The following is a 140,372-nucleotide window of genomic DNA, read 5'->3' on the forward strand; positions in this document are numbered from 1 at the left end:
TCTATGACCATTTATAGTAATATCTTATTATGGGTAATTGTTTATAATTATCTTGTATGAATTCTATCATGAATGAGTTTCTTGGCTGAAATTGATCTTGTTGGAAGGTCTGGAGTAAGGATTCTGTAATAACTTGTATATGAGTATTAAATAGATGTAGTGATACTATTTGAGGTTGTTGTAAGAGGAAGTAAAAATATTAAAATTAGGCATTTTAGATTTAGAGCATAAGCGAACAAGGTAGATAATTTAAATAAATAAATTGTTAATTATTGAAGGCCTCCCTTTGTTGGTAGGATAGAGGAACCTTAAAAACCTGAGTTGGCACATCCCTGATCATAGAGCAGCCCTGGCCTGGTCCAGTCAGTTGTGACTAGTCATATGTGTTGGCGTCGAAGGTGAGTTTGATGCGTTCAGACATCTGGGTCCTCTCCGGTGACCAATTGGGGTAAAGAAAGATCTCTAATAGGATGAAATTAAAATAAAATAAGTTAATTGGAGATGCATAAAGTTATCATGGTAAAAACTGCATATATATTTTATTTATCGTTACATTGAGCTCAGACTTTAATACGTAGTGGCTAAGATATGATGAAATGTTTTGGCTGATCTATGAATCTTTAATTGGTGAAAATATGTTGAGTTATACTCGTTATGGTCAAAAATGAGTTTATAATATGAAGTATGATAGCTGGCGATATGTTTAATTTATTGACACCAAAATAGGTTATTGTCAAATTATGATTAGAGAATGAACATGATTGAGTTATGTGGAGAAGAGATTATGAATTGTTGATTTGATGAAATGTTGGAGTGGATAAGAGAGTATGAAATGTTGATGTGATGAAATGTTGGAGTGGATATAAGAAATTATTGCTTATGAAATGATGTTTCCTACGGGAAGTAGTATGTTCGGTTATACCATGAGAGCTTGGTATGAACAAAGTAACACCTGAGGTTAATGAAAGCAGGCAGCAAGTGGTCTGACCATAAGGCTTTGACATAAATATGTGGTTCATAAGTTTTATAGAAGCAGGCAGAGAGCGGTCTGACCATAAGGCTTCAGAGAGTAAGACATAGTATACAGGTGAGGCTTAAGGAAGCAGGCAGAGAGCGGTCTGACCATAAGGCTTCGTGAGTAAGCATAGTATAAATTGTAAGGTTTATGAAATTGAGGAAGATGATTTTGATAATGATGAATTAATGACATCGGGGTAATGATATTTGAGTAATTGTAGAAATAAATGATTAAACTATTCTTATTACAAGTTTAATGATTGATTTGATATGGTTGGCTTACCCTTATTTGTTTATGCTATGATCATATAACTCATGTTATATGTGATTAGATAATGTTGCAGATGTGGTTGAAAAAGCTTAGAGATGAGAGAGATGCGGGGAAAACCTTTCATGGATTTTTGTAAAAAGAATAAATTTGTATTGGGAAGATTATGTGGTGTAAAATTTAAAAGTTGAAATGTCAACGGTGAAGACTATATTGTTTAAAGTTTGTAAGTTTGGTATTGTACTTTGGAGTAATTGAAATAAAGTTTGATTGTTTATATGAGATATCGAATTAATTTAGTCTCTACTATCAGTAATACCCTTTAAAATATTTGGGTGTTACATTATGGTATCAGAGCAATGGTTTTCGAAAGTATTTTGGGACTATGGGGAGTGAAATTATTATTCTTAGTAAAACTATTAATTGTTATGATGAAAACGACTATTGGAGGAAATTGATATCATATGCTAAATTGTATTGTTATCTTTTTGAAGAAATCATTTAAACTCGACAAAGATGCAGCAACAACAAGTTGATCAAGTACCTCAAAATCATTCTAGCTTGAATGACTTCTTAAGGCATGATCCAACTAAATTTAATGGGGAGGCTACTCCGGATGAGGCTGACTCTTGGCTAAGGCAGAACGAGAAGATTTTTCGGGTAATAACTTGCTCAGAAGAACAAAAATTAACTTATGCATCATTTCTTTTGGTGGGGGAGGCTGAATATTGGTGGGAAAGTATGCAACAGTTGATGACGGTTCGTGGTGAGGCTGTGAATTGGGAGAACTTTAAGATAAGGTTCTTGGAAAAATATTTTCCAAATAGTGCAAAATTTGCAAGGGAGGCGGAGTTCCTGACCTTACAACAAAGGAGGTTATCAGTACAAGAGTACGTAGTAAAATTTAATTATCTCTCGAGGTTTTATACTCAGAATATCACAGAAGAATGGAGATGTCGAAAATTCGAGGGAGGACTAAGGCATGAACTGAAGAAGGTACTTATGCCATTGGAAATACAAGAGTTTCCAGCATTGGTAGAGAAAGCCAGAATGATAGAATTATTGGAGTTTGATCCAAGTAGAGTTTCCAGACTTGCCAAGGGAGAATCTTCAATGAAATTCAACAAAAAACCTTATGAAAAACCACAATTATCATATCGAGGAACAGTGAAGTGTTTTGAGTGTGGAGGGGCACATTTCAGACGTGACTGCCCTAAACTTATTGGGGAAAAAGTTGAAGGGAAGAGATGTTTCATCTGCAATGATCCGGGACACTTTGCTAATGTTTGTCCAAAGAAAAAGAAGGTGGGAGAACCACAACAACAAGATTCTGCTGAAGTAAAGCCCCGGGCAACAGGGAGAGTATTCGCAATGTCTGCAGAAGAGGCTACTAAGCCAGGTACATTAATCTTACACACCTGTATGTTGTTAGGAGAATGCGTATATGTTTTGTTTGACTCTGGAGCCACACACTCCTTTATATCCCTAGCATGTTTAGAAAGACTCGGATTACCGATGCTTGATCTAGGGTGTGAATTAGTAGTTTCTACACCAGCATCGGGACCAGTTACGACCAGTTCAGTCTGTGTCGGATGCCCGATCCAAATTGCAGGACGCAAGTTCAAAGTGAACTTGATCTGCTTACCCCTTCAAAATCTAGACATTATTTTGGGAATGGATTGGTTGACTGCCAATCACGTTCTTATTGACTGTGGGAAACAAAAGATAGAGTTTCTAAATTTGAACGATTTAGAACTAAGCTCAACTCGAGTCGTTGCGAAGGATATCAAAGATGGAGCTACCTGCTTTGTGGTGTTAGCTCAGGAGAAAAGAGAGAATATTGAAGAACAAATCATCGGAATACCTGTGGTAGAAGAATATGTTGATGTTTTTCCAGAATAAGTACCAGGTTTACCACCTAGTCGAGAGATCGATTTCACAATAGATCTAATGCCTGGAGCTGGCCCAGTTTCTATGGCTCCATACAGAATGGCTCCTGCCGAACTAGTAGAGTTGAAAAAGCAAATCGAAGATCTGCTGGAGAAGAAGTTTATCCGTCCAAGTGTGTCTCCATGGGGAGCTCCTGTATTGCTGGTGAAGAAGAAGGATGGAAGTTCAAGGTTGTGCGTGGATTATCGACAGCTGAACAAGGTTACAATAAAGAACAAATATCCTTTGCCAAGAATCGATGATCTATTAGATCAGTTGAGAGGAGCAGAGGTGTTTTCAAAAATTGATCTCAGATCTGGGTACCATCAGATTCTGGTCAAGACGGAAGATGTGCAAAAGACGGCTTTCAGATCTCGCTACGGACACTTTGAGTACGTGGTAATGCCGTTTGGCGTGACGAATGCTCCAGCGATTTTTATGGACTACATGAACAGAATATTTCGGTCATGTTTAGATAAGTTCGTGGTAGTATTTATAGACGATATTCTTATCTATTCAGAGAATAAGGAAAAGCATGCAGAACACTTGAGGGTGGCGTTGGAAATTTTAAGAAAACATCAACTGTATGGGAAACTGTCAAAGTGTGAGTTCTGGATAGAGAAAGTACAATTTTTGGGTCATGTGATTTCTGCTCAAGGAATCTCAGTGGATCCAGCAAAGGTGGAAGCTGTGCTAAAGTGGGAGCGGCCGAAAACTGTAACTGAAGTACGAAGTTTTGTAGGATTAGCCGGTTATTACCGACGTTTTGTTGAAGGGTTTTCCAAGATTGTAGGTCCTCTAACTCAGTTAACTCGTAAAGATCAACCATTTCTGTGGACTGACAAGTGCGAAGCCAGTTTTGAGGATATGAAGCAACGACTAACGTCAGCACCAGTATTAATCATTCCAGACTCTAGCAAATCTTTTGAGGTGTACTGCGATGCGTCATATCAAGGATTGGGGTGCGTCCTAATGCAAGGAAGGAGACCTGTAGCTTATGCATCTAGGCAGCTAAAGGCGCATGAGAAGAACTACCCAACGCATGACATAGAACTTGCAGCAGTAGTATTTGCATTAAAGACATGGAGACACTACCTCTATGGGGCAAGTTTCCAAGTTTTTAGTGACCATAAGAGTCTAAAGTATTTGTTCGATCAAAAGGAGCTGAACATGCGACAAAGAAGATGGATGGAATATATGAAGGACTATGATTTCGAGCTTTTATATCACCCAGGAAAAGCCAATGTGGTGGCAGATGCATTGAGTAGGAGACAAGCTCAGATAACAACAATGATGGTGAAGGAATTAGAACTGTTAGAAAAGTTACGTGATATGAACTTGGGGTTGCAGTTAACCCCAGATCATATATGGTGTGGTCATTTAGTAATCACTAGTGACTTCTTAGAACAAGTGAAGGTTGAGCAGTCGATGGATCAAGAGTTGCAGCAAAAGATCAGGTTGTTGGACACCGATCAAGTTAAGGACTTCGTTCTAAGTAAAGATGGCATCCTTAGATTTAAGAACAGAGTGTGTATACCTGCAAAGAGTGAATTAAAACATTTAATTTTAGACGAAGGCCATAAAAGTCGTCTTAGCATACATCCAGGTATGACTAAGATGTATAAAGACCTGAAAGAGTCATTTTGGTGGAATGGAATGAAGAGGGATGTGGCCGAGTTTGTAGCAGCCTGCTTGGTGTGTCAGAAGGCAAAAGTGGAGCATCAAAAACCGGGAGGGATGTTACGACAGTTAGACATTCCTCAATGGAAGTGGGACAGTATCTCGATGGACTTTGTAACACATTTACCAAAATCATCAAAAGGTCACGATTCTATCTGGGTTATCGTTGATAGACTAACCAAGAGCGCTCACTTTTTGCCCATTAATCAACGTATGTCTCTAGAAAAGCTGACGGAGTTATACATCAGGGAAGTAGTGAGGTTGCATGGAATACCTACAAGCATTGTGTCAGACAGAGATCCAAGGTTTACTTCAAGGTTTTGGCAGACGCTACAGAAGGCTCTGGGAACGCAGTTGAGGATGAGTTCGGCTTATCACCCTCAGACTGATGGTCAAACAGAAAGGACTATTCAGTCTTTGGAGGATTTGCTAAGAACTTGTGTATTAGATCATCTTGGAAGTTGGAATGAGATACTACCATTAGTAGAATTTACTTACAACAACAGTTATCATTCCAGTATTGGTATGCCACCATATGAAGCTTTATATGGAAGAAGATGTAGAACCCCGTTGTGTTGGTTTCAAGATGGGGAAGCACTAACAGTGGGACCCGAGCTATTACAGCGAACCACAGAAAAAATAAAATTAATCCAAGATCGGATGAAAGCAACTCAAAGTAGACAAAAGTCATATGCCGACAAAAGAAGAAGACCGTTAGAATTTGAAGAAGGAGATCATGTATTCTTACGAGTAACACCAACTACAGGAGTCGGGAGAGCTATCAAGATGAGGAAACTGACACCAAAATTTCTCGGACCGTATCAGATTCTCAAAAAGATTGGGCCAGTGGCTTATGAGGTAGCATTACCACCTGGATTGGAAAATTTGCATAACGTTTTTCATGTATCCCAACTAAGGAAGTATATTCCAGATCCAAAGCATGTGTTAGAAGTTGATGAAATTCAGGTCAAGGAAAATTTAACAATGGAAGTTGGACCAGTGCGTATACTAGATGTTCAAATGAAAAAGCTAAGAGGGAAAGATATTCGCACAGTAAAAGTACTTTGGAATGAAGACACACAGGAAATGACTTGGGAATTGGAAGAATTTATGATAAAGGAATATCCATATCTCTTTTGTAAGTAATCTTTTGTTAGATAGTCTTTGTTTAAATAAATAATTTTCGAGGGCGAAAATAATTGTTGTTGGGGAGATTGTAAGATCCTTGAAAAATATTTGTAAGTTAAATACTAGATAAAAAAAAAAAAAGAAAGTGAATAGTAAATTGTGAATAGTAAAAGGTGAATAGTAAAAAAAAAAAAAAAAAAAAATATTTTGGAAAGGATAAGTGTTCCACGTAGCTTTGAGATCAGAATTTATCAAATTGCAAATAAAAAATTATTTTTGTAATAGTAAAATGAATAAAAAAATGAATAGTTAAAATGAATAGTAAAAATGAATAGTAAATTTTTTTTTTGCTATAAATAGCCAAGGGGGGAGGCTGAAAATTTACACCAAAGAACTTAGAAAATTTTTGAGAGAAGAGAGTTGGAAGAATTTCAAAGGGGATATTCTGGAAGTTTTCAGAGGACGAGTGGATTAAGTCTGTAATAGAGGTAAGGGGAGCTAACTTTGAGTATTTCCTTTTGTATTATCTTGAGTCTTGGATATGCTATATTTTGCTTTTTCTGATCTTATATCTTGAATATGGAGTATTTTGTTTCTGTATGATCTTAAATTTTAAATGAGAGTATACTTTGTGTTGATATCCAAGTGTGATAGTTGTAAAATGTAATGTTGATTATGTTATGCCACTTGTATGTTATTAGTTGTTTATTTTTTTTGTATTTTGGAAGGATTAGAAATTGTCTAACCGGCTCTGCCAGATTCAATTTCTTGTTTCCCCAAACATTCTATTGTTTTCCTTATTTAATTTTATTGTATTTTGGAAGGATTAGAAATTGTCTAACCGGCTCTGCCAGATTCAATTTCTTGTTTCCCCAAACTTTCTATTGCTTCAGTTATTTATTTTATTGCACTTTTGGAAGGATTAGAAGTTGTCTAACCGGCTCTGCCAGATTCAACTTCTTGTTTCCCCAAACTATTTATTGCTTTACTTATTTATTTTATTGCATTTTTGGAAGGATTAGAAGTTGTCTAACCGGCTCTGCCAGATTCAACTTCTTATTTCCCCAGACATGTATTGTTCTTGTTATTTAATTATATTGTATTTTGGGATGGATTAGAAGTTGTCTAACCGGCTCTGCCAGATTCAACTTCTTGTTTCCCATGAATTTTTATATTAAGATTATTCTTATGATTGTCAAATATTGTATTCTTCTATGACCATTTATAGTAATATCTTATTATGGGTAATTGTTTATAATTATCTTGTATGAATTCTATCATGAATGAGTTTCTTGGCTGAAATTGATCTTGTTGGAAGGTCTGGAGTAAGGATTCTGTAATAACTTGTATATGAGTATTAAATAGATGTAGTGATACTATTTGAGGTTGTTGTAAGAGGAAGTAAAAATATTAAAATTAGGCATTTTAGATTTAGAGCATAAGCGAACAAGGTAGATAATTTAAATAAATAAATTGTTAATTATTGAAGGCCTCCCTTTGTTGGTAGGATAGAGGAACCTTAAAAACCTGAGTTGGCACATCCCTGATCATAGAGCAGCCCTGGCCTGGTCCAGTCAGTTGTGACTAGTCATATGTGTTGGCGTCGAAGGTGAGTTTGATGCGTTCAGACATCTGGGTCCTCTCCGGTGACCAATTGGGGTAAAGAAAGATCTCTAATAGGATGAAATTAAAATAAAATAAGTTAATTGGAGATGCATAAAGTTATCATGGTAAAAACTGCATATATATTTTATTTATCGTTACATTGAGCTCAGACTTTAATACGTAGTGGCTAAGATATGATGAAATGTTTTGGCTGATCTATGAATCTTTAATTGGTGAAAATATGTTGAGTTATACTCGTTATGGTCAAAAATGAGTTTATAATATGAAGTATGATAGCTGGCGATATGTTTAATTTATTGACACCAAAATAGGTTATTGTCAAATTATGATTAGAGAATGAACATGATTGAGTTATGTGGAGAAGAGATTATGAATTGTTGATTTGATGAAATGTTGGAGTGGATAAGAGAGTATGAAATGTTGATGTGATGAAATGTTGGAGTGGATATAAGAAATTATTGCTTATGAAATGATGTTTCCTACGGGAAGTAGTATGTTCGGTTATACCATGAGAGCTTGGTATGAACAAAGTAACACCTGAGGTTAATGAAAGCAGGCAGCAAGTGGTCTGACCATAAGGCTTTGACATAAATATGTGGTTCATAAGTTTTATAGAAGCAGGCAGAGAGCGGTCTGACCATAAGGCTTCAGAGAGTAAGACATAGTATACAGGTGAGGCTTAAGGAAGCAGGCAGAGAGCGGTCTGACCATAAGGCTTCGTGAGTAAGCATAGTATAAATTGTAAGGTTTATGAAATTGAGGAAGATGATTTTGATAATGATGAATTAATGACATCGGGGTAATGATATTTGAGTAATTGTAGAAATAAATGATTAAACTATTCTTATTACAAGTTTAATGATTGATTTGATATGGTTGGCTTACCCTTATTTGTTTATGCTATGATCATATAACTCATGTTATATGTGATTAGATAATGTTGCAGATGTGGTTGAAAAAGCTTAGAGATGAGAGAGATGCGGGGAAAACCTTTCATGGATTTTTGTAAAAAGAATAAATTTGTATTGGGAAGATTATGTGGTGTAAAATTTAAAAGTTGAAATGTCAACGGTGAAGACTATATTGTTTAAAGTTTGTAAGTTTGGTATTGTACTTTGGAGTAATTGAAATAAAGTTTGATTGTTTATATGAGATATCGAATTAATTTAGTCTCTACTATCAGTAATACCCTTTAAAATATTTGGGTGTTACACGGTTGCCCGCCGAACCGCGACATATAGTTTAAAAATAATTTCAAAAATGCCATCTTATACCGCGGTTAAGTAGTGAACCGCGGTAGATTCCCCAGTCAGAGTTAAAAAATAAAACTTTGGAACCGTATCGTCTTGTTCGCGCAGACGCTCGCTAGACTTCGAGTTTTCTTCTCCCGCCGACCACCCATCTCAGTTCCCTCGTTTCTTCACCGTTTAAACTCAAAATTGTTCGGTCATTTCCCATTTTTGACGATAAGAAACAGTTTTAGCCGATCAAAATCGTTTGAAACGCCTGTCATTCCTCTCCGCTGCCATTCCCCTTTGTTTGCTCCAAGCTTTTTCGCCGCCCCTGTTCCAGGTATTTATGCCCTTTTGCATTCTTAACATGATTTCTTAACATGATTTCTTCTTAGATTTAAACATTGCATTTGATTAGATTGAATTTTCTTAGACTTTGTACTTTATTTGATGTTGAAATACATTTGAACTTGTGTTTGTTATGTTCAAATTGAATTTGTGTACATGTTTTTATATGCAGGTCTGTTTTTGTGGTAGTGGATATCACAAAAACAGACCTGCAATTTTAAAAAACTGCAGGGGAATATGCCGCGGTTGTAACCACAACCGCGGCATATAGTGGACAAAAATTTTTTTTTTTAAAAAAGGATTTAGGCAGCGGTTCCTTGGACAACCGCGGCATATTCCGCAACCTATATACCGCGGTCATAACCGCGGCCTAAAGTCTCTGACTTACTACCGCGGCTGAATATGCCGCGGTTCGTAAACCGCGACGTATAGTGAAAAATAACCGCGGTAAAAGCCCCTCGCTGCACTAGTGGTAGTTGAATATAATAGATTTCTCATTATACTGGAAGGCTATATAATTATATTAATTGGACCTATGATTCAAAGAAGACAAGATTTTATATTAGTAGTTATGTATTTGCGTTTAGGGCTAGTCACGGAAATCAGTCATGCAAACAATTGTTGCAAGATAAAAAATAGAATCATTGTTTGTTACTCTTGAAATTATTGAAAGTGAAACTAAGTAGTTGAAAAATTTCTTAGAAAACATTCTAATGAAACCAATTATATATATATATATATATATATATATATATATATATATATATATATATATATATATATATATATATCAATGCATTGTGATTACTCATCGTCAATAGCTATATCTAAAAACAAAACTTACAATGGAAAGAGCATACATATATAATAGCGACATAATTTGATAAAGTGGTTGGTAAAGAGTGAAACAATTTCTATGGATTATGTTAAGTCGTAACAAAATCTAGTAGATTATTTTATGAAATTATTATTTTAGAACCATCAAGAGAAATGAACTTAAGTCACTTAAAAACAAACAAGAGAAAATAACTCAACCTTTATAATTAGATATCTCATGGATATGATTCATATGTGTAAAAAATAGTTACTTGTTAGTTCTACTAGTACTAAAGTTGATTTAGAATCAAGTATGTTCACTCAATGATTTAAGTGGTAAATATTGTATCATTGAGAGATTAAACTTTGTAGTTAAAATTGTCTCTGGTATAAAATTTTTTTGCTTCTAGCAAAGCTTTTAATCATTATTTAGGATTTAGGGTTTATTGTCTCTGGTATGTGTCAAGCGAGACTGCTCACTGATCTTGACACAAACTCTAAAGTACTCATCAATATTAGGTACACACATGACCCAGTAAGCTCAACATATCCATAACAAGAATAATTAGGAGTATATTTTGATATATTAACCATTAATACACATTAAATGTTTTCGGTTCATATAACTTGCTAATATATCAATCCTATTATACTTTAAATTTCTCAATTATATAACTTGCTACACTAGCTTTGATGCATTATATTTTTTATAAAACATGCAATTTTGTATTTTTCTTTCTTTCTTTTTCTTGCATTTTGTAATACATGAGAGATTGTTGGTAATAATTTAGTATTGTAAAAGACATATAATCCCACAATTCCTAGATCATACATTATCAAAGGGCTTGCATACTAAGATACTCCTTACACTCTCTCAAAGTGGATGACTAAGAAATGGTCTCGTGTGCAGGATTTAGGTTTCATTTGGGCTTTTTGTGCATGTTTTAAATTAGTTTTTGTTTATTTACCCCAAGTGTGTGATAAATATGTCTAGGTTCTTTTATTATTTGGTTAATTTTCTTTTTGCCTCTTTCTCTGCAATCCATAACGTTAATATAATTTTATCGATTAAAATATTTAATGATAATACAAATTATAATTTATCAACAAACTTCACTATATTAATTAGCAATGAAAATATTGTTCAATAATTTAAATTCTAAAATCCATCAATAAATATTAGTTTATTGAAAAGTTTATTTCAATTTATTTCATCAATAATTAATACAAATCCAAAATTTATTTTTAACCAAGAATATAATTAATAAAGTCAAATATATCACATTCGTACTAACAATTGTTCAACCTCACTCAAATGATAAATAAAAAAGTGTTTTATTCATTACAATAAAATTCATAATCTTAATATATCCACGTAATTTAATACAATTGGAAACGAAACATATGTATAAAACATATATATAGCATAATTATTATCTCAACCATTAATGCCCTTTTAAAGAAAACATATAACCATTAATGTCAATATAAGCCCATCAACAAAATTCACAAAACACATTATAATTTATTAAATAAAATACTGAAATATAAAAATTAATTAATTTATTAATAAAAGGAATTATGTTGCAACTAATTTAGAATTTTTAACTATCTCATATTTCATCTCACGAGTTTACCATTATCTATCTCTACAAAATCTCTTCCACTCACAAGTCAGATAAGTGTCAGCTACATATACTTTATTTTATATTTGCATATAGTATTAATTGTTTTTAATATATTTATTAATTATTTTTTGAAAAACAGCACAAATAAAACATTTATTTAATTTATATTAAAATGATTTCTTATACTCTATACACCATCAATTAAAATATATTATTTATAAGATAAAAATAATAATAATAGTAATAATAGAAATATATGAAAGAAATAATAAAATCACTTTACTAATAACTTTATAAATATAACCCAATTTTCTTCATTTATAAACTAAAATAGAAGGGAAATGATATTTCGACAACAACATTTAACAACATTTTGACACGGACCACGTGTCAAAATGTGAGTGGTGTACGTGGAAAATAATTTTAAAAGCTGAGAATGATGTGGTAATGGAATTGGGGGTAGAGTTTTTTTACTTTTAGGTTCATTTTCTCTTTTCAGATTTCTAATCTAAGAAAGCTTCGAGAGAGAACCAAGAGTGCGAAACCTAGAGAGAGAGTCTCCTCTTTCCTCCACCCATTGTCGCCATAGTGGCGTCGTGTCAAAGGTGAAACCTAGAGAGTCTCCTCTTCCCTCCACCTAGCCACCCATTGTCGTCGGAGTGTCGTTGTTCGTAGGCGAAACCTACAGAGTCTCCTCTTCCCTCCACCCACCCACCCATTGTCGTCAGAGTGCCGCCGTAGTGCCGCCGTTCGTACGCGAAACCTAGAGCTTCCTCCTACCCACCCATTGTCGCCGGAGTTCTGCTGGAGTGCCGTCAGAGTGCCCCCGGAGTGCCGTCGGAGTGTCGTCGAAGTGTTGTCGTTCCTAGAGAGAGTGTCGCTTCCTCCCACCCACCCATTTTCGTTGTTCGTCGGAGTGCCTCCTGAGGAAGTATTGTCTGTTCCGGTGACCGGCATCGTTAGAAGATTTGATTGCAACGACCACCGAAAAAGAGGCGTTTTCACGAGTGTTCCTCCCACCCACACATCTTGCTCCGTGCCACCCACTGAGAGGCGTTGTGTTCATTAAAGGTTGGTTTATTTGTATTGAGAGAAATGAATCTATAATAGATGTATGATGTTGATTATGTAGGATATGCTTCTTATTACTATAAATATGATAAGAACAATGGTGTGCATAAGTATTGTGTTGGATGGCGCTAGAAGCTTATGAATATGTAGTTAGGTCTTCCATATTATACCTTTTTAATCTCCAATGCCTTTGCTGGTTTGTTAATACAATTTATTGAACAGATAAAATATGCACTGATTGGTACTATGACATGAGAACATAAACACCCTTGCTTTGACAATACTCAAAATTTGTCTCCCAAGTGCCAACTTTCAAGGAATACAAGACCTCCGAAAATAATGTTACATTACTCATCTTGCTTGACTTCGAATATAGATATTTGATAGGCTAATACATGAAAGAAATCTAGATGGATGACAGTGGCTTTTTAGAAGGTCGTTTGACAGAATTACTGATACTTTATGTCTGTTTGTCCGTTTCTTGTTTAACCTTTATAATTTGACATATAATTTAAGTGTATTGCATTTTGGAGTATTTTTGTGTTTTTTGAGTTGTTGTTTGGTTAATTTTACATTGTTTTTGTATTTTGGTTGGATTGGCAGTGATAGGATTGCACAAAAGAAGAAGGTTATAACAATGTAAGTAGATTTAATGTTTTGAAAATTATTGATTTGTTTGTTTGAAAAGAGTTTTTTAATGGTTTTTTTTGTTTGAAAATGAATTGTAGTTGCGGTTGCGGGCATGGAGCAACACAAAACCGATAGTCGACATTAATAGTATACTACGACAAATTGATAAGACACGTATCAGGGAGACTCCATTCAAGTGGTGTCTTTATATGAACAGCCCAATTGACTGCACTCCTCTGATCAAGGAAATGGTTAGACGTTGGGTTGACTGCAATGAATGTTTTGTTTTGAATCAAAGAATGGTACCATTTAGGCATTGTGTAGAATGTTCGGGAATAGTGATTTTTGCAATGTTATTTATGGTTTGTTTAGAACTTTTTCAATATGTATTAATGCTAACTGTACATATTTGTTCTTAAAAATGTTGAAAGAAAAATAGTTGTTACATTTATTGTTAATAAAATTTGAAGATCACAATGATCAATGTTTAAAATGTTTGTACTTCAGTCCGCACTAAATTTGGATGTCAAGATTTATGAAATATTGTATGTACATGGTTGTATGTACAAAGAATGATGAAAATAAATTCGCTTAAGTGGCATTGATGAAAATAATTGTTTCCACATCAATTTTAAGTTGAAAAAATGGTGACAAAGAAATTAGGCACTCCAAAATGAGTTTCATGTTCATAGTTGACCTTGTTGTGCAAAAAATTCACCTCAAGTACCCACTTATTTTTCTTTTGGTACCAGCTCTGTTTCTACACCATGAATTTTACTAAATATGGTTCCTTTGCCACAAATTTCTTTATAAATTGTATAAAAATTGGTTCCACATTTGTTACAAGTGCAAAAAATGATGACAAAAAAATTAGACACTCCAAAATGAGTTTTATGTTCATAGTTGACCTTGTTGTGCAAAAACTTCACCTAAAGTACCTACTTATTTTGCCTTTGGTACCAGTTCTATTCCTGGACCATGACTTTTATAAATATTGTTCCTTTGCCACCAATTTTCTTAATAAATTGTATAATAATTATTTCCACATCACTTTTAAGTTAAAAAAATGATGATAAAGAAATTAGGTACTCCAAAATGAGTTTCATGTTCATAGTTGACCTTGTTGTGCAAAAACTTCACCTCAAATACCTACTTATTTTGCCTTTGATACCAGTTCTGTTTCTGCACCATGACTTTTAGAAATATGGTTCCTTTGCCACCAATTTCTTCATAAATTGTATAAAAAAAATTTCCACATTAGTTACAAGTGCAAAAAATTAGGTACTCCAAAATGAGTTTCACGTTCATAGTTTACCTTCCTATGCAAAAACTTCACCTAATGTACCCACTTATTTTGCCTTTGGTACCAGTCTTGTTACTAGACCATGAAAATTATGTTCAACGTAAATGATGGTCAATTTAAATATTTATTGCCATCAATGATGGTCAATTTAAAACCCATTAATGGTAATCGTCCACCAATTCAGTGGATTACTTAGTTGTGTAATAGATGTTCTTTTCTTTGCATTGTCAATCACCCCAATCCTCAAGCGACACTTCGGCGGACAACGAAAATGGGTGGGTGGGAGGAAGAGGCACTCTCTCTAGGAACAGCGGCAATCCGACGGCACTCTGGCAGCAATGGGTGGGTGGGAGGAAGCTCTAGGTTTCGCGTACGAACGACGGCACTACGACGGCACTCCGGCGGCAATGGGTGGATGGGTGGAGGGAAGAAGAGATTCTGTAGGTTTCGCTTACGAACGACGCGACACTCCGACGGCAATGGATTGTTGGGTGGAGGGAAGAGGAGACTCTCTCTCTAGGTTTCGCATTCTGGGTTCTATCTCAGATTCCTCAAATTCGAAATCTAAAAAGAGAAAATGAATTAAAAGTAAAAAAGTCTGTCCCTAATTTTATTGTCACGTCATTCTCAACTTTTAAAATTATTTTTCACATGCACCACTGACATTTTGACAAGTATCAAAATGTGGTCATCAAAATATCATTTCCCAAAACAGAAACACACAGCCTATCTTAAACTACTGTTCATGAAAGAATCCAAATAAAACGAGACACATTGCAATGAAATCTTGTGTTTGGGTGATAAAATCGAAAACACAGTCGGAACTTGTTCTTGAAACAAAAACACTTTTTCAGATCTAGTTAGCATCAAACTCGCACTCGAAGCAAGAAGAAAAGAGATGGAAGGCGTAGCGCACAGAACAATGGAAGTGAATGGCATAAAAATGCATATAGCAGAGAAAGGAGAGGGTCCTGTGGTGTTGTTCCTCCATGGCTTTCCTGAACTCTGGTACTCATGGCGTCACCAGATCCTGGCTCTCAGCTCTAAAGGATATCACGCTGTTGCACCAGATCTACGTGGCTTCGGTGACACTGAGGCACCAGCTTCAATCAGCAGCTACACCTGCTTGCACATAGTGGGTGACATCGTTGCCCTTATAGACCTTCTGGGTGTTGACCAAGTCTTCCTTGTGGCTCATGACTGGGGAGCCCTCATAGGCTGGTACCTCTGCATGTTTCGCCCCCACAGAGTCAAGGCTTATGTTTGCCTCAGTGTGCCTCTCTGGCCTAGAGACCCAAAAGTCAAGCCCGTTGATGGCATGCGAGCCTTATACGGAGATGACTACTATGTCTGCAGATTCCAGGTTACTAAATTCTCTCTCATTTTCCTTGTTTAAACAAGAAAATGATTAAATCAGATTTTTTTTTTTGTTTCTGTGTGAAACTAAAGGAAAGAGGTTGTGCGGATTAATGGCAGATGCATCGCAGTAACTAATTGCATTTAAAACTTGTGACAGAAACCAGACGAAATGGAGGCTCAGATGGCTCAAGTTGGAACTGAGTTTGTGCTGAAAAACATCCTCACAACTCGCAAACCCGGTCCTCCAATTTTTCCGAAGGGAAAGTATGGAAGTGGGTTCAATCCAGATATGACTAACTCGTTACCCTCTTGGCTCTCAGAAGAAGATCTTGCCTATTATGTTTCCAAATATGAGAAAACGGGCTTCACAGGACCCTTGAACTATTACAGAAATGGGAACTCGTAGGATAATTGTTTGCCACAGTATATTCTAAATCAATGTTTACTTTCATGGTTAGGATCCAATAGAAAGAGAATTAATTAATTAACTGTATCTGTTTACAGAAATTGGGAGCTGACAGCACCGTGGAGTGGAGTGAAAGTGGAAGTGCCGGTGAAATTCATCACAGGTGAGTTGGACATGGTATACACCTCACTGAACATGAAGGAGTATATCCACGGTGGAGGTTTCAAACAAGCTGTGCCAAATTTGGAAGACGTGATTGTGCAGAAAGATGTAGCTCACTTCAACAATCAAGAAGCAGCAGAGGAAATCAGTAATTACATTTACGAGTTTATCAAGAAGTTTTGATCTCTTCCAAAAATGGCTTCAAAGTAGAATAAATTGTTGAAGCTGCTGTGTTTTTATTTTATGACTATATGCACTGAAGAGCGAAGGTTATTTTTAAGTATGCAGGAGATAATGCATACATAAGAAAAATTCTTTTTAATTAATAAATGTGATTTTAGTGTTTGAATATAATAATGGCAAAACTCTATTATGCTCTTTTCAATTCTCAGACTCACCAACTTAAGCTTACAATGATAGGTTCCCATCACCAAATGCAATGTAAAATCGACTTTTTAATTCTGTTCCCATCACCTGAATAAGCAATTTGTTATGCTATGCCGGCATGATTTTTAGGATCCTCCGTGGAACTGTGGATTGAATTTTTTTGTATTGCAAAATATACATAGGTCCACTTTATATCTCAACGATTTATATACTAAGACACTTCCTAAATTATCAAAGGCAGGGGTAAAGGAGCCACAATATATTTTTTTAAATTATTTAAATCCAAACATATGTAAAATAAAATTCTTAAGAAATGATCTTTCATTGCATAAATTAACACCATACTTTGTAATATAAAATTCTTCAAAAAAAATTATTGGGATTGAAACAAGCATGAAAAAAACTTGGTAATGTTTTACATTCTGATTATTTATCTACTAACCATTTTATTCTAAATTTGAAAATGGTTAATGTGTGCATAAAGGTTTGGGTTTCATTTGGGCCTTTTGTACATGTTTCAAATCAATTTTTACTTATTTGCCCCTTAAATGTGTGATAAGTATGTCTAGATTCTTTTACTATTTGGTTTATTTTTCTTTTTTTCCTTCTCTGCCATCGACAATGTTAATCTCATTTGTTTTTTCAAAACTAAATTGGGTTGTGCAATGTAACACCCTAATTAGGATGATACTAAAATTTATGATGTTTGACAGTTATACCGAAAAAAATAGCACTTAGAAATTTGATATCACTATTTAAACATGAAGAGAAATTCATTTATCAAGTAATAAGAGAAATACATATTTCATTAATGTAAAACTATCGTCTTAACAAAAATCTTTACAACCAGGAAAAATATGAAAAGTAAACTAAAGAACAAACGTACAAAATTCTCATCTCATGTACATCCTTCTTGACACATGTACTATCATATCTTCATGGGATAAATCACGATCATAATAATCAAACACAAACATAACAAACAAAATGGTGAGCTAAAATAAAAACACATAACCATCAATTTAAAGATACAACATATACTTATCACATAGTAACACATACACATTAGTAAAAATTGTCTGAACACAAGATTTCATTCCAGACTCATACAGAGTCCTTGGTTCACGCAAAATCTCCACCAGCTCACACAAAGTTACCAAATACCTTATTCATGTGAAACTACCAATTGTTACTCTCACACGAGTTTACCGTCTTTTGCTCACTCATAATTATCCATTATTTGTCACATAAAACTCTTAGTCACTCGTTCACAAAGTTTAGCAGATATTTCAACCCATACAAGGTTACCAACTCATACTCACATAAAGATTTACAGAGTTTAGTCATGCTCACATAAAGACTTACAAAATTCATCCCTACTCACACAAAAACTTACAAAGTCTACTTTTGCTTAGACAAAAACTTACATAGTCCATTCTTGCTCACATAGAGACGATAGAGTCCACAAAGTAGCATTGCCCACATAACTAAAGCTCATACTCATAAAGAGATTTATAAAGTCTATTCATGCTCACACAAAGACTTACAGAGTCCACAAACTAGCACTGCCCACACAACTAAAATTCATACTCACAAAGAGATTTATAGAGTCTATTCATACTCACACAAAGACTTATAGAGTCCATCCTTGCAAAAATTGAGACTAACGAAGTTCACTCTTACTCACATAGACTTGCAAGATCCACAAGACACCACTACCCACATAGGACTATTCACATAGAGCTCACATTTATTAATACACACGATACATTAATCATATAGTCATAACATCACATATACATAAAACTAGTTTTCTAATCATCCAAAAACTCATCAATAAAAAATAAATTCCAATAATCACTACTTTTAAAAGTAAAATACATGGAAAATTTAATAAATCTAACTTAAAAACATTTTTTTCTTGTTAGAATCTTTCATAGATCACTTTCACTTTTAAAAACACGTTTTTCATCATCATAATAACACAACTTCAAAAGAAAACATAATTTGATTAACCTCCTTTACGACCATCATTAACACAACTCATCATTTCTAAATACACATAACGGAAGAAAACAAACAAAAAAGAAAGCAAGAAAGTTGCATAGATAGCTTTCTTTACTAGTATAATCAAATGTTTGCTAAACATTTTAACCTTCACATGCCTATTGTATTAAACGGGGGATTTGAATGTCTATTACTATCCCAACTCACATTTTTGTAATAAACTCTATACTTAAAATCTAATTTTATCTTCTACAAAATTCACTACAAGAAAATTATTAGATAACAGCTAATTTAAAGACTAAAAATAATTAGTTATTATATTAGTTATGTTATAAATTAAAAATTATTAGATGAATATGTAGGGAATGGTGCAATCTTTGTAGTGGGAATCGATTGGTGTCAACAACAATGGAAATTCCACAAGCTCTAACGCGCTTTCCATTTTTCACAACAAGAAGGAATGAATGTGATTGCAAAATCAATAAATAGTGATAAGATCCGAGTTGCGTTGTGAGTTCAATTCGCCAACTGGAGTTGCAGTGAGAGAGAGATGAGAGAGAAAGCGTGACGGAGTGGGGCTTCTCTCCTCACTTTCTTTTCCCACACGAGTTGGAACTCTCAGCTTCTTTTCCTTTTCTGCTAAAAACAAAGAGAATTAAAAAAGAACGCGATTTAGGGTTTGAAAGGGTTTTTCGAATCGAGAATTTTTCTGGATTAGAGCTACTCTGTGTTTGATTTGCAGGTGATGAAATTGATTTGGGTTTTCTATGATTAGGTCTAGGTCTGGTAGTGTTTCATGGAGGTTGACGTGCTGCAATGATTCTCGCGATTTAGGTTGCGTTAATGGAGGCTTGTACGGTGGATATCTGTGCAAAGAAGATGGCGGTGACGACCTGAGGGTTTGGAAGCGTAGATGATGCACAAAGATGGTGACGGCGCGAGAACAATGTCTGAAATTAATTCTTAGTTTGGATGAACCCTAAAATCAAACTTTCTTTTTCCCAATCCCTAATTTGAACTTGAACACTGAAATTGATTTCCAATTTGGATGAACTCTAAAATCAAACTTTCTTTTTTTCAATCCCTAATCCCTAATCCGAACAAAGTATGCAGTTCAATGTTTAATTCATCTTTACAAATTTCTTTTATTTAAAAAAAAATCAAAAGACATATCAGAATCACATACATCAAATAAGTTACTCCTCATCATTTAAAAATGAAAATTAGCATGTCACGTCAACCATACACTAATGTTGTTTGGCCCAATTTAACTATAGGAGTCTAACGGTTACAATTCTCACAAAATAAGAACCCAAGACACTGAACAAGAAGAAAACCTATTTGAGATTATGAATGAAAATAAGGACATAAGGAGACATTAAACCAAATAATAAATATTGTAATAAATCACATTAAAAAATTAATAATTTTAAACAAGATGTTAATTAATTTTAAGACAGTTACAAACAATCGATAACATATTATTGGCTCAAAAAGTCAATGCATTTCTATAAATATAACCACCACACAGGGACAAAACAAAATTCATAATATTTTATTTTTCCTTATTTCCAATTTTGGTAGGAGGACGTTTAACCATTATCCACACAAAATTTCTTCCACACATAAATCATATATAAATATTTCTTTTAAATAAAAGAAACCAACATTACATATACGTACATATGAAAATAATATTCAAAATTAATTTTTGCAATCAACTTATTAATTGTGTTATAAAAAAACACTAATAATTAAACTTTTTTTTAATTTTTTTATACAGTATACACCACCATTTAAAATACATTATTATTAATATTAATAATAAATTAAAAAATAAATTATAACAACACATTACTAATTACTTGATAAATATAACTCAAATCCTTCTCGATTAGACGTACGAACACAAAAACGACCATAACCTAGTACTTTCCAAAAAAGCCAAATTAAAGGACATACACACAGTGCTAATTATGTTTGGATGCTAAGATGGAAACCGCAGACATGACTTACCACTTAAAACAACTCAAACTTGAAGGTACTAAAACGAAAAACACCTTTTCAGATTGAGTTAGCATCAAACTCACTCTCGCAGCAAGAAGATCAGAGAAATGGAGGGCATTGCACACAGAACAGTGGAAGTGAATGGCATAAAAATGCATGTAGCAGAGAAAGGAGAGGGTCCTGTGGTGTTATTCCTCCATGGCTTCCCCGAGCTCTGGTACTCCTGGCGCCACCAGATTCTCTCTCTCAGCTCCCGAGGCTACCGCGCTGTTGCACCGGATTTACGTGGCTACGGTGATACAGAGGCACCAGATTCAATCAGCAGCTACACCGGCTTTCAGATAGTGGGTGATCTGATTGCGCTTATAGACCTTCTGGGTGTCGACCAAGTCTTCCTTGTGGCTCATGACTGGGGAGCCGTCATAGGTTGGTACCTCTGCATGTTTCGCCCCGACAGAGTCAAGGCCTATGTCTGCCTCAGTGTTCCTTTACTCCACAGAGACCCCAACGTCAGAACCGTCGATGCCATGCGTGCTATGTACGGAGACGACTACTACATCTGCAGATTTCAGGTATGTTCTTGTTTTCGCCCAACTACTGTTTATAATTTACATTTAAGTCTTCTTTTTTATGTGAACTGAAAAAGGAGAATGAGAATTTAGTGGGGTAATGTTAGATCTGATGGTAATTATTGTATTGAAAACTTTTGACAGAAACCAGGCGAAATGGAGACTCAGATGGCTGAAGTTGGGACTGAGTATGTGTTGAAAAACATTCTGACAACTCGAAAACCTGGTCCTCCGATCCTTCCCAAGGGAGAGTATGGAACCGGGTTCAATCCAGATATGCCGAATTCCTTACCCTCTTGGCTCACGGACGATGATCTTGCCTATTACGTATCCAAATTTGAGAAAACTGGCTTCACAGGACCCTTGAACTATTACAGAAATTTGAACTTGTAATTAATCTATGGTTTCCTTTCGCTGAAAATTTATGAGAAAGACATGTATTTAATTAACTGTGTTGTTGCTTACAGAAATTGGGAGCTGACAGCACCATGGAGTGGAGGAAAAATCCAAGTGCCGGTAAAGTTCATCACAGGAGAGTTGGACATGGTGTACACCTCTCTGAACATGAAGGAGTATATCCACGGTGGAGGTTTCAAACAAGATGTGCCAAATTTAGAAGAAGTGATTGTGCAGAAAGATGTAGCTCACTTCAACAATCAAGAATCAGCAGAAGAAATCGGTAATTACATATACGAGTTTATCAAGAAATTCTAATATGATCACAAAACGGCATCAAAATTGTTGAAGTTGTTGTGTTTTTGTTTTATGACAAGTTAGTACTGAGGAACTCAGGTTATTTTTAATTATGCAGGACATATTGCATAAATAAGAAAATGTATTTTGAATTAAAGAATGAGATTCAGCGTAAAAAAATTCATCGCAAATTTTTCCTGATTATATATATGTTTCTCTTAAGAAAAGCTACTTCTTTCCTTACATTTGAAAGCAAGGGATTGTGCTTGGCCTTTCGAAGATTCTGCAGTTCATCTAATGTATCTTCGCATATCCCTTTGTTGTGGTCTGTGGTCCGTAGTTCTTGAAGAGGGTATCTGTGAATTACTCGTACGGAATAATACATAGCTACTGATTGTAATGAGAATTCTTGATCATAAACAAGGTCAAGTCCCATTGATTATAAAGTGAAAAAACTTGAGAACTATTTTTCAAACAAGATGGAACTGATTTGCAGGCAAACCTATTACAATTTTCGGATATACGGAGTCGAGTGTCTTATTAAAACAATCTTTCTACCACTCTTAAGCTATTTTGCTGTGTTTGGATAGTCAAATCTCCAACCTAGGGTGTATATATTAAAAATACTTTATGCTTAAGTCAATTCGGTTTCAATCAGTTAAGCAATTAATATTGTAATAATTAAAAAATTTCAATAACCATACATTTGACCTGTAGTCATAAGGTTCTTTATGGACTTTTGATTAGGATTGGTCTAATCACAATCTAATTTTATTAAACCTTATTATTGGCCTGTTTAGATTAACTAGGTAATTAGTTGATTCAAATCATCACCGAACGATCTCCTCTAAGCTAAGACGATCGATTGGGACGTTTCGATCGATTTGTACCGATAAGTACATATACAGTAGGCCTCCAAGCCTTGAGCTTGAACAAAGGTCCTACAAGATATGAATGTTGCTTCCACTCAGCTTCACTAGAACGCATGGACGACTATGTAGGCTTTCGTCATCTTGTGTAAGGTTTTGGGTCTTACTCCTACCCCAACCTTGTTTCTTCACTAGATTTGGGTTTGTAGATTCGTCATACTTTTCGAACAATGGCATCCTTCAATTATCGGGTAAGGGGATCTCATTAGTTCCTGCAACAAATGGTAACATACTGATCGTGTTCATATTAATGACGAAGTGGTGGTGCTATTTGCTCGCACCGAAACTGCTTGCTTTAGTCAGTCCAACGCTAGAGTTAGGGTAAATGGCATAGGGCCTTTATCACCCTTCTCCTACAGAATGATCTCGTTCTCTGCCAGCAATGCCTTTATCACTTCCTCGTGTTTTCTCTACATCTCATCCATTTGCTTTTGCATTTTCCCCATCATTTTCATCAGGTCCATTTGGTTGTTAACGATTTCCTCTTATGATTGATTACTTACCCTCTTCCTTGTAGTCACCATGTAGGCTTCAAAAGTTTTTGTTTGGCCTCATGGTGAGCACCAAAATATTTTAGGCGCATGGGTCGAGTGTACAATAAAAACAATATTCCTACCACTCTTTAGTTGTCTTCCCACTTGTTCAGATAGTTGAAGCTCCAACTGATCGGATGTACCTGCTAAAGATACTTTGATACTTAAGTCAATTCAAATTCGATTGGTTAAGTAATTAATGTTCTATAAGTTCTAATAACTACACTTTTGATCTTTATTTATAGATTTTTCTATAGATTTTTTATTAGAATTGTCCTAACCGTGATCTAATTATGTTAAACATTATTACTAACTTGTTTAGATTAATTAAATAATTAATTGATTCTAATCATCACCGAACAATCTCCTTTAAACTAGGCTAATCGATTAATCGGTACATATACCATACAATTTAAAAATTCAAAGAAGAAATATATGGGAAAGTTGCATAGACACTTCTTTATTATGTGTTCCATTAAAAAAAACACAGTTTAAACATTGTTTATGTCAATTTCCTAATGGGAGAATAAGTATCCAAATAGTGTATGTATCCCTTAGCTACTCTTCCACACACAGCTGAATGTTTTAGGGTTAAATATGTTTTTAGTCCCTAAACTATTGGTCGTTTCTGGTTTTCGTCCCTCTTTCAAAGTAAGGTACAATTTGGTCCTCATTCTTTTCGAAACGTTCGTTTTAGTCATCGGAATTTTGGTTTTAGTCCTCATTTGTTGCTAAATGAGGACCAAATTTTTAAACAGTGTTTAGTTTTCGATGACTAAAACAAACGTTTCGAAAAGAACGAGGACCAAATTGTACCTTACTTTGAAACAGGGACGAAAACCAGAAACGGCCAATAGTTTAGGGACTAAAAACATATTTAACCCAATGTTTTACATGATGATCATATATAAAACATTTCATAAACTATGTTTTTAATCATCATTTTTTTTTTCACAAAAAATCAACTTGCAATCTTAAAAAAGTATTAATCTTTTTTCTTCATCTGTTTACAAAATTCAACTATGGTCTCGAAGTTCACAAAATATCGAATTGTTTAATGTGTTAGTTCTTCATGTTAATTCTCACATTCATCACCAATAAGTTTTACGTGATAATCAATGTAAAACATTTTCATAAATTAAGTTTTGTCTCCACAAAATCTACTTATAATCATTGAATGAATATAAATCTTATTTATTCATTTTGTACAAAACTCGCTTTTAATTTCTAAAACATTTTTTTATTGGTCTTAATATTTATTACCATCTTTTATATTTCTTTCAATTATTACTAATATGTAATAATATTTATTTGACTTGTTTATGGACTATATTTCACTTGGTAATCACTCAAACAAAATTGAGTTGTTGGATTTGGTTGTTTTGATTATTCTAACTGATTTGATATATTGTCTATTATTATGCATCGTGCTTAATTGAGTTTATGATAGACTATTATAACAATAGCCAAAAAAAATAACATCGTATTTATAATAACAGTAAAAATCACTGTACACAAAAAAAATATTATCTGAAAGAAACTTACAAGCACTACACAAAAAACTCATAATGGATAAAAACAACACTATGATATAATCATAACACCGTAACACACTCCATGCCTCAAAATTTTGGATTTAAACTACCTTATATGAATCGAAGATTACTGTGAATTGATTTGAAGAAACATATATATATATATATATAATTCAAACACCCAAAAACAAAACAAGACAGTACACATGGATCAAAACAATTGACAAAAAAAACGCATCATAAAACACTTCTTGAAACGAATTACGATGTTTACTCGTTTTATGTCGAAACAATTTCCGATTAATAGCTAGCTTGCAAAATAAACAAATAAATTGTATTGAGAAAACGGTTGTGGCAGAGGGGTGCACCATTAAAAAGGGTAGCTCACCCTATCGAAGGATCAAAAAGGTCACGAGAAATGACTAGGTTTTCAATTCATCAAATGGGTAAATACACGTTAATGCAAAATATGGGGCCAAGAACGATGTCCATAACTGAATTCTTCTTATAAGAGAAATATGAGAAAAACAGTCAGCAGAGCGTATAACAAAAAGTTTTCAGAACAGTATTAAAAAATAGAAAGCTATCTTCTTAAACTCTAAATCCTCTGCTGTTCCTCCTGCCTCTTGCCTTCTCAAACTTTCTTCCCTCAGACCGAACATAGGGTTTGGTATGGCTGTGTGGCACACCAGGAGCAGGACCAAAGTGTTTCACAGCTTCCCGAGCATTCTTTGGGCCTCTTAAAAGGACCTGCATTCAAGTACATACACATCAAGTTTCTATATATCAATTGCAATATGATTTTGCATTGGATAAATTAATTCATGCAATTAAACTCAACCAGAGACAACACTAAAGAGTATAAACAATAATCATGTGATTTCTATACTAATAATGAACACCAACTCTAAATCTAAAGACGTGAAAAAACAAATTCTGTTTAACAATGTGTGAGCAAGAACCAAATAGTATTTTAATTAACACAACTAAAGTGGTAAGATATAGATATTCACTCAAAAAGCAACAAAAGCCAACATACCGTATTCTGTCCCAAAGGAGCCCTAAGGGCAAGTTGATCAAATGTCAAGCATTCACCACCTGCCTTCTCTATTCTTGCACGTGCTCTCTCTGTAAACCTGAGTGCTGTAATTTTCAATGGTGGAACTTCATATACTCTGATATCATCAGTTACTGTCCCCACTAAAACAGCAATTTTATCTTCCTACATTCCAAGAAAATAAAACATTAGTGAAATTTAAACCACAATTAATATTAATTAACCGATATGAGAAACAACTACACCAGTACAAAAGATGCAAAAGCATGAGATACAGATACATACCTTCCCTTTTGTATACTTAATCAACCTCGACAACGAAATTGGAGGCTTGTTCACCTTACTCATGAACAAGCGCTTGAGTATCACAGCATTGAAACTGCTGCCAGTCCTCCGAACAAGGAATCGATACAGCTGCCCACGTAACATTTAATCAGAATCCCTCTAAGCATAAGTAGTAAACATAAACAACTTCTGATTTGAATGCAAAATTATTCATAGCAAAAATCCATTATTTCTTATCCTAATAATAATGCTAGAACAATCTTAACATACTTGAAATTAGATAAACAACGATAAAAAAAAGATTTAGTTCCCTCAGTACAATAGAAGTAATAATCATAAGATATCAGCATTAGCATGGTAAAATAGAAAGCATCATTGGGAACCTAAAATGCCTGGACTTGCAATGACAAATATCGAACACAAAAATTAGACTACCTCCACGTAGAGAAAAAAATTGAAACTTTGGCAGCAGTACAAACAATGAGACGCTAAACTATTTAAAATAGGCGTGTGCACAAGGGACCTTTCATTGATGAGACAATTCAACATTCGAATTGAAAATACTTCAAAGAATGAAAGAAAGGTGTGCAGAGGCTCAGACAAATGTGGAAAAGGCATATTCCCAGACCTTTCAAATGGAGAAGGGTCTCATAATGAGCTGGGATTCACATTTATCATCATCGTCGTGAAAAACGAAAACAAACATCGGATCTTATTCATAACAAACATCGTATGGTATTATCGAAGAGAGAGAAACCTTGACAAGTAGTTTGAGGTATATGTCGTTGGACTTGGGTGCTGTTCTTTTGGTCTTCTTGCTCTTACCCCCAGCCTTAAGATCGATCCCCTGCGTATCATAGGCAAATACAAATGCATAAAACGTTGTTGAATATAACCTTAACACGGATTACAGCCACGTTCAAAGGAACAAAACAGAGACGAAGAAGAAAACAGCATACCATTGCCGCTTTTTGGGTGTTGGAACAGCACACACCTGTGAATCGTAATGTCTCAGACTTAGCAGCCAGTCTACAATGAAGTTATGTATGCTAGGGTTTTTACTAATGGATATGGGCCTCGTGGTTCTGTTTTGGGCTTCGTGGCTTAAGAGGCTAACAAAGGCCCAAAACTATATATCCAACTTTTCACATTCGGACCATGTATGGAATGGTGCACTTTATTTATCGATTTTTAATTTAAAACTGTGAAGTTATACTTTTTCTCATCATATTTATCTCTCTTTTTTTTTATTTTAATAAATTTCGCCTAAACTGGAACGTGAGAAGTTGAAAATTCGAACTTAAACTGATTTCGAATCTATCTTAAAATAACTTATTTCGATTATAACAATTTTTTAAAGTAAAAGTTTCGGGTAAAGATACTTTTGAAGTAAATAATTACTTTAAATTATTGTTCCTTGGTGAACAATATAATGCTCTATTATAAGGCAAAATGATCAAACTCGTATTTTTTTATTTTTTTTTTGCCTTTTGGATAGTTGTTACAAAGAAAATGGATATGGCCGACTCGTGTGTTCAGAGGCTCACGAGTTTTAAGAAAACATAGGTTTAGTAAAAGAATAAAACCTAACAGCATCCCTGGTGAAGTTTTTGAAAGACCGTGACAAACTTATCCATTTGAAGAAAAAAAAACACCTACGAATAAGACATGTTTGTTAATTAAGATACGGTGATAATCATTACGAACATCCTTCTTGGTTGGATACCATGTCACGAAATGTTTACAAAATGGAAATAAATGCTTAATCATAATATTTTAAATGCACATTTTTTTATTATCAAGAAAACCTTGTAAAATTAAAAATAAATATTTATTGATAATCACTCTAGATGTCCCGTACTTGAGTAGTAACTAAAATTTGTCAACATACAATTATTTATGAAAAAACCACGTAAGAAAACTCATAAAATCACCATTACTGGGATTTTTTAAAAGATTGTTTAATAATTCCGTATTATAAATATTATTATGATGTAAATTATTGTTATTATTATGTAATAATAGAAAGAGAAAAGGATTAGAGCAATGTGCGGATGGCGTGTAGAGGGGATTGCGGCGAAGTCCAAAGAGAAGGTTGGAACATAGGACCTGGCGAATGGCGAACGGCGATTCCGAAATTTGACCAACAAGAGACAACCAACGAAGGAGAGACACGTGGAAGAGGGAGAGTTGACCAGCGCATGATGTTCTTACGCGCCATTTGGTCCCCTGCGTTGAAGGTTTCAACCGAATAAAGAGTAGATTTTTAGACCAAAACCCAAAATTTGCAAATATTATAGTTGAACCCAGCCACCTCACCTTGGGAGTTGAGTTGAATATCCCAAAATAATAATTAATTAATTAATGTTTAGGGGAATAAAAGGAATCCATCCATCGATCTTGTGATGAATTGACGAGAGATCGTTGATTTAAAGGAAGAAGAAGATGATATAAAAGCTGAAAAGGGTGTTTGTGTTTGTTTGTGTGTGTTTTTCGGTTGGGCGATCTTGTCCATATATCGAAAATTCCCATCCCACTGCTAAATTTTCTTTATTTATCGTCTTCCTCTCCCATCTTTGGCTCGACCATCCATCCAAAAGAGGGTTCTTGTGTTGTGTTGTGTTGTGATAGGAAGAGGGAAGAGGGAAGATGATGATGACAACAATGGAGGGGATGATGGACAAGGCCGTCTTGGATGACGTCATTCGGAGGCTTCTCGAAGGGAAAGGAGGCAAACAGGTTCAGCTCTCTGAGTCCGAGATCCGTCAACTCTGCGTCAATGCCCGACAAATCTTCCTCTCTCAGCCAATTCTTCTCGAGCTCCGTGCTCCCATCCGCATCGGCGGTTAGCCCCCCTTTTCCATTCCTCTTCAAATTTCTAACCTTTTTCCCTTCTGCATCTCTTCCGTCTGCCAAATCTTATGGAGATTTCATTTCCTTCCAAACCACCATTTTTATTTTTTGTTTTAATTACTATATGTATTAACAATCTGCAGGAGATGTCTGATTTGTTTGGTAGGTGAAGGAAAATTACGCCAATTTTGAAAAAAAATGGATCTTTGGATTTTCGGATTTTTGGATTTTGAACATGTCTGTCTGTCTGTCAAGGACGATAATTAATGATACAATGATGTTTTCCGTGTTTGTTCGATGAATTATTAAATGAAAATTTACAGGAAGAAAGAGATATTTGCTCGTAATTGTTCATTGCAGCTGTATTTTGAATTACTTTCGCTCGAATGTCATGTTTTAACATTTGATGCATTTCTTCCGAATACTTCCTTCCCTGTATCTCCGATACTTTGGGAGAAAATAATCCTTTGAAGATCCGTTTTTGCAGTCTGGTGTGGAAAACGGATTTGGTTCTTCTAAAATGATAAGAGTATATTAGTCTAGCAATAAGCATCAATTAAGAAATCAATGGTTGGAATTGTATTTAACTTCAAATTTTATCGTAGTTACATTCGTATTTATTTAATTTTGTTACAGTTCTGGACCTAAATTTTCTTAATCAATAAGGACTTTATTCTTAAGAGAGGTAAAATCCGGTAATAGGTAAGCAATTACGGAATTTTCTGAATCCCCTGTTGCTCATGTAGGTGATATACATGGTCAGTACCAGGACTTACTGAGGCTTTTTGAATATGGTGGCTTCCCTCCTGCGGCAAACTACTTGTTTCTGGGGGATTATGTGGACAGAGGGAAGCAAAGTTTGGAGACTATTTGTTTGCTTTTGGCCTACAAGATAAGATATCCAGACAAAATTTTTCTCTTGAGGGGAAACCATGAAGAAGCAAAGATTAACCGTATATATGGTTTTTATGATGAATGTAAAAGGAGGTTCAATGTACGGTTATGGAAGATATTCACCGACTGCTTTAACTGTTTGCCGGTGGCTGCTCTCATTGATGAGAAAATACTTTGTATGCATGGGGGACTCTCTCCAGAATTAGAAAATTTAGATCTGATAAGAGAGATTCAAAGGCCTACTGAAATTCCAGATAGTGGTCTCCTTTGTGATCTGCTTTGGTCTGATCCTGATGCTAGCATTGAGGGTTGGGCGGATAGTGACCGAGGCGTTTCATGTACCTTTGGACCTGATGTACTTATGGAGTTTTTGGATAAAAATGACCTTGATCTTGTTTGCAGAGGGCATCAGGTAAACCACCTCTTACTTCATATCAGCAGACTGAACTAGTTATACAATTGAAGTTGTGAGTACAAATTTCTGTTGTTCTTATAAGCCTAATTCTGGTTTATTGTTGGCTCTTACCTTCTGCTAATGAAAAGTATACCAAGAACACATTTTCAACATACTCTCTCATTGACAGAAAATTCATTGGAAAACACCTAACTTAGTGATCTTTTTTATTCTTAAGTGACTAATGCCTAAGTACACTTACCTTATTTGGCATGCATATTGTATCTAGATCAGGCTGTGTCGAGCTGTTACAGGCATTCATCCTTGCTCCTTTATTTCAATCTTTGTCTTATTTGTGTTACTTATTCCAGATTCTTCTGATCAAGGTCTAATTTTTTCGATAGGTTGTGGAGGATGGATATGAGTTTTTCGCTAAAAGAAGATTAGTCACGATATTTTCTGCTCCGAATTATGGTGGAGAATTTGACAATGCTGGTGCATTGTTAAGCGTTGATGATTCTCTTGTATGTTCCTTTGAGATATTGAAACCCGCTGATAGAGCATCAGGAAGTAGTTCTTCGAAAATGAATTTTAAGAAGGTAAAGTTTGAACTATCGCTGCTGTATTGTTGTGTTATATTGAAGGTTTGTGCAACATACTGGTATCTGATGCAACAACTTTTTTCAGCAGCCACCCAAACTGGGAAAGATCTAGTAATTGGCAAAGATTTTCGGTTCAAATAGGAATCCAATCCAGCTAACTCAACTCGTACGGAGTTGAAATTGTCAAGTAGGAGTTTGGCATGGGAGAGCCTTATTGATTACAGATTGCCAATGATAGTATATTGTAAACTGAACCACCCAGGCATTCTTCTGTGCAGAGGCAGATATTATTGCTTTATACATCAGCTGCTTGCTTGTGATTGGCAAAATTAGCATGTAATTTGTGAATGCAAAGAGATTTCTGTTACCAAATGCGTAAATTTCTATGCCATTTATCTCAATGACTTCTCAGGAATGTTGTTTTTGGTAGACTTCTGTTCGTGATGCCACTGATAAAAATACTTAAACAAATCTTAATTTTCTGTGCTACCTATGGCGCTAGCTGAATTATGTGAAACCTGTTCCTTTTTCTTGGACGATTCTGCTCTGCTGATGCTTCTGTTCTGCAACTGCGTCTCAAAGTTTCTTTATGTAGTATCTATCTCCTTAACTCCCTTTTTTTATTCATCGTACCGTGTCTGTCTCTCAAGAAGTAACGAATTTGTTGATTAAGCTTTTCTTGTAATTAGAATAGAATCATCCAAGGTCAAGTAAACCAAGAAAATAAGCTCGTCTAGCACACAAGTGGTGAAACACGATAAGAACACCTTCAGCTTCTTTGCTTACAGCTTCAGTTCTTGGGAAGTTTTGTAGTTGCAGATTGCGTTTTGTGTTGATTGAGTTCTTGGCTTGGGAACATTATAGGAGGTAAAGAATTATCTTCTGTAACAAAGAAAGAAAGTAGGATACAACATCAATGTATGTAACAGATGCAAGATTCGTCTTGATTCAGGGATGATAAGTTCTTTCTTAAAGTACTTAACGAAGAAGAAAAAATCGCTTACAAGTTATAAGTTAAAATTTTCAAATGTAGTGTTTTTTTCTTTCAGAAACGCGACCACACTCTGTAGATCGTAAGCAAATCCTATAAATGTATTCTGTAAACAAACAAATGTTAGAAAACATATTACTTTTTAGAACAATGAACAACCAAAGCCTACATGTTTTAACGTTTTTTACTTGCCTGAGATTGACCGACAGGGCATAAAGAAATGCACAGCCACTCATCAATTTAAAGGAAATCATTGTACAGTAACTTCTTATATTCCAATCCCACTTTTAGCCCCTGTATAAAAAATGTTAGGCTTGAGGCAAACATAATAATTTTTAGTTTACTATAAAATAATTCATAAATCTTTATCTTATATTTAAAAATTTTTGAATTGTAAAATTTATTAACTGAAGTTCAACCGTCAAACAATTTCAACATTATTAATTCATTAAAATCACCGATTTACAACACCATTGATATGAAAACGCCTTTAACATAATTTAGTTAAGAAACTTTTAATTTGAATGGTTTTTTAATTGAGTAAGGGAAGGGTGACGTACCTTTACATTTGATATTATTATAAGAATAAACTAATCATAAAAAAAAGTAAATTTTTATATTTTTTTAAAAAAAAAGTAAAATATAAGTAAGGATAATATTAAACGAATGTAAAAAATTTGTTCGTGCGTCAAAATATAATTTTTCTTCAAGTAATGATAAGATGACACATATTAGAAGGATAAAATGATCGTAAAAGAATAAATATTTTGTATTTTTTAAAAATAAAAATGAGTTGTCCAATATAGTAAAAAGTATGTATGACATTAATTGCTCTTGTGTTGAATATACATGTAATAGAAAAAATATGGGTTAAACCCAAAATACAAATATGAAATAATAATAAACTAACTAAAGATAAAAGATAAAGAAAAGATAAAGATAATATATCTAACGTCCTTCCTCAAATACAAATCGTATGTAGTAAGTTTGTAATAAATATAATCAATTCTCGACTCCTTAAAGATTTAGTGAAAATATCTACTGGTCACTTGAATTAACTAACTCAGCCTTGATATCTTCAGATACAATATTCTGTTGAATGAAATGACAGTCAATCTCAATGTATTTGTTCATCTCATAAAAAACAAAATTATATCTAATATAAGAGTAGCCTGATTGTCAAATATAAGCGTCATTTAAGTAACATATCCAAACTGTAATTTTCTAAGCAATTGCTTTAGTCAAACAAGCTCACAAGTGACTGAAACCATAGTACTATATTCTACTTCAGCACTAGATTTTACCAAAACATTTTGTTTCTTACTTTTTTCAATACATCAAGTTACCACCAATAAAGACACAATACACGGATGTAAACTTTCTATCAAGAAGGAGATTTTTTCTAATTGGCATTAGAATAACAAACTACTATTGTATGGTTATTAGAATCATATAACAACTATTTTTCAGAAGATCCCTTAATATATTTTAATATATCTAATAAGAGTAAAAATTAAAAAAAGAAAATAAGAAAAAATAATATCAAATGAATGTTTTATGTGTGTCAAATATCAATTCTCTTTTTCCTTTTAACCTTAAGCTTAATACGGGGCATGAGTCAGTCGTCTTATTGACCGTGTTGTCTCCAAGGCCCATTAGCTCCGTTCCTCCTATGGCTCAAGAAACATTCCCAGTTAATGGAATTTCCTTCACCCATTCCAGGAAAACATCGTCAAGCTGCCTATCCTATTTTTGTCTTACATGTTAATTAGGAGGCCTTCCGTGAGTAAGCAACTGAACTTAGTATAACAGGATACTATGTTTCTTAGTAGGCTCTATCCAAATACTTGTATACTTTAATTCTGATTCTTCTTCTCTTTCCATCATATAATTCATTTAATTAAACACTTTTTCCCCTTTGTGTACAACTGGTAGCTATTTCTCTAAAACTAGGAATTCAAACGTCTGTGCCAAAACAAAAAAGCTTCGGTTTCCGAATAGTTAGAACAAGTGTGTGATTATAATTAAGATCGTGTTGAACAACAACCTTTATATTTTGTCACCACTGAGATTAAAACATGTTTTCGGTACAAAACAATAACGAATAGAGGGACAAGCGCCGATAATGGATGAGATTTGCAACTCAATGGAAACAAAGGTTACAAATAAATAAACTGTGTTCAAAGAGAAGGGTCCGAATGAAAGCGTGTCAACGAGATGTGGACTCTGATGTGTACTTTTGTTGGAGAAGCAGGAAGAAATTAGAATGCAGAGACATCGGTTATTGTCCCCTGTTCCCTTCAGATTCAGATTCCACTAACGATTACCTCCATTCTAGCACGCAATTTTAGTTTAGTACTGTGTACAAAAATGTTCAGTTACACTGATCAATCTTTCACATTCTACACAAGTCACCCAAAAAATGGTAAATATATCTATTAAGCAGATTTTTTTTATTGAAGACCATAGATTTTTAATTTAACTTCCCTAGTCCGTTGTGTTCATTGGTTAATTCGAAAAACAGCACACTCATAACTTCCGACAAGCGAATTCCATAATTTAAGCTGGCCGGCTGTTCCATTATGAAGTGTCTTTTCCCCTGAAAGCATCCTTAAGGCCTATGAATACCGTGAATTACAAGGTTGTTATTGGTTAAGCTAAAACTTAATTTACAAGGAGAAATGAAGTACAGCAACAAACGCAAACGCAGGAATGTCTTATTGATCATAAATACACAGATACTTGATACACTGCTACTCTACCTTTACACCTTCTTACTTACAATTTACCAACCACTACCCAGCTCACCTAAGCAAACACTTAAAGAAGCTAAACAAAAAGCTAGCTCGCGTGAACTGCAGCACAACCTCATCTCAACCTGCTTCATTCCTTACTATACACCCACACGTACACACAAAACACTAAACAAAAATGAATACAGAAAAGGCCAAAAGGGCTGTGATCTGAGAAAATGCAACTCATTTCTCACACATCGTAAGGAGAAGAAGGGTCTGATCTGTTCTGCCCTCGTTTCTCGTACGCGTCTGATGCCGACCTTCTTCGAAACCGAGTCGAATCCTTTGCTCCTAAAAGCATGCACACCCATCAGATCAGTACAACAACCCATCATCCTTTCCCCACTTTCACACACACAAAATCTAAATCATCCGGTGCCACATATTATTTTCATTATCTCATGATGTGATAATATAACCCAGTTGGGTCTAGTTGTGAAATTGACCCATATGGGTTGAGTTGGATCCCAATATGTGGATATCACTGTATAATATGGTCATCCACACTGTAACTAACTAAGGTGCTATGCTACTAGTGTGGACAACCACAAAGATATCGTAATTCTCAACAACTCTCACCAATCCCCCACTGTCTACAAAACGACAAAATATTTGCTACCTGATATTAAGAAGCACCGTTTACGTAGTAATTATTTGATTAACTGATTAATTAATTAATCAATCGTATTGTTTTCACCGTGACAGTAAAAGAGGAGGAAGAAGATAACGACCTTACCCGAAAATGGAGAAACCGGAGGAGTAGAACCGGCGGGAGAAACCGGAGGCGATCCACTCTGATACCCTGGCGGTTTCACGATCATGATACTACGCGTCACTCTCGTCGTTTCCCCCGACGATGATTCGTCACCGTACGATCTCACGCTCCCACCCTCCGCTTCTGATCAATAGTAAATATGTCTAGCCGTTAGCATATTTTACTCTCTTAAAAAAAATATCTATCAGCGTTTCAGATAAAACAATCTTCAATCAAAAGCTATTAAGTTTCGGTTATTTTTGTCTCGTCCTGTATCCTGTTTATTATATAGATCGTGCGAAATTAATTTATACGATTTAGATCTTCGAGCTCGAACGGCGTGTTTAGGTTGCAGATCTGATAGCATGCAACCCGAAACACCCCGATCCATCTCCGATTCAATGGTTAGATTATAACGATGATAGTTATAAGAATAATAACGATGATAAGAGTTGATTTGACGATTGTAATTGAGGACTCGTGGTCCTTGTGATATGTGTCACAGCGTCGTACCCTTGCCGGAGCTAGGTCGGAAATTGAAGGTGTGGTGTTTACGGAGCTTGCTGAGACCGTTATCGGGCCTTGGGCCGGCGACGGTGTCGTCCCACAAGTGGTCGAGGAGGCCCATATGGATCAAGCGTATCTTAGCAGATCCAGCGTATGGAGATCCCAATGACCAGGTCTCAGAGTAAGAGATACAACCACGCCCTATGAGTGCCATATTTAACGATGGCAGGGTGTTAAAGGTCGAACAACTCTTTGGAGTGGATAGAGATCTGGACCGTCCATTTCGATTTAGGATGGAGCCCGTGACGTGGCCACATGGATCGGCGTTCACGTTGAGATAAGGATCGCTTAGCGTATGGGCCCACATTACTCGGGGATTTTAAGAGACTAAAACCTGAAGAAGAAGGAGGGTGCAAGACACGTGACATTAATTGTTGATCACGTGATAAGTAGTTTTCTTTCCCGTGTTATATCCCTGACTTTTATCAAAATCCACAAGATAAGTCCTCGATTTTCCTGTATTTGCATCAGCTGGCCCATGATGCTTCAAACAGGAACATTTAATTAGGTTAGAGATTGTATTCGAAGTTTGCAGTTTCATTTATTTAAGGTTTGGTCTGGTGTGATGGAAATTTAATTAAACTATAGTTTAAAATCCAAGGATAAGCAAGTGTACCTAATTTAGGTCGTGCACATGCTATTGAGTCCGAACTCAACATGTAATCACCGATTTACAAAACCCTTAATTTGGTAGTCCATAATGTCAAGTGTTGTAATATGAACAGAAAATTATTTTTTAATTCATTTTGATCATTAAAAAATAAATTTTTACATTTATAAAAAATATTTGTATCAGTGGGGACCAAGCGTCAACCAGACCGGACGTTCGCATAACCATGACGGGCCAGTAGCACTATCCTTCTGTTCGCCATTTGGAAGGACCGGACATCGAACAGTCCGGACGACCTCATGTCTGATTATGCAATTTTGCCGCTTGCCATCCGGACACACAACTCATACGAGGTCGGCCGATCATACCGCCAATTAACCAGATTGCTTATGGGAATCGACCAGTCGGAAGGTCAAACTTCGGGAGACCGACTGACCACATCGTTAATTAATCAGGTTTAAGGTAAGCAGTGAGTAAAAGCTATTGGACTGATTTTGGACTGTGATTAACTTTTCACTAATCTCAAGCCCATAGCGAAAACTATAAATACAGATCTAGTGTGAGTGGTAGATAGGTTGCATTTACTGCACATTTATTATTGTTCTATCGAAAAACGTCATTGCTCTCAGACTGACTTTGGCATTGGAAAATCTTTCACAGATCTCACACCCGCGCATAAGAAAATAAATCAAAAAGTAGCGAACGAGAACCGGACGTCCAAGGGACAAGAAGAGAAGGATGTGGAGGCGTTGAATAACTTAGCCCCTACAACCCAAACAATATTAAAAGAATATAATAAATGTAAAGTATATGTAAAAATTGTTGAGTATGTGCATATAAATACCTCATTTGATCGCAACTTATCTAAAGAGTTAATTACTTGAAACTAGAACTTTCTTCCAACAACTCCTTCAAGATTAATGGTCAATATTTGTTCCATTCGATATTTCAGACTAAATAAGATACCTTGTAAGCATTAGCCATCGATCAATGCAATAATTGTTGTTAATAAAAGATGAAAAAATATTAAAATAATTTGTATAGTTAAATATGAGCATAAAGAAGGAAACATTTATAATTAAATTATTCTTGTATGAGCATTATATCGAAAGTGATATAACGATAAAATAAAGGGACTTCTTCTTATCAGTTCAGTGCTCTACTTCATTTTTTTGGGACCGCGAGCTCAAAATGTTAAGGCGGCTATATAAGCTGTGATAGATTTCCTTTTCTTTCTATTATTTTATTGATCAAAACTTGTGGCTGATTTTTAATCTAGAAAAGACCGTGAAGGCTTATTATTTCATTGTCATCTTTAATTTACTTTTTTTTTAAATATAGTTTATTTCTTTTAATTTTAAGAAGTAATATTCATATATATTTTACCTATAAGTTTTTTACGTTACATCAGTCATCGTATTTTAAATATTGTTTATTTTTAAATTTGAAATTATAACACAATTTTACTTTTAGAAATAGAGAGTTAAAGGAGACATTTTTTTAAAATTAAATAACGATCATTATTGAGTATATTAGATCAAGTCAGTAGTCAAGGTTTAAGAAAACCGAGTTCATATTTGAAATCATTTTTTCATTATTTTAATTGAAGATTAAGATTTATAACTATTTTTTCATTTTATTTAGAATGAATATTCGTTTTTATAACCTCGTTTTCATTTTTATAAACAATGTTAATATTTTAGTGTACCAAATAATTTCATATTGTTTAGAAAATAAAATTAAAAATAATTTAAATACACTTTTTCTCTACAATCATCTAATGTATTTTTAAGAACAAAATCGTTACTAACTTTTAGTTTCAAAACAAGTATAATATATCATATATGATGATTGACCTCGATAATAATATTTTCACGAATTTGAGATGAAAATGTGAATATACTTATCCTAAATTACTCCAGACTAAGCACGCTTAATCATGAAGTTCTTATGGGTTAGATTACCGAAAAACAAATGCATTTTGGTGATATGAGTAGCCAAATCAATACCTTTAAGCTATCTTTCAACTGTATAGTTTCATACCTATACAGTCTCTAGATCCTCTCATTCCGGTGTATGTTCGATTTCCACTAGAAGCCTGCCAGGAGCCGCTCCTTGTCAGTGCCTTTTGCACTTCGTGCCTCTTGCACTTCGTGCCTCTTGCACCGACGATCACTCCCGTCCTCGTCCGGTGTCACATCATCAATAAGAAAAATTATAAATATAAAAATAAGTATTACTTATAAATTACTTTGTATTTATAGATTTATTTAAATATTGATTGAAACATATAAAAGATATTAAAAATAAATAAAATATATATAATCATGTACTAAGTCTTTATCACCATATTACACTAAATTTTGTTGATATTCTATTAATTTATTAGATAGATATTATTATATTATTTGATTATATTAATACAGGAAAGTACAAAGACTTTCTGGTATAATGAAATACTGGATTGGAGTCGATTGTTGAATGCATATTATTATATTGAGGTTTAGTTGTTAATGTTGATTTAATGTTTGAAAGTTGTGGAAAGTTATAATATAAATGAATTCCTAACTGGGTTTTGAAAGGAAGGTTAGAAGTATTAGTAATAATTTGAAAAAGTAGAGAAGATAGTTTCCGAGAAGATTGGGCACAGTTACAGTTTTTGTTTCACCTTACTCACCTAATCTACAATAATTATGAGAGCAAAGTCATTTTCATTGGAAGGTCCACCTTTCTTCAGCTTTCAATATGATTCACTAATATATACATTACGTCAAACGGAGGCAATTGCTTCAATCCTTTTCATTCTTTGTTTTCAGTTTTTAAAATATGTTTTTTTTCCTTATTGCTCTTCAAAATTAACATCAGACGCAGACATCTACCAGTAGAGAAAAAGCCCACTCCCGTTTTCCGTTTACTCTTTCAACTTATAATTACTAATTCTCTTTTTCTTTATTTATTCTTATCCTAAAATAATTATTGTTTTACCTACCACACATCAGAAGCCCAAACCCACCATCCCTAAAGCCCAATACTCCATTCCTAGACATTTCTTTTACTATTCGTAAAAGGTTGAAGCTTTGTATATATATATATATATATATATATATATATATATATATATATATATATATATATATATATATATATATATATATATATATATATATATTATTTTAAAATATATTTTTAAATAGCATTTTAAATGCAACATATTAATACTTAGAGATCCCTTTTAAATAAAAATTATTGAAAATGTATTTTTAACTTAATTTAATGTTGGGTGATTTGCAAGAGCATAAATCCAATACACTAAATATGTTGCATGGAGTGATATAATATAACCACTTTTTTATTTTCTTTTTTGAAGTATAGCCAAGTTGAAAAGGTCATTTCCATGCCTGTATTCACGCTGTTTGCAGGAAGGACCAGGAAAAGCAAACAATCTCCTGTGACACTAAAATAAGCCTCACCGAACATTTGGTATAAGGTTATAAAATATGAGAATGGGAATAATTTTTATTTACAATCTTAACATGTACATGAAATTGTAGTTTTTATTTTATTTTTATTTTATCTCAACAATTTAACTAATTTTATTTATTTTATATTAATGCATAACTCTCCTCTTTAAAAAAAATTATTTAGTAGACTTTATTTCTAACAAATCTCATAAATTTTTAAATCTCACTTAAGTGATTTGATTTAGTATATAGACATATTTCACTTTATTTTTACTATAACTGTGTATCACTTTTAATATCCCTTTAATCTATTAAAATATATCTAATTAATATAAAAGTTTCACACTTATCCAACTTATTTATTCTCTCCTAATAAGAAATGTGGTTATAGTAAAATGATTAACAAAAATCTTCAATTGATACATGATAGACTTATTTTATTAGTAAAATTTTTTTTAACTTCGTTTAATTAGCTTCAACTAAAAATAAAACAATAACTTTGAAATGGTGATATTTTTAAAATTATTGAGAAAATATAATTATCGGTTTTGGAATAACTTAAGCCTATATTTGAATTTTCTGAGTATAGGTTTCGATTCTTTGAGTTAACTGAAGACTATACTTAAACAATCAAAATATAAGTTTTGGTTAATTCACAACTAGTGTTTGTATTTTGTCAATAATTTTAACAATGTCACCACGTGTTTGAAATCATTTATTTGAGTATTAGAGTATAGATTTCAATTTTAAAGAAAAACGAAGCCTATACCTTGGGGTTAATTTGTGAAAATTTACATGCCCGCCAAAAGACCTTGTTACATTGTGTCACTGCAGAACTTGCTTTCTCTTCTTCTTTGTCACTGTAGAACTTGCTTTCTCTTCTCCTTTGCCACTGCAAACTCGCATTCTTGCTCCATTCTTCCTCTATTTCCACCATTCTTACTCCATTCTTGTTCCATTTCCACTATCACTGCAATTATGAGATTCCATTTTTCATGTTGATGCAGTCTTCATTCTTCCTCTATTTGCACCATTCTGGCTCCATTTCCATAGTTGACTCAATCTTGAGGTTCATTCTCTCTTCCCTTGCTTTTATTTTTCTATTTTGTTAAGGATGTTAAGTTCTTTATGATGCATACATTTTGTGTCATCATTCATGTTCACGTTTTTTATTCTTGTAACATTGTTGTAGCACGCATTTCCTTTCTTCCAAAACATGTTTTGCATTGCTACAGTCATCCCCCGGTTGTTGTGACTCCTAGCTTGTAGGCTTGCAGCTCCTATTAGCTTAAAAATTTATATATTTTTTAATATGTTGTTAATATCTTTTTTGTATGTTTGATATGTTGAACTATTTTTTTTTAAATCGGTTAATTATATGTTTAAATTTTGTTTGTTTGAGATTGTTGTCGCATTGAGTTAGCCTTAGTTTTCAGTTTAAGATTCAATACGAAAACTATGTGTAAACATGCATCACCAAATTCATAGACACAATCATAATGAAACCGTCAACCCATTTCAGATGTTAGCTCTTTTATTCCTCGAAATATACCGTTATTCTGACATCACTCAGAGTCATCCTGTTTGTTTCCATAAGCCTTATACAAGTACAACTACGCTTAAGCCCAAAGCCTTACAATCAGACCTTCTTTTACTACTTCCATAAGCCTTACAAGTTTACTCCACTTAAGCCCAACGCCTTACATTCAGGTTTATAATTCCCTTTTTTACCCAACTTACCAAGTCATAAGAGAAAAAGACAACATCTGACTTTATAGTTACAACAACAAAGGACTTAATATACTCATTGCACCAACATCTCAATTACCAAGTCCTATAACTTGATAAACCACCATGTTCATCACTTCTAAACAATAGCCCAACTTGCCCAAACATAACTTACCACTCATACCTTAATAAGGTTAAGCAAAACATCTTAATATAATTCACTCAAACAATAATACTTGGCAAGTTAACTTTGAACAAAAGCTTTAAAATAGACACTATACACTAAATCAAAATAATTTTAGTAGCTACAAATTACTAGATAACCCTTTTTAAACTATACCTGCACACAACCAAGCATAGACATGTCTCATAAAACAATTTTCACACTTAAACACATCATTAAAACTCAAAACAAATTGCATACAAAACTAGACAGTAAAGACTCATCCAGCAACCTGCTTAATCACCTACTCGACCAACTAGAAAAAAAACCTACACTCGTAACTCAAATTACTTACTTAATTCAAACATGCACAACAAAATCAGTAGCTTCAAACTCCACCAACAGAGGCTTACAGTTTAAGTCAGAACTAGCATAAATCACCAAATTAAACTTACCTAACGAAAACACAGAACTTGCAGAACTCAAAAAGTCTATACACAACTCGGCTAGAACTCAAATATAGTGGTTGGTAAGGTATTGTTGATTTAAGTTATTAATGAATTGTTCGATGAAATCAGGTTTACATTTGGGATTTCCCTCTTCAATTTCACTTTGTGCTTTTGCTGAAAATAGTGTGCTCTACTCTCATCGTTCATTCCATCCATCATCTCAAATCTGGTGACCCTACCCCTACCCTACGTTGACCCTATCGTGAGGAGGTCACTGCCATGGTGTGACCCTACCGTGACATTTTGTGACGTCTTGTTCATGTTGAGGATCTTGATCGATGGTGATTACTCGTTTTTTTGTTGTTGTCGTCAACGAGGGAGGCTGTTTGGTTATTGTCCACTACATTGTTTAGAGGCCCTGTCGTGTTGGCTGCCTGAAGGACTGTCGAGATAAGTTTTTGTGTTTGTAGAATAAATTGTAAAATTTGAACCTTGTTCTTCGTGATAGGGTGTGAAATTTGTGCATAGGCATTAGCATTTGGTTATAAAGTTTGATTTCATAGGTATTACCATTTTTTAACTACATATGCAATGTTTTTCTCTTTCCTGTTTTGGTTTTTTCTTAAATTTGTGAGATTAGTAATAACATTGCCTAAAATTTTAAATTTGATGCTTTCTATTTATGATAATTTTGGAAGACTGAAAAATTTGGTACTATAAACAATTGTGTGGTTTTGATTATTAGATAATTGTGCAACTACAAGAGATTGATAGGTTGAATTTAGTGTTATAGGTCACATTTTTAATGGATGATTTCTTTCCAATAGAAGTAGTACATCCACTGGAACATAAAAATACTTTTTTCCTATATCCTAATTAGATTATTAATACAAGTTAACTTACATATAATTATGATTATTGGATTATTGAACCCATATTTGGAGTACACAAATGTAAAAGTTTATTATTGATAATATAAACAGGTGTCTAATGTAAGGTAATTAAGATATTCTCACAAGTATTTACTATAACATTTACTAAGACTAAAATTGATTTGAACATCAAAATATCTTATGCAACTATTTTTTAGAATACTTAATTGAAAAAAAAAAACTATCTTTGAGAATACTCAATAGAAAAAAAAACACAAAATAAAATGTTTAATTAATAATTTGATCTTTATATTTAAGTATTTAATTTTTGTATATATATTTTTTATTCAATTAAGTTTCTATTGTTTTTTAAAAAAAGCTAACTTAAGTCTCTACTTTTATAAATAAACAAAGTCAATGTACTATATAAATATTAACATCTGAAAGTATTATCTATCAAAATCTCTGGATAATTTTTACTAGGGAAGCGCCAATGTAAAAATTGTACCGTGGAATACTGAAGTATATTTTATTTATGCTATATTAATAACAGGTAGATTTAGTAATAACAGAGTGCAAAAAGAAAAAGACACTTTTTTACATAGGAAACACTAACCGAATCCTTACAGTTTGTCAAACCCAACTAATTTTCCCTGTTTTTAGTCTCTAACATATAACAGGTTTAGAAACCCTAACTAAATAAATGTAATGCTAACATTTCTTTAAAATATTAACTAAGAAATAAAACAAAAGATGTAAATATATTTTTGTTGAAGAGTGATTGATTTATGAATTTAGTTATACATGACAACCAATAATGTTTACAGACATAAAGTAAAAAGAATATAATATGGTTATTAGTTTATGTAAAAAATTGAAAATTAGTTTATAGGTATTTAAACAGTGGAATGTAAGTGTGTTGGATTGTAAAGCTAGGGAAAGTTCTCTAGGTTTATGTTGTTATGTATTATAGTTTTTTGTTTGTTTCGTTTGAAAATGAAAAATGTAAGAAGCAACACGCAATCTATCATTCCTGTTTATGCCAATTTGGTCTCTGTGCATGCCTTAGCCGCTATTCCCCACCTTTTTACCACCTACCATTCTTTTTTTTTCACCGCCTTAATCTCCACGTTTTGTTTAACTTCTGACATCACATCTAAAATTAACTCTTCTTCCATTTCATCCAATTTTTCACTAACAATCATAAATATGGTTGTTACTGTTAACCTTCACACTGCATTTTCTTCTTACATTTCATCCAATTTACTTACTTTTCTTCTCTCTTCTTACTAACAATGTTTCTTTCAAAACTGGCATTGCCTGCTGCAAAAAGTACCCCACAAAACTGACACTTACATAAGCAACTACATTCAGTTCATCTTTATTCAAAAGGGTCATTGATGAGCAATACCAACTACATGAATCAGCTAAAAAACATTGCTTTAAGTAAGGTTTTGAGTTTTTAATGATTTTAATTTGTTATTCATGATTATTTTGTCCATTCGAAAAAGATTTCTGGTGGTGGAGAGTAAATGTGATAAGAAGAAAATCCATTGATGAACATGTGAGAATAAAGATTCACTGGAGCCATGTCAAATTTGAAGGTCAAATCTATGCTAGCATGACTGTTATCACTTTCCAATCTCCTCACACCAACAATGCAACCAAGAACATGCAACTGTCCCCAAGTAAATTAATGCAGTGTTTTTTCATTTTTGATTTGAAATCATGATAAAAAGTCACTCATGATATTTAATGTTGCTACATTTCTAAGGCAGAAATTGTGAATAAGATAGAATGAATGAATGAGGTTTTGGAAGAGGAAGATTTCCACAGTCCCGAGTGCCCCCCTCTATTTTTATTCCAAACCATACGCAAAGTACGTGGGGAAGTTCATATTGCTTCTTTAGCTCATTTGGGTCTTTAAAGAATGTTCACTTCAATACTCAATGTCTTAATTTCTTTTCCACACTGACACATATACTAATTACTCTCTTATTCACTCTCCTTTCTCTTCTTCAGAGTATATAAGTGCATCACTGCATGAGCTTTTTCATGCCATGTTTCTCACCACTCATCAGCCATTGCTACCACCTTCATTCCATCTTCTCATCATTGGTGGCTAAGTCTTGCTGGAGAAGCAGGGCACGTGCAACATCTCTCAAGCCATGCTTGCTCTGTGATTCTGCACGTGCTCTCCTTTTCCAGCTTGATTTTCTCACCATTTTGTTTCTCTCCAGGCATGGTCCAATTCAATTTTGGTAAGTTCATAACAGAACCATGGCATGGTTTTTCCTCTCTCTTTTCTTTTGTGCATGTAATGTAAATTTCAGTTTCAATGTAAACATTTTTTTTACACGCAAGGGACTTATTATATAACATATAATAAATGGACTTTCTTTGACAGTGTTGCCTTCAGAAACAGAGATTTTGTGTTTTTTGCATGTGATCGGTATTTTACAGGTGAATTGGAATGTTCATTCACAAAACTTGAGAATAGTTAGAAACAGAAGAACTTGAAAAAGGGTGACATATTCAGACTCCTGACACTGGTGTTGCCTCAGAATAGTGTTTTCCATCTCTTCAACTGTACATACATTGTTCTCTCTTCCTCCCCTTCAAATGTTAGCTTTCTTAAGTTTAATTAGCTCCTACGACGTGCACTGTGTATGTTCAGTAGACACAAAAAAACAAAAGTGTTTGTTTTTAATGTTGTTTTGTTACAATTTCCTTAAATTGTTATTTATCATTGATTAGTCCATGTCTTCTAGAAAAAAATCTTCTGTTTCAAGCAAGTGCTCTCTCAGCCAAAATAATAACCAATTATTTTCATTTGCACTTTATTTAGATATGAAAGGAAGTGAGCTAATAATGCACAAGACTGTTGGAGTAAATCAGTCTACCCTGTTTATTTAAACAAAAATGCTAGTTATTCCCAACTGCACAAAATGAATATAAATATATTTTATATGTAAAAAATAATATTTTGTAATTCTTTTACTGAATTTATACAAATAGACATTAAATAAAAAAAGGTATACCCATTATTGCTTTTAATTTTGTATTAGAAAGAGTGTTTAATTGAAATAAACTCTAATAAAAGAAAAATTACTGATAGTATAACAATAATTGGTAAGATAAGGCTAAAGAGGTATCTCTGCAGCATAGAGGGCAATGACTGAAAATGTAGAGTTGAGAGTTGGAATTTTAAACCAATGAATGATTAATGCAGAAGAGTGAGAGAGGTTTTGACTAAAGCAATTGAATTGACGAAATGTGACGAAGTAGATGATGCAAGAGAGTGGTACTTGTGATATTTTCTGAAGGCTGAAGTGCAGAGTAAATTCTTATGCAAAAGTTGAGGGATGGGATTGGAGTGACAGTGGAGTTGTTTGTGTAAGTAAATGATCACAAGAGATGGCGTAGGTAACTTAACATGATGAGTATGTATAATATAATCTAATAGCAACAGTGGAATGAATGTTATGACAGTCAAAAACAAAATAAATAAAGAAATGACTAAAACTCTGTTGTGTAAGCAGAAAGCATGCATGCATGCAGCACTGAAAGTGGAAAATTGCCTTAGAAGGTGGGGGTGAGTGGGTGTTGCTGGCTCGTTTTAGTTCTGCATGTTGTGTTGGAAATTGAAGCTAAGATAAGAGGGAGACAAACCATGACACTGTGTTGCTGCAATCTTATAAAACAAGCAATGATGCCATCATACACACTTTTTTTTTTTTAATTTCATGCAGAAACACAAAATGTTACTACTATACACAACGTTTAATTAACCCTAATTCATTTTTTTAATTAATAGATTTATATTATTTTTTTAAAATTACTCTTACATATTTAATCCAAATAATTCAGAGGTGCTTCATAATTTTTAGATCTTGTTTTCAATATGATTCTCGAGATTGACCAAATCATAAAAGATTGATCAGATATAGTGTAGGCAACAACTTGTGGACTGTTTTTATGATTCTTTCGTCATCACATCTAAGCAACTATTACAACTTTTTAAAGAAAATCTTTAATATTTACTGGATTCTTGTTGTCATCCTTTGGTCAATGATTAGGTTTGAATTTCTTTCCATCAATTTAATAAAAAATTACATCATTAGTTTTGAATATTAAAGAAAATATATTTTAAAAAATAATTAATGCATTAAAAGTGAAACAAATAAAAAATCATTAGAGATGGAAGATGGTATTACTCACTTAACATAATACTGTATTCCATATTTTCTTAATTAACTCACTTAAGCATAATACTGTATTCGATATTTTCTTAATTTCTTATAATGATGATGTTGAAATTTGGAGTGATGTTTAGTGTTTTTCTGGGTAAAATTTAGTTTAAAATGCTTTTATATTAATTATTCATTTGCACATATACTTTTAGATAAAGTAGTTCCTTTAACATTTTCTATTTGTAAACTATTCTTGGAAAAAATGTGAGAAAGAGACAAAAGAAAACATTTTTTTTATTGGAGGAAAGTGAAAAGATACCACAGTGAGATCCCAAGAAGTCTCAATTGAAGAAAATAAACTATTAACAAATGATATTTGATCCGTTAATTAATTTTTTCATCTTACATTTTAATTAATTTAATCTCAAAAAAGTTGAAAACATTCTTTATAAGATTTTTCTATAAAAAAACTTATATTGATATTTTATAAATTGAAACTAGTTTATTCACCAGATAGTTTATAAATTTGTTTATATGATTTAAAAAAAAGTAATTATTGCTCAAATTAATCCTAATTTATGGAGAATTTGATTTTTTTTTCTTTAAAAAATATTTTAATACTAGTTGGTACTTATTTTATTAATTAAAATTCATTTAAATTGATGAATAAATTTATTTAAATATTTATATAATATCAATTAAATTTTAGATTATTTATAAACATAGAATGAACATTTTGAAAAAAAATGGTACTCTACTAACACTTATTTTTAATGTGAAGTGTCACTTGAAGTCTTGAACACGTTATCAAAGTTTTTTTTTTCTTTTAAAGATGCTTTCTATAAAGATAAACTATTTAAAAAATATACTTCTCCATCGGTCTTTAACAATTATATCTAATTTAAATATTAATTGCATAATAACCATTTAAAAAATATTTTAATAATTTCTGATTAATGAACAGTTCAAGTTACATTAGAGACTTCGGACTAAAACCCTTTGATACATCTGATTATTAAATCTGAATGTAAACAAATATTTTACTATATTACAAAATTATGTAATTTACATGTGAATAAATTTAGACAAAATTAAAAGTTAAAATAGATTGACAAAAGGTAAAATAAAAAAATATGTACAATTAGATATAAAAACAATCGGATTTTTTAAAATTATTTGTTTCCATTCAAAGACTCCTTTCTCTTTCACAGAATAAAAAAAAATACAAAAAGAGATGAGTATACGAAATTATTTGTCTGGAATAAAATTTCAACCTCATGTCATTTCAAGAAAAGAAAAAAGACTAGAAAACTACACAAACGATGACAAATCCATAAAAATAAAGTAACACAAGAAAATGCTCTAAAGAAGTGAATAAGTTTAAAACAAACATTTTTTAACTGGTTGTCACATACTAAAAAATTCATCGAGCAATGCTATTAAAATCCAGATAATTTGAGGCAAAATAATTTACTTATCTAAACTGGTATAAATTGATTTATTGATTTCATTAATTACTCAATCCAAGGAAACAATACCCTTTGGCCAGTACTCATTGCCCACTATTTAGGAAATTATATGCAGTTAGCAATTTCAATGACTTCACCCAGAAGTCGATCAAACCAACTATAAAACTACTCATTATTATTAAATTATCCTACATGTGTATGAAGATTCCCAACAACTAATTTTCAAGGAAAACTATCCAAGAGAGTATAATATAATCGACAATATTCTCACTACCTCTTCCTATTTTTATCCAAAATCGAAAGGTTAAGGCAAACTCGTATTGTGACCTTTAACAATAAGACCTTTAACAATTCAAACCCCGCTTGCAATAGATATGAATAGAATTTGATTGACAAAACAAATGTGTTTAGGTATGATATTTTGGGAGCTAAAAAAATTGGTTAGGTTGATAAAGTGAAATTACTGTTTATGTGAAAATATAACCCAGGCAATTCAACCTAGGAGGAATGTTGAGAAAATTCACTTTTTCCAAAATCAATGATTCGCACAGCATCCACTGAAAATTTGCCCAACCAAGCAACAGAACTATCCAAAAATAATTCCCCCAATGCTGAACAATGGACAAACAATCAACAAACTATGAACCACGTGCAAACAATTTGGGAATGGACAATAGGGAGCAGAATGAGCACGAGCTGATCTAGGAAGTGGTAAATTATTTGACATTGTGGAAAGGAACATTATGCAATTTAACCACATTAAAGACTAAGACAAAACAGAATAATATGCAAACTCCATTCCCATCTAACATTAAAAGTACAAAAATTCTTAAATGATAAAAAATGTTAAATTGCAACTGATCAAAACAAAGTACGGTTATATCAAGCAATCCTTGCCAAAAAGGAAGCTAGCTATAAGAAAAGTGTAAACAAAACACTCAGAGAATAAGGTGCTATCAGACAACTAATCTTCCTCCTCACCCTCATTCTCAGCAATGTTGAAGTACCTCAATTCATAAACATTTCTATCCTTGTTCGAAGCAATCACTCTGAGCCAGTCTCGCACATTGTGTTTCTTCAAGTACTTCTTAGTCAAGTACTTCAGATACCTGGAACAATACAAGCAGACAAACACTTACACCCTAATTCACGATATCAGGATAAATGAAAAAGAAAAGTTCTAATCACAATACGACTTGGATGAATTGGCACTTATGTAAAAGTATAAGGTAAAATGAACTATGTTTCTTTCTCCCATAATCATGTCCTTACCCTTGGGAAAGTTATGCAAAAAGAATTTCTATAAAGGTTAAGAACATTTAGCTAATCAAAGAAACTCAATTTATTATACCGTCACATTTTCCCGATCCAAAATTTAATCCAAACACATTGACAAAATGTTATGCACGATTAAAAACCACGACAACTGTGGTCATATCAATGGCTTTTGTCAGCAACTAACCATAATATTAAAGAACCCTAACATTTACAGCGACCTCTATTTAAAAAATTCTGCTACTAAACTTCGCATATATAAGCAATCTATCGCCACACACGTTTTATATGCAGTAATACATCAAAAATCACCTTTTGGAGAAGTTACTGTCAGAGGTGACAATGATCTTGGTCTTCTCGCGGGTAACAGTAACAGAGTCACCGAGGGCACCAGCCTTGCCACCGACCTTGATCCTCTCTTGAAGAAACTTCTCGAGAGAAGCAATGTCCATGATCTTGTCTTCCACTGGCTTTGCACAGTCAATGGTGAATGTCGCCCCCTTCTTCTTCCCCTTCGCTCCTGCTGCACTTCCTCGACTCATTTTTCCTGTTATATTATACGCACCTCTGCATCCACACACGAAAATGGTTTATGCTATGTGACTTACATCATTTAATCGAAATCCATGGGAATCGATTTTTTGCTAATCAAATAGAAAAAAAAAAGGTAGTGAAACCTTCAAGTATCGAATAATAAAACAGACTAAATACGGTGAAAACCCTAATTTGCCTTAGTTATTGACGAAGAAGGAGAAGAAGAAGAAATTCCATAGAAGATAAAAAGTGTAGTACCGTACGAGAGACGTGAAGATGCGGCGGTGAGGTTAGGATTGGGAAGAGATGAGAACCGCAGTGGATATTTAGGGTTTGGATTTCAGTTTTTATACGATGGATCCAGCCAGACTGCGTTTTATGTTTTTTTTTTTTAATATTGGTTTATCTAGGATATTCATTTTTCCTCCTCTTGGTATGAATATTAGAACATGTTATTATTATATATGCTATACTTTTTTAACACGACATATATTATTATGCCTATAATTTTCACAGTTTTTTTATTTATAAATGAAAAAATAAAGTTAACACTTTATAAGAACGAAACTAGAATGATGGAACGAAGAAAACAATATTTCTTGTTTTCTTAAATAAAGCTCGAAACATGAAACTGAACAAATAAAGTTTAGGAATGAAACAGATATGTTAAATTAAACGAATATTAGTTATATTTTTTTAATTGTATGATTTTCCCCTCACCATATAATAAAACATTTATCAAAAATTGTGTTCTAAAATAATAGGAAATTCTCAATTCTATGTTCTATTTTTCTTTCATTACATATCGTAAATTTTCTCTCACCTAAATAAAAAGTATGACATACAAATTTTTTATTATTTACTATTTTCTTCATCCTCCATGTTGGTCTTATTCATTTTCTTAATGAATATCTATATAATGGTATAGAAACTCTGTTTCATATATATCATCTATCTTTCTTTTAAAATCATTTTACTAGTATTTCATTACATTATTATTTACATATTTTAAAAAGTTATTATTGCTTCGTAATGTCACTGTTGTCAATAGCTGTTTGATATTTTAATATTATTTTCATTGTTTTTATAATAATAACATTATTTAAGTATGATTACTATTTCCCGTGTATTATTTTACAAGCATTTCATATTTTATATGAATATTTTTGTTATTTTTTAATATTTACGATTTTGTATCATTTTGGTAGTAATATTGGGTCATTATTTGTATCTATTTTACAATAATAGCACTATTTAACTTTGAATTTCAATATAAGTATAATTTATAATTTTTTTTCTATTACTAAAATATTTAAGTTTTCATATTGGATTTTAACAATTGTAATGTTTCTTTATTGTTATTTTTTAAATACATCATTATATTTTTACGTGTTATTTTTGTGATATTACTTTATCATTATCTTTCATTATAATAAGTTTTGATATTAATTTTGTTTTCGACAACACTATTCATTGCAATTTTACAGTTTTGTTACAACGTTATGTTTTTATTAGGTTTAGAAGTATAAAGCATATAACATTTGTGAGTGACAGTTAGTTAAATTCGAACTTGGTTTATAATGAATTATCTATTTTATTTTCATCAGTATCTCTTAAATTATGGATTTTTACCCAAGAAAAAAATGCATTAAGCGAGTGAAAAAGTTGAGAACCAAAACGAGAGCTAGCTTGAATTTTTCTAACATGTTTAATATGTGGATCCAAGTCACAAAAATAAAAATTAATAAAAAATAAATGATTAAGTAAAGTCTGAAAAAAAAAATAATAATAATACAAGTCATGTTTGTTTTATTTTAAGTTTAACGAGTTTGCAATATATTCAAACTAATTCATGTCCTTTCGATATTAGGAAAAACTACACCAATTAAATTAATCAAATTTTTGAATCCAAAGAACAAATGTATCTACTTTTTGGGTTATTTTTGTCGCTGAAAACATTCTTTTAGCCAAGAAGTTAAAAAATCTTGATAAACTTGTACATATTTTGAAAAATTCGAAATACTTAGAATGCTTGGATTTCACTTATTTTTATATATCTAACACAAACATTAACATGCAATTTAGAGGTAAGATTAAGTGTATTCTCGATACACCGAATTTTGCATGAGCCTCGATGATTGAGAAGTAGATAATTTATACTCTACAATAATCCAACCACAAATGCTCTCATTACTAATTCATCACTTGAGATGACAATGCACCAGTATTTCTTCCAAAACCTAATTTGCCAGCTAAATATGATCTTATTTCATGCCCTCCTAGGCAGAGAAACTAGAGGAGACCAATGTCCATCAAACTGCCACATGGCTGCCAGAAACATAAATTCCAAGGCTAGCCAGAGTATATAGTCTGTCATAACATGCCAGCCAGGCTAAAAGCATTATGTAATGTTTCTCAAGCAAACATAAATTTTGATTTCCCACAATAGATGTCATTTGACATAAAAAAAAGTATATCACCGATTTTGTGAAGGCATTCTTTCCGATTCATGCCGTAATCGAAAGCTGCTGGATCTGATACTTGGGTCTGATACACTGGCAGTCTGGTGGTATGCTCGCCAACTTGATTCTCTACCAACATGGTTTAATGCCAATGAAGGAAAATGATCTCTTTCCCAAGCATGGAAGCGACTATGTAGATGAGTTTCTTCTGGAAAATTGTGTGCTGAAGAACCTGGGATATAAACGAAGCCACTACTTTGGTCCGGTGACGAGGCCACTGGTGGTAAGTGAACTGACCCACTATGACTACTGGATCTCCGAGTGCTAGAAGCAACAGGTGTCCGTACTGAGGAAGAATTATGATGTCGCTGAGGTTGATAGTATGCTTGAAGAGCCTGAACTCTATCACGGGCCCGAGCATTGCTACCAGGATAAGGAGGGATCATTGAAGATGCAACAGTGTTCCCAGCCCTAGCAGCAGAACTTCAGAATTACACGAAGATGCATCACATGTCTAGTTCCGTCGATTTTTAATCGATCAATTAAATTAACCCGATTTCTAGTATTTGACAGCATACAACACTACGAGCCTATAAATTTGAGGCCTAAGCAATATACTAACTTAGTAACTTCCACAAATACTAAAGCATCCAAGTACGTACACAAATTATAAACGGGTTACCTGTGACCAACAAGGAAGGGATGCATAAAAGATCCGGATCTGGGGACCTCTGAAACACCCCTGGCTGGCCTTTGACTACCAGGTGATACTGAGATCTGATCTGTGGTGCCTAGACGGCTGCTGGCAGAAGAAAAATGAGAGGAATTGTGATCCCAACTGTGATAATGAAGATCAACAGCAGGAAATGTGTAGGAGGTTGGCATGTCACCAGGTACACCATTCCAGTGGCTGAAATTAGAAGCTTCGGAAACTGTTCCACCAGAGTTGGAAGTGGAGGGATGTATTGGTCCAAAGTAGGCAATATATGGGCAAGGATGACTAGAAGATGATACAGCTGCATGTTCAGCAAACATAGCTTGATGTCCCAGCATATCAGGATCTGCATCTCAAAGTTCAAGATGAATAACGAATTATGTCAAATGCAAGGTTGATGAAAAGGAGGCTAATGTTCAGGAAATGAAAAAGGATCTTACATGCAGTTGATGAAAAATCCCCTTCCCTGGAAAAATAAAAAGCAGAATATAAGCTACCATTTTATTAGAAAAACTTCCTTTTAGGAGGAAGCAGCATTAGCACCAAATTTTCCTTCTCTAAATCACCCACAATTCCAACATTCTATTCAATCACAACCAATCTTCCATTTCAACATGTCAGTCAGATACCATGATTTTGCTCCAAATAGTAACAGAACAGAAATCAGTTTGGAACCCCACAGTAACATTCTAATTTCTAAACCAATCTTACGTTGGTAGTGCTTGTCTGTCTGCATTTTTTTAATTTATTGAAAAAATATTAAGTTTGACATCTTTTTAACAGTTAACACCAATAAATCATTGTTCCGAATGAAACTGTGTTTAGTACCCTTAAACAAAGTCTTGGTTTGAGCTTTCTGGACTGAAAAAACATTATTGGGAGAAGAGATTCCACCAAAGGTAGTTAGTCAGATCTATGATAAATATTAGTCATCATCAAATCCAGTACATACTTTGCACTAGTGGCATGGCTATCTGAAAAAAAAGGTTTAACACAAAGAAGTTTGAAAGAGAACAGTGAAAGGTTTGGAGAGTAGTCAAGAGCTAACGAAATGTGTAGAGCAAATGGTGTTACTCCCTTTACTATTGTTACAGATTTTAGGTGACAGAACAGTTAAATGCCAGGGAAATATAAAGCCAAAAACCAGCCTGATTTCATACAGACTCGTTTTTGTTCTACTTAATGAAGATATGAGAAGTGTGATGTCAACTTGAATATTAGAATTCAACTTGAAATATTCTTTTATTAAGAATTGCTATATGCAATTTTTTCATAAAGAATTATATTTCCGTATTAGAAGTAATGTGCATGCAAGGCAATACGGGACGTTCTGTCCTGGATCAATTGGAAATTAAGTCCTACTGAATACAAAGACTTTATGGAGTAACTTAGAAATACCTTTTCAAATTCTACTGATGCTACTACTACTCTCTTTGAATTCTGAACTCTTGCTTCAAGATATCCATTTATCCCCCTCTAAGTTCTCAAAATTCTTATTCTAAAATATAATCCAAATTTAAGAATTCTGATGGCTTTAATATTTTAACCACATTTGAGATTTAACTTTACTAACCTAATTTGGTTCAGAAGCTAAGCACATCTTGTTAACCTTTTATAACATGTGTGGGACCTAAAAACAAATCAAGGGTATCCATAACAGTAAATACCAATTATGTCTTAGAAACAGCCTTCACAAAAATCCATATGCATGTTTTCTCAAGGCAAGGCACTTAAAAGAACAAAGGAATATCATCAATGGGAATTAGAACACAGATTAGTCAGCATGAAAATTCATAACCGTACTCGAAAGATGAAGGAAGCCGGGTCAAGTTTCCAAATGGGCACCAGTGAACGCCAAAGGACTGCAAAAACCATTTAGAACTAACGTTTAGCTAACATAGTAAACGGAATCTATCTATCTGCATACAAATGGAAAAGAATGAGATAATTACATACATACATACATATAAAAGAGATATCAGCTAGAACAATGCACTGGAAGCAATAATGGAGGAAAATAATGCACCAATAGGGATTTCAAAGAGCATCAAAAGTATAGAAATAGGCAAAAAAAATATGAAGCAGAAGAGTGGGAGTTAAAATTCAAACCAAGTCAAAGACATTGAAATATTACATATTTGATTTTTAAGTGGAAATGCACACATCATTCAATTTTTCCTTCCCTCCTCATCTGTGCTCTCATACAATATCCTACTACAACATTATCTGGTAAATCCTTTTTGACAAAATATAGCAAATTAAATGTTTGCAGTTTTGTAGTCTTAGATATGATTAAAAACAAATAAGCTAGTTTTACTTAAGACTAGTTTGCAACTTAAGTTACTCAAGATCAGTAGAAGATCAGATGTAGATACAGGTTAGGATCATAAACGATTAATGTCCCCCTAAGATCACGTCTTTCAACTGGACAGCAGTATTTGGTAGCACTGACTAATACAACAACAACAAACATTTAAGACTGATACTGTCACAAATAGCAACCGATATTAATTTGCAGGACTAAATTTAAGGCTCACTGTAAAATGAGCCAATGCAAACACATAAATATGCCGTAATAGAGAAACAATTATAAGGCCACTTGCAGTTTCTATTACCATTTCAGAGTAGCTAACATCATACAGATCCTCATCTTGAGACCATTCGTCCATGCTAAATTCTGGATATGATCGACCACCATTAGCATAAAGCCACTGACCTTTCTCAATCTTACGACAATTGGGGCACTGCATTGCCCCCTTTACATTGAAGTGCGAGCCAATGCAGTCTGAACAATATAAAGAATATAATAAGTATAGCAATGTGACATGATGCTGTGCAGATGCAGCTATCAGGTTGTTAAGAATTGGGTTCATTAAAACATGAAACCAAGCAGTATTGCATCGAAAGAAAAAAGTGCATCCATAAAACCAAATGTTTTGAAATAACGTAATAGTATAAACCATGAAATTTTCATTCTAACTTTTCTAAACAGAACAGGCTGTTGGGGTGAGCGTGTTTTATATATAGGCTACTGGTTCAAGTCAGGGGAAAGACACTTTGATTTAACATTAAGATTTTCCCAGGTAATCAAAACCAATCTATATTAACAATGTTTTATATGATAGCTTGTAATGATACTAATGGAATACATATAATTTAATTAGGCCTAATTTACTACGCAATCAAGTTGAGGAGTATTGAATTGAATGTCTTCCAAAAGAGTTAACTTCGGGCAATTCAATAAATTGAGGAAATTGGAGGCATATTCTTATCCATATTCATTCATAAAACAACTATTCGGAGTTCGGCACTATATCTCCACCAGAGAAACACAGCATCGAATGGGAAAAATAAGAGAAGATCCACCTACAAGCTCCCTTTACCCTTTTCAGAAAAAAAAATAACAAAACACAAACGACTTTCTCCCTCCCCCACGCTCTTATTTACCACCGTCAACAGAGGAACCTATATTCAGATATTGAATTCAATCCACCACAGCTTACTCAAGCAATCAAGCTATTCTAAACAACCTCACAAAAATACCACCAACCCCTCAAACATCATAATAACATCTCCTAAATCATCATATACACAAAAACAGGTCAATCCAGTAGTACGGTTAACACAATTGCGAGTACAACATCACCAAAATTTGATCATCCGACAGAAAATAAAATAAATAAAAAAACCCTCAGATCTCGATTGTCCAAACTTCAATCCAACAATTCTAACAGCGTCAAATCGAAATAATTAAAAAAACAAAACAGCGCAATCTACATAAAACATACCGAGATGAAATTCATGTCCGCATTGAAGCTTGGCCCAGGATCTATCCCCGTTATCCGAAACAAACTCAAGGCAAATCGAACAAGCCACTGAACCAAAGGACTTCTTCGTGTCTCCATCATCGTCATCGTTTCCAAGACCCATCGCAAATCAAAAACCCTAAGATGGCATCACGTCACTGTAACACGATTGACGCCACACACAAATTGGGAGACACACGATGTTACGTGTATTCCAAAACAAGGTAATAAAACAGGTGAGATCTAAATTCTAAACTATCTTTTTGTTTTTGGTTTGGTTCAGTAGAGAAAGGAGAAGAAGGTTTGGAGTTTGAGGAACGAGATTGGGATGGCAACAAAGCAAAATCTCTTTCTCTTTTGTGTTTTTATTTTCTTTTCGTTTCTTAAACTTGGACCGTTAGATGTTCCTGTGGTTGGATTTCTAAAACTGTTGTCCAAACAAAACAACTTTATTCATTTCTTTATTACTATTTAATTATGGTTGAACCCATCCTCTCTTTCTCTATACGTTACTCACCAATTCTAATTTTTATTAATAAAGTATGACACAATATTTTCTATCTTTTAAGATTTTCATAAGAATTCAAGAATTTAATTAGGGAAAATATTTAATTGAAAATAAATCTCGAGTGATTTTCTTTATATATATATATATATATATATATATATATATATATATATATATATATATATATATATATATATATATATTAATATGCAAAAATAAAAATATTATTATTTTAGAGGATATTTAAAGGTAGTATGTTTGGGTTTTTTTTCTATATAAATTGAATTTATTAAATTTGAAAATATATTATATTAATAAATATGAAATGCAATGCATTTAAATAGATTTTCAAACTATGCTTTATAAACTGTTCTTCTAAAAACTTAGTTTATTGACAAAAATGTGTAATCTATGTAAAAAAATTTAATGTACTTTATACATTTGTGAATCTATTATATTAATTAATTGAATTAATCATACATTAATAGTTGTAGCAAAATCATTTTTTTATTTATTAGATGCATTAGGTAAATTAATAATTTATTTAATATGCATTAACTTTTTTTAAATATGTTAATTTAATAAGTATTTTATTTATTATATCATTCTATATCATCATTATCTGTATTATCTATACTACTATACAGATATTTTTTTGTTTTTTTGTATATATTTTGTTTTTTAATTTTATTTTTATAATTTTATCTTTAAATTGATTCTTTTTAAAATTTAATCGTGAGTTCTTCAAATTTAATTATTTTTAAACTAAAACAGAATTTTATAATAAAAATAATTACCTGCAAAACGAATAAAAATTATTTACAGTAAAAATTATTTATAATAATGATAATTTTATTTTTTTCTTGTATTTCAAAATTTACACTTTTAACAGTTATTTTTTAAAAGTTAAATAATTACTCACAATAAAAAAGTTAAATAATTATTCATAATAAACAAATTGTAAGAGTTATTTTAACTACTTTTTTTCGACTAAAATAATTAGCTTACTAATTTTATTCTTTAAATAACTAATTTTGAATTAAACTTTTTAATTTGACCATGTATTTAGGTTTAACTATTTTTTTAAATTAAAATAAAAAAAACCACCTATAAACTAAATAAAAGTTACTTAAGTTATTAATATTTAATTTTATTTATAATTATAATTTTATTATTTTTATTATTATTATAAAAATAAAATAAATAATTTAGAAAATATATAAGGAGGTAAATTAATAATTTATGTTAACATGTATTAATTTGTTTTAAATGTGCTAATTTAGGCTAGAAAAAATATTTTATTTATTATTATTTAAATGTTTATTTCGTACAGTAGGTAAAAAATACATTAATTTTTAACATAGAACATAAAAAAATTATATTTATACACATTTACTTTGCTAACTTTAAAATATTTAAAAAAATAATAATTAAAATTAATAATGGTTTAGATATATACAAACTTTTTGTGTATTGTAATGTAGTATTTGTTTTGGTTGAAGTTGTCTTTTTCTAATAATTGTACGGGAAAAAGTTATAAATTATTTTTCTATATTTTTTTTATGAATAAAATTATAAACAATTCACGTATATATTTTCTAGATATTAATATATCTAAAACAATTTATATTATCAGTCTATAATATACCATAAATGGTGTAATAATTATTTGAGCAGTGTAATTTTGAAATTAGCCATGCTAAATGTCATATAAGACAAAGACACAATATATGGTTTACAACATTTTTCATTTATATTTTTCATTTAGTATATAAATTAGTTAATATGTTTGAATTAGTTGAATTACAAATTTATTTAATTAATTGTTAAAAACTTTTGAAATTTAAATATAAGTATGGTTTGAAATATGCAACACAATGTTCTTGGACGAAAAATGTTGGTAGAAAGACAAATGTGAGAAGACGGACAAAAACAAAAAAAGGTGAATTGATTTCTTTAATAAAAGTTGTCTCTTTTAAAATAAAATAAAAATAGTTTCTTTTAGAAAAACAACAAAGTTAACATAAAAGCTTGCACAAATAATTTTATACTGATTCATCTGTTTAAGATTAATCTTTCTAAAAATAGTGATTAACTAATAACTAAGAAATAATTAGAAGTTACACATGAATGAATATGATAAAGGTTAGAATTTCCTTCTTTCGAACACACAAGAAATAACTATCACTTATTTGTGACATACAAAAGGATGAAGAGCTTAATCCTTATAACGGGAGATTGTGCATTCACTTAGACACATTAATGGAAACACTTCCTTCTACCAACACAAGTTCACACTTAAAACACATAGAGTTATTTAGTAAAAACACAAAAACTTCTCTTAAAGATTAGGTTAAATATTTATAAACACAAATTTTGAAAATTAGGTTAAAAACTGAGGAGTCCATTTTGCAACTATCATTAATAATCGATTATATTGGATAATTGATTATTGGTCTTTTTCAAAAATTATTTTTTTTGGGATAATAGATTATTAAATAGAGATTTTTAGAATAATAAAATTTTTTTTTGAATGTTCTACTATTTGGATTCTGTCTATTGACTCTTTGTCTACTAATTTTAAATAAAATATACATATTACAATATTTCAACAACTAAATTCTTAAATCTTCCATCAATCCAAGCATTTTTAATACAACTTATCTCATATTAACATAAGTATTTATTACAAGATATGAACCAAAATATTTCTTCCCTTTTTTATCATAATAAAATAGTAAATCATATACATATGTTATCCTACATTGGTTAATTCAGTTACAACTTAGCCCCTCTCATTCATTAAAAGTTTACTCCCATGAATGTAATATTCCTCTTTAAAATAAAGCTGAGTCTTAAGATTTTTTTTGTCTAATAATCAATTATCATTTGGGATAATCAATTATTCAAGAGACAAATTTGTACTAGAGTCAAAATGAAACATTCTAAGACCTTGATATTATATTATCACCTTTGATAATTGATATTTCCGTAAGTTTAAAAAAACAAATTTTAAGTATTCTTAATCATTTAAAACACGTCTAATATTCCTAAAACTTTTCAAAGCTCATAAAATTTATCAAGATATCATACAACTTTTTTTTATTTTTGAATTTTAACTTATAAGACAAAACAACATAATTTTGGTTTCCAAAATCTTATTTGCGTCCTTCAAAGTTATAAGAGGAATCAAAACATATTTTCCATTAGAAACATAAAAAAAATGTTTTATTTTACATTTATTTGAAGTGTGTCCATTTTTCATATAATAAAAATATTTAAGTTCCTATAATAAGTTGTTCTTTTTTAACATATACCTACGTTTCTGTTACTCTCATTCTTATGATTAGGAGCTTACTTGTTTTTATGAAAAAAAATTTCTTAAAAAATTGTTTTTCAACACTTTTAACTTTTAAACCATTTGCAATTGTTTTTTCAAAATTAACAATTTTTAATTCATGCTTATGACCCGCGGATTTAATATAAATATACGATTAAATTAATATTCTTTATTAAAATAAGAAATATTTTTTACGATTACCAGTTAGAGCATGATGTGGTTGAGTAATGGTATAGTGAACAAGTTCTAGTGACATGGATGCAAGTCATGTATTATGTAAGGTAGCATAAAAATATAGGGTTTCAGGCATTTGGAAACCATCATGCAAATGACAACAATATATGGATGTATGTTATGGAAAAGTGGGCTGAAGATGCAAATGTGGATGCATGTTATGCGTTCTATAAGATGTTATTTACATGAAAACTAAGAACATGTTACTATGCAAGAATAAAAATAGAATATAAATGCAATGCATATTTGTGCTCCAAAGGACACTTACTCACATGCTTATGTATATATGATGAATTAGAAAGTAACTCCATGATGTCATGAATAATGAAAAGATTAAAGGCTTAATACCATTGTTGGTCTTAATTTTTGTCAACTTTTTTCGAAATGGTTCTCATTTTTTTAGAATGTTCAATGTAGACCCTTATATCATAATTTATGTTCAATTTAGTCCTTTTGGCAATCAACGTTTAAATCGTTAATAGCACAGTGTCAAAGTCAGCAATCAGTAAATAATGTAACCTATTTAATCTGATGTGGTTGTCTCTCGTCATCTTCATGTTGGCCACTTCATCATCTTCCATTTTCAACCTCAGGCATAACATTTGCATTTATGATTTTAATTTTTCAATGGGGGCATTTTATTAGAGAACCCAGATAAGGGTCAAGACTTTGTTCTTTTAGAATCTGGGAACCCAGTCTCAAGGTCACGCAAGAGAGATTCTTCCCCAATCTCTTCTTTTCTCCATTTACCGTAAGTAAAACCCAGAAGCTTGAAGCTTCTTTCCCTTTCTTTCTCGCGGTGAATTGGTCTTGGGCGCCATTTTCTCTCGTGCAAAGTTCTCGCCTAGGGAGGGTTTTCTTCTGATTCAAGTTCGCGTGGAGGTAGGGGAACCAATTCTTCTCTTCTCTGCTTCAGTCTCACGCATCAACCCTATTTGTAGAGGGTTCTCTTTCGCACAGAGGAATTTTGGTTTTCTTTTTAGGGTTTTACTGATCTTGTTTGCGAAATTGGAAATGAGGATTTAGGGTTTTTCGGTTGGGAGATTTTATGTTTTTAATCATTCAGCGTTTGCGATTGAGGTTGATGGCTATGTTTTGGGGTTGTATATGGGATTGAGAGTTATGTTCTTTATCTGTGAATTGATTTTTTTTCTGGTTGCATGAGTGGTGACAAGGGAGGCACAGATGGAGGTGGCCGGGAGTCATCAGAAAATAAGTTTCAAAAAATATAAATTCACCTCACTATGCCTTAAAGTGTCCACATCAACCAATAAATGACATGTCATTGAATGATTGCTCAGTTGGACATTTAGTCGTTAACGATTTAAATGTCGTTTGTCAAATGGACTAAATTGAACATAAATTACGATATAAGGGACTACATTGAACATTCTAAAAAAATGAGAACCATTTCGAACAAAGTTGACAAAATTTGGGTCCAACAATGGTATTAAGCAAGATTAAAAGAAAGATAAAAAAATACTTATTTTTTGTCTATGGACTTTTATGTGATAACTCCATAGGTAGCTTTGAATAATCTCATATGCCTTTGGAATTAATGTTAATCTCTTAACATAATATACAATCATAAACGATCTAATAAATTTGGCATATCAAGAAAAAGAAAACTTTAGATGAGGTTTTCACAATAGTCAAGTAGATATGAGATATAACATAACAATTATTGAACCTTCACTCCCTAAAGCTCACTTAGACCTCGATATAGGATCACAATCTTAAAATGAATGCACTAACATAACATGTGTAGTGTTTGAAGGGATCAACCTAAGACTATCCAAACTCACACTTGCAAAACGGCCAAAAAATTCTCAGACATATATAACAATTGTCATCTACCCTAAGGTTCCAAAATTCAACAATATATCATATCAAGACATAAAAGGAAATATATTTGGCATAAAGACAAACAGAAATAGATATATGTGAAAGAAAATATAAGAACATAGGTGAAACAAATATTTAAAAGCAACATATATTTTACATACTCAACTAACAAAATCGAGTTCCAAACAAAATCCTTAGCAAAGTTATTATCTATTTCAATTGAAATTGTGACGAGATAGTGAACAAAAAAACATACAAAAATATAATAGAATCACCACTATAGTTTATTAAGAAAAATTATGTAAAAATCTAAAATAAAAAATGATATGTGAAAGTGAATCAAGTACATAAGTCAATTATATGAGGAGAAGGTATTACCACCTTACGTATCCATCTTAAGACGAATTCATTCATTCACGTATGCAAAACTAAAGTCATTTTTTATTTTTTTTTTCAAAAATTAAATAAAACGTGAAAATTAGTTCATCTTACAAAGGAACATAACGGTTCAAATTAAAGAAACAAGTGAACATGGTTTTTAAATGGACAAATCAAAAAAAAGGAGGAAGGGGTCAATTTCGTCTAAATTGTTCGTCAAATTTCAAGCCAGTTTGGTTAATTTTATGGGACAGATGTGGGTGTCTCTATTTGGATGCCACGCAACTACCAACCTTGTCTTTCTAACATTGTCACATGACACCAACTAACACGATGACTAATTTGATTTATGGTTACAACATTAACGACTATTTTTCTATTTTGTCAGTGTCAAAGATCAAATTAACCAATAAATTATTGGGCCAAATTGATGATTCCGTTAAAATAAAAAAAAACTAAGTTAAATCACCAACCAGAAAAATCACAAAACTTCTAATTCTAAAGGAAATCACCTTACCTAATCCAAACAACTTTAAAGTTCATACAATGACATCAATTTTGAGTCGGAGTTTTATTTTCGTGTAATAGAGATCAAGGTTGGTTATTGAAGTTAGAGTATAATTTTGATTGGGAGATTATAAGATAAGTAACTGCACTAGAGTTTTATCTCAATAGTTTTGGCATATACAATTCTTAGTGAAATTATTGTATCAATGATAGCAACAAACAAGTTTGCCAGTGAAATGGCTCTTCAGTCAATCACCAAATTCAATATACAACAATTACAAAGCAACAGATTTTTAGAAAAACAAAAATGAAATTCAAAGCTTCCAATATATGCCCAATCGGTGCAAAATGCCTGCAACAATGGCCCAAAATAGGATCTCCGCAAAGATAACATACAGCAGGATTCCTACTCTCTTCGAATGCCAAACATTAATGAAGACATGTTTTTGTATCCAATAAGTCTGTCGAAAAAGTAACAACCTCGTCAAATTCGAATATAAGAAAGAAAATTACAGAAACTAAAAAATAAATGGAGGTTTAACTAATAGAGATTATGAGATGAATTTACCAGTGTACTATGAGGGTCATCATAATACCACCCATTAATGAATCCTGCGAAGATTCCTTCAGCTGCCATGACATAAACAAGCATGGCATTCATACCAATCCATTTCAAAGGCAAGAACAACAATGTCAAACCCCAAATATCAACCTGCAATGCTAAATCCGTTTTAGATGAGAAATGTGGAACATTAATCACAGAGGCACACCTGAACTGAAAAACAAAACTAGAAGACCTTGACAGAAGAAAGTCACAGTTTCTAGTATTACGAAACAAATACCACAATGTAGAAGGCTGAAAAAACTAATGCTGCCGCTCCAGATGTTACACAAACATAGCTTAATGTGTACAACTGTTTATTCAAAGGAATGGCTGCAACAAATGGAATAAACGATGTTAGAGTAATGGTTACATGATAAGTTTTAGCCAACACTGAGTTAAGAGTTCACACCATGAGTGAAGTGAAGAATAAGTCCAAAAGCAAGGAGTGATAAGCCAAGGAGAAGCCAGTGCTTCAACCTAGAAGAGTGATCCTAAAGTCACAAAAAGTGAAGGAGTAAACATAGGTTAAAGGATTGTAATTTTCAAACACTGTTTACTTCGAGGGAAAAGGCTTCACCTGTAAGTGTACGAGTACATGTCCAAAATGCAATCCAATAATTGTGGAGAGAATAGCAGATATTGAGCTGCAGTTACACATACGAAGGTGAATTCATAATCTTACGCAGTCCTCAAAAGGGTCACTGAGAATTTCAAAATTGTGAGAAAAAATAAAGTGGCTTGCGCTAACCAAGCTACTCAAGTTGAACAAAGGAAGAGTGAACATGGTATTGGAGTATTGGAAGTTCCACGTCAACTAGAGATAAAATCAATTTAAAATATATAAGTGGGTGCAAACCTTACTTTACAAGTCGGTTTTGTAGAGTTGAGTTAGACTTAAAATTCACTTCTTAACATGGTATCAAAACCAGTTAAAGTTTATCTTAATGACAGTTGTATGGACATTATTTCACCCGCTATCGGATTGAATTAAGCTTAAAGTTCACTTCTTAAGACACGGAAGTTCTCGACTCTTTCTTACTAACAATGAAGGAGACATTTTTAATTATTTGATCACATACAACAATATCATCTATTTCAAATAAAACAAAGCCAACGTGGTCAAGAACCGATTGAAGTTGCTAATAGCATGTTTGTGAGTTCAGCTATTCAAACATAGACTAAGAGGATTTGGAGACCATATACAGACCTTAAAATTCCTTCTGGCTCAAAAGGAGCATAACACCATGAAGGTGCACTTCTTTTAAAAGGTCCTTCATATGGGGAATTCTCTGTGCAAGCCTGCAACACTCAGAAGGCAATCAGTGTGTGAAAATTCTTACAGCCATAAAACAAGTCTTTCAAATTTAGAGTAGAAAATAGCAACACACTTCAGATCTTCTCCACGCTGGACGCTTATACATGTGGTTAATTCCAAGCACCTCTCGGTCAATATATCCCACAACATTACAAGGGGGATCGAGTTTGCCCCTCACACCACAGGTCACCTAAAATTGACCAGAGAAAACAAATTAGCCAGACTAGAGAAAAATTTAGAAGAATAATGATACTTTGACAACATTTTTTTGATAACATTTTAACATCGTCTATGTGTCATTATGTGATTGGTCCAAAATTACTCCACAATCAATAATAATAATCATAAACATCAATATGGACCAATAGGAAAATGACACGTAAATGGTGTTAAAATGTTGTGAATGTTTTCAAATACTGTTATCCAATTTAGAAATACGGTATGTACCAGATAAGATACTGATATGAACACTAGACACAATATTATATGGACACTTCAACACGTAGTACACTAGCACTGATACTGACACGAAGACTGAACACAGCACCGATATAGACACTTCAACAGCTATAGTCTCTAAAATATAAGACACAGGAACACAAATCTATATATTAGATCATTATGTATTTTTATAGTCAAAATCATCTATAAATAAGATTAGTCAAATATAATAATCTAAATATATTGTAGGTTAATACAAAAATAATCTAATTTATTTATCTAATATTTAACAAGAAAAAAAGTTATGATCATATATAAGATTTGTTCCTTATTTCTATAATTATAATATAAACTTATGTAATAAGTTTACAAGTTTATTTGTTTGTGATTATTAACATTATGCTGGGATCGGTCAAAATCATGTCAGATACTAAAAAATATCTTTCAATTGGACACTTCACCAATATGTATGTTGTACGAGTGTCATTGTACATTTGTCAGTGTCTGATACGTAGCTTTACAGAAATAAAATTGTAAGTCTGTTAAAAACTAGAAACAATGAAATGAAATGAAAAAAAAAACCTCATTTAATGCAAAAACCATAATGCAGTCCACTGGTGTTTAACATATTAGTTCAAGTGAGATCATCACCAGGAATGAAAATCAAATACTACTACTTTATTGATATTCCCAGTTCATGTGTTTTGTATACAGAGAGAGTGTATACAGAGAGAGTATCGATAGTGTTTGATTTGTATTCCCCCTTCATGAGTGTACAGAGAGTATCAGAGACAACCAACGGGAAGCTTACAGTTAAAGTTGTTCCATTGTATATGCTGTCTGGATTATGGACAGTGAATTGCCAGTCTGGAACATACATTCCATAAAGTAAAGCCAAGTAAACAGCAAGTATGCAAGCCCCCACTAGCCTGAAATTTTAACAAATAAATGTTCAAAAGCATATAACATTAGCCATTAACCAGAACCATACTTTCACGGACTAACCAATGCCAATAGTACAACTTCAATATTGAGAGTTGGGTGGGTGGATCTCTATCTTGTGCACTTCTTGAAAATATCTCCACAAGTGCCACAACCAAATATGCCAGAGCAATTCTCTATAATGGTTCAAAAACAAGTATTATTCCTTTTGTATCAGACTTATCAGCTAAAATATACTCTAATAGAAAATGAGGTGGAAAAAATTATAAAAATCACCTGAAGGATGCCACACCACCTTATCTGTTTCATGTCAACACCATATGTTAGATTGTCCGGAGCATGAGAGAAACCACCTTCATCATTGAGGTCATCCATCATATCAAAACAAGGCATGCCTTAGACTGTTACCAGAATTAGATTTGCTAAAATGAAATCTAGAATCAATTATTATTGCACATTATAGAAGAATAACTTTCACAAGACCGAGTATATTTCAGCAGGGAGTAATGCTCAGTGAAGTGTATGTAACATCAAATAAGAAGTTCCTGATTCCTTTTCTCACCCCCTCTTGAACAGGGGAACTCTTTAGTTATGCTGAAAAAAGAGGGCAAAAGGAAATGTGTGAGAAAAACTAACCTTGCAAGAGCAATCCCCAGAAGAGGAGTTTGAGTGTTCTAACCAGAACCTTTTTTACAGCTACAAGTCTATTTGGTATTCTCTGTAGAAAAATGGAAGCATCAAAAAGGGCTGGTTTGAATCAAAAAGAAGAAACAAAAGGAACATAGAAAGTAACGCTTGAAGCATTCATAGCCACCTATTTTCTCATTCGCAGCTAACCTTGAGAGCCAGAGGAATGGCCATCCCCACGATGAACAAAAAGAAGGGCATGACAAAATCAGCAAGGTTGCAGCCATTCCATGGCGCATGGCCAATCATTGGCCATTTCCCTCCGGCATCATCAACCAAGATCATTAACTACATCACATAGAATCAGAACATGAAATCATGAGGATATACAAACCTAAAAAATAAGCAAAATGACATTCTTTTGGTTGGTTTCAAAGTGATACTTGATAACACTGAACGAAGGAAAAACAGCTCAAATATACTACTTCCAACATGAAACTCCTATATTTAATGTATATGGTCTTGTTTTTCTTAAATACTATTCAACTTTCTCACATGGATTTTGTTTTTCCTACATACATTCAATTTTGTCATTTTTATTTACATAGAACTTTTAACTCATACTTGAATTTCTAAACCCAAACTATATAATCTACCTATGTATGTCTAACATGAATGAAAAAAAGTAAAAATAAATAAATAAATAAATAACCAAGTAAGTAATTGGACCAGTGACCAATAACAGTTATCTATAATATACTGTAATCCCATAGCATTCTTTATATTATTTTGATCTATATAGCAATATTCATAGGCTTTCAGTTATAATCAGTTCATAACCTTTATAGCAATCTCTATAATAATACTAAAAACAGAGCTGAACTGCTAAATTAAGAAAGAAGAGAGAGGCACCGCAACAGTGAGACCGCGAAAGATGTCAAGCGAAGCGACACGCTTTGGTTTAGGCAGCTTTGTGTCTGAAACAGGAAGCACTTCGGAAACATTGAGGCTGTGTTCGCCTTTCGTTTCGGCCATGTTGTTTGTGAATTGTTTTACTCAAACTCCAACTTCAGTATGCTACTCTCAAGTTTCTTTCTTTAGTCTCTGGTAAATTCTGATTCTAGTGCAGAATAATTACTATAATAATATTAATTGGATAATGATTGGTTAACACTTTTTTTAATGATATTTTAATGTAACACGTGTGTTTTTATTAGATTTAAAATAAAAAATAAATTAATGAAAAAATAACACTTGTATAATGAAAAAATTTGTCTCAAAAATATCTTTTCTTCATATTAATTAACATAATTGGTTAAGAAAACAATCTACTACTCTGTGCATATCTTCATGATTTTTAAATCATTGTTATTAGTCAATGAGAATATGAATCATATCATGTTACAGAAAAAGACAAAAAGATTTATTCATATTATAATAATAAATTATTACTATTATTTGGATTACATCCACCTAAGGCTTCAAACGTGTGAAATACAAACATGTGCCACGGGAATCTTATCCACGTGATTACAGTGATAAGCTGTGCAAACACATTTAAGAGTTCAGATTCTTCTCTTAGTATTTTTTTTTACGGTCAGCATTAAATTAATGTTGATATATTAAATTTGTCTAATATATTTTAAAACATCAAAATCAGGTATTTTGAAAATATAAAACAGGACAACAAAAAATCTCACAGAAATCTAAATTTCACATTTAGTTAAATCAAACGTAATATGATTATAATATTGTATTTTCTACCAACATGTACAAAATATTATACTTTTTACATGTAATTATTGCATAGAGAATTAATTTGATTTTTTTCTTTACTAATTACTTAAGGTACGGAATGATTGAAAACAAGTATTTATTCAAGATGTGATGAAATTTAATATTAGTTAATGATTTTTCAAAATTTACGTATATCAATTTTAAGAAATAGCTTTCAAATAGAAGGACATATTATTGGTTTGTTGGAACCAACTTATTATTATATTTATGCAAAAATATTGCAATAATTACAAATTTAAAATATATAATATCTTATGATAAAATGATTGAATTTTAGTTTTCTGATAAATTTTGAATTTCTTGAAACATCACTTTAAATAGAAATTTCATCGAATAATTAAAACAAGCTATCAGGCAAAAGCTAAAAGAAAAAAAGACTACACCATATGTATTACTGGCATAATATCCACAACAACTGGATTCAATTCAAGGAAGCTTAGACTTCGAGGAATTTCTCTAAAAAAAAAGAAGTACTTGAACAAAAAAAAAATACAGATGAAACTGAAAATATTAAGCATAACATTGATTACTTATCTTTATTTTCACAAAACATTATTAAAATGGATATATGATTTATGTTAATTTGAATTAATTACATAATGCGCATTATTAAAAGTTATAATTTTCATATATACATAGACAACAGAAAGGATATCAATTCATAAGCTCATATATATAATTAGCTTTTGGAGAAATGGCTGAGTCGTTGATATATACCCTCAATCTTGAAAATTAGTATAATCCAAATACATCTTTTATGTTCGATTATTATATTCGATTGAATTTTATTTAGTACAACCAATTAAATTTGTGTTGAAAATATGATATTATAATTCCATGTAAAACATGTAATTATGTAATTTATAAGTGATTACATTTTATAGTAGTTGTTAAACCTATTTTTATGCTTGTATAATACTTGAAAGCATGTTTAATAATTTATGTTTGACTTTATGACTGTTTAAATTTTAAATAGTGAACTTGTATGCAAATGATAGAGAAGAAAGGTAAGATGCATTAGTAAAAAGATTGAAAGGAATGTGAAAAATATGAGAAACAAGGGAGAAGATTATGGGTGAGTTTCAGGGCCACTTATCTCACATCACTTGGATCATTTTTGCTTGCAACTTTTATCTGTCCCTATAAGAAACTTCCATGGTGATTGGTGAGGAAGCCCCACGTTTTGAAGAAGAAGATGTGAACATGCAAATACTGGATTTTCAAATCCCGTTTTAGACATTTTAAAAGTGGTGCACCCTGCATAAGAATGACGAACACCAATGGAGGTGCGACGCTTTTGAGGATGCGTCTTTGGGGTGCAGAGAAGAAGGTGTTCAATTTAGGATTTTAGGTTTTTGACTTTTCTTTGAGGGTTAAATGGGTATTATGAAAATTCATCGGGTAGGAAGAAAACAATGGGGGTGCAGGAAGAAAGCCCCTTGTCCACCTCATTTTTGGCGTATCAATGATGCAATGGACCAAAATGGATCAAACTCATTCACTGTGTCACTCCTAATCAAATTAGAACACTCTTTTTCCTGAAGTATATTGGTATAGTTAATCTAATCATATACCAGCCAGATAATGTCCTACAGGGTCACATAATCTACTGATAAGTAAATTGAAACTTATTTTATGCCCCTGTCTGTTTAGCAAAGCAAGTTTATTTGCAAACGTGCAATGCTAAACCCAAACATCAATTAATAGAACAGTATAAATGAATGCTATGTTCATCACACACGCAAAATGTAGTGGAAGCAACAAATTCCAAAGTTCTCTTGCATTTAGACACAAAATGATGGCAGATGGATCATGATTTAGAAAACATGGAAAATTTGCAGCCAAAGGTGGCTTTCAAAATTCTATTGTCAAAGCAAACAACAGAGTATGCAGATCAAGAAGTTTTGGAGACATGATCGTTTGTCATTGAGACTTGGTTCTTTGGTAGCAAATACAATGGAAGAAAAGAAGGCACGATGAATGCAATGCCAAGACCAAGTACAGCCAGTGCCACCACCCACCATGCTTCGTGGGGTAAGCCAAATAATAGTTCATCACATACTGCCGCATCAACAAAAAAGAATACAGAATTTAGCAAATAATGGAAGTGATCGTGATACTGGAGTGGAGTCTGCTCCAATAATCTAAAAAATATCAGATAAACTTTCGGGTAAAAGCTTGTAATGAAGCATAGCAAGTCACAATCAGATCAAGTATTAATATACTATGCAAAAAAGTTACCTATGTTGTAGATAATAAATTGCCTCTCCGGCACATGCTGTTTTGCAGGAAACCCTTCTGGCTCAACAGTTACTAATACGAGCTGGAATTCCTCCTGAATAAAGTCAATCAATAGCTTAAGCATGTATACACTTTTCAGAAATTAAGGAGTACAAGGCTTGATACTAATATAGGACCTGATTGTTGTTCTTAAAAATTAGCTTTTCAGTGTTGAGCAATCTCCTGTTATTGTTCAGCATCACATCCGACTTGTTTCTCTTCAGTTGTATGGAAAAGCTAGCAGGTATCTAGTGTTTTTTGTTTAGTGTGTCAGTTTTCGGAGGAAAGATCCTCTGCAAAGAACTGAAGAAAGACATAATATACATACAGAAGCTGGATATGATATCTTCACTTCATACCACGTGTGAGGTTTCAGGCCCTGTAATTGATAAAAGCAAGAGCCACCTTGCAATGGCATAGTTTCTCTCCACAGCTCTTCTCCAACTTTCAAAATTTTGTCCCCAACGCTACCACAGCAAACAGTTGAGCACTATAACTAAGTTTATAAAAAGAAGAATTCTGATATGAGGAGACCAAACAATTAAGGTGAATTATAATTAAGGATTTTTATACACTCACTTATTCCCAAAGCAGAGAGTTGGGCCATTCACGATGATAAGCAGAATGCAAAGCAGAATAAGCATATTTCACATGCAAATGCAAGGGATTGACAATGAAACACCAAGATCTTCAACTCAAACCTGCAGAGGATTAGTATTTTAGTATACATTGAACCATTTCAAACTTGGTTGAATTTAATATTGCAACAGACTCTTTATGAACTGCACCACCTCATCATATAAAGAGGTGTATTTCAAAGGATAAAAGAACATACAATTGAAGCTGACTTTAATGAAAAAGCTAAGGAAGAAAGTATTAAAACGTCAAATATTCATATTGTTATTGTGTTTCTCAAATGTAGTTAGTTTTAGATTGATTCTAAGGAGGACCATGCTCCACAATTAAGAGCCCGTAGATTCATACAAGGTGCACAATCCCTCCCTATACAAAATTCCTTTCTTGATTGGCACCATGGGCCATCACCAGATGCAATTTTCCACGATGATGCCATTTTTTCCGCTTTATCCCCCTCTCATTCCCCTTCTTCTCCCCTAACTCTCGCTCCATCTTCACAGTTGGATCATTAACAATTCCCAAAAAGAAAATAGTTTTCAGAAAGGACCCTTGCATCTCTAGATTAAAAGAAAAGATCCGCCAACATGATTATAACGTCATGGTCCCTTCTTCATGCCTATTTGTCAACCCAAACGTGTCACTGCCAATGATTTTTAATAACTTGGAATTTTGTTCCAATTAAGTTTTATGTCTTGTGTTATGAAAATTACTGAACAACAATGACAACAAAGTTTTTCAGGAGGTGGGAATGTAGAAAAGGTGGTTGCTAGTTTAACTAGGAATGTAAGAGAGAAGAGAGGGTAGCAAGTGTAACGTCCAAATTTCAGGAGTCACTTAAGCACATCGAAGTCGACATTTTCGTAACGACAAAGTTAAAATTTCAAAAGAACTTAATTTCATTACAACTTTAAAACTAAAATATCCATAAATCCAACTAGTTTAAAGCGTCAAAACTACAACTTATAAATAAAACTTTTTTCATAAAACTTCAATTGATCGTTAAGTTCCCAAAAAAATATCCCCTCTTGCGTCCTCTATTGCAATCCATTGGCTTCAGCATTCTTATATGCTCCCGTACAACACACATCTCATACAATCATCGCAGTAATCATACACACAATAACAACAAATAAGTATGGATGAGCTTACAATATCAATGTAAAAAGAAATAAGTATGTAACGTAAATATTTCAATGTTATAGGTTATTGAGGTTTCTCCTTTCCTTACTTTCTATACAACTAAGATAACTAAGGTCACACTACCTGGATAGAATGATTGAGTAGTCTTTTTGCACTTAGCTAGGACCAATTCCCCCTACTTTCTCCAGTCTTACGAGTAAAAACTCTGGTACAACACACCGAGTACTATACTCAGCCTCATAATTTATATACTGGGGCGAATGGGTCTCTTTATCATGCCACACTGGCTGTTGAACAAAGTAGTCACACCCACTCTTATTGCTTCATACATTCTGAAGAGTGTTCTTTCGCAACACACCGGAGAAAGAAATCCTAATCACAGGTGTTTAGATATACTAGACCACCCCGGTTCTTAACTTGATTAAGAACGTCTATCACTATATCACACTGGTTTGTCTAGTTCTACCTTACATCCACTCATACTAAGGATTCCTATAATACTTTGTAACCAAATATCACTTGACCAAAATATTCCTTTAGAATATAATCACGTAAGTCACAATCCAAATTCAAGTTTAAACATACAACTTTCATTCCAAACAACAAACAATTTAGTACAGCTTTAACAGCAAAACAGCAATGTGTTTTGATACAAAATTTTCATTCAAACAGCGAAGTTTTCTGGTGCATAACAGTGTAAAAACTACAACAGTTTCTGGACCGAAACAGAGTAAAAACAGCTATGAAACAACATCCACCCGAAAACATGAAGAAATAAAACCAGCCATTGGATACAGACCAAACAAAATATTAATTCCCTCAATGTACTTCCAGTACATTCTGCCCAGCACTGAACTTAAACATCAAGATATCTGTATAAAGTGGTGCCTAGGAATAGCATTTTAACCCAAACAATAACAACTCTAAAAGCACACATCTCAGAAACATTTTCTTTGTCCTAATAATTTTTCACATGCTAGTACGGTTTATATTTAAAGTACCCAAACAATTTCAGCAACCATCGTTACCTCCAATCCCACCAATCATGTTTCACCTTCTTTCCCATACATCTGACACTGAATTTTAATTATACATATTCAATTATCTCCAACCTTTCCCCCATGGATATCATCATAATTGAATTCCAATTAATCAAATTATTGCCAAGTATAACAGACCATAACCCCTGTCTACTCCTAATCACGCTTTGACATTCTAACACAACCACCAAACCAATAAATATAATTAACCACTCTGCACTATAGTTACACGGCCTCTACAATATAAAGCAAAGCCAGTAATAAGTTCCCGTCATAACAAACATAACACATATATAGTATACGCAGTATTCCAAATAGAAAAGTTTATAGCAACTTTCTAGCATATATTACGTTATAATATTTTATATTCAAATCCCAAACGAATAAAAAAAATGATTTTAGCATGTTGTATAATATATAATATATAAAATATAATATATTATAACCTAGTGTACCAATCATGGCCAACAACATACAATAATAAACTTTATGCCCTGCACACACTTAACCAATTAATACACCCAATTATATTTCTACCCTTCAAGCACTTATAAAACACCAAAAATTACTTTAAGCATAAAAATTGCCACTGCATACACCATTTTCCAAATTCCACTCTCCACACCATGCGTCATTTTTCCAGAACTTGTATGCACTAAAATATTATTACTAATTTATAAAAAAACATCATAACCATATATCCATTTCCTGCGTCAACTTCTAAAACATGTGCAAGGGGCTTAAACATTTATATCAATTATGCTCTTAATATTTAAGATCAAACAAGCATAAAATTTCACTGAATTCGTCAACAATCATGCATAAGCAGCTTCTGAAATTTTCCTTTCAAAACTAAATCATCATACTAACAAGTTTCTCTTCCTCATGCCCTTAGCCTAGGGTTTTCAATAAAAGAAGAAGAAAGGAGAAGAGAGAATGGTCGAGAGAATGGAAGAAAGAAAGAATGGAGCTGTCCACTCATGACCCTGTCTGACCTAAGTGGATTATGGGCTTCTTAATTTGGCCCAAAAACAAGTTTGATGCAATAATAAAAAAAAACACAGTAGAAATAAAATAATTCAATTTTGTTGTCAAGCATCGACTATAATTTCCAATAAATTCAATCACCATCTTGAAGTATTTAGAGAGCACAATGTTGAAAGGGATTTCCTTCCTATAATAATCACTCCAAGGTGTCATGCCATGCATGGTCAAAATTGAAAACAACTTGCCCTGTTTCACCTTAATCCCTAAAACTCTTGACTACTAAGGAGGGTTCCTTCACTAAAAAAGAATTATTGTTTACAAAAATGCTCAAGACACATGAGAAAGAGAAAACTCACCATAGATGCCCTATATAATGTATGTAGGAATTAAAAGAATAGGACATTGATCCAAGTTGAATGATATTTATAAGGTGGTTGATAGTTTCGGGTACAAGAACACACGGTTGAAGATGTTTGAACTCTTGGATTTATTTGTTGAAGAGATTAGAGAACAAAATTTTGTTGAACTAGCAAACCACAACAGTATCAACAATGTTTTGGCAGGTAAACATTTATAATAGTTAAATTTTTTATTACTTTATTACTCATTATGTTAATTTAAGTTAGTTTCAGGTAAAATACTTACAAAAGAGGAAATTTTTCTTCTGGATAGTACCACACATTGTGTGTATTTGATGTTAGAAGACATTGGTGAAATTCCAAGCGTAAAAGGGCCTAGGAAGAGGGAAATTTTGTGTCAGGCTTCAACTACATCCATTTCCTGGCCGTAACACAATCAGCAAATTCACTTACAAGATGGAATTGGTCAGAAAGAAGTGGAGTGCCAAGGCTTGCCACAACATTCTATTCACAAGCTATATCAGATTCCATTCTGATAGGCCAAGTTCTGTAGTAGCAGCTATAATTCTGCCTCCTATAGTTATGTTGTGTTAATTCTTTATTAGGCAGTTATTCTTTAGATGTGACAGTTACAGTGTTACATATATGGTTTCACCGACTTGTTGTAGGAAGTTATGTTCTCAATTTGTTGTTTACTTTGTTTTGAAGGGGGGAAGTCCTTACAAGGAGAAATCCTCTAGTATAGTCTTCTTCTGGAAAAGTCCTTAGAAGAAGAAATCCTTGTGTAAGATAGCTTTTTCAGACACTAAAGTAGTGTGCGTAAGTGAAAACCTACAGTTTGCAAGAACCCTCAAAATAAACCATAAGTTGTCAATGTAAATGTCAGAGGCTAATAGCATAAACGAAGCATACTACAAAATTTTCATGAATATCTCTCATCCATTTTGAACTTTACTAATTACCTAATGACAGCTATTCAATTTATTCTTCTTAAAATATTGCATCATAAAAAATAACGTTGTCCAAGCAAGATAAATAAAGAAAAGCACCAAGTAGAAGCAACCATAAAATCCCGAGCAATAACTTGAAGCTAAAATGAAATCCATTAAAAAGCTAAAATTGTACAGAGCTTAAACTAAGTAAAGCTTAAGAAGCATGGACACAAAGGTGCAACAAAATTTGAGGCACCCCATGGCCTTGACTGGGGCATGAATAAAATCTAATGGAATATCAAGCTCTACTTCCTTTTCCTTGGTTGGAATAAAATTATTGTTAAGTTCTCTTAAATAGTGAACTTTAAGTTTAACTCAACCTTACAAAACTGGTTTTATAAGAAGAGGTTGCACCCACTTATATAGTATATTCTTTTCATATTTCTAATCAATGTGGGATCTTCAATAGACTCCTTCACGTTGAGGAGTGGACATCTCAAGTGTGGAAATGAATAGGCTCAACATCCATTGCCACACTATAGTAGGTGGCATGATAGGCTCAACATCCATTGCTAAGACAAATTTTTATATCATCTTAGAAAGGAGACTTTAAGTCTAATTCATCCTTACAAAATTAGTTTTGTAAGACAAAGTTTGCACTCACTTCTAAAGTATAATTTGATCATATCTTTAGTCAATATGGAATTTCCAACAAGTTTCATCATGTTCTAAAATGTCTACCAAACACTACCTATCTACCACTCAAGGTTGGGTACACTTAGTGTTGCATCTCTAACTAAGCACAACTAACTCCTTTTTCAAAAGTCACACCATATCAGTTGCATATTTAAAATTAAAAAACAAGTTGTTACAAGAGAAAGTCCAATCCAATCTAATTAGCTTACAGGTTCAGGCATACTCTTTCCCAAAACGAAGTTCCCTCTTCAAAACTCAGGGTGTTATCAAGGACTCAGAAGCATACGCACCTGCCTTACTTTTTTGCTGTTGGTTGAACCATGGGGAACAATGATGCTACTCAATAAAAGACAATGACACAGGACTAGAATAAACTTATATATTAAAATAGGCCACTGTCTTTCCCTACTCTGGAGAAAATAAAATGTTGCAGTTCTGGTCAGGCAACAACCAATCTCCTGGTATATCATCAGGGAAATGCACTTCAACATGAGGTCCATCAACATCAACCAAAGCTTGAGTTTTAAGTGAGAGCAAGCTTTGGAAACAATGTTTGTTCCCACATGGAGCACATTATATGATTTGGCTAAGTCACATCATTCCAGAGCCAGAGAGGAAAGCCAACCCATAGATTTAATTACTACGTACCTACTGATCAAATATGTTTAAAGATATGAAATAAATTGTCATTCATCATTCATTCCATTTTTAACCTTTGCAAAAGCGACCGTGTCTATGGAATGCAAGCTGGATAAAAAAAATAAAAAATTAAATTTGAGTTGTTTCAAGTTTTAATGTAAGATACTTGCTACTTTGTCAGAACAGATTCCAACATCTGAAGCAAAACCCAAAAGGTAGCTGGAGTCGGATACCAAGAAGCATGTTCTTTACTACATTGGTGAAAAGTGGTATGTGAATAAATGGAAAAATTATGTTGTTAGTAGGATATTAAACGTGTTAGAAGCTCTCATAAGATTCTAGATATCTCTTTGTAAGTAATACTTTAGGGTTAGAATTCTCTATATATAGAGGCTGGAGTGTTGTTTCAAATCAATCAATTGAATAAAACTTCTCTCATTCAGATTAAAATCCTTTTCTAGTTGATATCAAGTCCAGGTTCTGATCCTGGGACCTGTGGGTTATATACTCTAAAATCTTCTGACAGCTTCTAACAAAAAACTTAATATCCTACTAACAACTAAAATAAGAGAACAATTATATAATAAACAGTTGGGATGCATCATCTATATCAGGTAATGCAGGTAAACAACGAATATCCTTGGTGCCTTACATAAAATATTTTTTCACATAAAACTTTGATACCAAATTCATTTGGACTGTCAACTAGGATTACCATATCTCTTATTTAAATATTGAACTGTTTTTAATTTATTTTGTTTCTCATTATTTCCCTATCTTGACAAGATCTACAAATCAGAATTCACGATTTTGGATCCTTGGTATTATTTTTTTATTCGGATAATTTATGATTATATTAATTAGAAATTTTCCTTATTTTCTATTTTATCAATTAGGATAGTGATAATTATGATCCAATTAATTAGGCATATCTTTATAAGTTTAATTAAAGACAGTGATCTGATTGGAATGTTGTCAATAAGAAATTATTTTCAGAAAAGAAAAAACCTGTGTTAGAGTTTGAATGGACAGAATATTATCAATCAAATCCATGCAACAGAGCTAATCAATCCATTGCATAGCATGACAACACAACATCCAATTCTAAAAGGTATTTTATATATACCATTATGTTTTTGGTCTTTTGTTTTATGATTGACAGAAAATAGTGACTAGCTTAGCTGGTAAAGAAAAGAATTGCAATGACAGAATGGAGGGTAGTGACCCAAGATTCTTAAGCTAACTGAAGAAAATCTCAACTTCTGGTTGTCAATGTTCAGATTCACTATTGCAAATTTTCCAGTTGACAACAAATACTAAATTTATTTAATATGATTCTCTCACCCAAAACTAATTGACCAATTTAAAATTTACTAACATATGCTTCTTCTATTAATATCTTACCTCTGCTAAATAACAAGACCTGTAACAATTTCTTTAACCATTTTAACTAAGAACGCCTATTTGATGCTGTCTCATTTGGCTGTTTCCAACAAACAGTAATGAGTGGATTACACATTTGGCTTCTTTTTATCAAAAAATATATCCAGTGGTGCTGCCAACATTACTAGTTATCAACATAACAAATCGAAGGACACACATGAACAAAGGTTCAAATTGTCAACCCTGCAGCCTTGTCTTATTGCTCAATATGCATACATACATGCTAGTCTCCCTCATCTATACATATCCCTTAGCAGGGAGGAATCCTAACAAGCTAACATCGTCAATCATCTCGAATGTAGCTATATACATGTACCGTGCAGTCCGATTAAATCTTCCCTAGCATGCTGCCCTAATTTTTTTCCTTCTAAAAATGCACACATGCCATCAGCATTTTCCAGTGTGTGTGCAAACAACCCATCACTCATTTGACATATAGCTTTCTAGCTAGAGCTAGCTGATCTGTAATTACTTTTCAATAAATGGAGAAACACCAAGCGATGCTCTCTACTTCATCTACATCATTACTAACTATTTAGTCTAATTTTGAAATTGCTTATAATTCCACCGTTCACGAGGTTTTAATAACTCAAATAAAGGAGATATCAGCTCATAACGAAAGTTGAAAGGTGGTTATGCAGCACAGATATGCATTTCAAACAAGGAGTCTGATTAATGTTCAGCGTAATGTCTACCAGTAGAGAAAATATGGGGAGAAGATGATGAAAAACAATGTTTACCGAGTGCAACACTGCCACATACATACATTATATTTTACATTTTTGACATATGTTGAAATCAAACAAAAATAAATGCAAATCCAAGATAGTTTGGTAAAAATCGATCAAACAAACTCTAGATTATAGAGATAAAATGCAAATCAGTGAAATTAGAAAGAAATAAAATCAAAACACAAATCAAGGAAAACAAATTGAATCATCAAACCCTACATTAATTGAGTTAACAAGTCCTAGATCATAGACATGAAAAAAGAAAAGAAGACAAACCTGAAACGAACTACCGAGAGAAAAAGCTTCTGAAGCTTCGAGGGATGGAACGAGTGAAGCTTTGAGGGGCTTGGAAAAGTGTACTTAGGAGAGAGAAATTCAAATTCTTCTATTTCTTAATGAAACTTCAAATAGATGAAATTAATATAGAAATTGTTTTTAAAAATAATTAGAGCACTTTAATATATACTCATAAAGTAATTTAAAAATTATTATAAATAGTGTCACCTTTTAAATATTAAAAAATATACTAAAAAATGTTCTTTTACCACTATTTTCTAAATTTAAATATTAATAATATTATAATCATGGCGTCACAATGCCACTAAATTATTTTAGTATATATGGGCGTTTATAAATTATAATCAAATTAAAATATTTCAAATTATAACTAAAAAAGTAAAAAGAAAATAACTCTCTAAATGTACATTCGTGAATCATCGAATCATAATAAGCTATTCCGAGAAATTGAAATATATCAATATTGACATAAATTTAACGCATATTACTTTAAAAGTTATTACATTATATATATATATATATATATATATTATCATATCATAATATAACATTTAGCATTTCAAACTAAGTAGGAAATAAGATCGATTTAAATTGTATCAATGTATAATAATTTCTAAATGTAATAATATATTTTATAATACTTTCCCATATGCTGATATAGAAAATTGTTATTCATTAACATAATTAAATTAAAAGAATGATGAATGTTTAGATTGAAATTAACACCAGAGAAAGGAGAACAAAGAGAATGTTTAATAGTTGTTGTCTTCATTCAATTTAGTTATTTTTACTGAAGACATTTAAAAGGCTAAGAGTGTGATATTCACATTTTGAATTACCTGTCCAGTTTTGCAATAGGTGACAACATTAGTCTAATTGAAGTGACAATTTCTCTATTTTTGGGTTATTTTATTTAAGTGATTTGGGTTTCGAACATTGAAACTTGTGTGTTTTATGGTTTCTTGCAGGTTGAATCACGAATAAGAGGTGACACAATGGTTAGGGTTCCTCTGTGTTTGAATTTGCAGGTCTATTTGTGGTTGCAGAGCTCGATGATGGTGGCGTCACAATTTGGGGGTTTGTCGCTGTGTGATTTCATGGTTGAAGAAGGTGGTTGAATGAGAATGGTGTTGTTTGAAGGTGGAATAGCGAGATTGATTCGCGAATTTAGGTGTTCTCACGGTTGACGATAATGGTTTTAGAAATTGGAGATCTAGGGTTTCTAGAGATTGGGGTTTAAGGTTTGTTGTAGGTTATGGAGGATTCATGGTTGATGGAAGAACGAAGGAGCTCTCATGCAAAATTAAAATCCAATTTCACCATATTTTTCAACTCCAATTTTCCTTCCAACCTAATTGTAATTTCCTTTTACATAATAATTTAAACTTTTTAACATTGACACAGCAATTGGACTGATGTTGCCACATTACAAAACTAGACAAGTCATTAAAAATTGGTTAAAGTGGACATTATACTGATAATGTTTTAAACGTGGATAAAAATAACTAAATTAAACTATTTTTATAAAAGAAGTGACAACTCTAGACAACTAAAATATCATATTACCATTTTGAACAAAACTAAAAATAAAAATAGGTGTACCAGCAGGGACCGGACGCCGTACGGAAGGACATCCATGTCATCGGACCAGCGGACGGACCGACCGCCCACATCACCGTATGGGACCCGGGAAACTACCCTTCTACTTATTGTTGGGAAGGGTTAGGCGGACGCCCATGTGCCCAAAACCAAGACTCGCCCGAAGCCGGCTGCCCAGGCCGTTGACCCGTCAGAGCCGGCCCGATCAGGAGGATAAGTCCCGCGAGGACGGCCGGCCGCGTCACTAATCAACTTAGCTTAAGGTAAGTAGGGGTTAAAAGCTATTGGGCTGAATTGGGCCGTGATTAACTTTTCACTAATCCCAAGCCCATAGTGAAAACTATAAATACAGATCCAGGGTGAGTGGTACATAGGTTGCATTTACTGCACATTTATTAATGTCTAAGAAAAACGCCATAACTCTCAACTGACTTTGGCATCGGAGAATCTTTCGCAGGCCTCCCACCCGCGGACTGAGAACATCCGAAACAATAGGTATTAAACTTAAAGACAAATACCACGTCAAAACAACTCATAAATACTTGTTCTGTTTTGTATTTATACTTTTATTCATTCCTATTATAATTTTTTTTATTACAAACAAATTCAAATTGATATTTTTTTGCGAAACGACACGTGTTAAACTTTTTACGAGAATCTTAATAGTCTAACCAAATAATAACTTTAATAAATACATCTAATCCACTTAAACTTTAGATTTAATTATTCTTTTGATCTAATTTTCATTAAAAAAAGAGAGTATAAAATAATCATTCACATTTTTTTATTCTCAATTCTAATGAAAAATTAATACAATTCTAATGAAATTCCGTTACTATTATACAATAATATTAAAAAACAATGTTATGTCTTAATGTGTGACTTTTTAAAATTTTTTGTTTGAATTTTTTTTTATACATCAAGATATTATTATGAAATATGACATAGTTTCAATTTAGTTTATATATTTATTTTTTAGTTAATATAGTCTCAATTTTTATTAAAATAGAATAATGTTAATTTTTTTTTAAAATTGGGACCAAAATTTTTATATAAATCTTATATTATTATTTTTATTAAAATGGACATATTAAATATTTTTAAACTAATTTGATCTATCTTAATAGATTTTATTTAAATAAATTACATTTAAACAATTCTTTATTAAGACTAAATTAATTTTTTCATCCCAGTTTTTGTTAAAATAAATCAAGTATATAAAAATTATTAAATTTATTAATATAGATAAAAGTTAAAATAAAAAATTATATATAATTATTAATTAAATAAGTTTAGATAAATAAAAATTTATTTATTACAATTTGTTATAATTGATTTAAATACAATTCTAGAAATATTTAATAAAATTTATAAAAATATTAAGATTTATACAAAAAAAAAATTTATCCCAATTTAAAAAAGAGCAACATTGTTTTTTTCTAACAAATTATGACTAGATTAAATTATTTTATCATATAATACTGTCATGTCATACTAAAATGTCACATGACAGAAATATACATGACACAAGTTTGAAATAACACATAAAAATAATACTTTCAAAAATACGAATAAAAATTTCAAAATGAAACTATCTTTAATTTAGTTTATATAATATCAACAACAACTATTTAATTGCATCAATTTTTCACAAATCTAAACCCCATTAAATTAAGACTACAAAATTTTAAAATCCAACTTAACATTTTCAGACAAAAACTGAAACAAAAAAAATTAAGTAAACCTGCACTTTACCTTAAATGAATCTTCAAATATTCGATTTATATAAAACAATGTTGTATTATTAAATAAGTCTCTTTTCTTAGTTAAAAATCCGATGTTTAAAAGGTTAAATCCAACTTCAAAACATTTATTTTTATAATAAAACTTTAAAATACACCTAAAATAATGATAAATGTAGATGACAGTTTAAAAAATTGGCATGACCTAAATGGGTTTAGTTTCCATTTATATTTTATTTAGTCTCATCTAACAAATGTTATCAACTCATACTGAAAACACATGTATTCACCTTTTTTTTTATAATAACAAAAAATAATAAAATTAAAACAACTATAGCGAGTAGTGAACAAACTTCTTGCAATATTTTGAACTGCAATCAGAATCTTCTTAGGTATGATGGACAGAAACAAGGCGAACTCTTCGGCTATACAAATAATGTCAAAAAAGAACTACAATGAACTACAGTACATCAGCGGAAGATACTCACTCAGACAAAGGAGGAAGCTTCATGACGCAAATGAGTGAATATAAAGAACGTCAACCTAAAGAATGATTGGCTTGATATATGATATGCAGTGAATATATGAAGAACTTGTCCCACCGAGTTCCAGTAAAAACACAAACTTCTATTAGTTCTGTGTGACTGTGTGTATTTACTTTCCAATGCCAAGTTCTTTTGATATGTCTCTTGTCAAGCTAAATTGCAAAGTATTATTCCATGGAAATAAGGTGCGGGTCACGGGAAGCTTTCGCCGAAGATCCTGCAGATAATATAATGAATAGCCTTCAAATTCAATAGATAATGCTATAGATATACGTATGAAAGGTATCACATATAACTTGCCCTTTTTATTACCTTTTTCACTCATACACCCAGGTAATTCGGATTGATCATATAAATTATATATAATATCAATACCATAAAATACTTTATTCGGTCAGAAAAAGGATAATAAAAAAAAACAACTTAAAGATGTTCAGTCTCAGTCAGGACACGGATTAATGAGAAATGTTAGATACATGGTTTAATGAGAATAAAAAATCACCAGACTTCACAGAAATACCACATCTGAAGCTTAAATTGAAAAAATGCAGATGACATAACGGGGGTTACCTTGAAAGTCGAATCAGAAAGGTTTAGATATGATGCCTGTCAAGTTATGGTCATTAGAAAACCATGTGCACATTATTAAGATAGAAAGAATGAAAGACCCTAGCCACAACAAACAAATTCAGAACCTCAAGAGAAGCAAAGTACTCCGTTTCATGATGACGAATAATGCTTGTTATGGCAACTGCACATTCTTCGGGGGCCTAAAATAAAATAAAATAATAAAATATCAATAGATAACCTTTAACAGAAACATAATTAGATAAATGTTTCCTTTCTAACAATCCATTTCTATCTCAACCTCATTATTGTGTAACATACATTTACTAAAATATTCTTTGGCTTGTAGAATACAAGTACATCTATCGGAAAATAACTATGGAAAGACTTGAGCAGTGCATCCACACCTAATAAAAATAAAATGTCTAATGCTGATTTTTGGTAACCTGAAAAATAATTGTATCTTTGCACTCGTGCTTCGCATCTAACTGCACATTTCCTTCCTCAAAATAATGGGCACCCACCTGAAAAGGGGTTAAAAATAATCAAGTTTTAAGAACCTTGCACCATATCGTTCAAAATTAATGCATAAATATCCATACAATATTACCTCCATTTTACCCTTTAATTCCACTGCTTGTTGATCATACTTGAACTCAATATTCCATACTGAAGACCAACTCCCATTGCTATGAACAAAAGCCAAAGAAAAATCAAAGTATATTGACATTATTAATGTATCAATGTTCTTATTCGGAACTGGTATGGTAGAGAGTATCAATAAAAAAAAAATAGTTGGAATTTCAGTCAACTTATTTCACAAACCAGAAATTTTGTGGGCTGTGCCTAGCAGCAGAAATCACCACAGCAAGCTCAAAATTCGAACCTGGGCCCTCTACATCTTTCCCATTTATGCAGTAAACAGAGCAGACACCTTTTGGATAGGCTTCTTCAACATATTTAAGTACTTCAACGTCCAGATTGCATCTGCAGAAAACAAATACCGTGAAATGCAAACAATGTACAAGAACAAAGATATAAAAATGTGATAATCAATTTACTTTATTAAAGGGTTGAACCACTATTTCACGTCCTCAAACATCAACAATATAATTTTTTTTATTTAAAAGAATAAATAGCGGGATATTAACTAGAATCAGTATTGAGCCTACTTGCTAACTAAAATACAGTACACATTCCCAATAAAACAGCTCCAAGGAAACCACAAATCTAAGTGGATTACGAATTAGCACTGAAGAAAATATTTCCAGAGCAATCTACCGTAAACAAGATTGGGCAGGTAAAAGTCAAGGAATAATATATTACTGAAGCAACAGAGATTAATTTATTTGAAAAGAGAAAAAATTCAATGAGTTTAACATGAATTAGTATGTTCTGCCTCTGAATAGATTTTGAAGCTCGCTCTGGTAAAGGAACATTAGATTATCAAACATGAAATACTTCAACAGCGAAGAAAATCAGACAATTACCGAAATTCTTCAACATATGCAGATGCAAGTTCTTCGTCAGTGGCAGGTCTCACATCTGTACAAACCTGAGACATTAAGCATACTATCATAAGACAACAAGCACACAGCCTAGAACTACTGCACTTTAACCTACTTATCACAAAAGTCACAGATAATTAAAGCAGCAAAAAAATTCATGATTTGCTTAATCCACACTTTCAAAGCTAAAACGAATGTTCCAGGAAGCAAGTTTGAAACGCATAGAGTTGAACCTTATAATGCTTCAATGTATACATTGATATACTAAAGCTAAAACGCATGTTCCAGGAAGCAAGTTTGAAAAGTATAGATTTGAACCTTATAATGCTTCACTGTATACATTGATATACTAAAGTTAAGATCAATGCATGAAGATTCAGATTAAAGTAAATCTAAACATTAACCTGTTCCACTTTGATTACTACTAAAGCTGAGCTAAAGCTGAACTAAAGAAATTAAAACTAGTGAGCATAAGAAATGTCTAGTCTTCACATTCCCTTCCTTAAAAAAGAAACCAAAAGATAAACGAAGCACGGATATTAAAACTCAAAAATAGCTCCTGAAATAGTATGTAAGAAACTATGGTTACTTGTGGTACTTACTTGTTTAACATGGTCAACAATTGCTACTTGAGCAGTTCTAGGTTCAAGAAACGCATTACCCTCAAGTTCACCAAACGAAGTAACCAGTACCTGCAAGAAATTAGAAAATAAAATCCACTGAACGAACTAAAAACTAAACGAAAATTAACGACGAAACCCTAGGAAAATAAGTTGTTAAGTGAGAGTGAGTGAATGAGTGAGTGAGAGAGAGAGAGAGAGAGTGTTACATCTCCGCTACGATTGGCCATTTGAAGGGAAATCAAGTGGGATTTGTTGTAAAAGGGAAAAGCCTCGGAAGCGGCCTCATTGTACAAATCGTCGTTGTTGAGAATGGATTTGACATCTGCAGAAATGATTGATGAATTAATCGAATTGTGGAACAATAGATAGATAGAAAGAAAAGGAAAAAGGAAGAAGAAGAAGAAGAACCTTTGGCAACGTATTTGATTTCCCCAGGAGGAGAGTTGAGGAGGAACCATTTGGCGATTTCCACCTTGTGCTTATCGCTGAGCTCCGATTCTTCTTCTTCTTCTGCCATGTCTGGGTTAAGAGGAGAAAACGCGATTTTATTTAAAATGAAATGCGAAATGAAATGAAGATCTCATTGTGTCGTGGTCTCGTCTTTTTCCGAATGATATAGGAGAGAAGAGAAGGGAAGGCTTCTTCGCCAATCAGGCTGATGGGCTCCACAATTCAAAACATAATGGGCCCAACCTCGTCTAATAATCATACTTAATACATCGTTGTGTAATGTGTGGAGCTAGTGTGTGATCTGTAAAGTTTATTGCATAGGCCATAGCTTCCGGTTTCGGCTCAAATCATTTTGCTCCACAATCACGCTCTCTCAACATCATACAATACATTACCACTTCAATAAATTGCTAAAAAGGCTCAAAGTACCTAACAATATTCCTGTTCCCCTATTCGCAGTACTACCATTAACTAGTAGACAAACCAGTTATTCTGATTTATGAAGGAATGAATAGGTTTTAAATAATGTCGGTAATGGTAACTGTTTTTAAAACTTTCATTATTTAATGCGCCGATTGAAAACAAAAAAACACTGGATACACTAATTTTACACAAAAATCAGCAACTTCTTCAAAATTCTAAATATTTTCGTCTGTTAATGATAAAACTTCTATCATACATTTAGGCAACATAAAAGCTGCACATGCAATGTTCTTGCTTTAAAGAAGTGAGCTTTCTTTCATAGAACTAAGCTATCTAACAAAAAGTTTGCATTTAGTCAGTAAATATAGGAATTAAAATAGAATATTATGATCAAATTTAAAATATCTGCCATCTCAAGTATAGATATATGAATATTTGAGTTAGATCAATTACTTCCATGTTTAGGTAAGAAGTGAAAGCATCATATACTCTTTGATGAAAGTACGATGCATACACGCGAGATATTTGTATGCTCTCTTTTTTAACTGGGAATATACTTTTAGAAAATCAAAATTGCTACTTGCTAAAATGTATTCTCTAAAAATTAATAAACATTAGACAACTACTGTTTATATAACAAATTTTATTTTTGTCCTACTCGGTGCTTCCTTCCTATAGTTTTTCCAAAAGATAGTATGAAAGGGCTTTTACAGTTCTATCTTCAGGACGCCTTGCCACAATGTAATTCCGCCCTCAAACTTATATACTATACGAATAAGCAAATGCTATTTAAGTTACAAATTCTCAGCAATTTAACTACGTTTAACCGCTTGTCTAACAAAATCTCAATTATTAATCGGAACCCGATTATTTTAATTTACACACTGATATAAACTATGTTTTCAGTGATGGACGTAATTCCATTGCCGTAATAGATTTGCTTCCAAAAACTGCTTCCATGCCTTTAAGGGACCTACCTCTCTACTACAGCCGGCATTGTTCTTCGTTTCATAATTCATAAATATGCCTCTGGCAGCAAATGACACAAGCTCCATCTGATCTGTATAACCACGCATTCTGTATGAGAATCCGGCTCTCCAACTCTGATCGCCATCATTAGATTGTTGAGGCCGAGAAACACTAACAATTGGGAGGGAAACTGTTTCTTGTCTCTGTTTGGAATCATCTTCAGACATGAAGCTATCCATTCCAAATAATTCCCAATCAACCTGCTGCAATATTTCAGATGTTCGTTCAGTGCTGCGTGGGGAGTGATCTTGTGGTTGCATTTCCTGTTCAGCTAAAGTGTCAACCTGGGCCTTCAGTTCCTGCAACCGATCGCCAATTCTAGATGCTATTGCATCATACAGTCGTCTTCTTGGCACATCCAAGCCTTTCTCCGTGTCAAGTTCAAGTATATCATCAAAATTGATCGGATCACCTATGAGCACTGTAACCTAGAAAATCCAACCATGCCATACTGATCAGAGTATGAAATTTAAACTAAAAAATAAAAAACAACTAAAATTAATCCCGTCAATAAAAATATATCCCAGGCCATGCAGAATCTAGATTCTGTAATTGAACATCTTCATCCCAAGGAATGAGTGCAGCAGTCTAACTCCATGCAGCAATGAAAACCTCATATATGATGATAAAATATTCGAAGAAATGAATCAAGAATCAAGAATACGTACACTTTTGCCTATTCTGGGAAAGTTAGCACCTATAGGCATGATCTCCTGCATCCCTGTATGTACAAATGGGACAACAAGGGGCGTCCTATCTCCATCCAGGACCAACCTGATGGTAGAAGTTTAAGTCAAGAACATGTTTTACACTAATAAATTAAAAAATAGCAGAAATAAAGAGAACTGAAATTTAGCAGATGAAAGTACAGTATTGACCCCATACACATGAACAAGTTTACTAAAAAGAAAAGAAATAATAGTACAAATATGAAACACAGTCTCCAAATGTAACATAACAACTATTTTAGAAATTAATAATTCAATTATTATGGACCATGGCAAATCACTGATGGTAAATTAACATCACATTATGACCACAGCACACATAAATATAAAGAAGTATCTTTGAACCTTGACTAAGATATTCTATGAGGCCAGAGACAGATACATGGCCTGAAATCATGAGAACAAAACCTAAAAAATCATATTGTATATCAATGATATCAAAACATCAGAGTTTAAAGGATCGTGCATAACATCATTAAATTTTTAAAGAAGAGAACTAGTAAATTTTACATCCTCATCAACACTTCAGAACTATAATTTAGAATATGACACTTAAATAACTTTTAGTTTCCATTCGACTTCATTTGGTCAAAATGTCATTTGAGTAAATAACAATAATTTTTGGCATGTAATGGTAATACAGAACTTCTTTTTCAGAACTTATCTACGTTCCTAATTTCTATTAGAATATAAGGAAAAATAGATTGTGAAAATGTTCTTGAGAACCAACTATTTCTTTAATTAATAATTTAAATCGTAATACATTAAACAATCAGAAAATAATATTGCTATGAGACAAATAAAGTGTAAGAAAAAACCGGCCTGCATAACACGAAACAAGCAAAACTTACTGCAAACTACTAAGGAAAATTGTTACCTCCCAACACCTCTCTTGGAAGAGCCCATGGTTTTTCCACCATCCCGGGAGCGGCTACCTTCTGGGAATATGTGGACCCAGCTACCATTGTTCAATTTTGAAAGGGCCAAGTCCATTCCCTACAAAGAAGAAAGTAATTGCAATCATCCCTAACTATAGAAGCTTCAGTTCAGAGAGGCAAGGGGGAAGCAAGAGACAGATGAAGGTAAAAACAAAGAACAGTGAGATCTTCACCAGAGTTTAGCTATTATCATAGACTCAAAAACCTCAAATTGGATGACAAAAGTTCGTGAGAATCATTGACCAATATTACAAACAATGTAAAAGGCTTTCAGCTTATGTCTTAGATCAATACCTCCTGATAAATCCCATCACCCCGAGAAACTGGCAAGACTTTGACAGATCGAAAAAATGCAGAAGTAACGGGGTTTTTAAAACACCTATCAGTTGCACAAAGCGTCCATCTAAGATTCCTAGCATCCAAAAGAACACTAGGAGGAAGAAGAGAAGCAATGACAAGCGGATCATCCATGGAAGCAACATGATTGCTGACCTGAAAACGAAAGGACAAAAGAAAAGCCTCACCAAATAATTAAACCCAAACAAACATAGATTCCTGTTCCACAGCTAGGAAGAGCTCGTACCGTAAGAAGAGGTTTACCCTGAGGTCTATGCAGCAAGGGGGAGTGCAGTTTTTCTAAACCATACACCTATTCTTCCACACATAAAACAGTTCCATCACAAATCAGAATGCAAGATATGATAAACCAAACAAGAAATATACGTGGAATATCATACCTGCACACGGTTTAATCCGTTCATAAACACATGACAAACATTTCCAATAACAGGAACGGCAACTGCTTGCATCATACGAACAAGAGTCGAATCCTCTTCCGAACTGAAATCCCTAGTAACTTTAAATACAGAGGCAAAAAAACATCGAGTGAAAAACCTAGCAAATAGCACCTATCGTATATTTAATTTGAATCCCGTCACAATATTGGAGAAAACATATTTACAGATTGCTTGTAAAATCGTTAATTAATCAGGCACCTCGTTTGCGATAGAAAGAGGTGGACGAAGGCAACGATTCTCTTCGGAAATCACGAAATCTGGTAAGCCAACGTTGAATAGTGGAGGAGAAGTAGACGTCTGCAGCTGGAATGAAGGTGTGGTGTTGGCGGCGGCGCCAATGGCGGTCGACGGCGACTCGGAAGCGGTCCCTGAGCTGTAACTGCAGGGATCGCGCCTTGCTCTTCCAAACATCACCGCGATCGAGACGTGGCATCGATAAACAAAACGGAAAAGAGAATAAGAGAATAATTAAGTTTCCGAAGAACGGGGGCGTTCAGTTAGTGGCACGGCTGAAGTAACAAATCGTAGTGTAGAAGGAGAAAACGATGGGATGGAGCAATTTCTAACACCGCTTGTTGACTAGGGTATGCACTAAGCTCTCTCGTTCGTTGGAGTAATTTATTTATTTATATTTATGAATTAATTTCTTAATTGGTTGGATAGGGATGACCCACTCCAAGGCATGACAAGACAAGTCTAGCTTTTTCATTTGGAAGGGACCCGCAGCTGAGATATTTCTTCCAAGTTATACTACCCCACATTTGTCAGATATAACTTAGAATCTTACGTTTCGGCTTTGATTAATTTTCGGTTTGGCTAAATTAAAAATCAAAATCAAAAGAATTTCTTAATTCGATCTTTCTTTCTTTTCGTTCCATAATTTGTTTTTGTCATAAGGCCCTTAGTTTGTAATTAAGATATTTAGACATTGTTCTTACAAAAACTGAGATCCTTCTTATGTTTGGTATTTAATAAACAACTTAGGAATTCAAATGTAAGAAATTATTGGTCACTCAAGTTAATAAAAGCACAAAAAAAATAAAAGTAATAGAAAATATATGAAAATATAGAATAAAAAATACATCATATTTATAAGTAAGTCAATGTGGACCATTAAAATAATTAATTGCTTATATCATTGGTTAACAAGTTATGTCTTGATAATATCATTGATAGACTAAATACATTTATAATATCATTAATTTATGTTTTTATAGTATCACTAATTACCAGATTTATAATATTATTTGTTTTGGATGGGTAGGACAGTGTCGTCCGATGCCAAAGTGAGTTGAGAGCAATGGCGTTTTTTTATCGAACAGTAATAAATGTGTAGTAAATGCAACCTATCTATCACTCACTCACGTAGATCTGTATTTATAGTTTTCGTTATGGGCTTGGGATTAGTGAAAAGTTAATCACGGCCCAAATTCAGCCTAATAGCTCTTAACCTCAACTTACCTTAAACCTGGTTAATTAGTGGTATGGCCGGTCGGTCTCCTGAGATTCGGCTTATGAACCAGCCGACCCCATAACCGGCATGTGTAGCAAACGGCATGTCCGGCCGGCCTTTTAGTATATCCGGATGATGGGGTAAGGTCGCATGATCCCGGACCCCTGGGTGTCCGGTTTGTTGTGTCGGACCGTTGATGACGCACCAAAAAGTAGCGTGTTTGGTCCACTGTAGACGTCCGGCCTATCTGGCGTCCGGTCCCTACTGGTATATTATTGATTAAAAGATTGTGACCCATTTAATTAATTATTATATTAATATTATTATAATGTGATTTTCATTCAATAAAGAAGATTATTTGTAGAAATATTATTGTAATTTCTATAATTTAAGTAATGAAAAAGATATACATACTTCATTACATTAAATAATCTCACATTGTTTAAAAGTTAAAATCAATAACAAATTAAATATGGTTTCCCCTTTTCATTTTCTGAAATATCTTTTAAAATATAAAGTTATGATGTCCAAACTTCAAAACAAATAATACTTTATATTACGATATGACATTGGTATTTGAAAAAACAAAAATTCCCGTCTTCTCAGTTGAGACTTGATCGGATATATCAATTAATCCATTACCTAGGAGTCAAAATTAAGAACAACTGGTTATAAATTTTAAACAAATTTAGAAAAATAAAACAAGACAAATTTCAGCATAAACAAAAATTAACTTAAGTATAAACTAAAAATAAAAGTTATAAAAAAGAAAAAAAACGTAAATAGTTTATATATAAACTAGTTTTAACTTTTTAAAACTATTTATTCTCTTTTTACTTCTCTTTTCTTCTATAAACGTGTTTAAAACAGTACTTAGATATATGCGGCATATAATTCCACAATCTACATTATATGACAACAAAGGCAGGGTGTCTTTTTATCCAACGCATGTTGTTTTCAATCTTATCCTTCAACCTACATTTGTTTCTTCCACTCGGTCTCATCCCATTCTAATATTTGCTGTTCACTTTAGAAAGAAAAAAAATACACTTTAACTGCTACTGTACATTGATAAAAACAATAGCTACATTTACAACAAAATAATTTTATAAATATTATTTTAATCATATTTTAACTTCTTTTACGTTAATTTTCTACAAATCCTCTATCATATTCGATGAAAGATGAAGAAAACTGAAAAGACGAGTATCGAATAATGAGAATTTGGAAAGTAGAAGAAAGTTTTACAGAGTACATTCGGTTATGCAGATGGCAACGGGTCGGATCGAACACGAATAGTATTTATCCGCAACCCGATCCGACAAGAAAAAATCACCCGTTACCCGACCCGTTACCCGCACCAATATCCACTTAAAAAATATCTGCAGGTATTTTAAAACCCGCGAATACCCGTGAATATCCACTGATACCCGCAAATATTTAAAAAAATATATTTTAATAAATTATTAAAATAAAATTTAAATAGAATTACAAAAAATATATAAAATATAATATAAATTAAATTAAATATAAATTTAAATTCAATTTTAATTAAATTTAATCTTGTAAAATATAAATCAATGTTAATTTTAATTAAATTTAACTTAATAAAATATAAATTAAATTTTTATTTTTTGCGGGTAAAGGGTATCCGCAGGTACAGATAGTATAATACCTGCATCCGACCCGTTTATAAGCGAGTATTAAAATATCCGCTACCCGCATGTTACGGATAGTAAATATCCGCGGGTATCAACTACCGTCTCGGATTTTATCCGCGAAAATCTGCATACGCTTCTGTTTCAACTTTCCTTAAGCGAGCCTGGGCTTTTTCGAGCTGTTCAATGGCGTTTTCCTGTAATTCTTCTGAGTTTCGAATAGTTTTCCAGATTTTCTGTTTTCGATTATCTAATAAATCACGTAATGAAAGTAGACTCTCTTTCCATCCATTTCAAAATGTCTATGATCTCTTCCCGAACCAAACATGAATCTTTCGATTCATTTGGCTCTCACACTCAATTACTTATCGGAAAAGGTAATCTTTCACATTCTGCTAGGGAAGAGATTAGAAAAACGAGGAAACCCATAGGTTGACGCCACAAATTCCATCCCCAAAAACCATATTTGGATTGTGCATCAACTATATCAACTGTACTTAAACTGTTAGATAATCCTAGTCGGTGATGACATTACTGTTACCATCTCTATTACAGAACCGTACATGAGATTTTCATCTCATACGGCTCCTTTAAAGCCTTCAAAAAATATAAGAACCCGTCCGATTATTTATCCCTTGATATATACCTAAGATAGAGAAGATTCTATTTTCTCGGACGGTTCTGAATTAGACCCATTGAATTCTGTCTGTTCTAAAAAAAATTTTAAATGAACACACACTTATTTAAAAAATCAAAACATTTGAACATTTATTGAATTTCTTTAGATAAATAAAAAATAGAAAAGGTACTTCTGAATTGATCTCATCCTTTAAAAAATTAAAAATTAAATTGCAGATTTTTTTGTCATCCCTAAATGACTCTCTTTCATATAAATTGCATATCAAAATTTCTTGCTAAAAATGGAAACCCAATTTCAAATATAATCAATTGTTTTTCACTGTAGTTATGTACATTTTTCCTTTTGACTCCTACTCTTAAAAACAATAAACTTGGTCTGACAAAAAAATATCATTCATGATTGCTGAGTGACTATGCAAAATCAATTAGGAAGTGCAAGAGCTCAAGTCAACGTTCATGGCACTAATCATGATACGGAATTTGGGTTATAATGGCATAGAATTGTTTAATATTATTAGATAGCCCACAAAAATTACACGAGCATATACATTACCTGACATAGCTATCAGGTGACCTATCATTTTGGAAGAAATATGTTATGCAATATCTACACTGCAAATGAAACACATTATTCGCTTTAAGCTTCGGCAATCTTCATTTATACAAGCTGGTTTGTCGTTGGGATGAGACAGTACGTCATAGTTATGAATCTCGATCACAACATCAACATATGAATATTTGATAATTTCTGGTTTCAGATCCAACATTCAAGTAGTTCACATCAACAGCAACATGCCCAAGATCATCTACAGGGGGTAGGGAAGGTGAAAAAACACAAAAAAAAGTCAACTTTTCTGAGAAAATTTCAAGAAAAATATCATGTTTTAGGCTTCACAAAACAACAGCTCAGAAAAGAAACAGAAACCTGAACCTTCATATATAGTCCTTGCAAATTTTACATAATCAGGTATTAGATCTCTGTATATGACTCCTTCAGGACTAGCATCCAGCACTACCAGAACACCTGTGCAATTGATATTATTAAGCCAATGATTAATTATCAACGCCTAGAAAAGTTTATCAATGGTAAAAATGGATCAGAATGAGTGAAGAAGCTGCATTATTAATTATAAATGAACTTCATTAGTCCAGATCGAGCCCAAATGTGGTGCAACTCTAAGAATGGGAAGAGGTTACAAAAAGGACCCAGCCTCTCCCAATTCAAATTTTGATCTCCAAGATGCCGCAATCTAGTTTCCCTAATTTTTCTTACACAACTCATCTCTTAATAATTACAGCCTCGCCTAGTGTTCCTTGGCTTATTTCACTTCCTTTATAAGCTAGTTATTGAAGGTATGTTAGTTGTTCTAGTTTGTATTGAAAAATAAACCAAAGAAAAAAGAAAAAAGAAAAAAGAGACAAACAGGTAGATAGTCGGTCGACATGTTTCTTTGTTAGTACAATAGGAAAAAAAGAACAGTCTTAATCAAAAACTTTTATTTCATTAGTTTTATTTGAATTCGTTTAATAATTAAGGTAAAAGAGTATGCGTTTAGCATTTAAAATGGCCATGTATGTATATTAAAGGAAAAATTAAAGTTAATATGCAATTAACTTGAAAGAGCTAGTAAGGATTTTAAATTTACAAAACGATAAGTAGAAAGCTCCCTTCAAGGTTAATTGCTTATTAACATTAGTTTTTTCTTTATTAAAGACACAACAATTACTAAATATCATGTGAAAGTAAAAAAATAATTAGATATAAAACTACACCAGAAATGAACACAGAGCCGGTCCATCATCAAATAACCCGAGCTCTTCCAAAGAGTCAATCCACAAATCCAAAACAAAGAAGTATGACACTGGCGCCACAATTTTCATGACATCAGCACAATGGTTTTGCTACATATAAAATTGACAACTGTGACAGGTCATTTCAAGAAAAAGAGTGCAACCGTCATGTATCACCGGTGCAAGAAATTTGAAAGTAATGCACACATTTTCTAATACGCACAGGTTTTTGTCCGAGAGATGGTCATATACAATTGATTTCTAATATGTCCTACACCAAAAACATGGGTTGTATTTGAATAGAACTGTTAACCATGGAAAGTTAAGGGGCACGCAATCTCATTTGAATAATGCAGTAAGAATTGAGAGGACTTTCTGCAAGTAACCATAAGGACTATGCATTATTGTAATACCGTAATAGAAATGCTACAAAGTCTACATAAACCAATTACTGGATGAATTTAAAACAGGAAAATATCCATCCCAAATTATCAAAAGCCAAAAGGAAGAGATCAATTTTAAAGCATTGTTTACCACCATGCTTCAGGATCTAAAGATTCGCTTTAAGGATTATTATTAAAGTTCTAAAATTACAATAATCCAAATTTTTTATTGAAGTTGCCGTGTTACACATTTATTATCATAAAAACGTAGTGTGAAACTGGAGGGTATGTGCCATATGAAAAAGCATTTAAACTTTGTACAGATATAATAATTTCAGTGAAGATACCCGGTGCCACCCAAGATTCATCAGAATCACCAGGATTTGGAGCCAGCCAGAGAATATTTCTCAGATTCATTGAATCTCCATATGTCACATTGGACCCTGAAAGAAGAACAAATGATTAAAAAATTGAAATAAACATATTCCTAAAAGCTGAGCATCAAAGGAAAAACAACCAAAGATAGATAGACAAATACACACACACATATAAGCATATATTTATATACACACACACCAGCCCTTCACTACGAGGTCTTAAAATTAGGAACATCAAGTCATCAAGGTTCTCCCCTTTCTCTTCATCTCATATGTCTTTACCACCCACACCTCACAAAAAAATGAAGAATCTCACAAGACTCAGACAATATAATACCACAGTATTTCCAGTTGAACCATACATAACATTTACGGATGAATGATAGAATGTACCTCTCTGACAAAAACCCATGTTGTACGGAAACACTTGCTTATCATATGATGGGTATTCCTTTGCATGGAATCTGCCAAATATAAAATTGTAGCATTCATAACTGTAACAAACTTAAAAATTCTTAAAATGTGAATTAAGTGTAATCTATATAATACAGATAACAGTGGAACCAAATCCCACTTCGGAACAAGAAACAAACAAGGCAAAAGTGGACATACACAGAAAAAGCATCAGAATCACTATTGTTAATAAGTGAACATACAAGATACCAAGTCTTCCAGAGTCTTTCGCAAGAAAAAGGTGACCATGGAACAGATCAAACCGGTTTAAGGTAACATCCAACCCAACAGAAGGACCTCGATCAGCAATGAGTTCAAACAAAAACTGCAGATACAGGTTCAGTTCCTGCAATATTTGAGAGAGAAATGCACGTTAAGTACTCTACCTATCAAAGTGAGAGCCATTTCTATCTATTGTTGAACTAACCTCACAAATGAAACGTCTGCCATAGGGAGTTCTAGTGAGCTCACACCGTTCTTCTTTTGATCCTTCACAATCAGGTACCTGTGATATCACAATTCAGAACACCACGCGTTCAGATAACAGTGAAGGCATTGCTATCCGAAGAGAAAAGCGAAAGTAACTGACCGGGATAATGGTTGGGTCGAGAAGGCGATGAACAGCGCCGGGGTCGCCGCCAGAATCGACAGCGAGACGCGCAAGCTCCAAAACGGCCTCCGGCGGCCACCAAATAAGCTCGTTCTGCTGTCTCCAACTTGGGCCGGTGTGCTTGGACCGGACGAATCCCAACTTTCGATGAGGAGGCTGCTGCACTGGAGAGAAAGGAACGAGAAATTTGAAGCATGATTTGAGCTCACGTGCTACCACGGGATCCACACCTGAGGAATGGTGTTTGGAACCCAATAGAGACAACAAATCAGAAGGAGTCGCTTTGGAAGTGGAAGAAGACGAGGGAGCGTAACGCTTCGAAGAAACAGGTAACGGTGGCAAGGATGATGACGACGTCAGAGAAAATGAGAGGAATAGCGCGAATCGAAATTTTATCGAAGGATAACTCATTGCAATTGTAGCTCACAAATAATACAGTTTTGGAGTTAAATTTAACGTCGGGAAGGAGCTATTGTTTGTTGCATTGCATCATTGTACTTGTGCTTGGTCATAAAGCAAATTTATTTGGTATGTGCATTAATTCCGATCTAAATAATGAAATGTCAGTACAACTACTTGTAGGCCAAAAAACCTAATACTTAAAATTAGGTCATTTTAAACGAGTTTGTAACTTGCAAAATGCACAATTTTTTGAATCAGTTTAATGATTTCAAACATACAAAACGAACTGAATAATAGAAAGGGTACGTAATTTGTAAAGATTCATCTGGCTTGAACGATATAGAAACAAAAATATAACAAATTTGCATGTCCTTCATTGATAGTATAATGATAAACGTCAGAGTCCCTATATAAATAATCGGGCGACAATCAATGACTACACAATGACCAGAACCAAAACATTGTATATGACCACATGGATGAACACGCTGTTTCTTTTTCTATGTTTTTCCCTAACATTCTTAGTAAAATGTCCATCAACTTTCTTCCTTCTGGCACTTCGGCTCATAACCTACAGGTCAGTTTTCTGTCAATAGCTGTGGCACATTTCTGGACCGTAGACAGTGAAAACAAATCCTACTGAAACTTGTGACCTGAAAAAGACCATCGTCATAAAAATTCTGATCACAACACAAAAATAAGTGAAACTTTGCTCTTGATATTTTTAAAAAATTAGTAAGCCACAGCAAATTAAATCAGATAGACATTCATCATGCCGACAAGAATATCAAGTCGTCGCTTGATGTTTAAGGAAAAAAGTTTAGAACCCTTATACACATCAGATTATTGCCAGGCCATTTATAGTAGTATTCCAAAGAAACTTTCAAGTACGCTATGAAGTAACTAGTTCCATTTGAATTAAAGGCAACTTAATTTTTTCCCCATCCCTCTTTCTTTTTTCTTTTTTGCTTTATGAGCGCAATTTAAACAAAGATACCCAAACATTATTCATTAAACTGCTTCAGAAACAAACTTTATACAAAATCAATATGTTTTGAACTAGTTCAAATTTATTTGGACTTATTTACATCTTTGTTTAAACAATTCAGAGCTCGTTTTCTACTTTCCCTAACACCACCATATATGCTGCATTCTCACAGAGCAGCTTAGGAGCTTCACTTGGTTCGCACTGCCAGAACTGAAGCTGATAGGTATTTGAGTGTAAATCTGGTATTCGAGGTACCAGGCCTCCAAGAAGAAGAAAGATAGAATTTTTAGTGAATGATCTCCCCTTTTCCCATTTTATTACAATCCTTATATTCCCTGCATATACTAACGGTTTATCTGCATATCACGGTAACCATGTAAACATAATAAGAAAAGGTTCTAACAGAAAAGATTCTCACAAAACAACACAATACTCTCTCTCTCAGTGCATATTGTATCAGAAGCAGTAAACGCCTTTGTATCCCCCACGGCCACCCCAAAAAACGAGGAAAGCATTGTCACAAAAAACCAAATAGAGATTCCACATTTTAGAGTGACCAAATGAGTGAGGAAAATATGATTCACTTACATTGACAAGTATGTATCCACAAAAGAGGAACTAGAATTCATCTACAACTTTAATACCAGCACCCTTGTCCCACTCCTCTGGAGGAGCAACGTCAGCCATAATCTTTTCCTGGCCACGCCAAAGAACCTGGGAACAGTGTTCCAGCGTTGGCTTGGTCAGGAATGCATGTTCAAGAGAATAGACTAGACAACCCATTCACATTATATAAATAAGTACTTACTCTGTCAATGACACCAAATTCCTTAGCCTTTATTGCATCCATATAATATGGCCTCCTCATCACTTTAGCAACTGTTTCCTCTGACTGGTAATTTAGAAAAGACGCAAAGAACAGAAATATAAGATTTGACCTCATCTTTCCTAAATAAATATGACATCTAGTACCTGTGCATGATACTCACATTTCCCGTGTGTTTAGCCAGTAGTTTAATCAGATTGTCTCTGTTAGTTATCACCTGCAATTGTTTAGGGTTAAAAAGTAAGTAAATAAGAGTAGAAAAAAAGGAGGGCAAATTAAGATGTTTTGATTCACATTTATATAGATGAAGAATTGCTCTTGTTTCAATTCAAATATGTTGAGAAAACATCATTAAGATCAATTATCTTATTCACAATTTTGTTCTTAAAAAGCACTTCAGAAGGTTAAGGTAGGAATGTGTATTTAAATTGTCCTCAGTCTTGACTCCTAAGAGATGTAGGACTATTGGGTGTACCAGAGTAGCCCGTTATTAGTCTAAGGGGAACAAGGGTTCCTTTTTGGAACCATTTTTCCATTCTTCCCAATAATGTCTTTGGAACCTCATTTTTATCCCTACACACAATGCCAATGTTATGATCTTAAGCCTGTTGAGATAACATCGCCATCTAAGATATTGTCCGTTTTGGAGCTCGAAACTCAGTCATAGTTTTGTTTTTAAAAGGCGCCTTGGAAGGTTAGAAGAGGAAGGTGTATTTAAATTGTCATTGGCCTCAACTCCTAAGAGCATGTAATTATAGGGCATACCGAAACAAGTCCCCCTAGTTAGGTCTAAGGAGTACGAGGGTTAGTCTTTGGAACCTCATCCATCCTCATATCGTTAGGGTCAGTCATCACATCTGAGGTATTGTTCACTTTGAAGCTCATAGCTTCATCCCCATATAAAACTCCCATGATAGTTTTGAAGTCCTAAAGAATAAGTGTTTTATGCTCGTCAGTTGATGAGGTTTGGGTTTCGGAGACCCAGTTGATGAGGTTTGGGTTTCGGAGACCCCAGATGATGGGCTTTGCGATGTCATTCACTTATAATGATGTACTCAACCCTCCTTGACTAGTTGAGCTAGTTGAGTAGTTACGGCGTAACATTTCTCCATGTCATATCCATGGGCTTGGTGAAACTCACACCAAACATCATGGCTAGGGCTTAAGATTCAAAGGGTTCATCTTGGAAATAGAAGTCTACTAGCCACCTTATCACCTGTGAGGATCTCCTTGCGGGAGACCGCTAGGGGTGGGTAGGTGATGTCAACAAGAGGTTTTTGGGTGATGTAGGATACATATCGCCTATTCGCCCTTTCTTCTACTTGAATGAATTGTCCTTTGGCTCCCATTCATTACGATCTTCTCTATGGTGGCGTCTTTCCTCGGTTGTGTTTTTGTTGCATTAGTTCTTCAACTTGAATGTGAGAGGAGGCCTTATTTCAAACATAGGCCATTGACTCAACTTTATTACAAACCAGAATTCACTGAATAAGCTGGCCCTAAAGCCCTTGTTGAAGGCGTCAACAAACATCTCCTTGTTTGGTTGATGGATGTGTACACTAATGTCACAAAAAGTTGGTTGAGATAACCTTTTAGATACTTGCTTTCCTACTACTTGATATCAAAGAGATTGGTCATCTTAGGGGGTTTGATTTTGTTAGCTGTGAATCGTTGGACTAACATGTGAGAAAACCAAGGAAAAGAGCTGATAGTCCCATCGAGAATTCCACTAAACCATTGTAAAGCAGTTCCAAAGAAGGTCGCTAGTCACATTTTGCACTGTACAACATGTAATCTGCCTGAGATTAACATATGGGTTTAAAATGCTTCCAGGTGATTTTCAGGATCTCGACCCTAAAAGAGGAGTGAGCTTTCATACCATGTAATGTGAGGAACAAAGCTTTTTGTCATTTGTTATGATAAAAACTGCAGTATAGAAAAAACAATGCGTAGACTAACCTCCTTTGCACGAATAAGAACATCACTTGCAGGCATCAACCCAGAGGATGGGATACGAGGTTGCTGAATCATAGCTGAAACAGATATCAATAGATAACTATTACACCTATAAGGAATTAAGGGAACGAAGCTACAAAGTTAAATCCCAACTTTACCTTTAGCATGTGGCATCATAAAGCGTTTACCCGGAGTCCCTGCTGAAAGTAGCAAACAGGCTTGACCTATACAAGCTCCAACACCCACTGTGTGTATCTGCTCGGGATGCCAAAGCCAAATACACGACAAAAGATATATTCAAAATCTTAGTGAAAAGAGAAAAAAAACACAGCTCAACAAGGTAGAATAATAATTCGTAATGCTTAGAAGAAAGGTTATTACCCTGCTGTCCATCATAATTGTTTCAAAATAAGTTACTCTGATTAAGTCATAAATATTAATTCCAGGTCATATGCCAATAAAACATAAACTGCAGTATAGAAGGAACTGTCACCATAATGATATCATCATTATTCAAATTTTCCAGAAAACTGAGGCAACCAACAATCTTATTGCGTCATTACTACAAAGTACCATCACTAATAGAACTCAACAAGGCATACCAGTAGATAATCAATAGAAGCAAACAAACCTCGTTCTTTAACTGCCTCATTGCATCATAAATGGCAAAACCTTCTGTCTCCATGCCTACCTGAACGCAAGAACTCAAAATGTTCAAGGATAAAAATAAGGAGAAAGGCAGACAGTCAGCTTTACAGATTATCTTAAACCACAGATATCAAAAGCACGTCTAAAAAGTGTCCATGGTACATCAAACGTCTCATATAAACAGCAAGGCAGAAGCCAATTACCGTTTCACCATCATCTCGAGTAGTCCCAGTGGAATTTATGTACATATAGATTGGCTCTTTAGGATCCATAAACTGCAAGTACATCAATTCCGCAATAACTAGTTCTGTGACAGCCGGAACCAACTGAAACATAAAAAGAGTCACGGCACGTTGTACAAATTAAAAGTATTATCTAAGGGTAACAAGCAGAACCGGCACCAAATGCAAGAGCACATAAATCAACCTAACACTTACAGGCATCCCAATGTAAATAATTCTACCATTGAGAAGCAATGAAGGCAGGTCCGGCGGCGGTTTTGTGGGCCGATGTTCATTGTATGAAACAGACCTTTCAACCTAATTCAAACCACACAATCGTTCAAGTTACACCAACAGATAAGCAAACATTATCATCCTATGCATAAACTAATTGCAAAGAGTATTTACAGAAATTCTCCCGTATTAGCTTCCGTAGGAGATGATTTTTAACTAGTGCATAAGCTCAAATTTATTTCATTTTTCCTTCTTATTTCCTTCTCGTATTATATTTATCTATCTAAAAGTTTATCCAAACAGAAATTCTCCAGCACTTACCAGAAAAATAAAACAGAGCATCCAATCTCTTTAACCGTAATTCTAATCAATCAATGAAGCTGGGACACTAAATTTTAACTTCAAATTGTTTCGAGAATTAGTAAGTAGCACGTTATGTAACCAGAAAACCTAACCAAACCAAGTATTGACACGGCACTGAAAAAAAAGTGAAAATGAAAATATAATTACTTGAGCGGGAGTAGCCATGAGTTTGGGGGTATCGAAGATGTCGAGAAAAGGAGGGGTGTCGGAGTTACGGGGAGGGTTGACGAGCGTTTCCGGGGCAGAGGCGGCGACGGAGGCGAGCTTGGAGAGAAATGGGTCTTTAGGGTTGTGAGGAGGCATTGGAATTTTGGCGCTGTTAGTGGCGGCGTTAACCGAACAACGAGTTCTTTGATTTCTGCATCTCCTTGTCGTAGCTGTGGAAGACTGTGAGAAAGTGAGCATGGGAACTCGCAAATACGCAGCCATCATGGTTCCACCTATCATACTGTGCAATACTTCAACTGGGTTTCAGCCACAAATGGATTAGCACACACAGTGAACCGGCTAGCGTGAGATGTAATATACAATTTTTGTTTCTTTTGGTAGAGGATTTGATATATTTAGGTTTTGTTACAAATAATCTAATCAGTTTAAATTTGTTAATTTTGTTTTAAATTAGCTAGTAGTTAAAGTTTGTTTTCTTAAGAGTTTAATATTATATTATAAATTAATATTATTTCTAGCTAAGAAAAATTATTTTAAGATAGACTTTAATTTGTTGTTTTAAGATACATTTTCACAGTAGATTTTTATGTTTTTTTCATAATTCAATCACACAAAATTTTAAGGTTTGCATCTAATTAAATTGGTTTTACTTAATGTTGATATGCGACTTTCAACATTTTTTATTTTAGATAAAAAATATATATTTTCAAAAAATGACATTAATTTTGTGTTCTTATCTAAATTTAGGTATGTAAAACATACAGCGAAATTATGAAGGTGTTTTTGTAAGGTAGGTCCATCTATCTGCAAAATACTTTATTATGAAAGTAGGTGAAAACCGATTAATTTGTTTAGAGTATAAGTGAAAAATGTTCTAGTCTTCTAAAATCACATGTAAATCTTATAATTGGAGTGTTTCAATAAAGTTTAAACTTTTTACACTGTGGTGGTAGATGTTATTTGTATGAATTAAACGGTCAACACACATTATTGAACACTTAAAGAATTTTTATAAAACGATTTAGAAAAATGGATAAACAAATAACAAAGGAAGAATATATGTTTTTATATAGGTTCACTCTAAGTGATTTTCATTTAATTTTCCTTTAAACAATTTTAAAGGTTTTACTTATATTTGAAAAGATTACAACAAGTTTAACCACTTCTAGTTTAGATTGAGTATAATTTCTTTCGGTTTACATTAAGTATAACCACTTCTAGTATCAAATAGTCTAACTGACTATATTGTTTAACTCCCATTAAATAAACAAACAAGTGTTTTAAATAACTTCTTATTATACAAAAACAATAAAGTGTTTTTTATGAAAACAAGTGCAAATGAGAACTTCCTTAGAAAGTATATTTGAGCAATACAAAATTTATTTGAAAAACTTATGTTTTGGTAACATTTGTCTAAGGGTCGGTCGTCCTTCCTTGCTATGCTCCGATCGACCAACTCTTCAAGTAATCCTTCCCGATTGGTGGTTGTCCTATAGAAGACACTCTGACGCTTAAGTCAGGTCTATATTTTATTAGGATAGAAGAAGATGATTGTACTTGGACATCAGTTGTCATTGATTAACCATTAGTGCAATATACTTTAGGTAATCAAACCCAATAATTAATCATATCTGCTTAATGACAATCAATTCCCGATCGGTATAGTTCATATAGTACAACTTATAACAAAGATTTCCCTTTTTCAAAGAGCTTAGACGATACAGATAAAAGATAGTTTTGATAGCGGAGTATGTTCAATTATGATTCTTCTTTTATTCTCTTCATGCGGTCCTCTTTATATAAACATATTTGAAAAGATTCATTACTTATAGGCATTGACTTTGACATATGTGTATAACATTTTATAATAAGTCATATGATATGTTGTTTTTGCAGAGACAATTGTGTTACTTGTACGGATTGAGCAGACAAAAAGGCACGAGGAAACATTCTAAAAATGTCTTCTTAACATTATTATGAACTAATGCAAAACTTTAGAATAAAGTTTTATCCTTTATGATTTGTATAGATAAAAAACAACAACGCAATAGACAAAGAAATATTATCCCTACATTGCATTTAAAACGTTAGACGTTCTTTAGCATTTAGTATGGTATGTGTACTCGCATTTATGCAAAGTTTGTTATAGTAAAGTATGTTGTATAAGTTTTGTTAACAAATATATAGGATAAACATAGTGGTCATGATATTGTTTAATAATGTTTAAATAAGAGTTTATAGACGATATTTTCTTAACAATCTTTTCCGTTTTATATTTAATAGATACTTATGCAAACACAAAATAGGTACTAGGAAAGTAAGATAAATACAAATCAGAGCATCATATGAATTTTATGATTGTTAGTCATTTAGTATATAAGAGTATATAACAATTGATCACAATAACTTTAGACAAATTGATCAAAACATCTATTTAGTATATCATACTATTTATTCATATTACAACATTTACCTAGTCGTTTATAACAGAGTATATGATAGGTATTCAATTTTCATCGCAATTTTTGTCATAGTAGTATCATAGCACTACTATAACCATGCATATAATATGTATTTAATGAAAGAATGTATGAATGATAGATGAATTCTGATAAATCATAGATTATTGTTTAGAGTAAATATAAAAAATGAATGTATTAGCCATGAAAGCATAATTAAATTACCAGAGAAATATCAGAACAAATAAATAATATAAGAATTAGAAGCATATTAGAGGAGTATTAAAGCAAATCATATATTAGATGAATATTAGATAAAAAAATAACCACTGAACTTTAACGAGACATTAAAGCTTTTTCTAAACATATAAATTTTGTATATTTAATTAAAGATAGTTTTGGGATTATCTTAAATTAAATCCTAAATAATTTTAATATATATTTTTAAGCCAAAATTTCGTGACTTATATATATATATATATATATATATATATATATATATATATATATATATATATATTCAAGCTATAAGCTTAGGACAAAACTATGTGTATATGTTTGATTAGTGAGATGAAATAATGTACTTGCATCTCATCTATGATACAAAATTATGTGATTGTGTTTGTAGTGACATTATTGAAACTATTCTACAATAATTAAGATGAAAAAACTATAATCATTAATTTTTAACACTTGAATATAATTTAAATAAAAATAATAGTGTGATTTAATTTTAAATCTAAAAATTTTATATTTATTTTTCATCTAAGTACTCTAATTTACAACTGTAAAGTATATGAATTTCATTTCTGATTACTTTTAAATTTGATTTAATTTTTAAAAATATTAAACTATTGATTTTACTTCCTAATATTTATTTTGGTATAAATAAATTTTGATATAAATAAATATTATTTATTTTAAGTGAAAATAAATTTTGATATGCATGTTTTCTTTAAGTGAAAATGTGGGCCAATTTTTTTTGGCTCCTTTTGTATTTGATCCGGAAAAAGTAAGTTGGCTACCTGCTGTCCTTATTATATTTTTCTTTTCTTTGTTCTACCAACTTAAGAAAACCTTATATCTTTATATTTTATTTAATTCATTTGTTTATAAATAAAAAAAAACAAAAAACAAGAGAACCCATTTATATAACCAAATTATTTAAGTACAAATAATGGTAAAGAGCGCCCCTTTTAATAGTACTAAAATAAAAACATAATTTTTTTCATTATAATATAACATTAAATCGTCACATTAAATTATAAATCCGGTACATGTATTAATAACGAAATATATAATAAAAATCATAAAATTAATTTAAACCACAACTTAGTTTATTTCTTTATGTTTAAACCGAACTATATATACATTGTTTGTCTGATTCAAATATATTTTTAAAAAAACTGAACCACTCAGTACCATAATTCTTATATGGAACCAAATAATAAACATAATAAATTACAACCGGAATAAATTATATTGAAATTACAACAGTACAGAAATTCTGAAATTAAAATCCAGACTCATTTTTTTATTTTCACAATTTTCTATGTATTGGATTTTACATTTCTTTTCTCTTTCAATCTATATAAACACAATTTGAATTACTGGAAACACATTGATAGAAAAAAAGTAGAATGATAAAAAATTTCCAAAGCTCCATGTAATAATAACGTTGTTCTTAAATAAGAAAAACATCATTATTTTTATATTTTCATTTAAACTTCATTTATTAAATCATGTGGAAACGATCAACATATTTTACAACAGACTAAAAAAAATTAGTGAGATACTATTTGACTGATTCAAATATCTAATTTTAACAACTTATGTAAGAAAAAGCAAAGCAAGTCATTTATAGCTTATCAAAGCAAAAAGAGAAGATGATGATGAATCATATAATAATGACCTTTAAACAACCATAATTAGAGGCTGGTGATTATGACAAATTGTTTCTGAAGTTAACTGAAGTAGGAGAAATGTTACCAAACAGATAGCACATTTTTCTAAGTTTAAACTGAAAATAGTTAATAAAAAAAATGCATTGTTATTAGCTAGGGCATGGGTCATGTCACACTGTATTCATTAGAACTTATTTTTCTGATAAGTTATTAAATAATGAAAATTAAAATCCCTGTCAAAAAATTGACCTTCCACATTAAACGGTGTCAGCACTTTATACTAATTACTGTGGTCCCAAACCATCATGAATGGAATCTCTCCTTTTAATTACACATCAAAATCTCACTCAATGCTTAGCAAAGTAATAATATTTTTCAAAGGCTTTCTATATTAAAATTACTGTAATTTTTTTTATCATATTAAAAACAAAAATATATTATTAAAAAAATCCTACGATTTGGGTTTTGGTTTCCAAAAGAACCACCCATAATGTTAGAACAATAGAATGTGATCGGAAGGAACCCATAACAACCCAACCATAAACAAATATATAAAAACTCTTCTGCCGGCAACTTGTTTTTTTGCCATTAATTTATCTATTATCTTGTTAAGAAAGAAAAACTTAAATAATTCAACCAATTTGACAAAATTAGGAATTAAATTTGGTTTCTTCTACTTGGATTTTGAAATAAAATTCCCAGGTCCAAATAAATCTCATAGTAAAACGTGTAAAATTCAATTACAAATTTTCCATATCTATGTGTATAGGCATGCGTGAAGAGTAATTAAACCATAAAATAAAATAAAATAAACTATTTTTTCTTGATCAAAATTATGAACTGTGCGCAAAGTTGACCTAGTTATTCTGCCCAGTGAAAGTAAAAAAAAATGGAAAAACTAAAGGATATAAAAATATAAGAAGTAAATCGTAATTAACAACAATAAAATGATGATGAATGAGTGACATTCATAGTGATTATTTATCGGCAATAGGACAATACATAATAATAAACAAACATTGAATACCATCACCATGTGTACAACGAAACGCGAATACCAAATATTAAAAAAAAGAAAAGAAAAAAAAAAGAGAATAATAATTTAGCTTCTGCACCTGGTGATGGCGCTGCAGCCACGGCTGTAGGGGTTGGCCTGAGCGCCAGGCTGGCAGTTGTAGTAGGAGGCGCCGCGGCGAGAGCAGGGAACAGTGTTTCTCTGGAGCGCACCGTAGCTTATGTACTTCGTGGTGGCTAAGATGCGCCGGCTGATCTCGCTGTCCAGCTGGAACTCTTCTTCCATGGACGGCATCCACGTCATTTCCATGCTCAGCGGTCCCGCCTCCGCCGTCGGCGACGAAGAGAGGAGCAGAACGGTGGCGCAAATCGCGAGGAAGAGCCAAGTATACGAGTTTGCCATTGATGTTTGTTTCTTCCTCTTATTCTGTTGTTGTTGATGGAATGAATGAAGCTTCCGAAGGAGCTCACGATAGCAATGTTTCTCTCTGTCTCTTCCTTGCTGCTTTGGTTTTGCAGAGTAACGGCACCATTATCAGCAACCAGTTTAAAAGACCCTTGCCTTCAACAATGACACTCGATTACCATTTATTTACATTCTTGCCATTCCCACTACAAAAATTAAACCTATTTGAAAATTTGTGATTCATTGAATTTAAAGAAAAATTAAATGAACCCAGTTTTTATGTGAAATCTAAATTGTTTAAAATATATACCTTAAAAGTGATTGTTAATTGAAATTCCTACTTTCTCAGTTGTTCTATAAAAGAGGTATTTGTAACCAGAACCATATTCTATGATGTGTGCATTAGTTTTATATTCACCTGCTACTCCAACTATCAGTTTTCAATGTTTGAACATATATATGACTTTTAAGAATGTCTAACTTTAATGAATAGCATTGAAAGAGATATGGTTTTGAAGACTTGTTCTCTACAATACAATGATGGATAACAGCTAAGTTTCTCACGTAAGGATTTCGATATATAAAGAACAGAAATCAAAGAGAATAACTAATTCATAATTTAATAATACAAGTGTGCCATTAAGAAGGTGGGAACACAGTCAAGTAAAAAATTTATTCATTTCATGTCAGGACTGTGTGTTACAAGTCTAAGTAGATACAAAGACAATTTCAAAAAAAAAAAAATATATATATATATATATATATATATATATATATATATATATAAATACAAATTCTACTTTATAAATCGATTTTATATAATTAAATTAAGTTTAAAATTTACTTTTCTTAATAATATTTCAATTTTTTTATTTTATTTAAATCTGCTCTATTTTTTTTAATAGTTATAACTTTTACTTTCTTAATTTTGCATTTCGATTCTAATTTATGAAGAATTTTCTTTTAGTAGTGTTTTAGTTATGTTTTTCGTTAATTTTAGTGGCACAAGATTATGTATTACAGGCTTACACGGACGAACAAGGTCACTTGAGAGGAAAACTAGCCACATAGGTCTATACTCAGGGAATCTAGATAGCAGTATGAGGACCGTCCGGTTGAACATGATTAGAGACCGAATGAACGTCCTAGAAGTAAATATCCCTGAACATCAATTGAAATCAAGATTATTGGTAAGTGCTACTTAGTAGATAATGAGTTATGATTGGATCGTGATTAGGGTTTCATTAATCCTAAACCCATCCGAAAAACTATAAATAAAAGTCAATGGTAAGAAGGTAGGTGATTGCATTTACTGAAAATCCAAGACTCTATTGTGACCCTGGATCGAATTAATTACTGATTTAAGTATTAAAGTTTCTTTGATAGGTACATTTGGATAATTTGGAGCGCAAACAATGAAGGATTTGGACTAAGGACATTTAAAATTACCTAAACTAAGTTGGAGTAAAAGTGTGAAGATGCTCGACTTTATACCCAAAACAATGTAATTGTTTTTCCATGTCTTAGTTTATATACTTTTTGAACTATTCCTATGAAAAGATAATTCAAATTTCTTAATCAATTAAAACATAATCTAATAAGGTTGTCAAAATTTAAAATGATGAACAATGTTTATGATATAACGATAATGAAAATTGAAAATATCTAAAGATAGAAAGTGACTTTGTTATTATTAGTTGTTTTGTTTTAATCGTGATCGAGAAAAGAAACCAAATTTTAAAATATTTTGAAAAATAAAAATAAAAGAATACATACAACCTTTACCACATTTCTCTATATGTTATAAAATAAATCAACTTCAACGCTTTCTTGTTCTTGGAGACAAGAACATTCAACCCCACTCCTAAGTTAGGTTTAATATTCCAATAACCAGAACACGTTATCTTTTCAAACAACTATGCATACATATTTATTTATTTATTTAATTATTTGTTGAATAGCGTGCATTTATAAATTGAAATATTTAGAAAACAAGTTTTATATTAGTTTTGTTGAAATAAAATGTTAGTTCAATCTTCATCTAACAGTTTGAATTACCTAAATGTATTAATTAATACAAAAGTTGTCCTTCAATCCCTGAATTTCTCGAAAAAGTCACTGTAATAGCATTATCACAAGATGGCATCTTCACCCTTCAACCTTTTACTAATGGAATGTTGTTTTAAATATAAAGTGAAAGTTTGAAAACGTAAATGGCTACTGATCAGAATCATACCACTTCATCATCTCAACTTTTTTTCCACTTTAGAAGATCCTTTCCTTTTCCAATCCCACTTGTCTGCCTTCATTCATTGCTATTGTTTATATATATATATATATATATATATTCAAATGTTACTATAAAATATATTTGACATTAAAAATGTTTAACTTAATTGAACTTAAATGCCTGTATGAGTTTATTTTTTAAATTTAAAAACAAAATATATTAAAGTTTTAAATAATAATTGTTGAAAGTCTTATATCGAAGAGATAGGACTAATTTATAATATATATAAGTGGGTATAAACTTCATTTTACAAACCGGTTTTGTGAAATTGTGTTAGAGCTTATCCTACCGATATTTGTTGGATATATTGTTCCATCTGTTATCGAACCGCTATCGAACTACCTATTAATATCCAGTCCCACACTCGAGATATATATACCTCGACGTGAAGGAGTGTGTTGAAAGTCTCACATCAATTAGAGATAAAGTCAATTTATAATATATAAGTGAGTGCAAATCTCACATTACAAACTGGTTTTGTGAAGTTTAGTTAGTTTAAATCCACCTCTTGACAAATTTCAATTTTGAAATTTAGAAACTAAATTTTTTTTTTTATGTTCAATACCTCATTTTCAGGATAGTGATTAAATATTTATAATATACCATGTAATGTATAACAAATATTAGAAAAAAGAAGAAGAAAAACTCATATTTGAACAGGCTTTTAATTTATTAGCTGTAGCCTTTCTTAGAAAAATTAGCTGTAGCTTTGTTAGAATGTCCATTAATTTTGAGAAAGTTACAAAAGTTTGCATATAGAATGGAAAAAGATGTAATGATACTGAATCCTTTTGCCCTAATTGGGTGCTTTATACTTGCTATTTAGTTAATTAAGATTCAGAGCATATCTAACTTTTACCTTTGTAGGATATTAATGTTTGTTTGGTAACAGGAGATAAAGCAACAAAACAAAAGAAGATTAATTACAGTAATTAGGTTTAACATCATTTGATTGTCTTGTATATTATGGTTGGTGATGTAAGAAATAGGGTTGGATGAACAGATATTTTGGTATTATATGAAGGAAAAGAGGGGACAAAGGGTTGTTATTAGTTCAATTTCAAATTTGGTTGAAAGTGTCTAAGTGGTTGAAGGAAGAGATGAAGACAGAAGGTTAGCATCAACCCAGAAAGACTGATAGCAAGTGCCACCAAAAACATGCTCCTTTGTTCTCCTATGTGCCCTTAAGAATCAGAAAGTTTACCAGAAAAAAAACGACCACGTACCACTCTTTTATATTGGAAAATTATAAAAAAAATAGTTTACTCTGTAAATTACAAAAAATTGAATAATTAACTTTAAATTTATAATATAAAATACGTCTTTATAAGTTCTAATGATTTCCTAATTGAAATCAGAAGTTTTTATGACTTTCCAATTGAAATTGTCATCACTCATGATTTCAATTCAACTGAAATTGCCATGATTTAAGACTATTATGTAAAAATTATTATCATATACAACATTTTATAAATTAAAAGTTCTCATCATTACTATTAACATATTTACAAAAAAAAAATTATTAAAATTTACTATGAATTCACTTTTTCAAAATTTTATGAAAAAATTCTAAAGATTCATGACATCTAATGGATTTGAGGGGATTTGAAAATAAATTTTTTTGTCGTTTATTTGAGTGAATTTGGAGGTAAATGAGAGTGAATTTGAAAATAAATTTTTTTAATTTGTCACGTCAATATAATTCTATACTAATTATCACAAATTTTATTTTCAAATTCACTCTCATTTACCTCTAAATTCACTCAAATAAACGACAAAAAAATTTATTTTCAAATTCTCTCAAATCCACTCAAAAGAACATGTTTAAATTTTAAGACAATTACTTTATTTTTATAATTTATGAAATAAACTATCCAAATTTTAATTTTTTTCCTTTATATTGACAGGTCATTCAATTTTCCCTCTATGATGACGGTACAGCGGAATCTGAAATTCAGTCTCAAGTATAATAGCATTACTGAGAAATACAGAGCACACCAGATTTGTACAGAGTAGAAAAATTGACAAGCTTGTTAAGATTTTCGGTAGAAGAAATTGATGAATAAATATCATAAAAGATAAAACAGATTTATCATTTATTTATATTTCAATGTTTTACAAAAATACAAGAAATACAGATAGAGTTAAAAGAGTGAAGTTAAGTTGATGGTCAATATAATTTAAAAGTCAAACATTGACTGCAAATAGAATGGTCGAATGATATATATCAAAAGCAAGATTTATCAATATCAAGCCTTAATTGTTAATCTAAGTGTAAATAATTTGAATTATTTGTTTTATGTTATATATCCTTCTATTTTTAGTTTTTTCTTTAAGCTTGGATCATCAGTGCTTCAAAAGAAAATTTAGAATATAAGATTTCACTTCACTTAGAATTCATAGATCAAAATATCACAAGTTAATCTAAGTGCAAATAATTTGAATTCTTGGTTTTAGGTTATGTCCTTCCATTTTTAGTTTATTCTTTAAGCTTAGATAATTAATTCTCCCAAAAGAAAAAAATAGAATATAAAATTCCACTTTACTTAGAATTTATAAATCAAAATGTCATATTTTATGTAAAAAAACCCAGTCTTTTGTCTTATATTTCTTAACTAACGTTAGATCAGTACCTACTAATGTTCAATAAATTTATATTTTTGTTTCTTATTCATACAACTTCTTTTCTACACGTTGAACAATTTTATTTCGGACATTTGATATCTAATCCAGACGGCAATTAAATATCTTTACCTTAATTTTATTTTTATAAATATAAAAATTTACTTTTATTAACACTATTTTACCTCCTCTATATCTTGGTGGCAATTTTTTTTTATGATTATTATTTATATGCTACTCCCACAAAGGAAATAAAAATAGTGTTGGAGAAGGTTCTCTTAGAGAGATTAATTAATTAATCTTGTATTAGCTAAGTGAGAAAAAGAAAAAGTTCTCTTAGAGGAATTAATTAATTAATCTTGTATTAGCCAAGTGAGAAAAATAAAAAGAAACTAATGAGTAATAAAACAGAAGAAAGCAAGGTGTATAAAATCTTCCGATTAAAATAATTCTTACATTTATTTGATATATAACAAATAAAAAAATAACAAATAAATATTAAATATTTACGTGTATTAACAGTGTGTATATATATATATATATTTAAATCTCTTTAGGTGTAGGTTCTTGGTATTCTTAAGACAGCAATTTTTGAAAGCGACGTGAACATGGGTGGTGATTGTGCTTCTTATATCATGCTATAATCCTTTTCTTGGTATTGTGAAAGCAATTGCGTGGTAACTTTTTGAAAGAGGCAGGAAAAATATATATATATATATATATATATATATATATATATATATATATATATATATATATATATATATTATTTAAGGATTAAAATGATTTGATTTGTTACTGAAAATTGAAATATATTTTTTAAAATTTTAATTCAATATATTTATTTGATGTTTTAATTCTTAATTAATATAAGTAAAAATATATTAAAAGATATAAAGATTGAAATATTATTATGAAAAATATCTGAAACGTTAAATAAATTTAATAAAATTTAGATAGAAAAATTAAATCTGCATCTTATCATACTTAGCATACAAAGTTAAAAGATTAAATTAGAGAAGGTTTAAAAGATTACTAAAGGTTAATGAAAATTAATCCTTAATTTAAGATATAAGCATATGTAGATGGTGATATTGAAGAATAAAAAGTTTAGTCTGACGAACGAGCCAAGGGCAAAGAGAGAAAGAAAAGAGTGGTTGGGACCCGCACGCATATCTGTGGCAGACGGTGCTTACGCGTCCCAAGGCTACCAGCTGCCACCATACCACCAAATCAACTAATCTTATTCTTTCGTCAATCATCAATCCTTATTTTATTCTGTTAAATTAAATTTAAAATTCATTTATTAACAATGAACATTTAATTTGAATTATCTATACTGATAACAAATATAATTTAATATATTATTAAATTAAAAAGTTATATTTATTTATCTTTTAAATCTAAAAATTATATATCAATATTTGAAAAAATAATAATTTTATATTAAAATTTAATTACTAAAACATATTTAATAGTATTTTATTTCATCTAACAGTCTCCTCTTGTCACTAATTTTCCATCAACGTTTTACAATTCATTTACATTCGAAGTATATAATCACAATAGAAATATTTGTTTACAGACGGATATGCTTATTCAATATCCACTTTGTTGAAATAATTAAATCAACCGATTATTCAGAACACATCATCGTTCTTTTATTCCTAAAACTCTAACTGTTATCAATTTAGCTGTTTTATTTTTATTCTTGTCTTACGTTTTCGGCACCTTCACTGTAGTTTTTTGGGTTGAATTTTGTTTCCTACAGATGACGCAATTGATATTTGCGATTGTTAAGATTTTAAAACGACTTCTGAAACTATAAAACGACTTCTGAAACTATAAAATGACTTCTGAAACTAAGGATCTTCACTTAAATTAGGAAAACAAAATATTTCATTCTCCTAAATTTTACCTATTTATAAATGTTAAACTTACAATTTCTTCTGAGGGATCCTTCAACTTAATTTTATTTAATTAAACACCTAACTTTTTTTATTCTAACTAATATTTAAAATTCTTTAATTTTTTAAAAACAAATTTCAGCAAAAATGTTTCAACTGAAGCCCAATTTAAAAAAACATTAATAATTGCATTTATTAAATCAAATTCGGTGTTTTCAAATAAAAAATTTGAATTTGAAAATGGTTATACTTCTGTTAATCCAGGATACATAAATTATAATTCTCGGTCTTCAAACTCCAAAATTGAATTTTACAAGATCAAATTATCACATAATCAATTAATTAAGTCAAAGTGCTAGGTTTTTACCAAAAGTCAGATTTTTAAACAGACAACTAAAAGACGTACTCAATTATTTTTTTTTGTAAAAATAAAATAAACCTTTTATCTTTTTTTTTGTCGCTGTTTTTCATTTCTAAATTATTTTTTATTATATTTTTAATCTATAAAACATGAATTGTAGCCAGAGGAAATATGTTAAAAATACTAAATATATTGATATTTAATGTAAATTATTTAACTCAGACCTCCTTTGGAAAAAATAATTCATAAAAGATTGATAACTTTTAAGGATAAATTTAAATAAAATTAAAACTTCAGATGTCTCTTTATAAACAACAACAATGTTTAAAAGATCCATGGAAGCATAATTAAAACAAAATTAAAGACTATGCTATCTGTGTTTTAAAAGAAAAAAAGGGTTAGAGGATTAATTGTTTTTTTTTCTCTTCAGATTAATCCAAATGTGTTAATATAACACACTACTACTGAAGAAAAAGAAATAAGAATGACATGAAATTTATGGAGGTATAGTAACCTTAAGTGTAAATGTAACTTTTCCTTTTTTAACGGATAAAGGTAATTAAAAAGTTCGAATTGAATAACATTTCGTAGTAGTGAAAGTTTTGAAGAATTTATGAGATTCTAATTTCAAATATTATACTACTGTTGCTCTACATAAAAGTAAAAAAATGAAAAGACATCTAACTTAATATTAAATCTAGAAAGAGAGTGGTTAATTTACTATCATTCAAATTACCACCATATATCTTAGTCGAAAATTGAAGACTTTAGTTTAATTACTTAGTATATAAGATTACATTTTATTATATTGAAAATATAACTGTTTTTTAATTATAACAAACGAACTGCATCCATTAATTGACTATATTCTCCTCTCTTTGTTCTATTTTAAAAGAAAAATAGTAAGTCTCAATACATAATATAACACAAACACACACACATTCCCTCTCCCTCTCTCTCACTCACACACGCAATTAAAATTAATGAGAAGTTGTATTGAAAAACATTTACAAGAAATAGGAATTAACAATGACAAAAACAGTTATATAAAAAAACATAAAGCTAAGATTGAAAAAATAACGTTGACAAAATGGTATCACCTTCTGGTTAGTGCATCAGACATAAGCAATTTGTATCGATACCTTAGAAAAAAAAATAAATCAAACTTTAAGATTAAAGTTTCGACACATTTCTTTCGGTCATCAACCATCCCTTTTAATATAAATTTTTTAGAATGTAAAACCTTCATTTCAAAACAACTCATTTCGAGATGAAATGGGCGTGCTCCTGAAATTTATCAAGTGCAAGAATAAACACCCTGTACCTTTTCTTTTATCAAGTGCAAGAATAAATACCCTATACCTTAATATACATGTTATGACGCTTAAACCAAAAGAAAGTTACCTCGATGTGCCCAGATAGGATATCATTGCTCATAAAATGTCTCGTTCAAAAGATTGCAGCATAGGCTTAATCTACATGATTTTAAAATTAGTCAACTACTCTTTGTTTCCTTGATAGAGAATGAGTTCATTTCGGCTACCTGATCACTTGTCAATTCACATTGGTGTTTACTTGTATTACTTAATAAACTAATTAAAGAATACAAGATTAAATGAAAGAAAAACTGCAATTTTTCTTGGCTAATGAGCAGTATTCTATTGAATAACGGCATCAGGGACATAAAAGGTCAAAGGAAGATTTTCATATAAAAGGATAAAGTAAAATCTATGTTTTTCCGGAATTTGGTTTAAACCGTTGAACGAGTCCCATTAAATCGAACATCCCAAACACAACAAGTTTTGCAGAAAATCCCCGGTATTAAAATATAATATAAGATACGAGCAGCTACTACCTTCTGGAAGAGTTTAATGGTTTCTGTTCAGTGGTCCAAAGCTCCAAGTCCTCTCGCCTCTAAATAGTCAACCAAACTAGCTGTCAGAAGATACAGCAGAACGACGAGATATGAAAGTTGACACCAAACTATAAATTATAAACTATAAGGTTATATTCTAGTTCCGTTCATGTCATTTTAATTTATTTTCTCCTTCTGAAAGTGTATTCACGTCCATATGTAATCGCGTGCAATATATGATGAGTAGCAGTATAATATTATTGCTATCTAATAGCTATTCGTTTAAATTTACAACTAACGGTTACCTTGACAATATGTCAGCATTTTAATTTTTCTCGGTCCGTTCTATATATCTCGGACTTTAAGAAAGCTTCATATGTATAGATTGAAGCCAATTCCAAACTGATTTGCACCATGCCTGGAAACCATACAAAATTTAAAATTAGAAATAAATAAATAAAATGTTCTGAGGTTGCATACAGACGAATCATAATAAATCAAGTTATCGAACCTGTGGAAGTGTACTTTGTAATTTTTTCCCCAGAAGTGTATGTTAATTGTGAGTTTGAGGGTAAGGCACCAAGAGTTTGATAGGATACAAAATTAAAAGAAATTCGCTACTAAAAATAGTTCTAAATTTTACACAGAAAAGTTCTTAAATACTTATAATTTGTATCCAAACAGACCCTAAGATTCTGTATTTTTATCTCATCACAACAGCTAAAAGCTTAAATATGATTTTCATAACCAAACAGAACCCAATTCAGGTTCTACATTCCACTCCCTGCAATCAGATCACTTGCCCATAAGTTGACAGCAAAAGAAAAACTGGTTTGAAGAATAAAACCAGTAGACCATAAAAAATTAGCATTTCTACCGGAGCTCCTTTTGATTCAACGAGGCACCCAGCATCAGCAGTCCACGATGGTTTTAAAAATTATGAAGGGATATCTAATATATGCAAATCCAATCCAGACTTTGGCAATAAACTAGAAAAAATACATTATATGGGCAGCACAAACCAGATACATAAATAATTGTAGTTGAATTTTATCGAGAAAAATAATGTGAAATACACTTATAAATAAATAATTAGTTGTTGGGACATGCTATGCATCTTCAAAAGAATAACTACAAGTAAGGACGTAAAGTCACGCAGTTGAAATTCTAATTCCAAGAGCTAGAAGTTATACAGAACTAAATTCAACAATGATGAGAAGGTATTTCTAAATTCAACTAAAATTAAAAAAAAAAAAATAAGCAAAAGGGTGAAAATCTGAGATAAAAAAAAATCATAGTTTTCTTTTCGTTACCACAAGGAAATAAAGAGAAAAAAAAAAGACACCATAGTTAAACAATGATAGAATTCATTCTCAATAAAGAATATTTTTTAATTATATAAATTGTTTCAAATAGTGGGATCGAGAGTTATTCCTTCACACTTTATGTTCCTCTTGCAAGATCTTTTTGTTTCTTATTTTTTGAAGGTTTGAACCGAATGAGTGAGTACTTGTTAAAGATACTCTGACACTTAAATTAGTTAATTATACCAATCAGTTATTACAGTTAAGTCTTAAATGTTGAATAAATACAATCACCTTTTACCTTAACTTTGTATTTATAGGTTTTGGAATGAATTTTTTTGTTAGGATTGACCCAATTGCAGCCCAATAGCTCATAAGTATGTTTTATTGTTAATCATATTGAGCTTGTGTTGATACTTCTAATCAGTTTGTGACCGAGCGATCATCTACAGGAATGAGACCGATTGGTCAACATTGCCTCTAAGGTCCTAGAAAATATTCTGGTGAGGGTTGACTCACCGATCACATCTAATGGGTGCATTGACTGGGCAATTTATATGGTACATAAATAATTAAAACCAAAAGTCACTTCTGATATTGAGGAAGGAGTCATTGAAATAAATTATTTGAATCCAGACATGTAATTTCTATGTCATTAATTACATAAGATGCGTAGAAATTCAAACTAAGATTGATTAATTTTAAGCAATAACACCTGAGAAGAATAAGGAAATTAAAAACTACGATTTGAGATATTGGATATAAACGAATTCAGTTGGCTTCTTGAGAACGAGAAGACAGATCCTAAATTTCAAGATTATGAATAAATGTAAACAACTAATCAGCCTGTCTATTATGAAAGGAAGAGAACTTATAACATTGGTTTGCCTCCTTTAATTTTAAGATAATATTAAACATCGGATTCATCTAATTCCATAACAGTGTCTTCATGGTCGGATCACAACATTTATCTCTTCATTATATCACATTTCTTTAACTTTTTCTCTGTATTATCAGGTGATTAACGGTCAAGACTTGGATCAATGAACCCTTTAACAATGCAATCATCGTCCATTTGTCCATTGATCAGAGTAAGTGTTCTGGGGCATAGCAGGGTCAAGAACAGACTAATAGGGGAATACAAGAAGCTTGTAAGAACATATTCTGTATCGCCTATGTTTTAAGCGAAGTTAATCAGGTAGACTAATTATCGGTTAGAAACTAGGCCTTTGTGCAGATTAAATAGTAACAAGTCAGCAATATATGGCTACTCAATCATTTTAAATGATGGATTACTGGATCAATTAGAAAAAACTTCAAGAGACAAGGCAACCTAGGAGAATCAACACAAGCAGGTAGTTGAGATAAAGAAGAACCATTACAGTAGAGTTCTCTAAATTAATGCTCTTCATAGTATGGCGGTGTTGACTGAATGTACTGCTCATTTTGCTCCTCTTCGTCTTCATCATCCTCTTCTGCGTCAATCCAATTACTGCGGTGATGTTGTGAAATTGCTTGAACATTATCTCGTAGCCCATCTGGATAAAATGTACCAATTATATTATTTGTTGATGGAACTACAACAACATTTAGCACGCTCGTTAAAAAGCCAAACTAACTAACCTTGAGGCTCTGGTCCATGATTTTTTTCAGTTGGTCTGAGACATCAGTCAAGGTACAGAGACTAACAGAGGATGGAGATTGCAATTTGCTTTAAATTAAACGGGTTTCAAACAGGCAAATAGGTCTAAAATTCAAATAAACGGCTTTATACCTAGTGTCTGGTTTGAGCACCCCATACTTTGTATCTGCTCCAGGAATTCAACCAGGTAACGGATATAAACAAAGAAATTACAATAACATTGCAGCCGCAGCATCATGGGGGACAGTAAATCATGAAAGAATTTCTAAGATATTGGCACAAACAGCAATATCAGGATACAAATTGGAGTCAATGGGATTATTTCCTGCAACTGATGTTACTCTAGAAATTTGCATTGTGCTAATTCTTTGAATTTCTCTTCCACCATCCTCATTCAAAACTGTTTCTCCTTGTGCCTGCCGGTCTTCCAAAGGACTAATGCTTTTAAATGCACTTGCTGCAAAATGAAAAAGCTGATGAGAATTTTGATCAATAAAAAATTATCCAATCCAAATAGTTAAACTACCTGAGAGGTCCGACCAAATACGGGTGTGATCAGATGGAAGCTCTGATGATGCATTTGCTCTGCAGTTCTCTTGCTGCATGTAAGATGCATTTCTTTCTTCAGTATGAGGGTGTGCTCTGGTGGCCCCTGTAGGAGGTTCTGAGACAGCCCCTTCATGAAGCTGAGATATTAACATGGTTGCCAGCACAAGGGTGGCATCAAAATTTGAGTGTGACCCATCTTCCAAACCGAACTTAGGTGCCAAAAGAACAGGTCTGCTTGCCGAACACAGTATCATACAAGAATTAACGTAAATATCAAATAGTAAGCATAAAAAACAAACATAAAAGTAAATCCAGAATGCAAGAAAATATGTCAATTTATTTGGGCGTATGTAGCTTATTTCTTCGCACTAAAATCCAGGACAATTTGTCTTTGCATCTTTCCACATTTCCTTAGTTCTATTTGGGGTTTAATCTATGATAATTACATTCACCTTAGCAATATGCATGATGCCATAACTTAAAGAAAAGGTATGCATTTGTATTCATAGGACAATCCATGCCATTGAGGATAAACAGTGTTAGATACTAAATACATCTTACTCGCCAGCTTTCTCGAAATGTAAATGGATGTCAAGTTCACAACCCTCACAAAATGAAAGAAATGCCTGCAGTTTGATAAGAAAAATACCAAGTATATTTTAATACTCTAATTTATGTAGAACAGAAGAAAGAAAGAATAACAAATTCTGAGAAATAACATGATAAAATTTAAAAAACATGATGTCATTTGACTTAAATCTCTAACAACATTTGCTAAACTTACCTATGTCAAACAAAAACTTACAAACAAAAGGCTAGGCTTACCATACCTTCAATTCTTTTACACTGAAAGTCACATCTATTGGATCTCCAGTATGAACATACTGCAAAAATTCTTCTTTAGGATCTATCCACAGTTGGGTGTGCAGCAATGTATCATTGTCTGCAATGACATCCAAAGACATAAATATATACAGTTTGCTATATAGCTACTAACAAAACAATCCTCTTTACCTTTGGTTGGGTCCATATAACTTCGAAGTTCAACAGCCTTTCCACCAATTTCATTTGCACCATCAAGAGGTAGAGCAGAAGGTTCTGTTGCAATGATAGTGATCTCTTGAAGAGAGGACTGAAAATTAGCAAGTAACCTGTTCAGATCTCGAGGCCTCACAACAAAGTTGCTGGGAAATTTTTGCCTATCAAGGGACAAGTGTTGTATGTCGGGTTCTACATTGCAAGTAATCCAATAGCTTTTTCTCATACCTGCAGTCGATGAAAACCGTATCCTTTTTAATCGACATCAGAGTCAAACGTGTGTTTGAAAACACACAGAAAATAGCAGCATAAATGATGAGACGCCTAATACACCATTTAAACAGTAAATCCAATCATTGATGGATACTTAAATATAATGAATTGAAGTTACAACAATTTCATTAAGCTCATTTAAGAAAAAAATTGCTACAACATACTTTTAGAACATTAATAAGCAGCAGACTTCAAAATCTGTAGAGGAAGTTGCGTATAGTGATGGGCAGTAACAAATCCCTTAGCTGCTCACCAAGATAAAAGATGCAATTGCATGCACAAGCTAACATTCAATGTTACACCTACCCCACTAGAAAAAAGGAGGGCATGCCATCAGTATTAAAAGCATGTTTCCATAACATTGGCCAAGTACAAAATGCGGCTAGTTTCAGTTCAGAAACCAACTACATGATTGGTCTCCCATGGTAACCGGATTAAATCCAATTGCAATTTCCTGTACTATAACTTTACCTTGTCGAGAGCAAACACCAGAGATAGTGTACACACTAAATAAGCAATTTACCATTATAGCAATCCAAAATCCACCGCACTTTGGGAGCATCTGGATCAGGCAGTCTCACAGTCAAATGATCAATATTCGTAATAGGTGTCCTTAGAACAGCACAAACAGCCTAATCAGAGTATGTGAGAAATAATTTATTATTTGCAAACCTCATTCAATTTAAAGTGAGAAAAGACGGCTCCGAACCTTCAGAAGCACACTACATTGCACGGAATTACCATCAACAGTATACGCGTCAAAGAAGCCAGACTTGAAGGCGATACATTCATAGGCAGAACGTGACGAATTAATAGTGTGGAAAAGAAGCTGCAATAACAAACCAAGAAACAAAAATTAGTAGTAACAAGTGCGTTACATGCCTATACAATACAATCAACATTATCCAGTTCGCTTTAAAGAACTACTTACGCCCCCCAAAACCCTAAGTGTAAGGAGCTACTCCAAACGGCAAATCACGTGAGAAACCAGAAGTAGTTCCGGTAAGTAAAGTCGCGCCAAAATCAAAGCGTGATTTCAGCGCCGTAATCAAAGTTCGAAATTATCATGAAGAAAAATTCCGTTTGGATTGAGAAATGGTTAAAAACGAAGAAAGCGAGAATTGGAGTTGCAGAGGAACACTATTGGTACCTGAGAGGAAGAGGCTTGAATGGCGAGTTCGTTTCCGATGCGTGCGAGGCAAGTGATGCACCGCGCAAAGGTTTTGAGAGCGTTATCGCTTAACTTGAATTCCATTGTTCGTCCCACACAGCACAGTGAGTAACGCCCTTATTTATTTAGGGTTTGCGCCTTGGCGGGAAGAAGAGCACGAACACGATTAACCGTTGGTTCTTGGAAAAGTTCAGTACACATAACCTAAACCGTGAGTTTTGTTTTTTAAAAATATATAAAATATTTCTTTTACAAAATAAAATTAATTTATGTGTAAATCCATCAATTAGTTTTCATTTATGTAAGAAATATTTTTCATATTTTCTATAATTTTTCCATAAATTTGTCCAAATTGTTGTATTGCTTTAGTATTTTAGAAATGTAAAGTTACTTGTCTTCGGTCTTTTAAGGGAGTGTACCAAATGTGTAATCTATATATATATATATATTTATTAAGAAGAAATCACTCCATTCTCTTACAGAAAATATTAATAGTTACTTTTGTCCGGCCAGAGTCTTATATGATTTTATTTTAATTAATAATATTTTCATTGTTAATTACTTAGACTTTTAGGGCTTGTTCTTTTGAGTGGATTTGAGAGAATTTAAAGATAATTTTTTTTGTCGTATTTTTGAACGAATTTGAAGGTAAATGAGAGTGAATTTGAAAATAATTTTTTTTTAATTTGTCACGTTAATACAATTCTATACTCATTCTCACAAATTTTATTTTCAAATTCACTTTCATTTACCTCCAAATTCGCTCAAAAAAACGACAAAAAAAATTATCTTCAAATCCTCTCAAATCTCCTCTCCGTCAAATCCACTCAAAAGAACAAGACTTTAGTTTGTATATAAGACTTTAGTTTGTATATAATCAAGATTATTACCCGTACCCTTATACTTACTGCCAGTAAAAAAACAAAAATATTTTTTTAGCATTGCAATGACAGTTATAGTTACTAGTAAAAATATAAGTCGATAATATGTGTTTTTTTTGTGTATTTATCTTTTTCTATTATAATAACCAATAATAAAATTGTTATTTTTATTATTATAATTATAAAATTAAATATAAATAATTTTTATAATTATTATTTTTTTATATATTTTATAAGTAATTTTTAATTAAAAATATTAAAATAAAAAAATAAAGAGTCATCGATAAAATAGTTATTTTAATTACAAAAATTATATAAACAATAAATTAAAAAACAAATTTAGAGAGAAAAAAAATCTTAGTTATAAATAAGTATAGATTATAACATATTTGAAAGTATTAGAAAATTTCTAAACTAAAAAACCTAAAAGTCACCATCATAAAAATTTAAAAGATATTGAGGTGTTTAGTAATTATTAGACGCAAGAAGTAAAAGCCATATATGGGAATATGGTGGGCTCATAACCCACAAACTTTAAGGGTGTTGCTTCTTCCACCACCATACCTTTCTTCCTCCACCTCCTATTTACTATTTTACCCCTAAGTAAAATTTTATTTTTAGGATTATTTTTTAATTTTATCCATTCACGACCTATTCCACTAATAACCTATTGAGTAAAATACTTTTCTTTCATTTTAACATTATATTTCTTCCTCTCTCTTTCGTCGCTGAGATACTACAAGTTGCAAAGGTTGGTGGTGGTGGAAAGAATTATCAAGCAGTCTCCCTCTCGTGGTGCAGTGTCGCTCTCGTGGTGTAATGCGTGTGTTGCTTCCTCAAGGTGCATATTCGAATAAATCTTCAAATAAAACCCTAAAATAAAAAATGTAACCTTTAAGACATCCTTCAACGGATGTCAAAATCCTTCAACGGATGTCAAAATCCTTCAACGGATGTCAAAATCCTTCAACGGATGTCAAAATCCTTCAACGGATGTCAAAATCCTTCAACGGATGTCAAAATCCTTCAACGGATGTCAACATCCGTTTAAGGTAAAACGGATGACGGATGTAGACATCCGTTTTTCCTTAAACGGATGTTGACATCAGTTGAAGGACGTCACCTCCGTTTAAAAGTTACGTTTTTTATTTTAGGGTTTGTTTTGTTTTATTAGTTTATTTTTTATTTTAGAAATATTTTAATAATTTAATTTAAAGATGTACCTTGAGGAATGATTTAATGTTTTAGTTTTGATTTATTTTAAAGATGTACCCTAAAATAAATCAAAACGTGGTGCACATTACATTATTAAAATACATTACATTTTAATGTTTTAATTTAAAGAAAAAATTTTTACTTTTACTATTTTAATGTTTTGATTTATTATTTTTGAATATATTTGTAATGTATTTTAATAATGTAAGAAAAATGAAGAAGAAAGAAATGGAGGAGGAGAAGTGAAACGGAGAAGACAAATGAGGTTGCAGAGTAAAATGAAAGACAAATCGTTAAACAGAAATTAGAGATGGAAAGATTGGGTGCACGGAGTAAAGTAGGAGAACTAGGTTTGAAATAAATTAAAATAGTAAAAGTAAAAAATTTTAATCTGAGGATATAATTGGAATTAAAAAAATTGGAGAGGTGGAGAGAAAAAGGTGTGGTGGTGGAGGGAGCAACACCCAAACTTTAATAATATATATTTTTTTTCAATGCAAATGTAAAATCTCATATAAAGTTTATTACTATAATTAATTATCGCGAAATTGTAACAGAATATATAAATATTGTGTGACAAAAGTAAATATGCCCATAAATTAAAAAGATAAAACTAACTACTCACATTTTAAGTATAAGTATAATTAAATTACAAATACCTAAAATGTTCCATTTTATGTAATTAATTTTTTTGTTATAAAATAACTTCAGTATAATGTATAATGTATAATGGATAATATATTTGATTATCTTATTTATATATAGCATATAAAATAAAAAATAATAGAAATAAAAACAATGTGTGTTCCACTATTATCAAAATTTTCCTTATCTGTGAAATGGTGAAAACCAAAATAGTGAATGTACTTCTACATTTATTTTCCATAAAATAGATATACCAAACAATCATCTGAATGCAATATCCCATGGAATAAATGAGAGAGAGAAAAAAAACAGTGAAGGAACGAAAGACTTTATCTTAAACAAAAGAAATTATATTTTCCCATACATACATTTTTTACATGATAGTATTTTTTTATTATATTTTTTTAAAATAAAAAAGTTTATTTTAAATGTTTGATTTTGGTAATTATGTAGAATTACAAATAAATGTTTGATTTTGGGTATTTAGCTCAACTATTGTTGATTCTGTAACCAATAATCGCCACATGAGTAAAATATTCAACAGAGGAGCAGCACATGATTAAAAATGCTCTAGAAAACGTCATTGTAAAGGTTTAAATCACCAAATGGAAGAAAAAATAAATAAATAAAAGAAAAAAACCAACCTCTATAGCATGAATTGAATAACTTATCGTGTCTGAAACAAGAACAGAGACCATTGTTACTCCGAATAACCCAAAGAGTTTCACCTTTCTCACTTATCTGTTACCCAACTAACTGACTCAAACAAACCTTAAAAACTGCTGAAAAGAAAAAGAAAAATGAAAATCAAATGCAGAACACAAACATACTCAATGTATGAATTATTATTTGTTATATCTATGTATGTATCATCAATCAAGCTAACAAAACCCAAAAATTGTTGTAAAATTGCAAAAATAAAATCTACAAATCTTAAATTCTAAATCAAGCACAAGCTCTTAAATATGGAATCAGTCATGAATTCGGCCCGGTTGGCAATTAATATTTAACTATGAGGCTAGGTAAGAATACGAAAAGAGAGGACTAAATGAATGTGATGAGAGTATTATCCTTAATGACACAGTAATATAGGGTTTTGTGAGTTTCAGATCAACCGGCAAGACCTGAAAACACCAATATGATTATAAATTTTACTAATCACTCCTTCGAGTTTTTCAAACTTTTCCATCGAAACCATAGGGAGGTTGCGATAATGATGTTACCAAATGATGCAAAAAAAAAAAGTTTAAGAACATCCCTATCTAGGGTTTCAGTTAAGTTAAGTGGTGGGTTGGATCGGGTTTAAATTTTTTGGCTTGTTAATAAATGAGTTGGGTTTGGTTGACTCACTAACTGTCCAATCCGTAGTGGGCTGAACCGGGTGACCCGTTTTGACAGGTATATTCCAGTTCAACATAGGTACGACACTGTTTTCACCTCTAGATTAAATTGGAAGTAGATGTTTTTTTTATACCGATTATAGTGTTTAATAGGTATAAAAAAAGTTCTTCAATCTTATATTTTTGTCATTATGCTATTTTTATATCGGTTAGGAAAACATCTTTTTATACCTATTATTTTATAACCGCTATAAAAAACATTCATTTATTACCATTTTACCACCGTCTTACTTTTTATACCTATTTAGATGGCATAAAAAGTTTCTCTTATTTACGATATTGTCACCATACCACTTTTTATATCTGGTGGATTTCAACAGTATTTTGCACTAGTGAGATCTTAAATTTTACTTCCTCTGTCAAGTTAAAAGAAATCTCCAAACTATCAACCGCACTTAATTGAAGTGAATTATTTCAAAATAATATTTTGGTTAACAAGGCCAATTTTCATGAGTTATTTTACATGTTAATTAATAATGTTATTATTCTTAATACTATTTAATACTATGTAGCGAATATTACTTAAATAATTTGAACTATTTAAATTAAAAATAATTACAATCTTTAAATTCAACACAAAATTATTAAACATAATGTTGATAACATTTTGTTAAGTGAACCAAATCTTTATAAGTAGTGAGTTTAAATTCCAAATGTCGTTCTCCAAAAGGACTTATGTTTTGTTAGCCTAATCTTAATCATTTATCAACTTAGATGTGATGATTGAATTCATAATGCTGAAATTGAATTGAAATAACAAGAATTTAAAGATTACCATTGAAAATTGAAAAGAAGCTTCGTTGGAATTGAGTTTTATAAATCACATTAGTATAAAATTCTATACAACATATCATGTTGTCGTTCACACATTCACATCAAAGTATATTCGGTTTAATTTTTTAAAATCGAGTTCTAAATATATGTTAAATCATTAATTCCTTAATTCATTTAACATATATTTTGCATTAAAATCAGATGTTCAAGAATGACCAGAAGATTTGACAGAATTCCTAGTATTACTCCTTTTGGTTGCTCTATCTTATATGCACGTTCAAGTTTACTTTCCAAACTCATAAACATTCATATTACATCATAATTCCATATAATGACATTAAAAAAAGAAGAGCATATGAACAACATAAATATATTACACATGAAAATTACATCAGAGTGAGTTTATTATATCAAAATTCCAACAAAAAAGAAATTTAACTACTCATAGTCATCTAAAACATACACATTCGTTGAAATTCTGTGAAAATCGACATCTTGATGTCTTGAAGTAGCCTCTCTCAAGTTTCTAGAATATTTTTGTGTTTTTTCATACCAAAACTTCCTTTGTTTTTTTCTTTCTTAACTTAATAACCACTCCAGAAATATATAATTCGCCAGCGAGCAGATATGCATGCACTAAACAAAAATTCAACTAATCATTTATTAACTAATCTCACTAGTTGAGTTAACCACTCTGCTCATTGAGCAAGTGACTTTCCTTCTAGCTGAGCGAGTCATGAGTGGCTTGGAGAGAAAATGCTGACAGATCTTTAATGATGCATCAAGTTCATGTATAACAAGCTACACAAATTTTCCTAATCACTATTATATTTTTTGGTTTAATACCTTTTTTGGTCCCAATTTTGGTTGGGAATGTTCAAAATAGTTCTAATTTTTTTTTCTGTTCAATGTTGTCCTAAAGAACGTAATTTATGTTCAATTTAGTCCTTTTTGCAGAAGACGTTTAAATCGTTAACGACGCACTGTCCAATTGTGCAATAAATGACACATCACCCTTGACATGTCATCATCATCTCCTACCTCCAGAAGCCCTAATTTTCCCTACACAGAAACCCTAGCCACCACCTAATCCTAACCGCCGCCGCCACGGTCAAGACCAACCACCATCTTCGCACCTCCATCATCTTCTCAACCACCTAAGCCCTAATTTCTGAAAATGTATTTCAGATTAGGGTCTCAGCTCGCCAGACCACCATCTTTGCGCATCATCTTCCTCGCGCTTCCAAAACCTTAGGCCGCCACCACCGCTGTACAGCAAAGCCCATTTCAGGTCGTCATCGCCGTAAGAATTGCGCCACTCAACGCGAGAACCTACAACCACCACATCTCCATTCGCGACGCCATCAAACCTGCAGCAAATCACGAGTCTTCCTCCTCTAGCACCAACCTAAATCGCGAGTTTCATGCAACATTCATAGCCAACAACGGAATCTCCATGGCCGCCGCTACTACTACCACTCTCCCTTCTTCAACGCGTCGCCGCGACACACACCTTCATCATCCTCGCCAACCCCAAACCTGCAAACCACAAGAACCAGATATCTGCAGGACCACGAGCTTAAATCGCAAATCCCTCTGGCGAACCGATCGGCTCCCGTGCTTCCACCGTTCGGTAGCCTCACCCCTTCAGCCGTTCGGTTCCCTTCTTCTTCTCCTTTACTGTTCGGCCTCTTCCTGCCTTCCACCTCACTGTGCCTGAAGGGAATCCACGTGAGTAGTTAAATGCCATCTCATTTGGATTTTGCATAGCTGGACAGTGTGCTGTTAACGATTTAAACGCTGTCGACAAAAAGAACGTAATTGAACATAAATTACGTTCTTTACGATAATATTGAACAGAAAAAAAATTAGGACCATTTCGAACATTTCCAACCAAAATTGGGAAAAAAAAAGATATTAAACCTATATTTTTCTATGAGAAAAACACATGAGTAATTACAACTTTGAAACATTTTTTTTATAAAAAAAAAACACTCATGAATAATTACAACTTTGAAAATCTTAATAAACATAAATAACAAGTATTTTTCATCCAATGTCACGCAAGCGATTTTCCCTTTCATCTACACATATAACAAATAATATAAAACTATATCCACTTGGACCACACAAAGCTTCTTATAAGGATAAGTAAACTCTTAGGCCACACACGCATATATATTAGAAAATTACAAAGAAGAATAATGTGGAAAAATTATTAAAACAGACAGCGCTTGTAAAAATAAAATAAAATTTGAGCGTACTAACTTTAATTTATTACAACATTGTAACACTTGTACACTCGAAATTAACATACTATGTAATCATGGACGGATTTATAAATTTGTCTTCGGTATTATTATTATTATTTCATGTGTGTGTAGATTTATCAAAGGATAGGGTGAATTGAATTGAATTGAATTGCATTACAGTCATCGCAAAAAGTGCAAACAACATGAAAGCTATATAGAACTACTAGGCTCTTAAAAGATAAAGATGGTTTGGAATTGTATAGAACACAGAAGGAATACTCAACAAAAGAAAATAGATACAGAGAAAGAACCAGGTTCCTCAGAATATTGATCGGACCAATAGAAATGAATACAAAGTTGAGTGTTATTAGTTAAAATCTACCACTATGTTCTCTTTGGTTCTTTCTCAATGTTGATAAGCTTAAAATAGTTTTTTTTCCAACATAAAAACTAGGAAACGAAAACACAGAAAGGAATAAGACAGAGCAAAACAGGAAAAAAGGGAGGGTAAAAAGTAAAGCTAATGACATCATATTTCATACTTCATAACAAGGGAAATTTTAAAATTTCCAGCACTTCGAATTGTGAAAGAAAAGGAATAAATTCTTAAGCCAAATTCTGTTTGGCTAAGAGATAACAAGGGAATGTCCAAAAAGCATAATCAAGTTGACGGGGAATCGAAGCAAAAAAGAGCTTTTTCATAGATTTAAAGATGGCATTATCAGTGGTTCAACAACTCAATCCCATTCCCATTTTCTTATATTCCGATTTAAAAAATTCCCCAAAAAGTTTGATTCACAAATACCAATGTAAAATCATAATTAATTAATTCGTACCTATATTTCATCTCCGCGCACCAACATTAATTACCATGAATAATCGAGATTTCAGAACCTGGGAGACAAAAATAATATGATTTCACTCAGAATTCAAACGAAAACGCCCAGTTTTCACGCTTTAAGTTAAAAGAGAGCACACTAAGATTATCATTAACCTAATTGTAGCACAGAGCTCGTAACTAATTAACTAACTAACGACGAAATGAAAGTTAGTTACGGTGGTTGTGACATTATCCCTCACATGATAAAGCATGCATTGGGATTTTCATCGCTGAACAATTCGAAGGAATAGGAGGGTGGTGAAGGTGAAGGATAAGTTTCTGAGTCTGACTCCGACCCAGCGAACCGATACACGTGAGAATACGAATACGGTTGCGAGGACGTATAATACGCAGCACCGTAGCGGGTGACGGAGGGATACGCTGTTGTGTGGTAGGTTCCACCATACCCCGGAGATGCGGGTGCGTGATAGTGCGGTGGGAACTGATGCCGTGTGGGACTCTCGTTGGGTGGGCCCAAAATAGTAACGAAGCCTGGGCCCGGCCCATGTCCATGACCACCAGGCATCTGGTTCCGGTTGGGGTTCCAATCTCCACCGGGGTGTTCGACCACAGTAACACCACCCTCGTTACCGTTGATGACGACATTCCCTTTTTGCCCCTTGCTTTTCGACTTTTTCCCTCCACTCCCACCCTCGTTCGCTCCTCCGTTATCGTCAATTCCCGGCACGTTGATGGTAACCCTTCTCTCCCCCAATGACTGGTAACCGGGTGGCAAAGTCATGGCCTGCCTCAGCTCCATCCTCGGATCTTGGAACTGCAAACCGGCTAAGCCGGTTGCGCTTCCTTCACCCATTCTGTTAACGTTGAAAAACCCTTCGCTGTTTCTGATCATGTTGCCACCTTCCATGATTTTGCCCGTGTCTTGAACGACAACCTTAACAGCTTCCTTTTCGTTGTTGGTGTTTTGTTTCTCGTCGCCGCTTGGGTTACTTTCTTCGCTGCTTTCTTGCTCGCTCGGTCTCTCTTTGTTCTCTGTGCTTCCCTTCTTCTTCTTCTTTTTCTTCTTTTTCTTCTTCTTCTTCAGTTCGGGTTGGTCAGGCCACAGTTCTGCTCGTTTCCCTGTTTCTGTTAATTTTTTAATCAAAGTCTCGCTGTCGACGTTCCCCTTTACCACCACTTTTTGTTCCTTCAAATCAATCGTCGTGCAATAAACACCTGGCTCAAAGAGGAATTCGTAGTAGTTAAGTATAACGATATACGACAGCCTTGGACATTCAGAAAAACAAACAACCGATCATTAGCTTCAGTTAAGAAACTAATCAAACCGTTAACCGTGATCTCCATAGAGCGGTAAGATTGAAGGAAATTTACGAGGATGTTAGGTTTTTAACATGATTACCGTCTATGCTTTGTAGAATTTTCTTGACTTTCCTTGTGCAGGCTTGACAATGAATGGAGACTTTCAACACACAGCTCTGGAGAACAGAGGCGATAGGAAGAGGATTAGAATCTGGTGGAGATGAGAAATAGTGAGAGAAAAAGAGAGAAGAATGAATGCTCAACCTTGCACGTGAGATGTTCTAAACCTTCTTCTCCTTCTCTGACTTCGACTCTTGTTTCTGTTGCAGCCATTAGAAAGACAGAAAATTGAGATGCTTCAGTTGTGTAGCAGAAGTGTGCTTTGAAACTGGTTAAAATGCTTCAAAAGCAAGGAAACGATGCTCTAAGACTTTGGCATCAAATATATATATATATATATATATATATATATATATATATATATATATATATATATATATATATATATATATATATATATATATTAAGGAACTATAACAAAAAACAAGGAACCTGCGAGAGTGGGGAGAAACATCGTGAGGACAGAGATGCTATTCACAAATTCTTGGATCCATGGAAGTAAAGAGAAATTTATTCTACTATTTTAAGTATTTTACTTTTTGGTGAAATTCCTTATTATTGTTATTGTTTTAATAATTATAGCAATATCTCAGTGGATACTTTTATTTTTTTTTCTGGATTGTTCTTCAAAATATTAATATTATAATTTAATTATGGTGTCAATATTTTATCGGATTTTATCTAATAGTAACTTTTCTTAAACGTAATCCTACGTTTCAAAATTTCATTTTGCTATCTTTTAGAAGAATATTATACAATTGATAGATATTTTTACTGGATAAATATTATGCAAATTATTGTTGTAAGTTTTACAGAAAAAGGTATGCATAAATATTATTTGAAAATAATATCAATATAAACATTAAGCTTTTAACTTAATTTAATAAAATATAACAACATATATAGTGTTATGTACAAATTAACTTCTTCTGAATAGTGTTATTAAAAACTTGATATACGGGTGTGGTTTATGTAATGGATACTTATCATTATAGCATTTGATGTCTCTTCTTCACCTTTTCTGTTTTGTCAATTTCAATCAGCCCCAGATACACTTTGAAGGTGAATTTTTGTTTCTTTTACAATTCTTTTGGTGTGTGTGTGTGTGTATATATATATATATATATATATATATATATATATATATATATATAAATGAAGGCCAATGCTTGTAATGACTTGCTGCAGAAACAACCCATGTTTTCACAGGTTTTACTGGAAATAAATGTGACTTTCATGAGATTGGAGATATGTCATAATTTCCATCAATATCGAAGCAGTTGCAAAATTGAAAATCGTTTGAAAATCGTTTGGAGATATGTCATAATTTGTATATATGTCATAATATATACAAGTGTACATGTCCGTGGTTTAGTGTAGTTTTCAAGCAATTTGTAGATTGAAAAAATATTTTTCTACAAAAAGTAATGAGATCCATTTCATATCATGCGAAAATTGATTTGTTTTTTGTATTGAGATTTGTTAGAAGTTTGGATATGTGGTGGTACATCATGAAGATTAACTAATTTATGGTGCAAAAATGATTATAAACGTTAGATCGTGGGTGAAATATAGGCAAGTGGATTCCCTACACATTTGAATTGAGTTTCATTTGAAAAAAATTACAAATTTAAGCATGAGTCAAAATCGAATTTGATTCATTTAAAACTAATTTATTAATACACTTTGTTTAATGATTCTTATTTTTCTCTTCAACTCTCTTCCCTCGTTTCTTTTCTCACAAAACAAAAACTTTTTAAATATTTAAAATTATTATATATATATATATATATATATATATTATTTTAATATATATATATTAAAATAATAACAATCCTCCACATATTGCAAAAGATAAGAAACAATGATTGAAACAAAGAGAAGAAGAAAAATCCTGGGTTTTATAAGATGTAATGCATCAGAGCTGGTATAACAAGTTATATGAACTAATTCTAGATCAAGAAACTTAACACACAGAATAGTTGATATAACAAGCTATATGAACAAAAGATACTTTAGTGTGTTAGAGGTTTATCAATCACAGTACGCTCCCACAATCCTTGCTGTTACTGTTGTGATGCGCTTACTAGGCCATGCACGTGTCCGGTATTCATGAGTGCTCTAAAGATCATGTAAATATCTCATGCAAGCAGCCCCACTTGATCTCTTTTTCACCTTTTCTGTTTTATCAATTTCAATCAACCCGAGATACCCTTTAAAGGTGAATTTTTGTTTCTTTTACAATTCTTTTGGTATAAATATATATTAACACATGTTTTGATATTTTTAATAGTTTCACGTTTTTAAGAAGTTTAAATATTCTTTATTTCTTTATTTTTTGATATATTTTTTAAGAAAAAATATCATCAGAGAGTTTTAGATTCTAAAAGGAATAATACTTCCGATGTATTTTTGAAATTTGGTGTTAAAGTAAACAATATCTTATTATGACTAAGATTTTTGTATTCTAGCCGATTTAATTTTTTTCAGTTTTCTTGTTGAAAAATAGATTGGAAGAAAAAACTAAAAGGCTACAATTATTTTAAGTTAAGATTTAACAGATGGTAAGGTCACATCTTTTTTAAATTCAATAAACAAATAGAGTTGTATTGACCCATCAAATAATACGGATTAGATTAGACAACTTATTATGATAACACTAATAAATATGAATATGTTGTGATAATTTAATAATTTTTGAATAGTTAAAAAAGAAATAAACAAAAAAATTAAGAAAAAAAATATTAAAAAACCAGTAATATGAAAGCAACAAGAAAAATTAACTATTAGAACACGACATAGAATGAAAATATAAAAGGAAAACTAATTTTGAAAAAAAATAGATGCATCGACCTTTGTTGCTTTTGAACATCTAATCGATACATAAAAATTCTTTCTACATTTTTTTTTCAACTTGTAACACATTTTTTCCTCTTCATTTTTGTCTATGTATTATTTTTGGTTTGTAGGAGTTAGTTCCAAATTGATGTGATAAAATGAGCAACAAGTAAATATTTAGTGAATAAAAAATGTTAAATGCCCCTAACCATCGTTATACGAGAGGTTTTTCTACAATCACCACAGATACCATTCCTTAAATATGCGATTTTTCATTTGAACATCTAGGCGAAGGGAACATCCTGGTTTTTACAAGAACAAAAGTTGGTGAAAAAAATGTTGTTAGCTTGAATAGTCAAACACTTTGGCATATAATCATTGAATGATTTCTTCGATGGTAATCTTAATCGTTAACAACTTCATCGTTTCATTTTAAACAAAATGATACAATTTGTTTCATACATCTATGTATAAACTTCATTCGACTGCAGCTAGCTGCTTATCTACCCAGTACAAAAAAACCCAGAAAACTATATATATATCCCATAACTACACACGTTATCACAGTTAAAAAAAATAACGAATTATGACAAAAGAATTTAGAAGTTCTCTTTGTGAAAATCGAACTTAGTGTTGGTTTTTCTGGAAAAGTCAAGAGAAAGCCTTTTAAGTTCTCCAACCAATGTGTGCGCCCCACAGTAGAAAACACCTGAAATTAATCGAATTGTATGGAAAAATGAGATAAGATTATATAAATTGAATTGAAAAAGATGAACTTGAGCAATATTAGAGTACTTACCAACTCTTTTTCCAGGGTGTTTGAGAGCAGTATGTTTAAAAACACTGCGCCAATTTGGTCTAGCAAAATGTGTCTTGACCCTTGTTCCTGAAACAATATCCACACCACTCTTGGCATGGTGGAGAGATTGAAGCATGGTGATCAAAGCAGATCGAGCATCTCCTTCCTCATACACACTTGTGCAATAGTTGTGAAGCTCGATTATTCCATCCTTGTCATACTCTGCAACATCATCCATCACACCCTTGAACCATTCGAAGGAACCTTGCTCACGAGTAACCCAGTAGAAATAGGCCCTGTTGGTGGCAAAAGGTTTTCTCTTGTTGTTCTTAACTCCACTTTCTACCATCCCTTCTTCTATGTCTTTCTGCTGTTTCATGTTGTTTAGCACGTCTTTCAGGATACTGATCAAAGGGGTGGCTCCAATTCCCAGACCCACCAGAAGGATCACTTCGTAGTCTTTGTAGTCTTGTGCTGGAGCTCC

At 32.4% G+C, this 140,372-nt stretch overlaps 18 protein-coding genes and 3 non-coding genes across 30 annotated transcripts in view; 4 read left to right on the forward strand and 17 right to left on the reverse strand.

The window, feature by feature from the left end:
• Positions 1–1,801: 1,801 nt before the first annotated feature.
• LOC148198740 (uncharacterized) lies at positions 1,802–5,252 on the forward strand. Its single transcript, XM_088115907.1, has 5 exons — positions 1,802–2,996; positions 3,195–3,370; positions 3,545–3,613; positions 4,565–4,741; positions 5,187–5,252. The coding sequence occupies exons 1-5, from the start codon at positions 1,802–1,804 to the stop codon at positions 5,250–5,252; spliced, it is 1,683 nt and encodes a 560-aa protein (XP_087972033.1).
• Positions 5,253–15,413: 10,161 nt separating this feature from the next.
• LOC124826429 (epoxide hydrolase 1-like) lies at positions 15,414–16,988 on the forward strand. Its single transcript, XM_047299258.2, has 3 exons — positions 15,414–16,039; positions 16,193–16,437; positions 16,540–16,988. Exons 1-3 carry the CDS (start codon positions 15,575–15,577, stop codon positions 16,784–16,786), a joined length of 957 nt encoding a protein of 318 aa, XP_047155214.1. The 5' UTR covers positions 15,414–15,574; the 3' UTR covers positions 16,787–16,988.
• Positions 16,989–20,954: 3,966 nt separating this feature from the next.
• On the forward strand, positions 20,955–22,470 carry LOC124826419 (epoxide hydrolase 2-like). Its single transcript, XM_047299249.2, has 3 exons — positions 20,955–21,576; positions 21,718–21,962; positions 22,041–22,470. The coding sequence occupies exons 1-3, from the start codon at positions 21,112–21,114 to the stop codon at positions 22,285–22,287; spliced, it is 957 nt and encodes a 318-aa protein (XP_047155205.2). The 5' UTR covers positions 20,955–21,111; the 3' UTR covers positions 22,288–22,470.
• Positions 22,471–25,672: 3,202 nt separating this feature from the next.
• Positions 25,673–27,693, reverse strand: RPL18 (ribosomal protein L18). Its single transcript, XM_047299237.2, has 5 exons — positions 27,565–27,693; positions 27,363–27,452; positions 26,606–26,734; positions 26,303–26,485; positions 25,673–26,013 (listed from the first exon to the last, which is right to left on the reverse strand). Exons 1-5 carry the CDS (start codon positions 27,565–27,567, stop codon positions 25,855–25,857), a joined length of 564 nt encoding a protein of 187 aa, XP_047155193.1. The 5' UTR covers positions 27,568–27,693; the 3' UTR covers positions 25,673–25,854.
• On the reverse strand, positions 26,911–26,988 carry LOC124826447 (small nucleolar RNA snoR53Y). Its single transcript, XR_007027865.1, has one exon. It is a non-coding gene; the product is annotated as a small nucleolar RNA snoR53Y (small nucleolar RNA).
• Positions 27,193–27,294, reverse strand: LOC124826440 (small nucleolar RNA snoR69Y). Its single transcript, XR_007027864.1, has one exon. It is a non-coding gene; the product is annotated as a small nucleolar RNA snoR69Y (small nucleolar RNA).
• Positions 27,694–28,953: 1,260 nt separating the features above from the next.
• Positions 28,954–31,884, forward strand: TOPP9 (Calcineurin-like metallo-phosphoesterase superfamily protein). Its single transcript, XM_047299201.2, is given in 5 exon segments — positions 28,954–29,450; positions 30,205–30,764; positions 31,151–31,345; positions 31,434–31,443; positions 31,446–31,884. Coding segments are annotated over 5 exon segments (1,005 nt in total). The 5' UTR covers positions 28,954–29,254; the 3' UTR covers positions 31,490–31,884.
• A 3,142-nt stretch (positions 31,885–35,026) lies between these two features.
• On the reverse strand, positions 35,027–36,777 carry LOC124826392 (dormancy-associated protein homolog 3-like). 2 transcript variants are annotated; one of them, XM_047299228.1, is made up of 3 exons: positions 36,402–36,777; positions 35,871–36,032; positions 35,027–35,425 (listed from the first exon to the last, which is right to left on the reverse strand). In XM_047299228.1, the coding sequence occupies exons 1-3, from the start codon at positions 36,760–36,762 to the stop codon at positions 35,325–35,327; spliced, it is 624 nt and encodes a 207-aa protein (XP_047155184.1). In that variant the 5' UTR covers positions 36,763–36,777; the 3' UTR covers positions 35,027–35,324. The 2 variants fall into 2 exon arrangements, with proteins under 2 accessions (XP_047155184.1, XP_047155176.1); XM_047299220.1 differs by having other exon boundaries at positions 35,866–36,032.
• Positions 36,778–50,174: 13,397 nt separating this feature from the next.
• LOC124826363 (Ribosomal L22e protein family) lies at positions 50,175–51,628 on the reverse strand. 2 transcript variants are annotated; one of them, XM_047299190.2, is made up of 3 exons: positions 51,468–51,628; positions 50,988–51,242; positions 50,175–50,509 (listed from the first exon to the last, which is right to left on the reverse strand). In XM_047299190.2, exons 2-3 carry the CDS (start codon positions 51,215–51,217, stop codon positions 50,365–50,367), a joined length of 375 nt encoding a protein of 124 aa, XP_047155146.1. In that variant the 5' UTR covers positions 51,218–51,242; positions 51,468–51,628; the 3' UTR covers positions 50,175–50,364. The 2 variants fall into 2 exon arrangements, with proteins under 2 accessions (XP_047155146.1, XP_047155139.1); XM_047299183.2 differs by having other exon boundaries at positions 51,473–51,616.
• A 1,748-nt stretch (positions 51,629–53,376) lies between these two features.
• On the reverse strand, positions 53,377–58,564 carry LOC124826353 (RING/U-box superfamily protein). Of its 2 annotated transcripts, none has more exons than XM_088116722.1 (6): positions 58,175–58,564; positions 57,002–57,171; positions 56,190–56,248; positions 54,827–54,852; positions 54,354–54,732; positions 53,377–54,142 (listed from the first exon to the last, which is right to left on the reverse strand). In XM_088116722.1, the coding sequence occupies exons 1-6, from the start codon at positions 58,314–58,316 to the stop codon at positions 53,686–53,688; spliced, it is 1,233 nt and encodes a 410-aa protein (XP_087972848.1). In that variant the 5' UTR covers positions 58,317–58,564; the 3' UTR covers positions 53,377–53,685. The 2 variants fall into 2 exon arrangements, with proteins under 2 accessions (XP_087972848.1, XP_047155127.1); XM_047299171.2 differs by having other exon boundaries at positions 53,377–54,154; positions 58,175–58,559.
• Positions 58,565–65,140: 6,576 nt separating this feature from the next.
• On the reverse strand, positions 65,141–70,044 carry LOC124826337 (heparan-alpha-glucosaminide N-acetyltransferase-like protein (DUF1624)). The gene is made up of 13 exons (XM_088115184.1): positions 69,846–70,044; positions 69,144–69,281; positions 68,943–69,024; positions 68,583–68,659; positions 68,370–68,482; positions 68,176–68,293; positions 66,997–67,113; positions 66,816–66,907; positions 66,186–66,252; positions 66,018–66,099; positions 65,847–65,938; positions 65,573–65,716; positions 65,141–65,465 (listed from the first exon to the last, which is right to left on the reverse strand). The coding sequence occupies exons 1-13, from the start codon at positions 69,966–69,968 to the stop codon at positions 65,319–65,321; spliced, it is 1,392 nt and encodes a 463-aa protein (XP_087971310.1). The 5' UTR covers positions 69,969–70,044; the 3' UTR covers positions 65,141–65,318.
• Positions 70,045–72,479: 2,435 nt separating this feature from the next.
• On the reverse strand, positions 72,480–82,010 carry LOC124826185 (caveolin-1 protein). Of its 4 annotated transcripts, none has more exons than XM_088091558.1 (6): positions 81,890–82,010; positions 73,590–73,711; positions 73,339–73,477; positions 73,148–73,258; positions 72,972–73,065; positions 72,480–72,791 (listed from the first exon to the last, which is right to left on the reverse strand). In XM_088091558.1, the coding sequence occupies exons 2-6, from the start codon at positions 73,652–73,654 to the stop codon at positions 72,625–72,627; spliced, it is 576 nt and encodes a 191-aa protein (XP_087947684.1). In that variant the 5' UTR covers positions 73,655–73,711; positions 81,890–82,010; the 3' UTR covers positions 72,480–72,624. The 4 variants fall into 4 exon arrangements, with proteins under 4 accessions (XP_087947684.1, XP_087947685.1, XP_087947686.1 ...); XM_088091559.1 differs by lacking the exon at positions 81,890–82,010 and adding an exon at positions 77,896–77,917; XM_088091561.1 differs by having other exon boundaries at positions 72,738–72,874.
• LOC124826454 (small nucleolar RNA snoR127) lies at positions 79,235–79,405 on the reverse strand. The gene has a single exon (XR_007027866.1). It is a non-coding gene; the product is annotated as a small nucleolar RNA snoR127 (small nucleolar RNA).
• Positions 82,011–85,592: 3,582 nt separating the features above from the next.
• CPA (Subunits of heterodimeric actin filament capping protein Capz superfamily) lies at positions 85,593–89,143 on the reverse strand. The gene is made up of 10 exons (XM_047299131.2): positions 88,903–89,143; positions 88,701–88,816; positions 88,474–88,563; positions 87,854–87,918; positions 87,189–87,350; positions 86,974–87,052; positions 86,810–86,887; positions 86,492–86,566; positions 86,367–86,402; positions 85,593–86,013 (listed from the first exon to the last, which is right to left on the reverse strand). Exons 1-10 carry the CDS (start codon positions 89,009–89,011, stop codon positions 85,906–85,908), a joined length of 918 nt encoding a protein of 305 aa, XP_047155087.1. The 5' UTR covers positions 89,012–89,143; the 3' UTR covers positions 85,593–85,905.
• Positions 89,144–90,112: 969 nt separating this feature from the next.
• LOC124826322 (Phospholipid/glycerol acyltransferase family protein) lies at positions 90,113–93,456 on the reverse strand. Its single transcript, XM_047299121.2, has 7 exons — positions 93,058–93,456; positions 92,800–92,918; positions 92,646–92,711; positions 92,357–92,554; positions 92,002–92,120; positions 91,065–91,170; positions 90,113–90,824 (listed from the first exon to the last, which is right to left on the reverse strand). The coding sequence occupies exons 1-7, from the start codon at positions 93,290–93,292 to the stop codon at positions 90,270–90,272; spliced, it is 1,398 nt and encodes a 465-aa protein (XP_047155077.1). The 5' UTR covers positions 93,293–93,456; the 3' UTR covers positions 90,113–90,269.
• Positions 93,457–97,088: 3,632 nt separating this feature from the next.
• LOC124826298 (T-box protein) lies at positions 97,089–100,752 on the reverse strand. Of its 2 annotated transcripts, none has more exons than XM_088115999.1 (7): positions 100,203–100,752; positions 100,041–100,118; positions 99,817–99,959; positions 99,554–99,624; positions 99,131–99,226; positions 97,535–97,633; positions 97,089–97,415 (listed from the first exon to the last, which is right to left on the reverse strand). In XM_088115999.1, exons 1-7 carry the CDS (start codon positions 100,632–100,634, stop codon positions 97,333–97,335), a joined length of 1,002 nt encoding a protein of 333 aa, XP_087972125.1. In that variant the 5' UTR covers positions 100,635–100,752; the 3' UTR covers positions 97,089–97,332. The 2 variants fall into 2 exon arrangements, with proteins under 2 accessions (XP_087972125.1, XP_047155052.1); XM_047299096.2 differs by having other exon boundaries at positions 97,541–97,633; positions 100,203–100,746.
• A 213-nt stretch (positions 100,753–100,965) lies between these two features.
• LOC124826312 (ATP-dependent caseinolytic (Clp) protease/crotonase family protein) lies at positions 100,966–106,365 on the reverse strand. 2 transcript variants are annotated; one of them, XM_047299109.2, is made up of 10 exons: positions 106,009–106,364; positions 105,481–105,582; positions 105,247–105,369; positions 105,027–105,086; positions 104,554–104,650; positions 104,399–104,472; positions 102,603–102,656; positions 102,422–102,505; positions 102,202–102,327; positions 100,966–101,278 (listed from the first exon to the last, which is right to left on the reverse strand). In XM_047299109.2, exons 1-9 carry the CDS (start codon positions 106,306–106,308, stop codon positions 102,232–102,234), a joined length of 990 nt encoding a protein of 329 aa, XP_047155065.1. In that variant the 5' UTR covers positions 106,309–106,364; the 3' UTR covers positions 100,966–101,278; positions 102,202–102,231. The 2 variants fall into 2 exon arrangements, with proteins under 2 accessions (XP_047155065.1, XP_087972126.1); XM_088116000.1 differs by lacking the exon at positions 100,966–101,278 and adding an exon at positions 101,620–101,969 and having other exon boundaries at positions 106,009–106,365.
• Positions 106,366–111,300: 4,935 nt separating this feature from the next.
• Positions 111,301–111,940, reverse strand: LOC124826174 (protein RALF-like 33). The gene has a single exon (XM_047298944.2). The coding sequence runs from the start codon at positions 111,807–111,809 to the stop codon at positions 111,495–111,497; it is 315 nt and encodes a 104-aa protein (XP_047154900.2). The 5' UTR covers positions 111,810–111,940; the 3' UTR covers positions 111,301–111,494.
• An 8,735-nt stretch (positions 111,941–120,675) lies between these two features.
• Positions 120,676–127,000, reverse strand: RAD9 (cell cycle checkpoint control protein family). Of its 2 annotated transcripts, none has more exons than XM_088091691.1 (12): positions 126,804–127,000; positions 126,363–126,482; positions 126,177–126,285; positions 125,357–125,608; positions 125,173–125,285; positions 124,904–124,968; positions 124,320–124,573; positions 124,094–124,250; positions 123,775–123,809; positions 123,534–123,689; positions 121,153–121,265; positions 120,676–120,906 (listed from the first exon to the last, which is right to left on the reverse strand). In XM_088091691.1, the coding sequence occupies exons 1-10, from the start codon at positions 126,906–126,908 to the stop codon at positions 123,550–123,552; spliced, it is 1,350 nt and encodes a 449-aa protein (XP_087947817.1). In that variant the 5' UTR covers positions 126,909–127,000; the 3' UTR covers positions 120,676–120,906; positions 121,153–121,265; positions 123,534–123,549. The 2 variants fall into 2 exon arrangements, with proteins under 2 accessions (XP_087947817.1, XP_087947818.1); XM_088091692.1 differs by having other exon boundaries at positions 120,676–120,927.
• Positions 127,001–134,891: 7,891 nt separating this feature from the next.
• On the reverse strand, positions 134,892–136,559 carry LOC124826275 (heavy metal-associated isoprenylated plant protein 35). Its single transcript, XM_047299066.2, has 3 exons — positions 136,396–136,559; positions 136,232–136,307; positions 134,892–136,047 (listed from the first exon to the last, which is right to left on the reverse strand). The coding sequence occupies exons 1-3, from the start codon at positions 136,462–136,464 to the stop codon at positions 135,068–135,070; spliced, it is 1,125 nt and encodes a 374-aa protein (XP_047155022.1). The 5' UTR covers positions 136,465–136,559; the 3' UTR covers positions 134,892–135,067.
• A 2,933-nt stretch (positions 136,560–139,492) lies between these two features.
• LOC124826265 (respiratory burst oxidase homolog protein B-like) overlaps positions 139,493–140,372 on the reverse strand; it is a 5,183-nt gene continuing 4,303 nt past the window's right edge. Inside the window, exons 11-12 of the mRNA XM_047299054.2 lie at positions 139,889–140,372; positions 139,493–139,798 (exon numbers count right to left, since the gene is read on the reverse strand). The exon at positions 139,889–140,372 is cut by the window's right edge and continues 31 nt beyond it. Of these exons, the coding sequence (XP_047155010.1) occupies positions 139,689–139,798; positions 139,889–140,372 (594 nt within the window). The 3' untranslated portion in view covers positions 139,493–139,688. The remainder of the gene's footprint in view (positions 139,799–139,888) is intronic.

Source organism: Vigna umbellata, chromosome 5 (genome assembly GCF_029865625.1).
Source record: "Vigna umbellata cultivar VRB3 chromosome 5, Vumbellata_1.0, whole genome shotgun sequence".
NCBI lineage: Eukaryota > Viridiplantae > Streptophyta > Magnoliopsida > Fabales > Fabaceae > Vigna > Vigna umbellata.

Bases quoted from the DNA above. Each gene is read 5' to 3' on its own strand.
- LOC124826429 (XM_047299258.2), top strand. From the start codon at position 15,575: ATGGAAGGCGTAGCGCACAGAACAATGGAAGTGAATGGCATAAAAATG. The intron at 16,040-16,192 runs GTTACTAAATTC...AACTTGTGACAG, and splicing joins ACTATGTCTGCAGATTCCAG to AAACCAGACGAAATGGAGGC. The intron at 16,438-16,539 runs GTAGGATAATTG...ATCTGTTTACAG, and splicing joins TATTACAGAAATGGGAACTC to AAATTGGGAGCTGACAGCAC.
- LOC124826322 (XM_047299121.2), bottom strand. From the start codon at position 93,292: ATGCCACGTCTCGATCGCGGTGATGTTTGGAAGAGCAAGGCGCGATCC. The intron at 92,712-92,799 runs GTATGATATTCC...GTGGAAGAATAG, and splicing joins ACGGATTAAACCGTGTGCAG to GTGTATGGTTTAGAAAAACT. The intron at 92,121-92,356 runs GTATTGATCTAA...TCTTCTTTGTAG, and splicing joins GTGATGGGATTTATCAGGAG to GGAATGGACTTGGCCCTTTC.
- LOC124826174 (XM_047298944.2), bottom strand. From the start codon at position 111,809: ATGGCAAACTCGTATACTTGGCTCTTCCTCGCGATTTGCGCCACCGTT.
- LOC124826419 (XM_047299249.2), top strand. From the start codon at position 21,112: ATGGAGGGCATTGCACACAGAACAGTGGAAGTGAATGGCATAAAAATG. The intron at 21,577-21,717 runs GTATGTTCTTGT...AACTTTTGACAG, and splicing joins ACTACATCTGCAGATTTCAG to AAACCAGGCGAAATGGAGAC. The intron at 21,963-22,040 runs GTAATTAATCTA...TGTTGCTTACAG, and splicing joins TATTACAGAAATTTGAACTT to AAATTGGGAGCTGACAGCAC.
- LOC124826185 (XM_088091558.1), bottom strand. From the start codon at position 73,654: ATGCTTATTCTGCTTTGCATTCTGCTTATCATCGTGAATGGCCCAACT. The intron at 73,478-73,589 runs GTGAGTGTATAA...TTGCTGTGGTAG, and splicing joins ACTCTCTGCTTTGGGAATAA to CGTTGGGGACAAAATTTTGA. The intron at 73,066-73,147 runs GTCCTATATTAG...GACTTTATTCAG, and splicing joins TTTTTAAGAACAACAATCAG to GAGGAATTCCAGCTCGTATT.
- LOC124826275 (XM_047299066.2), bottom strand. From the start codon at position 136,464: ATGGCTGCAACAGAAACAAGAGTCGAAGTCAGAGAAGGAGAAGAAGGT. The intron at 136,308-136,395 runs GTTGAGCATTCA...TCTGTTCTCCAG, and splicing joins TAGAACATCTCACGTGCAAG to AGCTGTGTGTTGAAAGTCTC. The intron at 136,048-136,231 runs GTAATCATGTTA...TCTTTGAGCCAG, and splicing joins AATTCTACAAAGCATAGACG to GTGTTTATTGCACGACGATT.
- RAD9 (XM_088091691.1), bottom strand. From the start codon at position 126,908: ATGGAATTCAAGTTAAGCGATAACGCTCTCAAAACCTTTGCGCGGTGC. The intron at 126,483-126,803 runs GTACCAATAGTG...TTGTTATTGCAG, and splicing joins TTCAAGCCTCTTCCTCTCAG to CTTCTTTTCCACACTATTAA. The intron at 125,609-126,176 runs GTAAATTGCTTA...CATCGACTGCAG, and splicing joins GATTTTGGATTGCTATAATG to GTATGAGAAAAAGCTATTGG.
- LOC124826298 (XM_088115999.1), bottom strand. From the start codon at position 100,634: ATGAGTTATCCTTCGATAAAATTTCGATTCGCGCTATTCCTCTCATTT. The intron at 99,625-99,816 runs GTATGTTCACTT...TATATTTGGCAG, and splicing joins TCTGGAAGACTTGGTATCTT to ATTCCATGCAAAGGAATACC. The intron at 97,634-99,130 runs GTATCTTCACTG...TCAATTGCACAG, and splicing joins TGAATCTTGGGTGGCACCGG to GTGTTCTGGTAGTGCTGGAT.
- LOC124826312 (XM_047299109.2), bottom strand. From the start codon at position 106,308: ATGATAGGTGGAACCATGATGGCTGCGTATTTGCGAGTTCCCATGCTC. The intron at 105,370-105,480 runs GTAAGTGTTAGG...TTTATGTTTCAG, and splicing joins TTATTTACATTGGGATGCCT to TTGGTTCCGGCTGTCACAGA. The intron at 102,657-104,398 runs GTTAGTCTACGC...AAACAATTGCAG, and splicing joins TTCTTATTCGTGCAAAGGAG to GTGATAACTAACAGAGACAA.
- LOC124826353 (XM_047299171.2), bottom strand. From the start codon at position 58,316: ATGGGTCTTGGAAACGATGACGATGATGGAGACACGAAGAAGTCCTTT. The intron at 57,172-58,174 runs GTATGTTTTATG...TATATTGTTCAG, and splicing joins CGGACATGAATTTCATCTCG to ACTGCATTGGCTCGCACTTC. The intron at 54,155-54,353 runs GTAACCCGTTTA...GTAATTCTGAAG, and splicing joins CCCTTCCTTGTTGGTCACAG to TTCTGCTGCTAGGGCTGGGA.
- CPA (XM_047299131.2), bottom strand. From the start codon at position 89,011: ATGGCAGAAGAAGAAGAAGAATCGGAGCTCAGCGATAAGCACAAGGTG. The intron at 88,817-88,902 runs GTTCTTCTTCTT...TCATTTCTGCAG, and splicing joins AATCAAATACGTTGCCAAAG to ATGTCAAATCCATTCTCAAC. The intron at 87,919-88,473 runs GTAAGTACCACA...TTAATGTCTCAG, and splicing joins TTGTTGACCATGTTAAACAA to GTTTGTACAGATGTGAGACC.
- RPL18 (XM_047299237.2), bottom strand. The intron at 26,486-26,605 runs GTATGTATCTGT...CTTGGAATGTAG, and splicing joins TTAAGTATACAAAAGGGAAG to GAAGATAAAATTGCTGTTTT. The intron at 26,014-26,302 runs GTATGTTGGCTT...ACTTGAATGCAG, and splicing joins CTCCTTTGGGACAGAATACG to GTCCTTTTAAGAGGCCCAAA.
- LOC124826363 (XM_047299190.2), bottom strand. From the start codon at position 51,217: ATGAGTCGAGGAAGTGCAGCAGGAGCGAAGGGGAAGAAGAAGGGGGCG. The intron at 50,510-50,987 runs GTGATTTTTGAT...GTATTGTTCCAG, and splicing joins GACAGTAACTTCTCCAAAAG to GTATCTGAAGTACTTGACTA.
- LOC124826392 (XM_047299220.1), bottom strand. From the start codon at position 36,762: ATGTGGGCCCATACGCTAAGCGATCCTTATCTCAACGTGAACGCCGAT. The intron at 36,033-36,401 runs GTACGACGCTGT...ACTATTGATCAG, and splicing joins CCGACCTAGCTCCGGCAAGG to AAGCGGAGGGTGGGAGCGTG. The intron at 35,426-35,865 runs GTCGTTATCTTC...GCATGCTTTTAG, and splicing joins TTTCTCCATTTTCGGGTAAG to GAGCAAAGGATTCGACTCGG.
- LOC148198740 (XM_088115907.1), top strand. From the start codon at position 1,802: ATGCAGCAACAACAAGTTGATCAAGTACCTCAAAATCATTCTAGCTTG. The intron at 3,614-4,564 runs GTAATGCCGTTT...TTGGGGTTGCAG, and splicing joins ACGGACACTTTGAGTACGTG to TTAACCCCAGATCATATATG. The intron at 4,742-5,186 runs GTGTGTATACCT...GCATTGTGTCAG, and splicing joins TCCTTAGATTTAAGAACAGA to ACAGAGATCCAAGGTTTACT.
- LOC124826337 (XM_088115184.1), bottom strand. From the start codon at position 69,968: ATGGCCGAAACGAAAGGCGAACACAGCCTCAATGTTTCCGAAGTGCTT. The intron at 69,025-69,143 runs GTTAGCTGCGAA...ATTTTTCTACAG, and splicing joins CCATTCCTCTGGCTCTCAAG to AGAATACCAAATAGACTTGT. The intron at 68,660-68,942 runs GTTAGTTTTTCT...TCAATGATGAAG, and splicing joins CTGGGGATTGCTCTTGCAAG to GTGGTTTCTCTCATGCTCCG.